The sequence below is a fragment of the Cydia strobilella genome, chromosome 10 (genome assembly GCF_947568885.1).
Source record: "Cydia strobilella chromosome 10, ilCydStro3.1, whole genome shotgun sequence".
NCBI classification, from domain to species: domain Eukaryota; kingdom Metazoa; phylum Arthropoda; class Insecta; order Lepidoptera; family Tortricidae; genus Cydia; species Cydia strobilella.
Genome location: NC_086050.1, coordinates 3679556 through 3823734, shown reverse-complemented (window position 1 = coordinate 3823734; position 144179 = coordinate 3679556). Strand labels below are relative to the sequence as shown.

At 36.5% G+C, this 144179-nt stretch overlaps 2 protein-coding genes and 1 non-coding gene across 3 annotated transcripts; 1 reads left to right on the top strand and 2 right to left on the bottom strand.

The window, feature by feature from the left end:
- Nucleotides 1–70334: 70334 nt before the first annotated feature.
- Trnam-cau (transfer RNA methionine (anticodon CAU)) lies at nucleotides 70335–70406 on the top strand. The gene has a single exon. It is a non-coding gene; the product is annotated as a tRNA-Met (tRNA).
- A 3441-nt stretch (nucleotides 70407–73847) lies between these two features.
- On the bottom strand, nucleotides 73848–74168 carry LOC134744910 (uncharacterized). Its single transcript, XM_063678858.1, has one exon. The coding sequence runs from the start codon at nucleotides 74166–74168 to the stop codon at nucleotides 73848–73850; it is 321 nt and encodes a 106-aa protein (XP_063534928.1).
- Nucleotides 74169–81146: 6978 nt separating this feature from the next.
- LOC134744909 (uncharacterized) lies at nucleotides 81147–136787 on the bottom strand (the record flags this gene model as incomplete). Its single annotated transcript, XM_063678857.1, has 8 exons — nucleotides 81147–81992; nucleotides 84557–84680; nucleotides 95426–95610; nucleotides 98814–99016; nucleotides 102242–102382; nucleotides 116252–116457; nucleotides 123903–124003; nucleotides 136581–136787. Coding segments are annotated over 8 exons (1272 nt in total), but the record flags the coding sequence as incomplete, so codon positions are not given.
- Between the last annotated feature and the right edge of the window lie 7392 nt (nucleotides 136788–144179).

The window sequence follows — 144179 nt, the reverse complement described above, 5'->3', positions numbered from 1 at the left end:
TGTAAGCGTGAAGAGGTAACACCCTATGTCCTTCCCCGGGACTCAAACTATCTCTATACCAAATTTCAACTAAATCGGTTCATCGGTGTAAGCGTGAAGAGGTAACACTTTCGCATTTATAATATTAAGTATCGATTGAAAATTACATGATATTTAATAATGTCACAATGTTTCTTCAGTGTGATAAGGGAAAAGTGTGGATTGGACGAAGATGTAGTGACAAAAATTGAAAAAGGTATGTTGAAATGGTTTGGACACGTGAAAAGAATGAGTGAAAGAAGGCTAATAAAAAGAGTGTATAAGCGGGAGTTGGAACGGGTAGATCTCGGCGGACTTTCTCTGATCAGATCAGGGAAATCCTGAAGAAAGGCCAGGTCAAGAGCACCCTAAACCGGCGAGCGTGTATGAGGAATGTTATGAAAGTGAAGGAAGCGAAAAAGGTATGTCAGGATCGTAGCAAGTGTAAATCCGTGGTCTCTGCCTACCCCTCCGGGAAATAGGGATGATTATATATATGTATGTATGTACAATATTTCTATATAACATGAACTCACAAAAAGATCGTTTGATCGGTGATGGATCCTTTAATCGTTGATGATGAGGTCATCTCACAGTCTTTAATGGACAAGACTAATAACAAATCGCATCGCACTCGTTGCATTCCTCAAGCTGAGCAAACCGGTTTCGAGCCCTGGTATATACAGATGTCTATCACAATGAAAACATGAACTGTGATCAAGTCTGGCCAACTGTGCGGAATTGGTAGCGCGTTGGACCGGTAACACAAAGATGTGGGTTCGAATCCCACGTTGGCCAGATTTCATTACAGTTCAATTTTAATTGTGATGTACATCTGTATATACAATTTAGTTGTCTATTTCCTTCTTTTTGAATGATTATTTATTTGTCAATAGTGGGTTTACAAAGAGGTCTGACCTGATCAACTGAGGAGGTTTTGATCACCTAATAGCACACCATTTACTAAATGCTTGCTAAACTTTAAATTGCGTAACCTGTAAAGTATTTTGGTCGAGTCGTCTTTTAGTTTAAGTTTGTCTTCGGGAACTAATTCGGCTTAAAACTTAGTTTAATTAATGGACTCGCTATTCAATTCGGTCCCGGTGTACGAAAGTTTCACGGAATTATATGTTACGTGCGAAGTTATTGTTGTCACTTCGATGTTGGTTAATAATAAAGTTCGATGTTCGATAAAATATATATTGAACGTTTGTGTAAAATATATCGTTTATCAACCTTTTCAACGCTTTATGTCATAAACATAAACATCACTCAAACGCCAAGCTCCCGGGTGGAAGAGAGCTTTGTAAACCTTACTTGAAAGTGTGAACGGTTACTTTGACAGCGTCCGTCATAACACCTATAGTAACGACGACTTTAGGTGTTCATGGCGTTCAAAAAGTTTAGTTCATTAGACTCGTATAACTTGGGTTAAATGTTTTATGCTGGGAGGATATAACCAAACGGAGTAGCCATTAACAGGCATTCCCCTCTGTCGAAAATAGTCGGCCAATGCTGCCGTGTCAGACGTATCTCTGCTATCTTTAGATAGCAGAGATACGCCTAACCAGTGCAAAATGAAACTAGACACTATGCTTTATATAATACTTAAACAAAATTTCAAAAAATGTCTTTAGTTACTGAGATATTTCATGTTTTAAGATAGACGTTTTCGAATTTTTGGACATTGAGTTATGCGTATCTCTTCTAACTCAAGTTAGAATAATTATGCGTAACTCTTCGCAGTTTTTTTACGGCAAACTGGATATCTACTATCTCGAGTTATCATAGTTTCGCGTAACCACACGCAGGTAGTACGGCGATAGGCGGCTCGCGGTGAGGCGGGGCTCGTCGCTCCTTGCCACGTGTATTTGTTTATTTGTGTCGTTTTCAAACAAAAGGTACCACATTGTCGCTTATCATAAGGACATTCTGACAGGTTTTTTGTATAAAGATACAAGCAATTTTCGTCCTTATGGTAAGCGACAATGTGGTACCTTTTGATTGAAAACGTCACATTTACATTTCATTACGTACGTAATATTGACCCGGTTAAGTTAGCGTTCCGGTGTTTTTTTATGTTGTTTGTTCAAAATATGATAAATTAGTCTTTGAAATGAGTTTTTTACGAAGTAAAGCCTTGTTACGAATGTGTAGTGATAGAAATGTGGTAGAAAACAAAGGTTGTGCGACTAATTATCTTAGCTAATCTCACTTTGTAATCATTGCTGAAAACCCTGTGAAAAACTAAACTATTTCGTTTTTTTTTTAAATCTTAAGATAACCTACATAGGTACTGAACTGTTTATCGTCGTCCGCTGTCTGTCATGAACTAGTCGTCAACTGGTCTTGTGATTGTCATGTCTAATTTTGAATTTAAATGTCGGTCGTTCCAAATGTTCCAATATTCCAAATATGTATGTCAGTCAGCCAGTCAGTCAGTCGGTCTATGTCAGGTCGCCACGGAGGTTAGAAGCCCCGACAGGTACCTACTTACAAAAATCTTAACGTAAATAAAAAATGACAAACACAAAATTAATTGAAATAACTGACAATATAATATACGTAATGCACGAGTATCTTGTTACATACTTCTGTAGTAGTTTCTTTCTTCTGTAGAAGATAACTAATAAATGCATAAAAAGTAAGTAAAGTTATGAACATAATTTATAAAACATATTTTTTTACTCTTCTTTTCATTTTTATTACTAAAAGCAAGAAAAAGTTTCAAACAGTGTCAGTAGAGGCAAAATATTAGTTTAAACATATATTTGGATCGCTGGAGTGTCTTATTTTGAAATACATAGAAACGATTCTGATTCAGAATAAAATTTTTGGAGTAACTGACCTTAATATTTTTACTATATATCTTCTAATACCCACAAAAAATTTACACCAAACCTGAACCAAAACCTGAGTTCCACTAGGTACAGCCGGGGTTCAGCATCAGCTCTATCTTGGGTACTGCTCTCCCAAGTGCTCATCAAGGCGTGTCGGATGACCAAAACAGCGTTTGTCTACGTTGCACCAAACCTGAGTTCCACTAGTTACAGCCAGGGTTCAGCATCAGCTTTATCTTGGGTACTGCTCCCCCAACTACTCATTAAGACGTGTTGGATGACCAAAACAGCGTGTGCCTATGTTGCACCAAACCTGAGTTCCACTAGGTACAGCCAGGGTTCAGCATCAGCTTAGATCTATGTATACTAAAACCTTCTCCAAAATGTAACAAACATTTTTCTGAATACCGCATCAAACTCGGTTCAGCCAAACGCGAGATAATCTCGGACAAACATACGGGTCAAACTGAGAACCTTTTTTTTAAGGCGGTTAAAAATTTTGAAGTAACTGACCTTCTGCCATTAATTCCGCCTTTTACACTTACTGGGATTAAATATTAAATAAAGTACATACAAACAAACACACACACATACATACATACAGACATACATACATACATACATACATACATGCAATACATACAAACGCTATTAAACATAAGGCTCTTTCCACCATACGATTGATCTACTTTATAACCAATGATGTAAGGACTGATGGAAATCGGGCTCCTTGTATGTAATGTGAGTTAGCACAATATAAAATGGATTATCTTGTGTAGTCTGGTTACGCGTTTTACTAGGAGCACTAATACAACGAACTCTTACAACTTAAGATAAAAGAACTACGCGTGACCACCTCAATATTCCCCATGCCCTGGTTACACGTTTTACTAGAAGTTGATACAATGTAGTCTTCTAACTTTAGATAAACGAAAACCGCAATAAGCCCGCGAGCCGTGGCCACGCGAAATAGTATGAGCGCTCATACAACGAACTCGTCTAACTTTAAGTTAACATAGTTACGCGCAACCACCAAATGTATGAAACAGTGGTTACGCCAAACTATGTTTATGCGTTTATTTCAAAAACTATGTACTTTTACAAAAAAAAAGTAAAGAAATATTATTCTTCACGTCTATTGAAACACAAAACACATATTAAAAATGACTTAACTCAATAAACTCACGAAATATATGAGTTTATTAGTTTTCACGCTCACCAAAAACTTTAAAGTCGATTTACTCAAAACTATGTTTTTTGAGATAGCAGAGATACGTCTGACACGGCAGCATGGTCATACACAATGTATGGACTGACGTTTAAGGATGACTCACGTTAGACCGGGCCGTGTCCGGGCCGGAGCTTCCAGCGCTTCGTTTTCTATGGAAAGCATCACGTGATCACCTGTCATGTCATAGAAAAGTAAGCGCCGGAAGCTCCGGCCCGGACACGGCCCGGTCTAACGTGAGTCATCCGACATGGCTATTTTGACGTTAAGTATACATTTGACGTTCCCCTCCCCCGCAAAAATTGGCAGACTTTTTTGTACAGCAAATTACAGACGTGGCGGTTCTGTTTAGTTATATCCTCCTAGGTTTTATGAGCTGTTTACGCTTTCGCGATATTCAATTTGATTATCGGGTAACCAAGTTTCAAAGTAAACAATATTGTTATTATGATCAAATCCCCTTTTATATCTAATATATCAGACCTTTTTTTGAAACCAACAGAAATGACATAACTTTCATTATTGGGTAATTAAAAAGCATATAAAAGGGAAGAGAGGATAAAATATATTATATTGAACATTTTATATTATGAAAATTATGAAGCGTAATCTAAGTAAAATTGATAGATATTTTTAAACATTTCATGTGGCATTTTAATATTATCTAGAGACCGGTTAAGCTTGAAACAAGATACGGCACGAAGATGAAATATGAAAGCCTTCAGGAACAATCTGATTTGACATTAAAATTCATCTTCCGGGTACGCTTTGGACCGTGAACCGCAACAAAACTTTGTAATTAAGAGCGGACGTAAAGCCAGAAAATTAGAAAGGAACAAAGGTATGTAGCACCGTGCGAAACTTTCGATGGAAGATTTGGCGATTGCGCGGGTTTTAACGTTAAATTCAGGTGGACAACATGCTCACCATGTGCATCTGATTCCAGTGGTAATGGAAGGGACCATATTCCCGTCCTGCCACTGTTTTCAGGAGACTGTCGGCTACCGGCGACACGACTTAGCACAGTCGCGACACGTTTTCGCATTGTCGTGTGAAAGGCATCCGTGCGCGTCTCCGCGAACATGCCTGACGCACTGAAATGTCTCGGGAGTCCAAACAGCATTCTGAAAGCGTTGGGCGAAGAGATGTTATACCTATTGCACGCACAGGGCGCTGTACGTTTTGTTATTATACTTAACTATATACGCGACCGTATGAAGCAACGGGCTTTCGCTCAAACCAACAGAGCTACGGAAGCTTGCTCATAGTGCATTTGTAACAACTAACAAACGGCTTTGCAACGTTAAACGTCAGTGGTGCTAAATTAGCTCATTAATTTTGGGATTTCGATTTCGAATGACTTTTAAATCATAACAACACTATGAATTTGGCACCTTTTATTCAAAAATAAGGAAAAATACTACCTTCTCATGAAAATATCTTCCCCGCCACAATACAGGTAAGGTAATTAAATATTGCTTATTCAGCATAAAAGTCGAAGCGTTTCTCTATATTTTGGTGTATAACTTACCTTTTACAGTTTTCTTTTACTTTCGATACTTTCGCGCTAGTAAACTTATTATTTTCGGGATCGTGCCGGCACCCCTTAAATGCCAACATATTAAATGGCTATAATTAAATACACAGAAGGCCAGGCCAAACTCAATTTATTCTAATTAAATAAAGTGTAGTTGTTAAATAAAAATATCAATGTAATCGTATAACATTTCAGTAATCGAACTATTTGAGTTACATTCGTCTCAAAACTTATGAACAGAAGGTAACTACATTCCGGTCACTGTTTTTAAAACCCTCCAAGCAATTTTAAATCACAATCCTAAGTTACAGGAGACCCGTACATGTAGGCATTTTTATCACTCCTGACACCGCCATTAATAACCGCAGCAAACAATGGCGACAGACACATTATTCATCCGCGATGTAACGAGTTTCATCTGTTATACTTTGAAAAAAGTCGCCGATTGCGGTTTACACTGATGATCACCACTCCGGTGAGTGAGACAGCGTTATGCACGTATATTGGGATGTCCCGCGCGCACACAAGCATGGCGTCTAATGTGAAGACTCGTTTAGAAGCGTTGATGGTGTGTGGTCTGAAATGTGCATAACTCCGCCCCGTCAGTCAGGAAATTTTAAGATTTGTGTAAAAGTTGGCTGGAGCCTCATAAATATATATTGTTTTTATTTAAAACGAAATATATGTGCGAAAAATAACAGCATGAATTAAACTTACAAGAAAGAGAAATATATAAAGCATATTCTCAATACAAATCCTCGAAATCCAGTTAGCTCATAAGATACTTATGTTTTGGGATAATTTCACGAAAAAGTAAAACTACAAATATTCTTCTTGAAATAACCCATAACGGAGTGAAGTATATTTGTTTCCATCATACGAAATAAATCCCCTAACCAGTAGTATTCAAAGTTTGAATACCACTGGTTGAAAGTGAATTTAAAACATGCAGGAACACAGTTTTGAAGGCAGGGTCATTACTCACCGACTAGCCCAAATAAGCTGTCAAACTTACAAACCTAATTAAAAAAAATTACTTATACTCGTATTTAAAATTTGCCTTTCTTATCTTACTGACAATGCGTAAAGATGAAAATTTGCCACTTTGTTCCAGTGCCATTTTTAACATCTTATATTGTAAGACTATTGGCAAAATAATTAGGTATCCTTAGGTACAGGTAGACCTAAGTCATAATAGTGTTTAAAAATCAAAAATAAAGGACACAGTGTGATAATTGGAGATTTCTATAGCTACTTAATAACGTAATATTAGTTGAAGGCGCCGGTTCTAATCCAGCCTCCGCCACTGAAGTGATTTGTCGTTTTTCATTACTACATGAGATATATTTCAGTTTATAATTTTGTAATTATTTTATAGTAGTATGATTACTGAAAAATACAAATCAAAATATTTAATAGAATAATTTGACTTGTTTCTAAAGTTGAACGTAGGAGTAATATTAACCCAAAGATCAGTCCATCGCTATCAAAAATATATTTAAAAAAAGCTTCTCTCATATCAGCGCGGCCACATCGAATGTGCCCCAATAGCGTCAGATAAATTGATTACATTTGGAGTGACTTCATATTAGTTTACCGCTAAAATGGACCCAGAGGCCAATTTTGTTTAAAGATTTAATACGGTTTTGATCTTTTTAGGGTTCCGTACCCAAAGGGTAAAAACGGGACCCTATTACTGAGACTCCACTGTCTGTCTGTCACCAGGCACCAATTTTCACAGATGATGTGTTTCTGTTGCCGCTATAAGTAACAGTAGTACTAAAAACAGAATAAAATAAATATTCCCGGGACTCCCATACAACAAACGTGATTTTTTTGCCGTTTTATGCTTAATGGTACGGAACCCTTCGTGCGCGTGTCCGACTCGTACTTGGCCGGTTTTTTGATACGACCTTGCAATGAAAATAAACTGAAAAATCTTTGTTATCAGGTAACTATTGGCCCTATACATACCCCAAAAACCAGCATAAACATAATATATCTCAAAACTAAAAAAACACAATTATGGCCACGATTAATATATTTCAGGACCTCGCAGTGTCAGGGAGTCGGCCGCGGAACCGCCAGAACTTGACACCCTTCGGCCAAACCTCCTTGGTGAAGGTAAGTTCGTTTGAGCTACAATATCATCTGACATCTGACGCGCACCGATAAGTGCAAGTGTAATAATGCCTTATGAGACGACTCCAGGGGCCCATTTCTCAAACGGTATTAGACTAATAATATTAGTCCACGAACTGTGAATTCGTATGGGTTACCATGGCAACACACTAATAATACTGGACTTACCGTTCGAGAAATGGGCCCCTGATTGCGTTTTGTGAGCATCAATTATTAGCAGCGCACGCTGACTCAAGGTCGTGTCAAAATAAAATAAAAACCATGTTATATTTTTTCCTACAGAATCGGCCTTTCGCTGAAATGGGTTTATTCAGCTGTATTTTTACCCTCGTTTAATTTTGAAGTAAATAACGGTTTAATCCCGGCTTTTGAAGGCAATTTCTCGTGAATTAAGCTATAGTTGTAAATAAATCAAACTAGAAATTTGTGACAAAAAGTGCTTTAAGTATTAAACGCCGTCCTCGAAACTTCGGAGGTAAATCTTAAAACATAAGTAGGCGATTAAGTCCTGTTTTACAATTTAATAATGTGTAGAAATCGTGAAAGTTTAAATCAGTATTCAAAATAAAATTTAATAAAACAATTTTCTCAAGTATGATTTCATTATTGTTTAAGTATTTATTATGATGAAACACAAGTATCAAATGGTGATTTACTTGGATTTCTACCATACTTTGTTTAAACAATTCTACTTTTAGAACACCTGTCTGGCCTAGTCGGTTGTGACTATGAATTGGCCTATGAACCCGATGGTCCTGGGTTCTAATCCCGGTAAGGGCATTTATTTGTGTGATGAGCACGGATATTTGTTTCTAAGTCATGGCTGTTTTTTATGAATTTATTTATTTTAAACTTTATTGCACACCAAAAAGGTACAAAAGGCGGACTTAATGCGTCATGACATTCTATACCAGTACCACGGGCAAAACAGAAAAATGTCAAGTAAGGTATAGTGAGAAGTGTTTTGAAATATAGAACTTACAATGAACTAGTAATACAAGCAAACAAGAATTACATATTTAAGTATGTATTTCTTTATATTTACTTAATACTTGTTTTAATTTATACAACAATTGGTGAAAATGTAATTTTTTTTAAACAAATAACACAATCATGATATGGCAACCTGCTCTACGGCACAAATAGTAATAGGGTCCCGTTTTTACCCTTTGGGTACGGAACCCTAAAAATGGAAATGTTGTTTACATCCCACGCAGAATAAATTTTACCCCTTCAATAAACAATAAAAATAGCTTGATTTAAAATACACGCTCAATTTTGCAACATCTGAAGTTAACAACAAACAAAAGCTAATAAATTATCTAAATTAAATGTAACAGAGACCAAAAGTTTCAAGTAACACGGTATAAAGTGCAGTTTCTACAAAGCATGCACTAATTAAAACAACAGCAGCTGTTAAAATGAAATTATCTGCAGATATAGTTTGCTAACTTTAATTGTTACAGTTAGGAACATGCATAATTGCTTTTATTATTTTTGGTTCACAAACTCGTTCAGTAAAAACAAGTTAATACTAAATTATTAACATCACTTTATTTCTTGTATTTTTGTGACAAAAAAAAAATTTAAAATTTAACCTTAATTGTTTATTGCCTAAATATGTATTATATAGGTAATTATTAGATTCCATGTATTATAACGAAATAAAATTTAGGCAAACAATAATAATTAATACACACAATACACTTACAGTAATACTTTCAATGAAAATAGGTAACAAGGCTTATGTTATATTATTTGTTCCATAGATTTTACCCCAGAAGTGCGTTTTTTATGAGCCGTTTTAACTCGCGGTGCATGCGCCGGATTTATTTTCGTAATAGGTATATCTCTAATGATCCTAATAATTAGTAGGTTCATTAGGGACACTTGAATCTCCCGTAAAATATATTAAATAGATTTTTATCTAAAAATTCTTGCATGATCCCTATTTGAGTTGCTTCTGTTTCAATAAAGTTAGAAACAGATTGCCGTGTACAGTGACGTAACTTAAATAGACTTGGAATAAAATTAAAGTAGCAGTGTAAAATTTAAGTGAACGTTACTAAGAGGTGGCCAAGTAAAAACAAAATGGAAGAGTTCTTGTAGAAATAACCATGTTTTATGCAAGTTTATGCGCCACGGAGTGTAATTGTAAAAGGATACAGGTAAAATTACACAACGCCCAGCGAGCATTTGTTTTTATGCTTTTGTTTTTATTTTATTTTATTTATTAAGTACAGCCACATCGTATGTATTACATATGTTGCATTACAATAGTGTCAAAGTACTTTACCTGATACAATACGACAATAATTAAGGAGTATTAGAGGGTGGGTTTTCTTGATCTAATGTCGTTACAAATTGATGACATGATGACATATTTTGAAGTTGTCATTACGTATCAAAATTGCAAATAACAGCAAGTCTCCGTCTTAGTTTTTTCTGTTCCGATTTACCTTAAATTATACGAAGTAGCTATTATTTATATATTTTCGGGACCGCATCGATAGGAACTTATTACGAGTATACAACAATTCAAAAATAAACTTTTATTCTAACCATTTCAATTAAGTATTCTAATGATATAATAAGTACTAACAAAAAAGGATATAAGAAAAAGAAATGCGATTGTGAATGTTTAATATTTTAATGTAGGTTGGTAAGTATAATGTGACTGTTTATAACATGTTTATTCGAAATGTATAAAATATTTTGTATTTAATTTATGTCAAAAAATAAAAAATTAAGTACTTAATATACAATTTCTAGAAACAAAATACTTTATTATTTTGCCAAACAACATTTTTTTTATCTGTTAAGAAGATAATTAAAAAATTGCAGACAACGTAATAACGCTTTTCACAGTCCAAAACTTCATCTAACCATAATAGTTCAGAGAAATGATTTTTCAACGTCAATTACTCTAAATGAGCTCCATTGTCGATCCGAGTCGCAATTCGCGGAAACTTTTACAGAGTAAGGTAAATCTTCGTTTTGTTAGATGATATTTTTTAACGTTTTAATATTCGAGTTCAAAGAGCTTAATAGTTTTTAAAAAGAGTTTTTGCTGTTTAATTTGAGATGTCTGGATTGAACTAAAATTATTAGTTCGCTTTTGTACTGCCTATTCTGTGCCATATTTGTGTTCTGTGTTTTGTACAATAAAGAATTTTTACATACATACATCTGGGGGCACGGTCGTGCCCCCGCCAAGACGAGACAAAGGGCAAAAGGCAGTGCATATCTTTTCTCGGCACGTTTCGCCGTATTTTCGAACCCTCGTAGTTTCGGCTTGGACAATGCTAGAGAGCTGAATTTTTTTGTATACCATGTACTCAGTAGACTTATCAAAAACACCAAGTTTTATTAAGCTACCTATTATACTTAAAATTTTATAGTACCTTAATTTTCACTGTCCGAAACACATGAAATTCGCGTCATAGAAAATACAGACTACTTCCTGAAGTCTTAGAAGGCTGAAATTTGGCATGTAGGGATGGGTCTGTATGCAGACACATATGGTGACCAGAAATCTGTAACTTTCGCCCTGCAACCCCTTAAAATGGGGGTACCTAAAAATACCTCTAATCCTGAAAACATTGGTTCCTGAAGTCCTAAAATCGTGAAATTTTGTGTGGTAGCAGTGATCGGAATGCTTATACAAAAACAACGGTATAAAAAACCAAAAAGTTTTCGAAGTATCGATTTGAACCAGGTTCACGTAAACCAGCCAAAATAGCGCCCTCTATATTGGCACTGTTTCTTGCACGAATTATTAACTAGTGAATATGAAATGACAGCTATTTAGCGGCATAAATTAATATCAACTTTCCATTCCAATAGGGTTTTACCGGTTGTCATTTTTAGAATGAATATCAACTGTAGGTAACATATACCACGGTCTAAAATATAATCTCAAAGTTATGAAACATAATCTGTTCTTTAATTATTTCAAAATAGCTCGCCTAACACTAATCTAATACAGCTACTCAACACTGGATGGCGCCGTAATGAACTTTAAAAAATATATTAAAATCGCTTACTTATCACACGCGAGTGAAGGGCTAAACAAACCGGTATAAGTAAGCTCTCCGATTACGCTTATTTTGTTACGGAGCTTACGGTCAGGTTACACTGGTGGATCCGAGATATCTACACGCCTACGAGTAGCCAGCTGTTGAGAACTCTTGTCTGACACACAGGTGACGGCAGTGACGTCCGAAAATAAAAGGTCATATGTGAATGTAAGCTTCCTATTATGATATGACTATTTACCGTTCGCAGTAGCATTTGAGAAGCATAAGTTATTTGACATTTAGGATATCGAATATTTTAGACAAATATAAAGAATAACGACCTGGTGGCCTAGCGGTAAGAGCGTGCGACTTTCAATCCGGAGGTCGCGGGTTCAAACCCCGGCTCATACCAATCAGTTTTTCGAAACTTATGTACGAAATTATATTTATCAGTCGCGTTTCCGTGAAAGAAAACATCGTGAGGAAACGGGACTAATCCTAATAATGGAAATCGCTTTCGTAAAAATTTGTGCCTACGCTTATTACCTATTCTTGGAATTAGTTGCCAAGCGGACCCCAGGCTCCCATTAGCCGTGTCGTGGCTAAAAATGCCGGGATAACGCGGTGACGCGAGATGGTGAACTTTAAACACAAGGGAGGTTCTGTGAGCTGTAGAACCTCGCGAACATAGCCTAAATAAGTGTAGCCTATTAGAAAAAAAACATAAAACTGTACTTTTTGTTTTCGGATGTCACAGTACCATCAAACAGTTCCCAACGATTGGCAACTCGCGCCGTGTAGAGATCTCGAAACACCAGAGTAACGCGGCCGTAAGATCCGTAACAATGTATGCATATTCGGAGAGCTCATTTATATACCTCTTGACTCGCGTGTGATAAGTGAGCGATTTTAATATTTTTTCAATAAATTCTGCTCACAAAATTTCGCGAAAATAAGTTGAGTAATACGTACGACTTATACAGAAGAACAGCCGGAGAGCCGGAACGGCGCGCACTTCGCACTCGCTAAATTCAAATTTTAATTTAAAAAATACATGTCAAACTCTAATCGTCGCACTACAAAGCCGCGGTTTTCCAACTGCACCACGATAGCACGTAAGTATGTAATGTACCTACACACCAAAGTATCTAGATCCCTAGGTGAAATTTGGCTACTTATTCTCCATTAAGAATTAAATATCTAAATAGATAAAATTTCTGCATTAGATGTTTGCATGTAGATAGAACACATGTCTCAAAAAGAAAAAAATGCCTAATGATATCGAAACCGCTACTTCTTTAGGCGCTGATCTACAAATGTATATTTTCCAAAAATGAAATATGTACTTAGTAGTAAACATGAACACAAAATTCACAAAAATCGATTGAGTGAGCTGAATCGGAGACCTTCACTAACGCTTACTTCATTAAAAACAATTCCGATTATGGTAAAAATGCTTTAAAATTTCTAGAAACTTACAATTTATAATACATAAAATTCCTGACTTTATATAGGCCCTACATAGATAGCGCTAGCAATACGTAAGTTTTATAAAAATCTAATGTTAAAATTATTATATTATCGTAGATTCTATAAACGAATAATTGTCATTTCTAGCTGGTATATCAACTCTTACAAAAATGAATGAAATCCCACCAAAAACATTTCATGTAAAGTGTTGCCAAGACTAGGCGCATAAAGCTTTTACACTAAAAAGCTATCAGATCCCGTAGTAGGTACCAAGACTTACTCTGTAAGTCCTAACTTTATAAGCTCTAACTGTATAAAGCCAACATCTTGGTCAAACGTACAGTACGGCTTGGCCGTTTCGTTGCAGTCACATAAAAACACTCCCTCGGTGGACTTGTTGTATAAAGTAGTAACACAAGTCTTTCAAATTCTGAGTGTCAGTAAGGGATTGTCCAATTTGTCCATTTGACAGCAACGAAACGGCCAAGCCCTACTGTACGTTTGACCAAGATGTTGGCTTTATACAGTTAGAGCTTATAAAGTTAGGACTTACAGAGTAAGTCTTGGTACCTACTACGGAATCTGATAGCTTTTTAGTGTAAAAGCTTTATGCGCCTAGTCTTGGCAACACTTTACATGAAATGTTTTTGGTGGGATTATATTTGTTATGTCTTGATTTAACGAAAATTGTATTTGAAGTGTAAAAAGTTTGATATGTTTATTTGTTATCAAGATTTGTTTCTGGAAAACGTTAGAAAGGTGTCGTCGACTTCACCTCGTTTTATAAATTCGGCCCTTGAATCTTAATAATAACCCTTATTATGTACCTGTTGCACAAAAATCTTTACAAAATATAATTAAAAAACTATGCGCCAGTCGTTAAGATTTTCCGGCAAGCTCGGCCGAATTTCACCGTTCCATACAAACGGAGTTCCGTTTTCATTTTAAAACTACTTTTGGATTGTTATAAAACTTTGCACATACAATGGCATGAGGTATATCTAGGTCTGAAGTTAGTTTATAGCTCCAGTTTATAAAACAAACGAAATAGAGCAAAAACACGTTTTATATGAAAAACGTAAATTCGCTGTATTTTTTTAACTATGTTATCTGAAGCTACATAAACTAATTTCAGACATAGATATACCTTATCTCGTTGTAAGTACAAAGTTTCAAAGCAAACTAGCTAGTCGTTTTAAAATGAGAGCGGAACTACGTTTGTATGGAGAACCGAGCTTGCCGGAGACCCTTAACTGTTTCGCATAAAATATAGAATGACATCAAAACATAATATATGTCTCTTTTAAATACCGAAATAGAGTTTATGCAGATGTAAAACTAAGTGACCGTACAATCAATAGGTAAAGTTCTAAGTGCGGTCCGAAAACTAGAAAACTCGTTAATTAATGTTAACGAGTTTTTGGATCTGAATACAGCTTTAGCATTGTAAAGGCTGTAATTTAATGTTTTGGAGTCGTCGGTTGAAATGCATATGCTCGTTATGAATGAAACGTAATTTTATAACGTTTGAGTATTTAAACTAGTTATTTCAGACATCCATACTAATAATAAAAGCTAAAGAAAGAATAAGTCTGGTGCCATCTTAAAGTTGAACAATCGCATTAATCCGAATTTAGTTATTATTCATTTAATAACTGTTTATAATCAAAAGCAGTTTAAGAGTCACACGTACCTACCTAGCTATGTCGTTGGCGTGCGTGTCGCCATTATTTTTAGATTAAGCCAGGTCCCCACAGAAAACCAGCGCCACGGTTTGCCGCGGCACTATGCTGAGTGGGGATCCTTTTTGGCGTCCAAATGTTTTTTTGTCTGCATGCTTTTCTTTTTTATGTACTATGTTGTGGCGTCAAATAAATGTATTTTCTTTCTTTCTTTCTTTCTATGAAATTTGAAATGAACATGCATTCCAGTAAGTTATATTATATTTATGTGTGATACTTTCCTTACTTAACATTGTTACACAAAGAAAATAGACCGAGTAGAAGAGGTGTGTGTAACTGCTACGCGAGCGTAAGTTTGTATAGGAGCGGTTTTTTTGGCAGCGGGTTCGTGTGATATAAAAAATTAAGTACCTACCTAATATCTAAATGAAAGAAGTAAATTCTCTATTCTGAGTATCCTCCATTTTTCCATCGTATTTAAGTTATGTTAGTCACAGTACCTATTAGGTAGGTACTGTGACTAACGTATGTAAGGTATGTACATGTACCCGTCGGTTGGTGAACAGAAATCTTTATATACAAATAAGTCCTTTCAAACTTTGTCCCCTTACAAGTTGAATTCTATCTGAACAACAAGTAGCTAATTAAAACGTCTAACAAACTTGTGAAACATGAACATGGTACTCTCATATAAGTACAATACAGCAGGTACCCTTTAACGATGGACGAATAAGGCAAAAAGACTGACAATGTCTATACAAAACCACGTTCCTCTAACATTCAGGTTGTTGTCAGATGGCGTCACTAACGCCGCAGGTCTCGGTTACATCTATTTTATTTGGCGGTTTGGGCCACCACATACTAGCGTCTTTTGAGCGTCGTCATCTGGTTACCGCTATGGAAAATGGCATCGCTGCGCAGTTGCGCCAACGTTGCGTCGATCAGTAGCCATAGTGTAGACCTGTAGACTACACGCCGACGCTCAATAGACGCTTAGTGTGGGGTAGACTTTAAATAGCTGCTTTTGGTTCGGGTTCAGTAGCTCCATCTATTGAATGGAAGTATACATAAAGTATTTGAAGCTCTCAGCTACATCCATTATATTCGGCGCTTAAGGTGCATCCACACCACACCGATATCTTTTGTGGAGCAACACTAGTAACTAGGTAAGTTACCTAATTACCGTATTGCACAGTGTTTCTCCACAAAAGTTAACTGCGGTGTGTATGCACCTTTAGACCTCTCATGAAAATAACTCAACTTCCGTTCAATAGATGGCGTGGAATATTATCCGTCTTCTTGTTTTATAAGTCCATGTCCATTTATCCTAACTCTACCCTACACGGGATTTAAACTTCGTACCGGTAAGCCGTTTCGGTTCAGGTCTTATTAAATTTGAGGGTCTCCTTGAAATGTTTGAGAAATGTTTGTTAACAAAAACGCGTTAACGCATCTTGCTAGACTAAGAGCTAGCATCGGAAAATAATAAACGATAATGAGAACAACGAAACTTGCTATATTCTTATTACTGGATCTAGGCGTCTGGCAGGTATTCATCGGTGAAGGTCAAGTTTTGTTGTTCTCATTATCAGGTACAATTTTCGGGGCTTGTTCTATGTATATAACTTAGCCGTAGATACATGACGAAAACTACACGCAAGCTTTTCTGCAAACAATTCTCTTACCTATTACCAAATGTTTTAACGAAATTGTTGTTCTTTTACAGGTTTTCTATGTCCATCTTCATCTGACCAAGTCGGAAAGTAAGTAGGTACTATAATCTCACAAATCTCTACTCAGTCGGATATTTGATGGTACCTAAATATTATTATCAAGATTGTACCAACTGTTTGAAAATTCTGACGTTATCCTAACTTTCAAGTGTGTCATATAAAAAAATATTTTCATTTCATTTTTTAAATTAAAATCACAGAAATACGTAAACAAACGTCATATAATTTCCTGTATTCATTTCCCCTTATAATAAAATGTTTATTGGTACCCCATCTGTTACCTGGGCCGTAAAACGGAATTTATTACAAAATTCGTTACGTCAGTGATAAACGGACCGCAGAACAATGTTAATCAAAATGGTTAAAAAATACTTTTTTTGGTTATTCAAGAATTAAATTAAAGGTTTTTCATTATTTGTGTCATTTTCAAGCAAAAGGTACCACATTCTCGCTTGCCATAAGGAGGCTCTAACAGATTTTTCGTATAAAAATACAAGCAATTTTCGTCCTTATGGTAAGTTACAATGTGGTACCTTCTGATTGAAAACGTCACATTTTTGTGCATGTATCTCTCACAACTAGGCGGTCGATTTTAATGTAAGAACTTGGTATGGATTCGATACGACCTTGACAGTTGTCTTGGTAATTGGCGCACATCTCACGTACGACTTTTACTTAATTTCACATGCACCGGTCGGTAGTATCTAAATAAGATCAAAACCGTAACATGTTGTTAAATCGGGTTCTAAATGTAAAAATGTTAGGGGGGCACCACCATGATCCAGCCAGTTGTTAGGTCATATTCATGCTGAAAACTGCAGCAGCTTACTTTGCACCTACTTAATAAAAGGTGCGTTGGGATAAGATTGAACGGGTTTTTCATTAGGAGTAAGAAAAAAATCGTGCGTATGCCGAAGCATTACGGGCGACTTTTCATCTTACCGCTCTTGAAAACCCCTTACCCCAACGCACCTTAACAAATTGAGGAGAGTGTTATTATTAACGTCATATTTATTCTCATAAAAAAATACATTAACGATGACATTGCCACGCGTGATCGCAAATGTCATGCAAAGTTAGCGTGGTCCAACTTTATACTATAGATTTTAAGCTACTAAAGAATTTTTGGACATTCCTAAAATAAACCCCGTCTCTCACGTCCCACTTGAATCACTCTACAAGTGTAGTCGGGTTGGAGTCACGTATTACGAGCGTTCTAAATTCCCGGCCTTGGCAGAAAAACGTCCCATAACCACACCGAGCATATATACTTTCTACCCTATTCTTCTAAACTTATGTGAGTGGACTTCAGGGAAAATAAAGTCACAAGCGTCTACATGGCCAATGGTGACATGGGTTGTTTTGTTAAAAGTAAATTGGGCCGCTTTGTATGACTACGAGATAAGAATTGCACTTTAGCTGACAACTGTGTAACTTGGTTAGGAATAAATGTTTTAGAGTGATATTTATAGCCACATTTGTGATTTATTTTATTAGAGAGGCGTTTTCAAGATCAGGTACCATGAAAACGGTTTATAAAAATGTGTAAAGTCATGAAATATAAGCTTGTTCTCTCGTTTATTTGATGTATCGATTGGATCTTATTAGATTTAGCTGGTTGGCTACGGCGTAACTAAAAGTAATAATATTTCTTTCATAACTTAATATTAAAGGTTATTAAATTTCTTAAATGCACTGTTGAAGTACGACAGTTATGAGTGTTTTAAGGGCTTTCTTCGCAGGAAGATTGGAATTTAAGAAAAATGCAAGTTATTTCTCATTTTATTTAAATTTTTATACCATATCGGTACCAAACAAGCATACGGCCCGCCTGATAGTAAGCAGTCACCATTGCCTATGGACGCCTGCAACACTAGAGATCTGATGTTACATGCGCGCTGCCGACCCTTTAAAAACCTGTACACCCCTTTTTTGAAGATCCCCATACTGTAGCCCCTCGGGAAAACCTCGGCAGGGAGCCACAGCCGGAGCGTCCGCGGGTTTGAGTTTACTAATTGAAAATAATAATATTTTTACTCTTAATTATTTTGAGTCTGAGGCAATCATGCAGCACACTATGATTCCGATGGTCTATGGGTTCGTTAAGAGTCCCATGAACCCGCTGACATACAATCAAAGTTACGATCTGATTTACCATTATTAAATTACATGAAACTTGGCATGAAGTTTTACGTAAGATAATTATATCTATGGATGTCTGGTACTAGTTTACGTTGCTAAATGAGTTGTTTTATAGATGTAACAAACACCATTAAAATAGTTTATATCTTTATTTCCACATCAATGGCAAACAAATGCAAAGATAAACTTATGGTAAACGGTACTATGGTAACGTTTACCATACCCCATGTACCCTTGCATCCACAGAGGTGGCAAATGCTCATCCCTTTAAGAATCGGTATAGATTTCCTTTAAAAAAATCCTTTTAATGATCCCTCGAGCAAACCTCGGCCTCATAAGGTTAAAATATAACATAAAAAACAGTAGGTATCCTCAAATAAGTAGGATGTGCTCCGAATCTTATGTATTATATTATTAATAGACTGAAAAGGAAGTTCATCAACCTCTTTTCCGGCCGAATGTTTTCTGAGAAATATTCTCGTATTTCTAATCTTGAATTATTTATATAGATGCTCTGAACTCGAAGGTATTATCTACTAATTACTATCATTAGTGGACGATATTATTGTGTCTATATCAATAAACTAAACTAGGCTGTACTCCTCAAAGTGACCAACATTTATTTTGTTGAGCGACTTTTAAAAATAATTTGTTTTGATTTTTAGTACAATTTAAAACTTTATTCTAAGACGCAATTTTTTGTGAATTTTGTTATGTTTAAAGCGTGACAAGCAACGACAATCACATTTAAAATAATATTTAATTTCACTAGACTTAAACTCTAATATTTAATTTGTATGAAAAAGAATTCATAATTATTTACATTTTTGAACAAATGATAGATACTCGTAGATAGATTTTTATTGGTATTAATCATATACTGTCAGTTACATAATGTTTTATCGTTTGAGGAATACAATCCATGTTTTGATTATTTGCTCGTGTTACACCAGGAGACACCTGGTGACCTCCTGGTATACCTGGTATGTAGGTTCGAATCCCATGTTAGCCGGAGTTGATCACAGTAAAATTTTTCATCGTAATAGATATAATGTATATACAATTTATAGGATTATTAATGAAGAGGTAATATTTCTAATAAAGGTTCCAAAAAGTTATCTTACATATAATCTACAAAAATGAAGTAAGCACTTAAAAAATATTTTCAACTAGGTCTAATCAGAGGGTACTTTTAGTCCTCTAATTCCTTTAAAGTGGTTACAGAAGACAGATTGTTTTCAGTATAAATGGACACAGAGAAAACTAAATTTAAAAAAATGTTTTAAACTTAAATGTGTTCATAATGCATCCTAGGTTTGCCACTTTTACGACAGAGTCGATTTTAACAATAATGATATGTGAATTGTTAAATCTGTTATAGTACATTACGATACACGTACGAAAAATAGGAAATTCGCACATGTTTCGTAGTATGTTTTACAGTACATACGACACGAGTTGCGAATTACCTATCGTATCGTACAACGTTTTACAGTACATACACACACACACACACGAACACGCACACACAATCACTCAAAATACACACGTACACATGTTATGCAAGCCATATCTAGTTTGTATAGAATGCTTTTTTACTCCCTTCTTTTTTTTTGTGTTTCCACTTAGTTATTGCATGTTAATTGTACTTTTGTGGACATCTGTTATTGGCTATGTTTTCTGTTCACTATGATTTGTATTAATTTTTGTATTGCTGTTGATGCCCCAAATAAAAAAAAATAAAAAAAATATGGCCCTTTAAATTTTCGATATAGTCACGCACTAGTGCGGTAAAGTAGCACCATATGTAGTGTAATAGCTATTTATGCAACAAGTGCGGAAATCATCTTTACGCACGTGTATCATACAATGTTTTACTATGCATTGTGCGAGTAAATAAAAAACATATCATGGCAAATAAGTTTAACTTTAAATCGACACAAGTTGCGTTGGAAACGCACTTATCGAGCACATGCATTGTAAAATATATTCATGGAAACTAATCACTCGCGTTTCTGCGTGACGTAATCTACATCGGTCAGTCTACTTGTGTGGCTCCTGTTTAAAGCCCTTCGTTGTGGAACGAAATATGTCGAGAAGTTATAGACTTAAAAATAGTGAGAGACCAGTTTTCATATATTTAAAATAATTAAGTATCTGACTCTCAAGGAAGACGTTCAAATCCGTCAAGCTATTAAATGTGTGGACACGTTGCCTTAGTGAACACATTCTGTGATTAGCATAGCCTGATTTTCCGGGGACAAAAACGTAATAGTTCTAGAAATAAATATCCCACCAAAACATTTGCGTGTAAAATGTTGCCAAGAAGAAACCATAAGGCTCGCACTGTCAAAAAGTTATCAGATCTCTTGTAGAGCCAAGCTTCTAACTCTACAAGCCCTAACTTCACAAACTACGTCTTAGTCAAAATATGTGACTTGGCCGTCTCGCTACCGTCACATGGGCGTAAGGTGAAAAATGTATTCACTATTTTTTTTTATACAATAATTCTTGTAGTAACGAAAGTACAAGAGCCATTATGCAATTGCATTGTATGCTTAATAAGTCCACTATTGACATCATATCCTTAGAATTTTGTTTATCTTGTATAATCCAACCCAAGTTATGAGGGTTCAAAAAAACTTCGCTTCGCTTTGCTCGTCTTGGCGGCAGATCGACTCAAGTGTTATCAATATCGAAAGCAAGCAATTTCTAAAGCATAATAACAAATGTGAGACTTTTACTATCTTTCTGTAAACCTGTTTGATTTTATCTACATACACCTACAACTTTAAATAAAATGGCCCAGCTTATTACAACTAAATGATGCTATACTTTCATTGTTCTTTACTCTTTTATGTTGTTACTTTACTTGCTCCACGAATAAAATGTTTCTTTTACGTACGGGTATTAAATTACTGCTAAACTATGTGCGGTGTGACACAGGCCGTTAATTCTGGCACGGAGCGCGAGAGACAAATTACTTCATTAATGTTTTCTTCCCTCTATTTTTCGCCGACGTTTGACTTTGTTCTAAATTACCTTTATACAGTTTTAAAATAGCCCGCTTTCAGCACTAATTCTTGATTCGATACAGTTGCTAACCACTTGGAAAGAGGTGAGGATTATTTTAACATACATTCGAAAAATATGATTTTGTAAGTAAAAAGTGAGCAGAATCTGTTAAAGCTGCCCAAGAGGCCGATACCAATTCAGAAATTTCTTAGTTTTGATCGTGTTATGATATGAGCTTGGCAAGGCTCGGTGAATCTCACGCACATCAATAAGCGCGAGTTTAAGAGGCTGAGCTTAGTTTTTTTATGATATAGGAGGCAAACGAGCAGACGGATCACCTGATGGTAAGCGATTACCGCCGCCCATGGACACCTGCAACACCAGAGGGCTTGTAATTGCGTTGCCGGCCTTTATGATGGGAGTACGCGCTATTCTTGAAGGTTTGAAGGTCGTATCTGTCCGGAAATACCGCAGGCGACAATTCATTCCACAGTTTAGCTGTGCGAGGCAGGAATCTAGTTACATTGCAAACTATCAAGGATTAATATAACCTAAATATGTACATACAGCGGAATCATTTTATTATGACTCCGCTTTTACTGATCAACCGCTTACTATGACGTAATTACTGTATGAAGTTTGGTTTTCACATAAAAAAAATTGTGACAAAGTCGAATAAGATGACTTTGCTTACAGTGACAAATCGCTTACTCATCATCATCATCATCATGTCAGCCGATAGACGTCCACTGCTGGACATAGGCCTCCCCCAAGGCTCGCCACTCCGACCGATCCTGTGCCGCTCGCATACACCGAATTCCCGCGACCTTCACCAGGTCGTCGCTCCACCTCGTTGGAGGCCTACCGGCAGTTCGTCTTCCGGTACGCGGACACCACTCCAGAACCTTCAAAAAAAAAAAAAAAAAAAGCCAACTTCACAGACATAGAACCTTCCGGCCCCACCGGCCATCAGTTCTGCGAGCAAGCGCTTACTATGACCTATAAATCTCCGTAATTTTTTTACATAACGATTAACTAACGATTAATTAGACAAACTAAATCATTGTCCTATCTTAAAACCCTCCCGATCTCCCAAAGTCCCAACTGACACAATGTTCTCACCGAGTTACGACCCTGTCTTATTCAGGGCAGTAAACGACAGCCATACGTTTGCAAAGTCTTATTTATTTCACCTTGAGGACACATTAGGTATTTAACCCTAAGCCCGTCTGTAATTAGAGCACACGTTCTCAAACACCCTTTCTAATTCAATTCACATTGATCTTTTTTCGTATAAAACCTGTGAAAGTTTTAAATAACAAATTATTACTCACTTCAAATCGAAATTGTAAACAATAACAAACTGTTTATTTAAGTACGTATAATTAAACTTTTGTAACAACCTCTATAATTTAACATTGTAATAGGTAACTTATGCACAAATAATTTATAACATTCTTTGTGTACTGTTTTATTTATAATGGAAACTGCAGACTTGTTATATTAGGTAGTTTATTTCAGGAAGCCCTCTTCAGAATGCTTACAAGATTCTCAATACAAATCTAATCATAGACACATATAAAACTATAAAACCATAGACAATACGGCCAGTATGAATCATGCCCCTTTTTAATAAAAATAAAACGCCTCATATTGACGTTGACGTAACAGGTGACATCTGACATGACTGGTCATACTGTAACATAAATTTTACAAGTTATTTTTAATCGAAACAACCCTTATAATTAATACATCTGTGAATAAATGTTAACACAAGTTATGTTAAATATGAGATCAGTGGAAAAGTACTAAGTGTAAATCATACCATTGTTATTGGACAGCAAATCAGTGTTATATGATGTACAAACTATTATTATTGTAATTCCTATTAAAGTTATAAATAGTATATCATTAAAGTTATAAATCTAACCGTTTTGGTTTTATTATTTGCCTTCCTGATCTAGTAGTATAATTACCAGTAGGCACTCTACGTAAAACAGTGTTAGTTACAGGAATATTAGGAGTTGAACTATCGGCACAATTTGGTGTTGAAGATAGAAACGACTGTTGATTATTTGAACTATTGGCTAGATTGGGTGTTGAACATAGTAAAGAGTGTTGATTTTCGTTAGGATCAAAAGCATAAGACTCATGGTTATCATTATTCTCAATCTCTTCATTATTAGTGTCACTTATACACTCACTGCCAGAGTCAAAAGGATAAGAATAATAGTTATGATTATTCTCAACATCTTTAGTATTAGTGTCACTTATACACTCACTGTTCTGGGGACAATAAATATGTTGCTGATTGCGTCTATATAAAACATTATCACTATCTTTTATGACATATGAACGAGGATAATTAGCCTTAGATACTATTCTTCCTTTATGCCAGTTCTTGTCAGTAGGTTTCTTTTTGAAATAGACAAAATCATTAGGATTCAAAGGGACAGACATCCTAGCATGTTGATTATAGTGAAATCTAGTTTTATCTAAATTTACCTTCTTATATTCCAAATGTTCCTTAAAGTTTACAACTTTGGGCTTTAAAATAATGGCTTTAACTGGTAATTTAGTTCTTAGTTGTCGTGACATAAGTAATTGAGCAGGAGAACTAAGATTTCCTCTCGGGGAATTCCTATATTGTAACAGACCAATATAAGGATCCGTTCCTGACTCCTCACATTTTCTGAATATATTTTTGACAATCCTAACACTAACCTCAGCGAGACCATTAGATCTTGACAAGTATGGACTTGAAGTAATATGTTCAAATTCCCAATTGATTGAAAAAGCTTTGAAAGCTTGAGAATTGAATGGTGGACCATTATCAGAAAGAAGTTGTAATGGAACACCATGACGAGCAAAAATAGACTTTAAGTTAGCAATAACAGCATTACTATCACTGCTTTTCTGTAAATGAGCAACTTCAATGTAATTGGAATAAAAATCCACAACAAGTAAGTATTTTTTGGACTTATAGTCAAACAAATCTGTAGCTACCTTTTCCCAAGGATATATAGGTTGTTCATGCGACATCATTGGATCTTTGGGCTTATTATTCATGAACATCAGGCAATATTCACATTGTTTTATTTTGGACTCTATATCACTATTGATGTTGGGCCAGTAGACTGTACCTCTAGCCTGACCTTTGGTTTTCTCAATACCTAAATGACCTTCATGTAAAATAGAGAGCATTTCAGATCTCAAAGGCATAGGAATGACAACACTTTGACCTTTAAAAACTAAGTTATTAATGACATGAATTTCATCTCTTATGTTCCAATATGGAGAAACAATAGGATCAATTTCCTTTTTAGAATTAGGCCATCCATTCTTGAAATAAAGTTTCAGTTTTTGTAAAGATTCATCTTTATTAGTGTGTTCAAGAATTCTATTTAACTTGTCTTTTGTAATAGCTAAATGCGAAGTTAATAAATTGACATGAATTTCTACATCTTTTTCTAAATCATTGAAATTGAATTCACAATTAGACTCATTTTGTATAGGAGCACGAGATAAGGTATCAGAAATATACATCTGTGATCCTTTAGTATAAGATACTACTAAATGATATGCTTGTAAGGCAATCATCATGCGTTGTAGTCTAGCAGGAACCTCGGCTAATGGTTTTTTGAATAAGGTCACCAGCGGTTGGTGATCAGTTTCGACATGAACAATGTTACCATATAAATATTGGTGGAATTTCTTAGCACCAAATAGGATAGCAAAAAGCTCTTTTTCTATTTGTGCATAGTTTTCTTGAGACTTGGTAAGGGATTTAGACGCATAAGCTATTGGATTTTTTCCATGAAAAATCACAGCACCGACGGCAGACTTTGAAGCGTCAACTGACATCCTTATCGGCTTCTTTAAATCAAAATGGGTAAGGACTGGTGCTTTACAAATTAATGACTTTAGCTTAACAAATTGTTTTTCATGAGATTCTGACCATTGCCAAAGATTTTCTTTCTTTATCAAATCTCTAAGAATGCTAGTTTCCTCAGCCAAATTCTGAATGTATTGACCTAAATAATTCACCATTCCTAGGAATCTTTGCAGTTCCTTGACATTTGTTGGACTAGGCATTTCAGTAATTGCTCTTATTTTTGACTTATCAGGAGAAATGCCATCTTTGTTAAACATATGACCTACATAATACACTTCAGACATATTAAATTGACATTTTGACCTATTAAACTTGATGTTAACTTCCTGTGCTCTTTTGAAAAGATTGGCTAATCGTTCGTCATGTTCAGCTTGCGTTTTGCCAAACACTAATAAATCATCTATAAATATCTGAACACCAGGTAAGTCACCAAATAATTGAACCATAGTTCTGTGAAAGATTTCTGAACTTGAATTAATTCCGAAAGGCAAACGAAGGAATTTATACCTGCCAAATGGGGTATTAAATGTACATAGATCGCTACTTTCCTCGTCTAAAGGTATTGTCCAGAATCCTGAGCTCGCATCTAATTTGCTGAAAACTGTTGCTCCAGCTATATTTGATCGAAGATCGTTAAATGTAGGAAACGTATAGTGAGGCCTTTTTATAGCTTCATTCAAGCTTCGTGGATCTAAACAGACTCGAAGGGTACCATTTGCTTTTTCGACTAGGACAATAGAGTTGACCCAATCAGTAGGCTTTTCAATTTTTTCAATGACATTTAATTTTTCCATTTTATTTAATTCTTCTTTTAGACGCGTTTGTAAAGCAAAAGGTATTCTTCTAGTGGCACTAATCTTAGGTTTAATACTGGGATCCACATCTAAATGAGCTTTTACGGGTAGACAACCTAGACCTTCAAATAAGTTGGCATATTTGTTAACGATATTGGGTACTGACCTTAATTTTGAAGATTTTAGACATGACTTTTTAGGATTTTGACTGACCTTATGTTCTTCAATGTTTAATACCCTTTTAACTATCCCAAATTCATCAATGGTTTGTTGTCCAATAATAGTTCGACTTACAATATCTGCTACCACAAAATAGACCGTTGCTGTTTCATTGTTGGAAAATGTGCATTTTAAGTAGCATCCTCCAACAATGGGTATTTTGTTACCTGTGTAAGAATAAAGTTTATGATTAGCACTGACAATAGGTACATTTTTATCCGTGTCTTCTAATACAAATCTGGATATAACATTAATTTCCGCACCTGTATCTATCTTACATGGCAAAGTTTTATTATTCACTTTTAATTTCATTGTCCATTTACTTTTATAGGAAGGATTATCAATGCTTGCTATGATATATATATCATTATCCCTGCGGATGCTTACCATGTCGACATTCTTGTTGAAGTAGCAGCACTTTTCGTAGTGGTTCTTTCGCTTGCAAATTCTGCACGTGACTCCTTTAGCTGGACACCTAAACCGATGTATTTGCCCACAACGTGTGCATGTGCCCGTACGCGTGTTGCTAGAATTCCTATCTTGACGATGGTAGTTGGTGCTGGGACTTTTGTCTTGACGGTGGTAGTTGTTGTTGCGTGACATTCCTTGAGATTGTGACCTGCTTCTCCCTGTTGTGCTTGATCGACGATGCTGACGGTACGAATTCGAAACTGCATCGACAGTTTGATTATCATTGTTGCTTTGTATTTTAGCAGACCTTTCATGAGATAATTTCATGCTTTTCGCAATTTTGAGGCATTTATCAATAGTTAAGTTGTCTTCTTGTAAAAGTCGTTGCTTAACTTTTTTATCGGATATTCCGATGACAAATTTATCTTTTATTAGACTTTCTTTTAATGTGCTAAATTCGCAGGAGTTGCTTAGGTTGGTTATCGCCGTAACATACTCTTCAAATTCCTCATCGGAATTTTGTTGTCGCGAAAAGAAATTATACCTTTCAACGGATAAGTTTTTTAATGGGTTAAATTTAGCATTAAATTTATCAATTACTTCTTTGAGAGTGGCAGTCTTTCTATCTACTGAGAAAGAATTAAATATTGTCAAACCTTGATCTCCTAGTAAATTAAGGAATATGGCCACCTTTCTCGTCTCTGGGAAGTCGTCTAACTTGTTGGCTTCAGTATAAATTTCAAATTTTTGCTTCCAGATCTTCCATCTTTCTGGAACTTGACTGTCAATTTTTAGCGGTTTTATGGACCCAATAATGGAAACTTCTTTTTCGTGGCGTTCTTCGTCTTCAGACTTATCACCATCTTCTGACACCATGTTTTATTTATAATGGAAACTGCAGACTTGTTATATTAGGTAGTTTATTTCAGGAAGCCATCTTCAGAATGCTTACAAGATTCTCAATACAAATCTAATCATAGACACATATAAAACTATAAAACCATAGACAATACGGCCAGTATGAATCATGTACCCCGTGTGGATGTATGTACGAGTAAGCAACCTGCCCGTGCATACATATACATGGATGAATGAATATAGATACACTTCAAGTTACTGATAAGTTTGTTAATTAATGATAACTTTGTTTTCCGCTTACTGCTCCTACACTAGCTACTTTAGATTAGAAATTATTTAATTAAGGTAGGGCACTCAAGGTCTATTAACATATCTATTCTCTATGCTCTATGGTCTATTGCTTATTATTACATCATTTTTGTATATGACTGTTTGTTGCCTAAATAAATTAAAAATATATATATATATTCTGAGTTGGATTTTTACTGTTATGATCGAGGCTCGTTTGATCACTTTTTGTAAAAATAAATTTGCAGGTTGTGAGAGAAAATAGAATTTGCGGTTTCATAACTGCGTTCACAAATAAAATGGAAGCGATTGAATTGGACTTAATGTTTGAAGCCTATAATATAGAATACTTCGGTATGAAAAATCATTGTTAGCAATTATAAATTCAATACTCATTATTTATAGGTACTGAGAGTAAGAATTAACCTTTCGTATGCTTAGTAGCAGATCTGTTCCATATATATTCAACTTAAACATGAAGTTGTCACGGTTGCTATTTATATGGCAATTTTTTGACATGCGCATACGAAAGGTTAATACTGACAGTAGACATAGAAGAAAGATCTAGCTACCTATAACCTTCATAAGGACGAAAAAGGAAAACAATGTGCAAACTTATTCGTTACACTTCTTTTCACCTTGACTCAGGAGAGTTTAGGTTTATGTAGAGAGCTAATTTCACTCGCGAGAAGTAGATATTTAATTTTAGTAATTCCCTTCATCACATTACGTAAGGAGGGGAAAATCATTTTTCACATCACCAATTAAAAAAAGGGGTTTTTCTTCCCTGCTAGGAGGGATCAAAGTGACACTTTTCTTCCCTGCTAGGAGGGATCAAAGTAACATATTTTTATTCTAGGACACAATTTGAAAAATTTACTGCACATTAATTTTTTAACCTAAATAATATTTTTAAACATCATAACTACCTCATAGGTGATGTCTATCTTGGGCGTAACACACTTGAATCCCTCACTAGTCTCACTACGCTCAGGATTCTACTTTAGAATCCTTCGTTACTCTCGGGATTCTATTATAGAATCCTTCGCTTCGTTTAGGATTCAATGTACGCCCTGTAATTTTGCTCCCTTGTAACACAATCTACTATTACCATCCTTGCACATCACATATCAGAGTAGTCTCAAATAGGTAGAATATTGTTTTCCAAATCTAAAGGAAAAACGAAAGTAACTTCCTCAAACAGATTTTCCTTTGCATTACGTTAACCCGCGCAACACGAGTAGGCATTCCAATAACATCACACCGAGAATATTCATTTAAAATGAAACAAAACATAAGGAATGACTAGAGAAACGGGAAAAAATCTCTTTGGTACAGACTTTCGAAGATTCTTCGAGCCTTCGAGCCGTTGTTTCTGGGAAAATGTAATCTCTTGAATAGTAAGGCGAAATGGAGGACACATGGTTGGGTAAACCAGCGAAAATGTTTTGATATCAAATTATTTTATATTAGGTTAGCTGATTTATAAAAATGGGTATAAACCTTCTAAAAATTATATAGAACGTACAAAATACCTACATAAGTACATATAAATAAATTCTAACCTAGGGTACCGCCGCCGGTAACGGAGACCGATCCAAGTTAGTGGAAGTTAGGGCACCTGCACAGAAAGAGAAACCGCCGCACTACGCACTATGCGTACCGTGTCCAGGGGGCACCTCCTTATTTTGTTACACTTATTATGCTGATAAAATACACCAAGTTTTGTAACTTTATCTCAACTACAATGGGGTGCTCAACCACTGTTTTTTTTGTGTTGTATGAAAACCCTAAAAAAGTTAGTATTTATTTTTTAGATTTATATTTTAGTATCTGTTTTCACACTATTTTAACATGTGATTTATAAGTTTTCAAGTAGAATTTTTTTTTCTCTTTTTTATAATTTTTCAAAATTAGATTTTTAAATTTCACTTAAAAAAAATCTTTAAAAATAGAAATAAAAATGTTCCTTTACTTAATAAATTATAAATCACATTTTAAAATAACGTGAAAACAGATACTTGAATAAAAATAAAAATAATTAAATTTTGAAAAATTTCAGTGGTTGAGCACCCCCTTGTAGTTTTATAAGGTTATAAAACTTGGCGTATTTTATGAACATAATCAGTGTAATAAAATAAGGCGGTGCCGCTTCTTCTAGCTAGAGTTTGAATTTTTCCCATACAAACGTGAACCACCCTAGTGCGTAGCCAACATGCCAATCAACGAAACGCAACTGTGACTGTCGCACTAATATGGAAGAGTGATAGAGACACAAAGCGTTTCGTTGTCGTAGCGCAAAGGATTGTCACCTGGCTAGGCATCCAGGAGTACGTATCAAAAACAACGTAGTCAACTAGAGACCCTTATAGTTTCGCCATGTCCGTCTGTCTGTCTATCCGCGGCTTTGCTCCGTTATCGTTAGTGCTTTAAAACTGAGGCATGCATATATAAATCAGTTACGCCGACAAAGTCGTAAAGTAAAAACTAGATGGGCCTTCAAAACTATTTTTTGATAAACATAATATTTTCGGAAATAATCTCTCTAAAAGAAAAAAAATTGTGCCCCCCCCTCCTCTTCCTACCTACTTAGTAGTTGAGCGAAAATATTGAAGAAATACAAAATTTGAACAAAAATTTTCTTTTAAATATCATTTTGAAAACTACGTCAACATATTTATATAATAATATCAAAATCTGTTTGCGCTAGTTAGTAACGCGTATCAAAATACAAACAACGTAATTAAACCTTTAAAAAACTTGGCAAGAATTGAGTGGAAACCTAACGCCCCACAAAGGCATAACTTTTTTATTATCTATAAATCGAAATAAATGTCATATACGAAGGAAAAAAAATTAACGAGGCCTCCGTGTCCAGAGCTGGAATCGAACCAGCGTCCTTTGTTTACCTGACAGATACCTGAACCGCTCGCTTTATTTCGGTTTATAGGTTAAGTGTCTACTTGAAATACGCCAATTTAAAATATTTTCATAGAAAGTAATTTAATTTGTTCTTAGTTTTTTATTATCTGCAGCCTGCAGCGAAACATGAAATTCTTACTTAAAACTTTCATAGTCCACTCATTTTAGTATTTCGCTTCTGCAGCGCCATTGTATAAAAGATAAATGGCGATTTAGCACTAGTTGTCAATTTCATCATGTCCAAATCCGCTAGGGGAAACTGTAAATTATCACGCTAAGCTTGGGCAATAAGCCAAGGCCCCTTATTCCTATTACCTACCAAGCGATGGTTAGTCAGAAATTTAAAAAAAACCAGTAAAACTGTGACTTTGAGTGATCAGAGATGAGAAACTGAAAATGTCATAAACTAAATAAAAAGTGACTAAGCCTTCCAGTGGCGGAGGCCGGATTCGACCCGGAGTCTTCAGCTATCGCGGCTAACGCCCTGGATGGACCACTAGCACAGAATAAGTAATAGTATTACCATACAAAACGGCCTCGCACCTTCCCGCCCCGATTCGAATTACCTCGCCCCTACCTCGCCCCGCGACAGCAGATTGACGAGCTTTTGGCGAACGCTCAGTTCGGTTTTTAAGCAATTCACTCACACAATGACGCATGACGCGTGTACAGACGTGCCGTTCACACATAGAAACGGAAATGATTTTTGATGTATGGCGTGTCCGCCCTGTGCCACTAGGCTATCCCGTAGCGGAGTGACGGTTCGAATCCGGCCTCCGCCACTGGAGGGCTTAATTGTCACTTTTTCTTTAATATTTGACATCTATTAAACTACTAAAAAAACACAAATCAAAATATTTTAAAATAATTTGATTTCTTCCCAAAGTTGATCAGAGACTGTGTTTGCAGCACATATTAAGTTCGACTCTCTGTACAAAGACGTGCGTACATTACGAATTATGTTATATTAAGAACTGATTGGTAAAAAAAAATTAAGGCATTGTGACAAAAACGCTGAGAATATATTAATTGTCAATATGAAATTAACTGTATAATCGTCCAACTGCTTTGGATTTGTCAGAGCGTATGACTCAATATGCAGTTAGAATCACAGTCATCCTAGAAGCGAGAATTCGGGAAATTACACCCTCCGCTGGAAATCGCCAGGCGTGATTCTGCATCCTGTCCGTAACCGTAAAGCGGGGTTCCTTTCACGCCACTAAAACAGGAAAAGATGTATACGGCTATGGATCTATTTGTCTGTGTCTGACTAGAATTCAAAGATACTGTTTTAATCAATTTTTTATAACTTTTTGGTGTCAAAGATTTAAATGAAATTAAAAATAAAAATATGGCCGACTTCTGATCGAAGATGTCATGTTTAAGAGGTTCCGGAGCAAGCTGCCGAATCCTACGCAAGTGGAGACGATTAAAAGGAGCCATTCGGGTGCTATAATAGTGTTTAGTTTTAATTTGATGTTTATATGTTATGCAGGTATGTTAGCCTATAAGTTATTTCTAATTGGGTCTTAATGTCTCATACAATAGCCTAGAAATATAAACCTAATAATAATACAGATAGATAAACACACAATACTCATTTGTAATTAGAACTTTTGAATTGGATAAACGCAAAACTTGTCTATACGTGAAAAACACGCAACAACTTTGGGTACGTGTTATTAGTAGGTTACGGGGGTGTAAGGCATACCAAATATTTGTATAATACTAACAATAATAACAATTGGCGAGTCACTACCGCATATCATCTCCGGTTGTTCTCATCTTGCTAACGGCGGTTACTTGCACAGACATAATCTAGTAAGCCAGGATTATTCACCAGCAACTTGCTCTTCTATATGGCCTTGTGTACCGCGAAGTACCGTACTACAAGTACTTACCTGTGCCAGTTTAACTAAATGAGAAAACTTGAAATCATAAAAATTTAAGTCAGTTAAAGTTATTCTTTTGTCAAAAGATTCTTCTTCATATTTTATAAAAAATATGACGTCCATCAGATTTATGCCGATTTCAAAAGTGTGCTCGTAGGGCATCATGACGTTATTACGTAGTTGCATTTTGGTAAAGTGATAGCAGGACTACAAAAATCCACTATGGATCGCCGGGTATTGACTAAATAATGGTTAACGCGATTGAAGACTTCCTTAGCTGCACACTTACACGTTAGTTTACAGAATAAATCAAGAATATTCTCGAGACGACTCGCCGGAAATTCTTTCAATAGGTTATGTTTCCGTAAAGTAAAACAATACCCTAAAATATACTCTTTAGAAGTCTTCTAAAGTACCCAAGCTGATTGTATTGATAGGTATTATATTGATTAAGCAAATAAACGCTTAAATCCCCATTCTCATTTAATTTTATTCCTTTCCGATCGCCTAATGACTTTGGATGTCCTGAATTTTCCATTGCCTTTTATTTGGTTTAATGTTTTTTACTCATTCCTTCTAAGTAGTGCTTTTATTAAATGGTGAAGTACCTACTTTAAGGTTCATTTGTCACTTATACTTACAGAATATGAGCCGGTTTTGATGATTATTGCATGTACAATTGAATACTTGCTTGAAATTAGTATATAATTACTGTATCAAGTTCGTACATAAACGAGCTACAATATATTTTTTTATAAAATTGTTATTCTTTTTATTTATTTTTCTTCTTAAAATTTCGAGAACTGGCGCAGGTAAGTACTTGTAGTACGGTACTTCGCGGTACACAAGACCGTATCAAAGAGCAAGTTGCTGGTGAATAACCCTGCCTACCAGATTATGTCTGTGCAAGTACTCGCCGTTAGCAAGACGAGAACAACCGGAGGTGATATGCCTAAGCGACTCACCAATTGTTATGATTGTTAGTATTATACAACTATTTGATATGCCTTACGCCCCCGTAACCTACTAATATAACACATGTACCCAAATAACTTAACTAATTCAACACTGGTTGTTTGTATACTTAGAAAATGTTATTATTGCATTCGAAAGATATTGCTTGTTGCAAAAAAAATTCAAGCCAAACCAAAGTGAATGATTGGAATCCGTGAAATTTCACTTTATTTACGTTCGACGATTTCAAAGACATTGTATCCCAAACAAATAAGTAAGTTACTTTAATATGCTTAATTAACTAGCAAGGTGGGCGCAAATAGTATAAAGTGTATTGTTATCATCTTATAAATATGTGTACTAGATAATGGCGTAGAACGAATTCTTTAATACTTAGTGATTTTTTGTGAAGGAATTTCCGTCTACGAGTGCCTTTCGCACTGGCGTTTTCACCTGTGTCCCAATAATCCCCGATAATATCTAACACCCTGAGTGCGCGAACATAATGCGTAAATACCTGCCGCCTTGAGAATTATTCAGAAACAAAACCAAATTATCAATCCAATAATAAATATCAATCCATTTACACTCACTCACACCTTTGAAGATATACTTGAATTTGAGTAACCTTAAAGCAAATATCATAGATTTGCGTGCGCTAGTGAGGGATAGAACATACGCAATGCGACGTAATTAATAACCCGTTTTAAGAGTCCCGGGCAAGCTCGGCCGAATTGCACCTTTTCATACAAACGTAGTTCCGCTCTCACTCTAAAACTCCGTGTTGCATTGTAATGAAACTTTGCACATACAGTACGATATTGACAAAACTTTTACGGTAAGCTGCCACACGGTAGGGACTCCAGAGCTCGGCCAAAAACATCTTAGCCAATCACACACCATCAAAATTTTAACCTTTAATATTCGAAGCCTGCAACGCAACATCTCTAGTTTTTTAGTTACTTTAAAACGCTTTAATACAATGTTTGATTTTATAGTACTGACCGAATGTTGGCTGAAGGAAGGCTCTGTGATTGAACAAATTGACGGCTACAACTCCTACCAAACTGAAAATTTAGGGAACCAGGCAAGTGGAGTCGTGGTGTACATAAGAAATATTTGGAATGCCCAAGTAAGTGAGCCAAAAATTCAAGATGCAAATTGTCTTTTTATTAAAGTTCCTAAATGTCTCTCTCTTGTTGGAATCTATCGCTCTCCGTCAGTAAATAATATTGATCCTTTCTTAAATTCACTAGAATCATTTGTAAATAGTACAGACAGTAGTTTGGATCTCATTATTACAGGGGACATTAATATAGATATTATGAAGGTAACACCCCAGTCCTCTGATTATTTATGTCACATGGCTAGTCTAGGTCTCAAATCTGCAGTGGATAAGCCCACAAGAAATGAAGCATGCCTGGATCATTATTTAGTGAGATCTAAGCAAACCTATGAAGCAGTAGTTTGTGAAACGGACATAACTGATCATGATATGGTAATACTCTGCTTGTCAACTAAAACTAAATCAGTCCCTATAGAAAGATCTGTTTACAAAGTTGATTATGATGCTATGTATAGTGAACTAGGACAAGCGGACTGGGCTGCTGTTGCCAATAGTTCCTCTCCCACTGAAGCTGCTGATATATTTACTAAAGTTTTGACGACAATCATCCAAAATAATTCAACAAAAAAGGCAGTCAGTCGCTCTAAGTTTATTTTAAAGCCCTGGATGACACCCGGGTTAATTAGGTGCTCTAAGCATAAGGACCGATTGCATCTGATAAGCCGCAAAAACCCGAATGACCTTAATGCTAAACAAATTTTTAAGCGTTATAGGAACTTTTATATAAAGCTTATTCGGAAACTTAAAGTCGAGTACGAGCATAAACAGGTAACTGAAAATCGAAACGATCCAAAACAACTGTGGAAAACTATAAAGCAAATAATACAAATTCCGAAAGATAATGGAACCCCTGGGTTTGTCACTATGAAACCGACTATACTTCAGTCATTGAATCACATAAATAACTATTTTTCGTCGCTAGGTCAGTCGCTTGCAAATGACATTCTTGCCAATTCGGGAGAAACTGAGGCGTCCCTTGCATCTAAAATTAAAATATCTGCATCACCATCAAAATCTTTCTTTATGACCCCAACTGACACCCAGGAAGTTGAAGGCGTAATCATGAGTTTAAAAGCGAGTGCTGCCTCTGGCATAGACGGAATAAGCAACCAGTTTTTAAAACGCGTAAAAGACTACGTAGCGAAACCCCTTTCAACCATATGTAATCTTAGTCTGGAACACGGTTCTTTTCCTGAGACCTGGAAGACAGCAGCTGTAGTACCAAATCATAAATCTGGTGCCAAGGATAATGCAAGCAACTATAGACCAATATCACTTTTGTCTAGCTGCTCAAAGGTGTTAGAAAACCTAGTTAACAAAAGACTTATTAACTTTCTAAATTCAGAAGGCTTATTGTCGGATAGGCAATTTGGATTCCGCCAGGGGAAATCTACAGAGGACGCGGTCTCTCTTTTTACCAAACTAGTGAGTGCATACTTGGATAAGGGTAATCCGTGTACTGGAGTATTCCTAGACCTGTCCAAGGCGTTCGACACAGTTTCGGTTCCTATACTACTGCAGAAACTAGAACACCTTGGAATCAGAGGAGTAGCCCTAACCTGGTTCAGTAGTTACTTAACTGGTAGACGTCAATGTACAAAGCTTGGAAATACGTTAAGCGAGGCAAAACCAGTCGCATTCGGGGTACCACAAGGGAGTATCCTCGGCCCAACTCTTTTTATAGCATATCTAAATGATTTAACACATATTCCCTTAAAAAACGCAGATATAATTTGCTACGCAGATGATACTGCTATATTATTTCACGGTAACTCATGGCCACAATGTCTGGAGTTCGCTCAGAGCGGTATTAAATCAGTTAACAGTTGGCTAAAAAGTAATCTACTAACTCTCAATGCCACGAAAACTAAATTTCTTTGTTTTCACAAAACCATTGCCTCTAAACCGACAGTCCAGCCTGAAATAAGGATCTATGAATTAACATGCAACCAAGGAACTTCTTGCAATTGTTGCTCAATTGAACGATCGTCATCCGTCATCTATAAAATACTTAGGCGTTACATTAGATGAGAAGCTTAATTTTACTAACCATATTGAATCAGTGTCCGCTAGAGTAAGAAAATTAATTTATGCGATGAAGAGATTAAGAGATGTAACTGACAGGAAACTACTTAAAATTATATACACTGCACTTTGTCAGCCAATTTTAACCTACTGCAACACCATATGGGGAGGGGCAACTAGCTCAGCCATGATTACCTTAGAAAGAGCACAGAGATTTCTACTTAAGGTAACCCTTAAAAAACCAAAGCTTTACCCTACAATAGAGGGATATGGACGTGCTCAGTGTCCGTAAGCTTGCTAGCATTAGGTTAATAATGTTAATGCACCGTAAATTAGTCCAGTCAGCAAATGGAATCTCTTATAGTAAACGTGTTTTTAAGTTGCCCGTCCCTAGGACCAAGTCTGCTTTCGCAAAAAGATTTCAAGATTTCCTTTTACCGCATATATATAACAAAGTTAACAAAGATTGTGATATTAAAAACTGCACTGCTAGTAAAGCTAAAATAATAGTTACCTCTTGGTTAAAAAATCTCACTTATAATGAAACAGAACAACTAATGAAATCTAATAAATGGTAAAATTACTGGACAACTCCTCGGTAGGCTTTCTCTTCCTAGTACCTACAAGAAAACTTTTCCTTCTATTTCGCTCAATTCAACACACACAAACAACATAGACACAACACACACACACACACGCACACACACCTGCTGTTTACAATTAAATAGTAATAATGTGCCTTGATGTAATTTCTTTACTAAACCTAAATTGTGATTTATCTTGTATAGATTAAGTTTTTATTTTTATATAATACTTTAAGCTATATGTATCACCTAGTATTAGCACAATGTCAAAACTTCAGCGTAGGAAAATGTTAATTAAAAATTGGAATTGTCTCAACTGACTCCACAAGACAGGCCTAGCCTAGTCTGGAGATCATAGGTTAATAAATCAATGTATAATTTTTTGGTAAATAAACTATTTTTATTTTTTTATTTTTATTATTTTACAGTGACATGGGGTATATCTAGGTCTGTAATTAATTTATATAGCTCCAGTTTATAAATAAACGATATAGAGATAAAAACTTAAATTCGCTATATTTTTTTAACTGTGGTATCTGAAGCTACATAAACTAATTACAGACATACATATACCTTATCCTATTGTAAGTACAAAGTTTCAGAGCAATCTAGCTAGTCGTTTTAAAATGAGAGCGGAACTACTTTTGTATGGAGAACCGAGCTTGGAACCCTTAACATTGCTTACAGCATACCAAAAACAAGACTTATTATATGTATTGGGTTCATTGTTGCCCGCCAACCTTTGGGGGGAATAACAAGACGTATTAACATGGCATTTCGGCTGTTTTAGTACAAGGCAAAAATGAAAAGTAGTGAGCAGAGGGTAGACTATAATAATTTTCTTTCTCATCCTCTCCTATAAAAAAATAGAAAGTTTCATAAAACCGTCTCGTTCGGATTAGGTATTATCATTACCTTGTCATCTCTATGGTATTTCTTCTTTTAGAAGCAAGTGCACACAATCGATACAGTTTTGAATTCACTTTATTATATTTTCGTGTAAGAATGAGGCCTTCGTCTAACGGGTAGTTATTACATGAAACGTGAAAAATAAGCCTGTTGGGTCGGAATTAAGTTTGAATTTAATTTGACGCTTCTTTTTCATTCTTTGCCAACATTTTATAAGTATGTACATACGTAGGAGTATTCTGATTGTAATAACAGGTTATAAGTTTGATATGGATTTGTTATGGATATGATGAAATCTAGATCAAACGCCTGACATAATTATTACAACCGGAATACGCCTCTAGGTTAGGCTGCGTATCATTTTCATCAAAGAGATTAACATTGATATTGCTCGTTACCGGTGCTGCTGCAACACTGTGGCAGTAATGCTGCTGCGGTCGCATTCCGAATGTCAGTTTGAATCACTTGAACTCCCTTTATAAATACCAAAGAGGGATATAATAAGATAGAGCGGTACTGTCATAGTAAATTTTGTAACCCCAGTAAATTCACTGCCATCTATCGACATACTTTAAAACTAAAAATAAAGATTTATAAAAATACGATAAAATGTATTTAAACATGGATAAATGACTTTTTATTTGTATTAATTATTTTTATATGATTTTGACCCATGTTCTTTCACTGATATGCGTTAAAATTATAAATACCAAACGAAACCGTCAACGCCCTCTATACGAGAGTAGGTCAAAACTAGTGGCGCCATCTGATCGAGAATCAAATTTTCGTGATTTTCGAGGCACGTTTTTTCCTTAGACTGTATCCATCTATTACGGAGTTATATCTATCTTTGAAAATACTTAACATTTCATCTGGGGATCACGATACAAATCCGAAAGCCAATTAATTTCACTTGGATCCTTTAAACCAGTGGAAAAAAACCGTAACGAAGGAGTTTTCATTCACGCTTTCTTTAAAAACGTGGAATTAATTAAGTCTTTCTTGTCTTTTCTTCTTCTACTTCAGAACCCCTAGTGTACAGTCGCTATCAGATATATCGGAGCGGCCAAGGCGCTCACAAATATCTGAACACGCCTCTATTGTCAAGGCGATAGAGTGCTTGTTCAGATATTGTGAACACCATGGCCGCTCCGATATATCTGATGGCGACTGTACATTTAATTCGACAGCGTAACGCGACATACGCATTTGCGTTGTCTCATTTTGTTTGGGATTTTGCAGCGCGCCAAGCGGGACGTTTTGGAAACTCAAAATCCCATACAAACTGAGGCTTCGCGTACGTCATGTCACACTATCCAGTCTACACTAGGGGTACAGGCTGTTCCAAAGCAATTACGTATTTTTTGCGGATAATATTTTAATTCGACTGCAAGACAGATAAAAAACCGGCCAAGTGCGAGTCGGACTCACGCACCAAGGGTTCAGTACCATTACGCAAAAAACGGCAAAAAATCACGTTTGTTTTATAGAGCCCCACTTAAATATTTTTTTTATTCTGTTTTTAGTATTCATTGTTATAGCGGCAACAGAAATACATTATCTGTAAAAGTTTCAACTGTCTAGCTATCACAGTTCATGAGATACAGCCTGGTGACATACAGACAGACGGACATACAGACAGAGGAACAAAATATATTTATATGGGTTCCTTGGACGAAAATGAAATGTGTTAGATGCAACTTTTACTTTTAGACAGAGACTTCATTTTATGGCTTTAGAACTAAAACACACAAATTTCTTTAACTACGCTCCTCAAACTACTTCGTCTAAAGCCAGCCGTTTCACACCTAATTGGCTGCGGCCAAGTTTCAATTCGGTTACATTAAGGTAGTTTAGCTACTGTCAAGCTGTCATTAGTGCTTATATTTGAAGAGGAATAGGCCCTCAGGGGTTATGTTTTGATATATATTATAAACTATTGTTTGGTCGTTTTCGTTTTACTCAGAGAATCGATTTGATTTGAATATAGCGTGTATTTTGCTACGACCTCTTATCCAAAGGTTAGTTAGACTAGTTAATAATTGTATATTTTTTTGTAATTACTAATTGATAAATTTTTTAATAAAATTCTTTTTTTATTTAATAATTAAATCATACAAAAAGGTAATCCGCCATATGCTTCGTCAAAACACAAACGTAATCCGCACAAGCCGCCAAGCTATTGATAAATTGCACACAGATATTTTGACAACTGACAGATCATAATATCCGTAACCACTATTACTATCAAAATGAGTATCAAACCACCGACTTCAAACATATCAGTTGCTAGCGCATTAAGTTAAAAGATCTCACAATTTAAAGTGTTAGTATACAAGAGAAAAAAACTGGCGAGTCAGACTCGTGCACGAAGGGTTCCGTACCATTACGCAAAAACTGGCAAAAGAATCACGTTTGTTGTATGAGAGCCCCACTTAAATATTTATTTTATTCTGCTTTTAGTATTTACTGTTATAGCGGCAACAGAAATACATTATCTGTAAAAAATTCAACTGTCTAGCTATCACGGTTCATGGGATACAGCCTGGCGACAGACAGACGGACAGACGTACGGACAGCGGAGTCTTAGTAATAGGGTCCCGTTTTTACCCCTTGGGTACGGAACCCTAAAAAATGTGCTAAGTCATGTACAGTGCCGGGCGCCTTCTCTACTAAGATAACATAAATATACTTCAAATCAAATAGATTATCACGACATGTTTACCCCAAAATGAATCGAGTAAAAAAAAAGTAAAAAAAAAGTAATACTCGACTACTGAATCAGTATGCGCTCTAATCAGTATGCATAAACAATAATTTAATTCATTCAAAATTATCATATATAATTAGAATTATCATATATTCCGTTCACCGTCTAATAAACAAAGAAATGCAATGCACCCAACATATAGGTATTTTAATAAAAGGTTTCTTCTTAAAAACCATTTTTTTCGTGAACTTACGAGCAAATACATATAAAAATAAAAATAAAAATCATTTATTTCGGACGATAATACAATCCACATAATATTTCCCACACATATTACGGATCAGCATACACGTGTAGTTTCGAGGCGTGATCACTCAACGCCTCAAAGCGGGTCAAGCAACCGCCGCCTAGAGGACTTGAGATATCTCAGCAAATGAATGGGCATGCTAGGCTTGCTTTTAAAGTTGAGGTACCTATTGCTAAACTGATTCACAACGGTCAAGAGTCTTTAACTATTTTATGGCGATGATTATGTTATGTATTTAAAGTTTAAATTACTAAAATTAGTTTTAAATAGGGAAAACACGTTTTTATCAAAGGTTAAGGATGACTCACGTTAGACCGGGCCGTGTCCGGGCCGGAGCTTCCGGCGCTTACTTTTCTATGACATGACAGGTGATCACGTGATGTCTTCCATAGAAAACGAAGCTCCGGCCCGGACACGGCCCGGTCTAACGTAAGTCATCCTTTACGGAAACCTGGTAAGGTTCTTAAGGTAGCATAATTATATATTATTTTTTTTTCAAATTTTGTAGAACTTCACATTATCATGGTTTTGGAATTCAATCCTCATGTGGATGGATAATAATTTAAATTTTCAATTTAACCACTTTTACGTAAACAAAGTCGAGGTTGGACGCGAGTTAAAATTAGAAGCAAACATTCATTTGTTTTTGCCGCCATCTTGATTCCAGAAAATGATCAGTCTGTTCAAGTCATCGACCTGAAGCAATCTGAACCGTATCAGATAACAATGACCATAATTCATATTTACACGTGATGTCCTCACGAGTGGAGAAAATCGTGGATTATAGTGTTGTGACTAAACTGTATGTTATACGCACTAGGTAATTATGTGTAAGTAGTATTTAGGTCCATGCATATCACTTTTATAAGTCCTCGAAATTGGTTAGGTACTTACACGTTATGAAAAAAAATATTGCTTGTTGAAAATGTTTTTATTTCCTAGAAATTTACATTTACATATGATACTTACTTACTTACTTACTTCATTGGCTCAGTGACCCAAAAAGGATCTCGGCCTCTGACATAAGAGAACGCCACTCTGCCCTATTCTGCGAGGGCAGACAGGTCTTTTAGGGCTTCGTCACTCTAGCGGTACCATATCGTAAAATGGAACACATTGATTAGCGACAGTAGGTAGGGTAGTTTTTCGAATATTTTTGAAGTTTATAAAAAGCCAGTTGAAGGTAGATCGACTTGATGGCCGCTCATTCTCGTATGCGCAAGCTCGTTCGTCGTGATAAACCCAAAATGTGATAAAACTGTCGATTTGTGTGCTCAAAACCCTCTCCGCAGCCACTACAGCATCAGCTCGCCGTTGGAGTGTCGGTACCGACCAGCTGTCCGACATGCAGACACGGGGTGAGTTGGCTTTTGATTGATTCGCTTTCACTGACAGTAGATCGTTTAATTTCTTTCGAAATACAATTGTCCTACTCGAGGGCGATTGTACAAGGATTAACTTATTTACTGGCTCCTAAACTTACTGAGGTATATGTACACCAATGCGGTTAGTTGTAAAGTATTGTCTGACATACGGTGGCTACCCCTTCATTGGCGTATAGTGTCAAGTACCTACTAAAAGTTAAAGTTTTCGATTTAAGCTGCGAGGTGGCACAGACCCTCAAATTCACGGTCCATGTAGACATAAATTAGTTTTAGCATTTACTAAGTTAAAAACCAAAAATATAATTTTTCGTTGCACTTACCTATATATTATCTTACATGTACAGGGGAGTAATTAGTCTAAAATTAGTGTCACAAGTTCATTTAGCGCTTTTCCGTCATTTTATTTAGTGTTAGAGCATCTTTTTTCGAAGAAACATGTGTTGGGGCTGCTAAGAAGACACACAGTCCCCTGGCGATGATTTTATTTGTAACTTATTTGTGATGATGGAAATTGTCTTTATACTTTTATAATAATTTAGATAGGTAGGATAGGTATTTATCAAAAACTCACGAAATTTAGAACATTACGATAGTTTATATATTTTTTTTTAATTAAGACAAAATAAACAATCCTCTGGCAACAGTCCCCTGGCTTGCAACGGGATAAAAGTTCAGCTTTCATAGTGTAAATTTGGCAAAAACCTCCGTTTTGAATTTAATTTAGCTATTGCATGATATCTTAATAATTATTATAAGCCCAAAAAATCTATCAATTATTTCATAAAACATTTATTTGACTGGTTCATTCTGTCAAAACGTACATGCATTGAATATTTAAAGATATTAGGTATTATTTATTGATTTTTTTTTGTATGAAGCAGAAACGTCTGTGTGTGTGTGTGTTTTTTCCACTTTTAATTTATTTCTAAGCTTATTATTTATTTATTGATGAGTATCGCGAAGCTTCTATTATTTTTTTATATTAATTGAGATCTATATTATATAGTTATCTCTTGAATTTTAATATACTTACTCACATTTGATTATACCAAGTATTTTGACTCCCCTCAAAAAATAGGATATCCCTGGCTTCACATGATTTATGTTCGGTCAGAAGATTGTGGGCCAAGAAATAAATCCGGAGATATTAATACCCTTCTGAAGGGACGTGGGGTCAAATCACAGGGATATGAAGGGATATTATGACGTGAAACTATGTGTCTATTTGCCGCCGTTTCGGATCTTTGGTTTTCGTTTGAAATAATTTTGCGGGTGCCATTGTTGGGTAATGGACAATTTGGTGACTATGAGATACTTTATATTGTTGTGATTGGGTAACTTGTAAACATGTTTTATACCGGTTGTCTCCTGTAAGACGAGCAAATAATTAAAACATATTGTACTCCGCAAACGCGTATGTGCAATCTTGTGGGAATGTAAAAAAGTGTTGCGAGAGAACGAATTAATTTACTTAAAAATATTTACTGTAATGTACCAAATACGTATTTACAGTTACTAAGTTTGTATTTAAATAAAACAAAAAACTATAAATAGTCATATAAGCAGTAAAAATAAAACCGGCATTTTCTAAATTACTAGTTACGCATTCTAACTCACTATATTATATTTTTCGTGTGCTTTTAAGCAAAAAGTAATAAAAAGCGAATTAAACCTTGCAATAATTAACAATGCCCATGAAAGATTTTTCAGCTACGTAGGAGGTATCAGCGCCATCAGAAGGCCCTACCCTCTCAAATACTTTGGGCTTTAAAACAAACAACGGCCCGTTTTTGAAAATATTTTGTCGGAAACAGCAATTTGTATGCTGCACTATGGCAACGCACTAATACGTGTCTCATAATGAAACGTAAATAAAACGCTCGACGCTACCAGTTTTTTTGCTACCGAGGCGTAATACCGTTAGAGAAATGAGACCCTGAAGTTATAATATAACACGTGTCCATAGCTTATTACTGTTTTTATTACATTATTTTGCTCGGTGGGTGTTACTAGCGGATATTAATGTTATTAGCGATAAGAAAACAACATAAACTGAGTACGTAAATAATGGCACTTGTTATTTACTTGAGTGTTATGGCTAGTGATGGCCGAAAGGTTGAAGCTAAGCCTATAAATTATAATAGTTTTTTTTCCTATTCTTTGATAATACCAATTCAATTAGTGCGACAACTAATTTGGTAGAATTAATATTACAAAACAACGCCAAATGTTTGTATCTGAGTATAAACTTAAATTTTCTACTCTTGAGCCGTCTTCATAAATTAATATAATCCACCTAAGCTAAAATTGCACCGATTTAAATAGAACGAAGTGACAGACTGAGGGGATTTCATTATAAACAGCATATTTTCATAAAAAAATAAATTAACATTAACAATGCTATTTGTCCTAAATTACCCCCCACCCTGATATTCAGCCGAACCAAATGTGCCAAAATACTGGCGGCGTTCCATCGCTGAATGGCCAGTGATAATGCTGGACCAGAGCGCGTAGTCAACATGCCACTCGTTAACGCCCGTAGCGAACGAAACACAAAGTATCTGTCACTGTCGCACTAATATGGAAGAGTGATAGAGAGTCGCAACCACTTTCTCTCAATCGTCACACTAGCGTCAGCAGTCCTTGATAAAGGCGTAGGCCTCGGCACACCAAGGCCCCGCCGTCTCGAAGGCAACCGGGACAAAACCGTGCACAAGGTCAGCGGCCGCTGCAGGCGACCATCAAGTCCGCCGACTTCTGGTTGAAGGGTGTAATGTTTTAGATTATCCGAGGCAAACTGCCGAATCCGACACAAAGCAGACGATTCAACGGAGCCACGTCGTTCTGTCGCCAAAATATTTGTACCTATTTAGTTTTAAGTTTATGAAATTTATATGTTAGTCTGTAAGGCCTTTGTTGCCTGAAAAAAAAATGTTTTTTAATAAAGCAAAACTAATGGCGTAATGAAGTGCACGGGTCGCGGCCATATTATTATGGGTAACTGATTAGTCCCCAGCTCCTTTATAATGTAGGTAAGACATAAACTGCATCGATAATAGCTGTCAGATATTAGCCTCATATTGTATTTCAAAACTATTAGTAGTAGTAGTAGTAGTAGTAAAACTCTTTATTGTACAAAAATAAACATAAAACACGAGAAAAACTTATCATTTGTACAAAGGCGAACTTATCCCTTAAGGGATCTCTTCCAGTTAACCTTTGAGCAATTGAGGGAGAGTTGGAGAACGGTAGACATCAAAGCTGTACTAAACGGCATAAAAGAAAATATTTAGTTTCCTAAAAGACAGGTAAACCTATAACCTATATAGCATTGGCATGGGATTTATGTACAATAAAACAAATATATTAACAGTCATGTATAGTTATAATATATAATACATATAATACGTTCTATACGATATAATACATATGATAAACTACCTAACCGCACAAATCTTTTAGTTCCGAAGTTCCAAAGTTCCGTATGTATGTATTCGTATGTGAAATAAAACTATGAAAACGGATTATATCGCGTATATTGAATTTATAATACATCCCGACGTTTCGAACCCTTTACAGCGTTCGTGGTCAACCTTAAAGCCTTAAAGATCTATGATGGTTCATTATTTTTAGTATGTGGGTATTTTTGCACTTTGTAGTTTTTCCTCAGTCACCCGTTGACCACGAGCGCTGTAAAGGGTTCGAAACGTCGGGATGTATTATAAATTCAATATACGCGATATATTCCGTTTTCATAGTTTTATTTCATGAGTAACTATCGCGGTAACCGAAGACAATATTATTCGTATGTGCCCAACACTACAGAAACTGTGGTGTGAGTAAAAACTACTCATAATTTTCTTGAGTAACGTAATGCACGTGCTTTATTATTTAGGTACCTACTACATACACGCGTTTCTTTTTTGTTTCTACATGCGTAATTTAAAGGCACCTGGCAGGCAAAGGTAGAATTTCTCTGTTAACGTCGTCAAACAGACTGAGTCCGCTCAAGTTCAATAATGTGTAAACATATAATATGTAAATCGCAAATAAGGTCATTGATCATACATTCGTGGAGGTAGGTAAATTAATTTCATTACCTACATATCCTATCCTTCTAAGTATACTGAAGCAAGTACTAAATCAGGATTTCGCATACTGTGGTGCAAGGTGCAAGTGACTTGCCTCAGTATACGATGTTCGAGTATATAAAATGTAGTTAGTTGCCTCCATATACGTCACTTTATTTCCAAAACGAATATGAATTTCAGCATGAAATTTCAGTGAAAGGTAAACATTTGTATTTTAATAATGAAAAGGTATGTAAAAAATCCCGAATCATAAAATTGTATCTTGCCTCAGTATACTTAGGTATCGATATGCACGCAAAATAGGCGCAATAATGACGTCGAGGTGAGAAAACTAAGCTTTTTTTCATAAGCAAAAGCGATTGGGCTACGGCCTCTACGGTAGCCTTTTGGAATACACCCTTGAATTTCGTCGCAGATAATATCCAAGACTTTGTCCATTTTCATTGTTTACAAGTAACGATACTATCTAGCGGAGTACTTTTAAACTAGTTTGAATTATGTTGCAATAAAAGGGGTGATATAAATTCTGCCTCACCGCGCATAATTACTGTAATTTGGCATTGGACCTATTTCAAGATGGAATTATTTGTGACTAGCGACCCGCCCCAGCTTCGCACGGGTTACACAAAACCTTCCCAGGCAGCAGTGACGTCAGCGACGTCATAATGACGTAATTATGACGTAATTATGGGGTCATAATGACGTCGCTGACGTCATAATGACGTATAAATGCTGTTAGGGTTAATAAATTATACACCTAAACCTTCCTTAAGAAACTATTGATAGGTGAAAACCGCATGAAAATCCGTCCAGTAGTTTGAGTTTACCGCGAACATACATACACACTAACAGACATACGCAGCGGGGGACTATGTTTTATAAGGATTAGTGATCGATAGAAAACGTAGGCAATTGAATAACCCCCCCCCCCCTATTCATAAAGCTTTACAGCCCTGATTTAGTTAAATTTTGTTTTATCCCTTTCTTACAGATACATAAGTCAAAATGACAGATAAAGACAAACATTTTCATTTCATTCATAGCTAATTCAGACCAGTAACGCGCTTATGAATAACGCCGTAATAAGTTTTTAGACGTCAGTTAGCTGCTAGCATTGTAACATTCGAGTGGCGATAGCAGCAGAGGGCCTACCGCGAACCACGTTCGACGTGTTGACTCTCTGTCGCACTTGTAAATTCGTACGTAAGTGTGACAGGGAGGCAACGCGTCGAACGTGGTTCGCGGTAAGCTATCAGGCATTGCTATTGCAGCCTTATGCTGCATCGTTGACGCCTTATACAGCGTCATTAGAGTGCTCACTCCATACAAAGATAAGAACCTACATATAAAAAGTTTTAACCGAGCTTTGCGAAAAGTTATATAAAATAAGATTTAAGTTTGATAAATATACGTTTTGAGCAAGTTTTAGACTTATTAGCAATACGTTTTACCATACTAATAAATGCAATAAAGATTATGAGTATGAGTATCAGTACCTCCCTTACAACTTAATATTATTAAGTAAGTAAACTCATGTATGGAGTGACCACTCTATGCTTACTTATATTTATATGACAGCGTGTATAGGCCCTAATGAATTAAGTTACATATATGTTTTATAATTAAATTACGTATATAAAAAAAAGCGTTTATTCAAAAATCTTACAACTAAATACATATTTTCCCTTAGAAATAAAACTGCACGCAATGTATTGTCACTACGTAGGTGCTTTGTTTTTATTTAAAACGTCGTACTTACTGACGCGACGTCATAAATGTCGCAAATGATGACTATGCATTACGTTGGCCCTCGAAAAAATTCAGTAATTAACAACGCTCTTTTAATTAAGGCTAAATTAACTTCTTCCTGTTGTATTAAAAATTCACGCTATATACATGAAAAGCTTGTATACATACGTGTAGGTTAAGGAGTTTGGCAGAGGACCGGACGAGTTGGAGATTGCTCCACCGACAAGAGCACAGCTCTTAAGTAAGAAGAGATATATGTAGCCGCAGGTTAGTAGAGTTGACGCGTGACCAGAGGGCTGGGTCATATCTAGCACAGCGGATCAGCATTGCCATACAACGTGGCAATGCTGCCAGCCTTCTGGGCATGTTGCCAATAGACGGCGATTTGTGGCAAATTTTCTGTTTATAGTTTATTTTTAAGTTTAGTTTTTAATTTTAGTTTTTAATTTTAGTTTTTAATTTAGTTTGTAATTTTTATTACAGATAACTTAAACTGACTGTGTCCATACTCCAGGAGCTCGGCATCACACAGCGTTTATCGACCGTAGTACAGTCGAGAATACTACAGTACTTTGGACATGTCTCCAGGCGAGATAACGACTTCATAGAGCGACTGGTCGTACAAGGAAGAGTGGAGGGAGCCAGATCGCGCGGCAAATCACCAAATGGCTGGACTGACCAAATAAAGTCCGCAGTGGGAAACCGCGTATCTGAGTGTGCTAGACAGTCTGTCAACAGGGAGAGATAGCGGGAGATCGTGCGAAGAGCTGTGTCCGCCTCTACTACCGATGCGGACGCCTCAACGTGACCACGACCGCTATGTCAAGAGCGATACGACAGAGAAAAAAAAACTAATTTTATATCGTAGAAGTTTATATATTTAATCGTAGTTGTTCACACTAACCTTACAAACAAATGTAAGCAATATTAACCAATAGTAACCCCAGAAACTTCCACCTCACCGTCGACATTTAAATTAGATACAGTTTAGAGAGTTGTCAGCCGACGGTAGTTCCGGAAATGGATTGGCGGCTGGCGGCCGGAAATGACTCAATATTTCTTGCCGGTGCTTACGGCGAATCTTGCGATTTGTTTACGTTCATTTTATCTGTGACTGTTGGGTGCGTTGAGAATAAATTGCGTAAAAAACGGGCGCAAGGGGAGCCCGGGAGACGTGCCTTGTTGGGAGACTTTTTATTAAATGGGACAGTCAAAGCATTTTATTTTATGAGTAAAAATAAGCACTTTATTGAACACAAAATTGCGACAGATTGACAGCGTAGGCTTCATCTTACAGTTTAATCCAACGTGCATTTACACATATTTCATCTTCAACAAGAATCGTCAAAATTAAAACAAATAAGTTGTTACAATACAAATAAGACAATAACGATAGAACTAAAAAAAATAAAAAATGATTTATTCAGTAACTTATTAACTTAACAGTATGCAGGTGTGTGTGTGTGTGTGTGTGTGTGTGTGTGTGTGTGTGTGTGTGTGTGTGTGTGTGTGTGTGTGTGTGTGTGTGTGTGTGTGTGTGTGTGTGTGTGTGTGTGTGTGTGTGTGTGTGTGTGTGTGTGTGTGTGTGTGTGTGTGTGTGTGTGTGTGTGTGTGTGTGTGTGTGTGTGTGTGTGTATGTATGTGTGCGCGCGCGTGTGTGCGTACGTGTGCGTGTGTGTGTGTGTATGTGTGTGTGTGTGTTTATGTGTGCGCGCGCACATGCGTAAAGAGTATGTATTAGCATAAAAACGGTATGGTTAAATTGGGTGGAAGCTGAGCATAGAAGAGGATTGGAAGGAATTGGAGAGAGGTTACGTGATTGTTACTAATAAATCTTTTTTAACCAGTTTAATGTTTTATTTTTACATTCTTTATACGTAGAACTAAGACTGAGGGAAGGAGGAAGAAGAAGAAGTTGTTACAATAAAAAAAGATTTTTCTGATTAATGTTTGGGATTTCGTGTGTGAACATTTTGCTTTTATTTAAAAATTAATTTACTTAATGCATACATTTTTACTAACATGTATTACATGTGTTAATATGTCTCACGATAGTTTAAATTCGATTACATGTATTTTATTTTAATTAACATTAAATTTGTACTTAATAATCAAAGTTTTAAGTTTATGACAATATTATAGACCGATCAGCTGTGTCGGTCATTTTATATTATGTTAACTTTGGCCAATTTATTTATTGCGTAGACTAAAATGACGTTTCATGTGTAAGACATGATGTTTCTTAGTACCACATGAAATGTCATTTTAGTCTACGGAATAAAAAATGCGTCTAAGAGCTACACCGTCATTCGACGCGAGAGGTATTGACTTGTTGACTTAATACTGTTTCAGAAATACGGTCCAAAATAATCACTTGTGATACGACATACATTTTAATGCCATATTAAGCCACATTGTTTTTTTTTTATTTTAATTAACATTAAATTTGTACTTAATAATCAAAGTTTTAAGTTTATGCCAATATTATAGACCGATCAGCTGTGTCGGTCATTTTATATTATGTTAACTTTGGCAAATTCATTTATTCCGTAGACTACGGAATAAAAAATGCGTCTAAGAGCTACACCGTCATTCGACGCGAGAGGTATTGACTTTTTGACTTAATACTGTTTCAGAAATACGGTCCAAAATAATCACTTGTGATACGACATACATTTTAATGCCATATTAAGCCACATTGTTTTTGTTAAGCCCACAAAATGTAGAAGAATAATGCACGGCCTATTAAGAAGATTTACGCCATATTCGGACTGCGGAGTAAAACGTAATAATGGCTTAAAATTACGATCCATAAAACAACTTGGTCTCTGATTAAAACCTGCTTGCGAAAACACCTTTAATAGTAAAGAGCGTTCCGTAAACACTCTTTTTCGAAAAATTACGTAACGTTTTTTTTGCACGTAACTAGCTAGATAGTGTTGCTGGGCATTTTCCGTAAATCAGCAACCATTGTGCCTAATTTGCGTGAAAACGAGGTAGCGCTACTCTCTTAGCCACCAGCTCGTCTACAAAACCTAGCAGTTTTCAGGTTGCTAACTCCCTCCTTTTGTGTGCACGGAGTTCCTAGGCATTGGTTCCTGTATACTTCTACCTGTTTACAGTCTAGGAGAATATGTTTTGTTGTTTCCTCTTCCACGCACGCTCTGTACATGGGGCTGTGTGTTTTACCCATATTATGTTGTATAGTGTGTTATGTCCTACTATATTGCGCAGTTGTTGGAGTCTGGGTGTGTTCTGTGTGCGCGTAACTTATTTATAACAATATTAAATAGAAATTACCATGTAGATAATTTTCATTTCAGTCTAACAAGCTACCCTTAATGTATTCAGAGGCCCCGAAATTCTAAGTCTTGTATTAAATATTATAATTAGAAACAAAACTCACCAACTACGTCCATGTTCTAAGTTGCCGTCGTTTCGCAAACATGGTTTGTGATGAAAAGTTCACTGTTTTTGATTTTATCTCTTTAACCCTGTTTAGCAAGTTGAAATTAGATACATTCCCGATGTATGGAACTTCTCGTATTGAGTTAATAAGTTTAATAACATTTCCGAACAAAACGTGTTTTCAAATACAACTTTGTTATAAATACACAAAATGTGTTTGATTAACGTTTACTTACTTTAAAAAAACCGACTACCACCGACACGACAGACACTAAATAACCGACTTCAAAAAAAGGAAGTGGAGGAGGTTATCAATGCGATCGTTTTTTTAAATTGCTTAGTGACAACTGTTTGCAGATATAGAATACTGCGTTACACTATCGACTTCAAAAAGGAAAAATAACTAGAAAATTGAAAAATGTAAGTCGATGCCAAGCCTGAAACTTTGCATGCCAAGTAAGACTTTCTCCTTTTTACTAACCTCTCGTGTGCTGGGATTATTTTTCCTCGTACGCGGATCCGCGTTCCGCTTAAATCCGGCTTAAATCTTACCTATAACAAAAACTTTTAACCATTTTTTATTTACTTTTTCAGCGCATGAGAATCTAATGTGGTTTACATCCATTCAGAGGTGTTAGAAAAGGTTGTCTGCTTCTGAACTTTAGAATGCTACAAAAACATGTACAGTTCATAAATATGTAGGTATACATTTTTTCACCTTATTGCAATGGATTAAGGTGAAGAAATGTATACATATTTATGAACTCGACTGTACACTGGAAAAAATAATAAGCCAGACTCATGGTGCGTTGGGGTAAAATTGTAACGGTTTTTCATGAGGGACAAGACAGAAAATCGTTCGTATGCCGAAGCATAACGGGCGACTTTTCATCTTACTCCGCATAAAAAACCTTTTCATTCTTACCCCAACGCACTAATTCAATTTAATTTTTATTTTTATTTTATTTTATTATAAACCTACTAACCTTAGTTATAAGTAAAACATAAAATATGTAGCTAACAATATGTGGATCTTGGTTATCTAAATAAATAACTTTTATTATTTAATATTGTTTACTAAAGAAATAAATTTTGATTAATATCTCAAAAACCGATTTTGTTATTACACAAGGGCGTACGTTGAATCCTTATCGAAGCGAAGGGTTCTATAATTGAATTCTGAGCGTAGCGATGGATTCTAAAATAGAATTTTGAGCGTAGTGAGGAATTCAATTGTTAACGCCCAAGGTGGATATAATTTTGCTACCGTGTGACACATACTGTTTTTCACATCACCTAAGAGGAAACTATTATGTTCCAAAATATTAATAACTTGAAAAAAATAGTATGCAAAAACGAAAGTTTACCGACCTCTGGCATAGATTCACTGGTAAGCTAATTTTGTGGCGCTCTCAAATCTAATCTAACATTCCCTGGAAATTTCCTATTTTGCTGCAACGTTGCCGATACGGATCAGTCACATGGCAATTTCCCAATATTCCAGGCCACCACATACCTATTAGTTAGATTCTCTAGCTAATCTAGCTAACTAAAGTTGAGCTAAAATAAACTGGCTCGATTTTTCTGCTTGAATATATTCAGAGCTGATTATGGTTAAAGGCTGTGTTTCCACCAGGATGCGTAGCGAGCAGCGGTCGGCAACCTTTTAGCAGCCAAGGGCCACATAGTAGTTAACGAAGTTGACGCGGGCCGCACTCTGTTAATATTTATGATTTTGTCGTTTGTCAATATTATATACAAAATAGCCAGGGAGGCTCGCGGCCCGCCTGTTGCCGACCGCTGGTAGCGAGGGATGTGTTTAAGCAGCGCTGAGCGAGGATAGCGTAACTGAAGTGAGTCTATTCTTACATTACATTACCTATAACTCTGGTGGAAACACAGCCTTAACAAAATAGTATCAAGCCCTTTAATATAAATGTATCGACTAAGGCTTGAAGCAAAATACTAATCGAACAAACTGTAATTTTAATGTTAGTTGTTTAGTAGTTTTATTAGTTTAAAACTTCAAGTACCGTAAAATGGGGTGAGTAGGGGCAAAACTGACATTCAAACCTCGATAACATTTTATTTTTACATATGCAAACTGAATGGTGTATATAATAAGTGTTCCGGACGTTTGTATTTTAGTTTTTATTTTATTTTGGGTAGTTCGTTTTCATAACTTTGACGATAAACAGGAAATCCCACCTCATCCCTCGTAATTGGGGTGAGATGGGATTTGATACATAGGTGATTTTGGAAGATTGTTGGATCGTTTTTTTTTATTATGAGTATTACTATAGCTCCATTTTAAATTGGAATACATTATTTTTGTAGCAGTAGCCTTAAAATCCCATCTCACCCCCCTTTCATCTCTTCTCTCCCCATTCATAACTCAACTCTCCCCGCGAACCCTACTCACCCCATTTTACGGTAGGTACGAGTATGGACAGTACTAAATGATTAAGTAGTTAAGTTTGCTTATGAGAAAACTGAGTCGCAAGAAGTACAATATGCCTCGGCTTATAATATCACTGCACCTTATAAAACAGTCTCCTGCCGCGACTGTCTGTCTGTTATATGTTCGCGATAAACTCAAAAACTAATGAACGGAAATTCATGCGGTTTTCACCTATCAATAGAGTGATTCTTGACTAGGTGTATAATTTGTTGGTTTTGTGTAACCCGTGCGAAAGCGGGGCGGAACGCTAGTTATGTATTAAACGGAGTAAATAGGTACCTCCTACAGATTCAATACCCAGTGAAAAAAGGCTATTGCGCCGGTTTCTATGTACGTTTTCCGGAAGAAAGAAACCTACATGCATAATAAACCCAACCTATATACATAATAAATACCCAAAAACTCAGGGCCTTGATATATTAACGGCAAGCCGAACGTTAAAACTTAGAACGTGACATACAAAGTTACATATTCCGGCAATAAAGATGTAATCCTCTTATGCCTTCATAAATAATTTCCCGAGACCTAAGTTTCTTAACGGCAAATACAACTTTGTAGCCCCATAAGTTTCTTATGCTTATGACATGGGTGTTCGAGGGTACAATATAATATGTCCATCAATATGTCACTTTATTAGAACTGCTCAAGTGGAAGATACATTTGAATATTTTCTGTCGAAAAGTTATTTTCAATGAAAGAGAAATTTGATTGAGAAAAAGCGTGAAAGGACGACGCGTCAGTCTAGGAATCACTTAGAACTTTTTGTTAGTTGTTGATTTCTTTATCTATTGTGTTTTTCTGAGGCAAGTGTAGATAAGTACCTATTCGACTTTTTCGTGACATTCATTTTATTACATTACCAAAGTAGTGATTTCTACTAAGTACTAGGCACTTATGGGTAAAATAAGTTTCAGATAAGGTCACTTCTGTCGACAAAACATTAAAATTTACGACTTAGGTACGTTTCATATCACATTTTTCTTATTTGAGTGTCTTGTACCTACTGAAATAATGCATCCCATCATCTGTAAGGGTACAGCGTTAAAATCGGCTTTGGATTCCTTTAACGTTACGATGTCTAGAGGAAAGAGGCGAACGATTTCATTCATAAGTAATTATTTTCCATCGTATTTTCACGGAAACGTACCAACGTGTCTTGCTATTTTAGTCAGCCTCGGTACAATAAGTACTGAGGTTGACTGAAGTAGCATGAAATTACGAACGTTTCCAAGAAAATACGATGGAACACAATTATGCACTACATCTGTAAGACATCTTATATAAAATAATAGATCAGTTTATAATAAAAAAAATATATATTTATCAGTACGGTTTTTACTCACTATTATTTTTAGTCGCTTTTGGCGACATATAATATATATTTTTGAAATATATCTCACGATAGTTTAAGTGCGAAAAAAATAAATATATATATATATATATATACCTATATATATATATTCAATATTTTTTTTTAAACTGGTAACCTTTGGAGAATTCTAACCAACTTTTCTAATCGGAGACGTAGGACTTTTCTTTCCAATAGTAACGGACAATAATTAAATCGTGTTGATTATATCCCTTAACGTCTAATAATATATCATGTTTAACGGAAACCGATATCAATTACTAGCAAATACTCGAAGCGATCTAGTGCTAAATGTATACACCACAGACAATAGTCGTGATTTGATGGCACATACTAGCGGTTATATCAATTAATACCGATTTAGTTGGCATACCGACATTCCACAGCATTCAATAACCAGAATGCATCTAATGAATAAATTATCTAGAATGGTACCTATTCTGGTTTCACAATTTTGATATTTTAATATTCTCTCCTAAAAACCAGCGAAGGGCTTGCAGTGGCTTAATCAGACATGCAGGCTGGGGAGAGGGTCCTGGTGTCTTTTTTGTATGTATGTTCATTTTGTTACATTAGATATATGTAAAATTGTAAATGTACCTATAATTTTATAACCCGACTTTGACATGTATGACATGTAGGTACTAAGAAGTGAGAGCGAGATTAAATATATAAACTTACAGTGCATTTCGCACTCACCTATCGACGCTAGCGATCGTATCATACGACAATATTAATTTTTTTACAGATTTTAAAATCAGAATACCGCCATTAGTGCCAGTTGCACCATCCGCACTTGACAGACTGATCAACGTCACCCGGCGCTTTTGAAAATTTCCATACAATAAAATTTAGCGAACTCTTTAACGATCACTGGTTTTTGCCCGCGTATCGCTCATTTATTTTTGTTCGAGGTGCGACTACTCGCTACAAATGGGTGTACTTGTATGTGAATGCAATATGAGGAGGACGCAATAGCTGTGTTTTGGGTTTAGGTGTAACCCAGGCTTATTTAGGCATTTCATTATATGTAAATGTTGTGGTTTAATTTGTTGCAAATGCGTAAACCCAGCAAACGTGGACATGTGGACAAACAGTTTAAGTAGGTCGGGTTAACCAGTCATCATATCAGTCTTTTATCGCCCACTGCTGAGCATAGTCCTCTCTTCTAGTACGCCACTTATCCCTGTCCTGTGTCAATCTCATCCAGAAGTGACCCGCAGTTTTCCGAGTGTCGTCCACCCAACGAGCCAACGGACGCCAGGCACTCCTTTCGTCTGAAAGCGGCCAGCAATGCCAGCATTCTGTTAACATTTTGGCCTACCTGCCATCACTCTGTCTGGCAACATGTCCCGCCCAATTAACAGTGCGACGCGATTAGTCGTTGAAAAAGTTCAAACCAATTTTCTTCCTTCATTTTCTTTCTTCATACTCATACTGCCTAATCTCCATACTATAATTCATCTAAATAGGGTCACCGATTTAAGGTGCACAAGGTTCAGAAAACGGAATTTTTAAAGTCGTTGCGTTGTTTTGGTTCACAATACGGCTGTCATAAATTTAATTAGCAATCTAGAGGTTTTTATCGGGGGACTGTATTGATTCGAATCCTGACCGAGTTTCCGGCTTTCGCTCGATATAATAAAATCACGAATAGGTCTAAAATGCATTTTAAAAATTTGTAACAAATTATGCACAAAAGCTAAAAATATGAAAATTGCTTCTATAAATCGGCAATATCATATCATGTTTGAGGGAACGTATCGATTACTTTTTACGTACAAAAAAATAAAATTAGAAACGCACTTCTATCTCGCTAACGCTCAGTGAGAGAAGAACACGAACTTACGACGCGCGACGCGTGACGATGTAACAGACAGAAAGTTACTTTCGCATTTATAAAATGTATTAGTAGGGATTTTAATGTACAGTTAAAATCAAAACAGACCCTGTTACCGAGCAATTACGGCGCACATGGTTACCTAGCTATCATCACAATATAGCGCCAGCAGCTGTGGACTCAGTACGTATTTAGTAATAATGGAGCTAAAGCGCTTTCTGGAATGCCAGTGGATGCGTTATTAGGGTAGCTAAGTTTAGCGTTCAGTTCAAACGGAGCTTTATTACAAGACTTTATTTAGTTCTTCCTCTACTGATGAAGTAAATAATGTCTTTTGATTCTTTGTAACGAAATCAGCCTTCACTGTCAGTCGAATTTGGACGTAGGCTTTTGTTTATATTTGGGAGCAATCTTTGAAAGGCAGTAGGTAGTGCAATATTTAAAGTTTGTTAAGGGACTGTCTCATTTCGGGCGTAGATGGAGAGAGTCATACTGTCTTTGTCTTGCACTGGTGCTGGCGCCCAAAAGAAGGGGATGAGTGTAGATTTTTTTGTTCTTATTTACTGACAATATTTGCTTGACCAACTATAAAAGATTTTGATTTGTTCAGTCAGGTTTTTCTCAAATATTTGCCACATTATTTGTTAGATATAAGGTATATTTAACTATACTTTATTAGAGTAGTACATTTAAATAAGTTTAAATAATTTATATTTTGTACTGGTTTTTTTTTGTGGCAATAAAGCATTTTTTAATTTCATTTCAATATTCGACTAAAAATACGTGAAATACCCGTTTTAATATATTTAATATGTCTGTGTCTTACGGAAGTATTGTTACCATATTTTACCCCAACTTTATATGTACATTTGGCCATAATGTTCACACGTACACTTTGTAAGCGTTGCTGCAAAGCCGCTGAATAGTTGAAACTACGCCCAGCCAATATTTCAGCTTGCTTTTATTCTACGTGAAAACCCCGGTGGTGTTAAATTTAAAGCCCTACTTAACTCAGCGGCTATATCATGGTCGCATTTTTGTCACTTATCATGTCAAACAAACAAACAAACAAACAAACAAATTATTTATTCGTCGATCATAGGTGTACACAACATGATATTGCATATGATGGTAAAAAAGAAAAATTGTTCCACTATGTCGTACCCAAGGGCATACGAAATTCTGTTTGTTAGCTAATAGCAATTAGCATGCACCATGCACTAAATTAATATTTACAATCAGTGTGTATGTCAAATAAGCAATTAATTTAAATGTCCAGTAATATTTCTTAACAATTATATAAAAATCGTAATGTCATGCGTCACTTTCGCACTTACATACTTGTTAGAACGTGACAGATGATAAAAAACTGACCATCTTAGCCCTACAGAGGGGCTAGTAAGATATTATTGGGGATCGTTTGCTTAGATTTGCCAACTACTAAATAGTTACCCTAACTACTAAATCCTAGTTAATAATTAGAATAAAACCAGTATAGTAGACAGTCAAACTTTCAATGATATCGTAGTAAAAAAAAAAACTGCTAACAGAATTATATAATTTATAAACCAGCGGGCGATATTACTGGTAAAGATATAGCCAAGAGATATAAGAGATGTATAGTCTCCTGCTTACTACTGCTGCAAAGCTGCAGCAATTTTACTGCTACCAGAATAAACTACAGCTCAGTTTATTTTGTCAATCAAGGTAAAACCTAAAATATATTCCGGATTTATCTAGTTGACACACTCGTGCCATGATTTATGACTATTTTCACTATATCCAGTTTTCGTGCAGAGCTAATGCAATATTAAGACTGACAGGCTTTGTTGGAAACGATAGACTGACTTTGTAATGAATATATACTGCTTTTACAATCCAATTCTACAGTAGCTAATTTGAATAAAATATTGTAGCTATTAGACCTCGTATTGTTCTCGTATCTAGTAATTATCACGTTGTTCGAACTGACCGGCCAGTATTTCAACATTTAATTGGACAGGCAAGGCGTCCAGTCACCATCCTCAGGATGTTGTTATTACTGTCTTGCATTCGTCTAAGCAAAGAGGCTACACTCTTGCGTCTGATGGCATGGAAGCCATCCGTGTGCGCCTCGGCAAACATGCCTGACGCACTGCAATTCAATTCAATTCAATTATTTATTTTCAAGATAACATGATCCCATTGTGTTTAGTATTACATATTATAAGGCTTAAAAACTATGTTAATACTTAAAAGTTATATTAGACTTAATTAATTTAATTAAGCTTATCATTATTGGACAACAAACTTGATCAGCAATCATCCTTAGAATGCTTGCAATGACAAGGCAGCTTTAACAACATCCTGAAGATATTATTGTACTGTATACGGAGCGCGTTATAAACGCGCTTCGTATGTTTCATAGAATGCACGAGTAGGATGTACAAAACGCTTTGAATAGTGTAAGTTTGACTTCCTACAAACAAGTTAGGTATCAAATATAATAACCCGAAAAACGTACGTGACTACAAAGTATAAGAGCCACTGCTACACAAGTTACTTCGTTGACAGCTTATACAAAAGTAGTTTTTGCACAAACGAAATAACCAGTTTAATTTCACCTTACGAGTACATCGCGTAAACTGCTGAAAACTGGCTTTAACTTTTAATGAAAGAACTTACTGAAAGCTGGTTGTTGCTTGGGTTCGCTTTCCGGCGTAGATTACCTTTACCTGCCATTATAGACTCCACATAATTAATAGGAGGCTAACGGTTGAAAATTACGTCAAAATAATGTCGAACGATATAATTATGTAGGTAATATAGATATGACTACAATCGATTTAAATAAAAAGGACATAATTGCAAAAAGTCATAGAATCTTATTTTATATTAGATATTTTCAGTCCATTCCTTTATATAGGGAATTACACAATTACATACCACCATCCACCATCACCATCCACTTGTATAGGGAAAATTACCACTACATCTCCAGATGTAAGAGGTGCTAGCCTATTCGTAAAGTAATCACCAATATTTGGAAATTTACGGCCGTATTCAAACAATGTTTATAAGATGTCACAGCGATACGATACCGATCTGTCTGTGTCAAAAGTGACGTTTTTGGTTGAAGAAATTTTCAGAGGAGTTTCGTTTTCTGCGAGATATGGTCAAAAATATGCTCAGAAAAATAATCGGCTTTAAAAATAAGTTCTAACACTTCTAACAAACGAAATAAAATAATAATTGTACTGGACAGCCTATGGCATGCTTCTTATTAGGATTATCCGTTTACTTCGAGTTAGCTTTAGTTTGATATAATTATTTATTTTGATATAGCTAAACCCACAGGTACCTAATATTCCCTACGAGTTTCCCGTTATCCATGTTTATTAACTAAATACGACCATAATTTTGTGCAAGGGTTGTAATTAGCACTAGCAGTCATCCGTTCTCCAGTGTGCCCTTAGAGTTACGCTGCTTAAGCCAACAGCTCGCGAACGAGAAGCGAAGCGGCGGGCACACGGCGTTCGCGTTCGCAACGAGATCGCCCACGTAAAACACTTCTATAGGTATCAAAGGATTGATTCAACCCGCGCCTCATCGCTTCGCTTCGCGTTCGCGTGTAATTAGCCTACGTATTACGCCGCGTTAGTCGATAAGTAATGTTACTTTATCTGGGTCTACAGTGTCCCGCAACCTTTCCATCGATGGTGTGGTCGATCTTCGCATGTATTAAAATGAAACAATTATAACTGGACAGTGCTAACTATTAGAACTAAATCTTCTTAATAAATATACCTATTCACTTGTATGTCTTCTTTCGTGAACAAAAATGTTTCATATTTGTATTTTTTTAATAAAAGTTTTAAGAAAACATTATTTTGATAATTCGTTACTGCGAAAGTAAAAACTTTAACCCTTAATAGGGCACCGGTCATATACTTACCACTTTGTTCTGCCAGGCACAGATTAAATACAATTTGACTTATGTGGTGGTTTGATAGGTTTATGAACGCATACATAACCTGTCATTCATAAAAAAATATGTTGGCAACACTGTGGAGTGTCAAACGTAGGTTCTGTACTGGCTAAGCAGAAAATTTGAAAGTCGAACAATTTTTATGGTGTTTAGCGAATATTTGTTATCAAAGTGTTCTAACAAGATTTCGGTAAGTGGTTTTTGTTATTTTTATGTAGTAATTTGTTATTTTATCTGGATAATTACGTGCTATCCACCCTAAAATACATATTCCCACGGTTTCGGAAGATAGCAAGTAGTTGGTGGTAAATATTTTACCAAAGCCCGTTACGGTCATAAAAGTACGGATCAGTTTTAAAATTATATTTTTTATTTTCTTGCTTTCAGTAAATATGTCTAGAAAAAAGAAGTTAACCGACAAAGATATTCAAGAAATACTTAAAAATGATCTTTCCGGCCTTGAAAGTGATTCAGATGATGACATGGAATACATTTCTAATTTCGTTAATGAGTATAATTACTACAACCAAGTTATGCGAGGGTTATCAAAAATTTTGAGTTCAGAGGTTGCCGAAGAGCATTGTGTTGACAGCAGAGATGATTATCTAGAGGTAGACGATATGGCAATAAGCGAAACAACCCCAAAAAAATGCTTTAGATACTGGTGACCATGAGAAGAAAACATGTGATGGGGCCCTTGATCGGTCTTCCGAAGATATTTTGGAATTAGTTGACTACGTAACGATGTGACGTATGCAAAGTGGCTTTATGCGCCACGCCGTGCTTTAAAAGCATTCATTGTGCATCCACAGACGGCATGTCCATGCTTCACCAGTCTGAGGACAGTATTGCCTCATGCAGCAAGAACGGGCAACGGTAAAATACTTACCACTTCCTAAAAACCATTAAGAGGTAACGGGCATATAGTTACCACCATGTTTTTCATGAAAACTGATTTCCTGAAAAAATTTTTTTTACTATCATCTTGATTGTGGCTACAATAAATATCTAAATCACTTACTCAAGTTGTTTTATTTCGAAATTCATATCTCTGCCCTATTAAGGGTTAAAAATGATATCTCGATGGACAAAATTTTAATTTTAATAAGTAGATGCATTAATATATTATAAAAAATAGTATGTAAGCGCCAATTTTTTGTGACTACAACTCACTTTATATGCTTTATCTAGTTATATAGTAAGTGATCTGTGACTCTCGTTTACACGAATTTCCTTTTAATTTTCTGCATACTGACTTTGATACGGAGATGTGCAAATAATGTCGTTAATGAGAAACTATATGAAGCTGAAACTTACAAATGTGGGTTTACATACAAATAAATGTTACAAATGTTATACTCGTATTAGGTATACAGAGTGACAAGCGACAGTTTCCCGATTTTAAATTCAAATAATTCGAATCGAAGTGCGAGGGAAACGCGGGGGTTGTTTAAGTATCATGAAACTTTTACGGATTGATAGTTTGACCAAGCTAACTCGGCAGCGATTTTGATTGCACAGACTGTGCAAGTGTTATTGAAAAACCGGCAAAGTGCGAGTCGGACTCGCGCACCGAGGGTTTCGTACTTTTTAGTATTTGTTGTTATAGCGGTAACAGAAATACATCATCTGTGAAAATTTCGACTGTCTAGCTATCACGGTTCATGAGATACAGCCTGGTGACAGACAGACGGACAGACAGACAGCGGAGTCTTAGTAATAGGGTTCCGTTTTTACCCTTTGGGTACGGAACCCTAAAAACGTTTAATATCTTTTTTAATCATAGATGTTTGACGTTTCAAATAACACTTGCACAGTCTGTGCTATCAAAATTGCTGCCAAGTTAGCATGGTCTAACTCTAAATGACAAATGGATCGCTGGCCAGCAGAGCATCAGCGTATGCTATTGAGGCGTATCGTACCAAAGGCTTTTAATTTAGTAGGTACTGTAAGGCGTATACTTACTTACTTACTGCTGTGGCGCGACGACCCGAAGTGGATCATGGCCTCCGACACCAAACACCGCCATGCTACTCTGTCCAAAGCCGTTTCTGTCCAGTCAACGGCGTAAGGCGTATGCTTCGCATTAATTTCGGAATTTGCGGATAGGTTGGAGGAGTGCGTCCACACTATCCACAGTGAAGGTTGACATTTAAGATAATATAATGATTTACAAAAAAGCCGAACAAGTGCGAGTTGGACTCGGCCACTGTACTTTTTAATATTTGTTGTTATAGCGGCAACAGAAATACATAATTTTATCAATCAAAAATCACGGTTCATGAGATACAGCATGGTGACAGACAGACGTACAGACAGACAGACAGACACACATACAGACAGACAGACGGACAGACGGACAGTGGAGTAGTAATAGGGTCCCTCAAAATTAAATCCGCATTCGTCTTTTTTTTGTAAAAATAAATAGTTTTACTTTATATTTTGTTTATATCCTGCTGTTGATTGAAGCGTCCTATTCAGTTAATGTTCGGTTTTAAGTAGCAACAATTCCATACTTTGTAATATTTTTTAACTGGGTACCTAAACGCCAATATATCAAAATGAATTTGCTGCTCCAAAAAATGATAAAATACCGTCCTCCTAACCTAACCTTGCCGATATTTAAAGCTTTAAATATTTCGAAATAAATAGTTTCCGCGGTCTAACTACAACAAATATTAGCTTATCTTCACGTTGAATTTATATTGAATGGGACTAACTTTGGCGTTATTCTTGAAGTTCCACCTTAATAGCAGTAACAAAAACTGTAAAATTCAACTTAAGTTATCGCACCGCGCTATTTCCACTTTCACATCCCGGATTCATACAAGGGAATGTCTTTCGCACGAATCGCAAGGAAAGAAACTGGGTAAATAAGTTTTATGCACAAACTTAACTGCTGGAACATTGAGGCAGTAGATCTGGTAAGAACAGTAAGAAAGACGTTACGTGAGCTGCGAAATTGCATGGAGAAATTATGAATTAATTCCATGATAAAGCGCTCATGCACTTTTGCGGCTGATGGTATGCACAAGAAACCGAACTTTGAAGATGTGTTGTTATTTCGCTATATATATATACCTATACATATATACGAAGTGGATTAAAATATGATGTAATATTGTCTTCGGTTACTGCGATTGTTACTCATGAAATAAAACTATAAAATTGGATCATATCGCTTATATTGAATTTATAAAACATCCCAACGTTTCGAACCCTTTTTAGCGTTCGTAGTCAACGAGTTTAATATACGCGATATAATCCGATTTCATAGTTTTATTTCATAATATTGAATTAACAATATCACCTTTCAAATTTAAGAGTGCATCAAAATATGGAGTTTGGAATAGCTGGACAACAAATTGGTTGTTGAAGGGCAATCTTACTTTATTTCTCTCTCTCGGATCGATTTCTCATGATTGAGGATGATAAAAATTATAGTGATAATTATCACTGGATAGTGTACATTTGGAGAATGTGTAGTTTACATGCACGGTAATCACTTAATTACCTATATTATTTTATGGTGGTAACCATCTTGTAAAATAACCACAAACAAACCAAATTAAGGAAGTTACCCGCATTATTTTTTTAATAAGTACCTACCTTATTTAAATAATATACCTACTGATCAGAAGTTTTTTTTAAATATTAAATACCTACACATATTTGTGTAAGAATACTAAGAATATGCTTAAATACCTACTATCTGTACTAAGATCTTAGATTCCTATACGAAGCATCCAGCGCATGCTTTAATTAATAACTATTTTCCTTGGAGAAACGATAACCGTATAATGAATATCTACACGCACTTTTATAGGCCGTACTTTGTCTCAATATTGTCTCACAGGCTTTACCTAAAGCCCACGCGTACTGATGTTAATATGTGTGTGTCTCTTTGAGCTATGGTCTCAATAAGCTAGTGCCAATTCCTATATAAAATGGCTGCCGGGTTGGCGCGATGCCAATATTTCACCAGCCAAATAATGTAACAGTCATGCATGGATCGACGCTTGGATATCTCACGTATTGCTGACTAGAGTTTGTATATCTGGAGATAGTGGAAGCCGTACGAGCCCAATTTAAAAGAAAAACCGCAACTAGTCGGGGTCCCTTTGTTTGACATAATTATGATTGTCATATTATCATTAGTCATAAATGTGAAACCGTTAATTTTTCAGGATTTTCCTCGGGTTATCCTATAGATAGGTTAGGTTAGGTTTGTTTTATGGCAATCCTGAAAAGTTAAGCGTTTCTGAGAAAAACCAAATTATGACTAATGATAATATGACTTTCAATAATTATGTTGACATAATTATTGAAAGTCATAATGATTGTCATGATGTTGATGTTGTTGTGTATTGTTTGAACAATAGAGACCCAGTTTAGCCATTTGGCACACGCATACTAGAGGTCAAAAATTTTACAAGCTAAGTATATAGCAGTAAGTAGTAGCAAGTGTAATTGGTATACTGTAACCGTTCTTGTGGTATGAATAAATAATAATAATAATAATAGCCTTAGAAATACAATTCTTCTAAGGCTATTTCAATACTTAGTTATTGATCGTGTCAACGTTTACCTAGAGGATATTGTATAATACCTACGCAAGATTCCAAAGCCACGGACACCATCAAATAAACTCCGCATTATGAAGCATTTGAGAGAACTCACACTCACCACACTCATTACCGAGTCCATATCTCAGTATCGCGTTAAAACTCAGTTATTGTAAAAGCCAAGTGATGAAAATAGCGCTTTGGCTTTATTTTTTATAGGATGGCTTTTATCTATAGTATGTTACAGTACCCGGCAATAAATACTGCACATCGGAATTTCGGCTTCGTAGAGCGTTGCCTCTATCTCTCTCGTTGTCTCCAATATTCTCTTTCTAAAGCCCGATGTGCAATATTTATCGCCGGGTACTGTATGACGGTTAGGCTAGGCTTTTAATTTTAACCTGTAGGTAACGTAGGCGAGAAAACCGCTAGGCTCAAATGGGACTGGGCCAGTCACGTCTACCGCATGCATCCCGAGAGGTGGGCTAGCTTAGCCACCAAGTGGATGCCGGTAGAGGGACGTGGACGGGGCAGGCCCAAACGGAGATGGCGGGATGACCTGGACAGCTTCCTGAACAACTGGCCGGAGGAAACATCAAATCGGGAGTCGTGGAAATCAAGGGGAGAGGCCATTGCCCAGCAGTGGGACACTCAGATAGGATAGAAAAAAAGGTAACTATTTTCTAAGATATTTGTAACTTACCTATCTGAGAGGTGATAAAAATATATAAAATTAAATGAGCTGTAAATATTAAATAGCAGTAGTAGTAGTGGTAGCAATAGTAGTAGTAGTTATTTAATACTTATTTGGTGACCTTGAGGAGTTTCATGTGTTCTATCTAATAATAAAATGATCTATGTCAACCCGATGCCAGGCCTCCTTCACTCGCTCAAGGCCTCGCGCTATATGCCTACCGCTCGGAGTATCGTCGACGATACAACCGACAGAGGGCCGCCGAACGCCCGCCTGGCGCTCGCAACGCACGTTTCACGCGCCTACGCTTCGAAATGCCGAAACCACGTAATTATTGTGCAGTAGATGGGTATAAAAGTTAAAAAACAAAGGAAAATTTGTCGTTTTTTTCATTTCCGAGAGACGAAGAAAGGTGAGTAGTGTTTTAAATCTATCTTTATGAATTTTGTCACCATTTATTTCTTTGAACATAAGTAGGTAAATCGTAAATTAAGGAGTTTTTTGAGTCAGGTTGTTTTTATATTTGATTGACTAATAAAAAATATGGTTGATTCGCAACATTCGTTTTATTACAATAATAACATAATTAACAGTACAACTCTAGCGCATTCTTACGATGACGCGTTGGCACGTGACTCGCACGGCGAGCAAGGTAGTGTCGACTCTTTGTGCGCGTACTTATGGTACATTTCTTCTCGTCCTGAGCAGCAGGTATTATTATTAAGATTTTGTAGGCTATTATAGCGTAGGTATTTTCGCTTTAGTATGGGAATGATGTATCTGTTACGTAGTAATTATTTATTAATCTGTGCCGATGCCGACTAAATTTAATAATACATAAGATGAGTAAATTCAATATTAACTTACCAGCCGACCTTCACCTCGGATTTAAACCCCCTTTACTCGATACATACTTAAATAAAAGACGCCAGTGTTCTGATAGTAATAACAGGTTACGTTATTATTGGTTATTATAATTATACTAATATTGTCTTCGGTTACCGCGATAGTTACTCATGAAATAAAACTATGAAAACGGATTATATCGCGTATATTGAATTTATAATACATCCCGACGTTTCGAACTCTTTACAGCGTTCGTGGTCAACGGGTGACCCCGGTGTCACCCGTTGACCACGAACGCTGTAAAGAGTTCGAAACGTCGGGATGTATTATAAATTCAATATACGCGATATAATCCGTTTTCATAGTTTTATTTCATAATTATACTACTTAGTATTAATAGGGTATTACACTGTATTTAAAATAAATTATTTCACACCATGCATGAAATAAAGCACCAGATAATTATTAAAAAAACATAGCAGTTATTTTTAAACACAATTTATATTTAATCAATCTTATTGAAGTATAAAAAAACCGGCCAAGTGCGAGTCGGACTCGCGCACAGTGGGTTCCGTACTTTTTAGTATTTGTTGTTATAGCGGCAACAGAAATACATCATCTGTGAAAATTTCAACTGTCTAGCTATCACGGTTCATGAGATACAGCAGCCTGGTGACAGACAGACAGACGGACAGCGGAGTCTTAGTAATAGGGTCCCGTTTTTACCCTTTGGGTACGGAACCCTAAAAATTAATAATACATTATACAATAGGGTATTCTCCTACTAGTCAAATCAGTTTCTTTTTAGAACTGTCAAAACTATTTGCTAATATATCGCTGTCGCCATATAAAAAACTTCCTTCATTGCCCTACTAACCTAGTACACTTAAAAAGTCCAATAAACGTATAATCTGTTTCTTTCTCAACCGCAACCCATTTGAACAAAAGTATTTCACAAAGTGCTATCATAGAAGTTAGCACGTGCACATCATAAATAGCCCGCCAGATTTAGTAGGCTTTCCTACTGGAATGCTCAGGATCCAATAATAAATATTAGTGGTGGTGAGTGGAGTTTAAATACAAGAAGTGGTATGATTTTCTGATGGAAAAAGGAGGGTTTTATACAATAACGTGTGTCTAATCAGTTTAAAGCAGGGATCTCCGGTTTTGCAAAAAACGAAATAACCATATGGACCGCGAGCCAGGCGCAAATTTAGTCAGTCATCGCCTCTCCGGCGAAAACTCGTGTAGCGGTTAACGGCTATGTATGTATGTATGTATGCATCCTCGTGAACGTCAGCTGCCGCTCCGTTGGAGGGTTGAGGAATGGCAGCCACCGAAACACGTAACACTGTCTTTCCACCGCGATACAATCGGCTGACGATTTGTTTTATTAACAATAGCATCGAAACTATCTTCTGACAAAGTATCAAACGGGAGGCGATGACGCCGATGACAAAGAATTTTCTTTTTCATCATTCATCATTCATGTGACCAGCTGACGGTCTTTCCACAGCGATACAATCGGGTGACGAATTTGTTTATTCACAATAGCATCTAAACCTAAACTAAACTATCATCTGACAAATTATCAAGCGGGAGGCGATGACTAAATTTTTTTTATACACTTTATTTGCTGCCATTCCTCACCCACCAACGGAGCAGCAGCTGACGTTCACGAGGGTTTATCATTCATAGCCGTTAACCACTATACGAGTTTTCGCCCGGGAGGCGATTGGTCATGGAAATCTGTTCCTGGCCCGCGGTCTAATATAACGCATCACTACATAGTATAAAACAAAGTCGCTTTCCGCTGTCAGTCTCTTCCTATGTATGCTTAGATCTTTAAAACTACGCAACGGATTTTGATGCGGTTTTCACCTATCAATAGAGTAATTCTTGAGGAAGGTTTTTAGTGTATAATGAAATGATTAGCAACAGTCGATTTGTGTATGAATGTCCCATAATGTTTCTTTAAATATTCTTCTTCAACCTAGCGTTTTCCCGGCCTGGCGCCAGGGTCCGCTTTCCTACGCAATCTTCTGCAGTTTTTGCCCGGTGTTCGGAATTCTCAGTCCTCAATGTTTCTTTAAATATTTAAATTATTGTGCTTTTGGAAACAAAATATTAAGGTATAAACTGAAATAGATAACACACACTAAAGAAAAACTGATCCAGTCCATCGGTGGCCGAAACGGGAATCGAACCCGCGTCTTCAGCATACGCGGCTGGCTGGCGTAGCCGGGTGGTCTAGTGGTCAGGACGTTAGCCGCATAAGCTGAAGACGCGGGTTCGATTCCCGCCTCGGCCACCGGTGGCCTTGGTCACTTTTTCTTTAGTGTATGTTATCTATTTCAGTTTATAATTTATATATAGTAATGTGACTACTCAAAAAACATAAATCAAAAAATATTTCATAAAATAATTTGATTTGTTCCCTAGTTGGAAAACCTTATGTAAAATAAAAATAACACGATTGTAAAATATAGTAACTTTTTGAGAACTGCTCTCAGTATTACAACGCTATGTCATGTCCCGTACGTATTGTACCCGTATTTAACTAGTTTAAAATATTTTGATGTTGCTCAAACTTCAAATCGAACACTGGTTGATGTTGATACCAAGCAATTCCAATTCGAACTAATTAATAACATTGACGTACTCAGCTTCGTATATGTATTATTAAACAATTAGCGTTGCAACTACTGATTTAATTTAAATTTTACCTCCAACAGACTAATGTAAAAGCGGGCGGAGCGGCGGAAAGCGCCGAAATTTTAAAACGTAATCAATATAAGAGCCTCGGTAGAGAGTATCATTTCGTTCCATTTGGAGTTGAAACTCTAGGTCCATGGGGTCCCAGCGCGCATAAGTTGTTTGCAGAAATCGCGAAGCGTCTGGTTGACGTAACTGGTGACCGAAGAGCTGGCGGCTTTCTCGCACAAAGCATTGCGATACAGCGGGGAAATGCCGCCAGCATCCTTGGTACAATGCCTCAAGGGCCTATTTTAGATTTAAGCTAGTTATTAATTTCGTTTACGTAGTACCACTGTATATATCTTGTATGTAAATAAATGCTTCAATTAAATTATAATTTAATTAGTAATTAAATTTAATATTGCCAATTATCAAAAGCAATAACATAATATCAACTAGGTAACAACAAGGTAACTTGCAAAACTCGTCATGTCTTGTGCCCATCTTCAGGAAACAAAAAAATAAAGGAAACACTTCAGACTTTATAAATCACAGTACAAAAGCTTGATGACCTTAATCACAATCTACAGAATAACGGAAATTAAACTTCCGTGAATACAAAATTTCATTTCCAATGTCATAAAAATGTCAAAGGTATTTTTAAGTACAGCTTTTATGCCGTACCTAAAATTTTCTGATGGTAAGATAAAACGTTACAAAATAGATACAATAACGGACATAATAAAAGGAACTCGATACTCTTGAAACATTCTTATTACCTATAACTAGATAATCTACAAGTAAAAACACTGTAAACCTCGTAATAGCAATATATTTAGCATTTAATGTATCCAAATACTTAAAAAATATCAAAGATATGTTTTATGTACTTATATAGAATAGAATAGAATGAGATTTTATTCGTAAGCACAAACAAACAAGACATAACATAATACAAAAGAAAACATAAAATAAGATTAAAGTGCCACGAAATGGCCTCATCTCAGCATGTTGCTGGTGACTTCCAGCGCTGATCTTCCGATGAGACCATCAGGTGAGAAGAATCACGGAAGGTAACAGACAAGAAGAAAAGATAAGGTACAGCTCTTATGCCTTTTAAAAGAAAAGATAAGATATAGCTCTTATGCCTTTTAGAAGAAAAGATAAGATATAGCTCTTATGCCTTTACCTACCTAAAGTTTTCTGATGGTAATATAAAACGTTATAAAATAGACACAACTCCGGAAATAATGAAACGTAGGTAGGTACTTGATTCTTTTTATAATAGCAATATATATATTTATTACTTAACGCATCAAAATACTAAAATATTTGTTAGTATATTTCACTTGAAACATTACTTGTTTTGTATTTGTAGTACAAAGATTCGAAACCGCATCAGGCTCTATTATATGAAGTCACTATACAACTAAAACCCGTAACAAGTCAAAAGTCAGCTTTTAAGTGCTGCATTCGATAACCTTCGTTTCGTGAGTTGTGGGGGCAAATAGGTATAAAAATGTAACGATAAAATTCAACCAAATAAAAATAAAAACTCCGTGTCGCAAAATAATATAAGAATGTATGAAGACAGAAGATAGGAAACAAAATAATTTGACAATATTATATTGATTAATTTTCTCAATAGAAGGAGGTTGCTTCCTAAATGTCTAAAACATTCATGTGGAATATGTGAAGTTAAACAGCATAAGCACCGCACTGGCATTGCTGGTTTTACATAAAGATAGATAGTAGGATAGCATAGTTTTCTATTCAGGTTTCTACGTTAGTAACGCTTTATTGTAAACCGACAAAATATCTTTTTCTACAAAATGAGACATATTTTACAAGCTGCCCACGCTTCAAAAGTATTAGGTTCCTTCTAATAATAAAATCGATTTGAAAATCGACTGAGTACTTTAATTGTCTTAAGCGCTTTTTTTTAAAAAAAAAATACTTTAGTCCTTTCCAGATTTCTTTAACTCCCGAACTCCTCCTCACAAGCAGCCTCTATATTCCTCTCACGCATGCTTCCATCGTAATTGGAATTCTCATGTAGATTGTGATCTTATAACAGGCAGATTGACGCTGAAGCGTTAAAATCTCGTAAAATAAAATAGGTACTGATGCGCTACTGACGTTCCCTTTGTGATTCTCAAATCTCAATGAATGGGAGTGATTACGACGAAATTCCATTGATATCATGATTGATTCTTGACGAGAGGTTGAGTCGTATGAACGTCTTTTGTTTGGGGCTTTGCAATTGTGAGAAATTGAAGAAAAATGTGTAAGGGAATCAGTTTCGAACTGTTTGAAATAATCTCAGTTTAAAACTACGACCCCGCTTGCCCTTTACAGCTTTCTCACCCGTTGACCACGAACGCTGTAAAGAGTTCGAAACGTCGAAATGTAGTATAAATTCAATATACGCGATATAATCCGTTTTCATAGTTTTATTTCATGAGTAACTATCGCGGTAAACGAAGACGAATCTCAGTTTGGTGAAATCGCGATTTCAAGATATTTTAATATTATTAGGTAAAGTTCACTTCCAACAATAGTTTGCGCAAGACGTGCTATTAGAGCTGGGTTTAACATTTATTTTGTTTTAGAATTGGAATCATTGGAATTCCATGAAAGATCATAATAGATCGTGGAATATGTGTCCGTGTGCGCCTCGGCAAACATGCCTTTGTTTGCCGAGGCGCACACGGATGGCTTCCATGCCATCAGACGCAAGAGGGGAGCCTCTTTGCTGAGACGAGTAAAAAGCAGCAATAACAGCATCCTGAGGATGGTAGCCGGTCGCCTCGGCTGTCCCATATTAAGGCATTGGGTCAGTGTTGTAACGGGAAGTACAAAATAATAAGGTAGAAAACCGTTTTAAGCTTTATTTAATTTTTCTTACCGTATTTCATACATTTCTTAATTCTACACAGAGCCCATATTAAGGTGCAGTGAGTTTAAGTCCTCCGAACGCAGCTCGCTGAGCGCTGAGCGGAAGGCCGTGCCTGGATCACGGATATCATTCTTCTTCTTTCCGTGCCTCTTCCCATTATTTGGGGTCGGCCCTCCTCGTTCTTAAGCGCCAGGTCGGTCGATCCTGGGTTGTCTGTTTGTTCAACTGGCTCTGTTCCAAATCCATTGATATGGTGGACCACCACGTAGCAGGCGGGCGGCCTCTGCCTCTCTTATTATTTGGTAGTGCAAGGGCTTTCCTCACGACATGGTCTTTGTCGCGTCTCATGATATGTCCGTACCATCTCAATCGGGATTCTTGAATCTTGTCGGTGATGGGGGCGACCTTGTAGCTTCCTCTGATGTATTCGTTACGTACTTTATCGAGTCTCGTCACACCGGCCGCCCACCTCAACATCTTCACGGATCACGGATATCATTGTTAATTGTTATTTTTAGTATAATAATCGATGAGGTTCGATAAAAACTATCATTCCGGATTTTAGAAGCAATTTTCATATTAGCTTTTGTGTAAAAATGGTTACAAAATTTAATAGTGCGTTTTAGACCTGTTCGATTTTTTTTTTCAATCGAGAGAAAGTTGTTCAATCAGGTTTCGAATCGATAAGGTTAGGTACTAGAAAAAGGTGTCCAGGCCTCGAATGGATGAAATTACGACAAACAGCCCTCAAGGTTGCTATTCATATTTTTGGCAACTGTATGAACTATATGATAAAAAAGCGCTACGATTGTTCAAAAACTCTTAGCTGAAAACACTGCACCAAACAACCCCTGAGCACGCATCCTCAAAGACTAAACGGCCCAATTCGAACAATGCTTATAAGATATCAGTTCAGTTCAGTTTTTAAAATTAAATGGCTACACCAATGGGAAAATTTAGCCAGTGTCACGGTACAGGGAGCTATAATATAGACGAATATTTTACGGTTATTAGCTCTTGTAAAGCGATAGCAGGACTATACAAGGGCCATGTAGAGCTACTTGGCGTTGACGCCAGCACGGTGGATAAACTCGCATCTAGATTGATTCTTCATTATCAGCACACATCCACATTAGTTTACTGCATAATTATCTATCAGTATTACACTTTAAATAACGTTAATAAGCAAAAAAAAAAAATCCCGACTTGATTATGACCAAGATGGCGTTCGACAACTCCTTATAAGATGTCACTTATGACACCAATCTGTGTATCAAAAGTGACGTTTTTGGTTGAAGAAATGTCACCTTTGATACTGACAGATCTGTATCGTATCGCTGTAATATCTTATAAGCATTGTTTGAATTGGGCCGATACTGCTTCAGTGCTCCGAGCTTCGTTATAACCCGTCCTGTCCACGTGGAACCAGACCTGCAAAGGGATATAGGGGCTCGTTATCACGGGCATTGCTCGTTCGATCGTTCAGCATCCGTATTGTAAAGCTTCAACTCAGCTTGCTGTTTTGAAACCTAAATCAAATGCGATAGAGTTCAAAGTCAATTTTTACTTATTAGCAGCGAAACTATAAGAGTTCCTGGCTACGGAACCCTAAAAATAATTACCTATGTGTATCAAATTAAAATTTATGCGCCGCATTTAATTGTAACTATAAATTATTGATATTAGGCATAACATTATTACTTAACTAGCTTTTGCCCGCGACTTCGTCTTCGTGGACTTAGTAACAGCAGCTAAAGTAAGTATAGCGCCTGGAAAAATTCTCATAGCAATCATTCAATTTGAGCATATTATGCACACAAATTAGCAGGCACTTTATTAATTATCTCAATTGCACCCCGCTTTTTACTTTCTTAAGGGATGATTTTCGGGATAAAAACTATCCTATTTCCTTCTCAGGGACTCAACCTATCTCTATGCCAAATTTAATTTAAATCCATTCAGCCGTTTTAGCGTGAAGAGGGAACACACAGACAGAAAGACAGACAGACAGATTTTCGCATTTATAATATTAGTATGGATTAAAATCTGTTGTTCTACATTCTAAATTAACATTATGTATACAGAAACCTACCCGGATTACTGCGTATTAGCAGATAATTTACGAGTAGTTCAATGAACACATTAATTACATACGAGTCTGTTATATCGAATCAAAGACTAGTTTATATACAAGACGAACAACCTATACTCCGCGTTCCTGGCGTGCTCTTTACTATTTTTTCATTTTAGATTTATAAACGTATAAAATCTGTCACCTACTTACTTCTTTTATGAATTCTAAACGGGGAGAATAGGAAAGTCGAATTTAACTTTCCTGGCCGCTGTCAAGTTAAATAAAACTTTATTTAATGGCGCCATCTAATTTTAAGATCTGTGGGGGCTCTAAATGCATTATTTATTCTTTAAATCTACATTTATGACTACAAATGCGGTCAGTCAACTACATTTTTACTTTTTTAAATTATAACTAAATATGAATAGGGTAATTAAATAAATAAATAGTAGGGTGGCAGTTTTTATAAGCAGATAACTAAGATGTAAAAGGGTGAATCAACTTTAAAAACACTAGCTGATTTCGTGTTTTAGTCCCTAGCAAAGAAAAATAGATTTTTCAAAAACCATGTTGATGTTTTAACTTTTTTGTTTACACGGGCATTACTAGATACATTAATATTTAATTAACACATTAAAATTAACAACTTGATCAGATAAAAGTTACATTTTGTACGGTAACGCAGCAGAAAAATACAAAAATGGTATGTCCCTGATTTTTGTATGGGAGAAAACATTTTTCTGCTGCGTTACCGTACAAAATGTATCTTAAATTAATTTTTAACAAGCAGAAACGTCTGCGATCGATATTAAGCTTAGAATAAATTTAAAAGTGGAAAAAATACTGCCTTGGGTGAGACTTGAACTCACGGCCTCTGGATAAAAAAAAATGAAAAAAAAAATGTATCTTTTATCTGATCAAGTTGTTAATTTTAATGTGTTAAATTAATACTTATGGATCTTATAATCCCGTGTAAATAAAAATGTTAAAAAATTAACATCTACTGGTCCATGAAGGAGCTAATGAAGGGGGACCTTCCAATGTCACTAAAGCGTAAACTCGTTGACATGTGTATTCTGCCTGTCCTAACCTACGGTGCCCAAACATGGTCGCTCACCGAGAGTCAGAAGTCCAAATTGAAGGTTTGCCAGAGAGCAATGGAGCGCAGCATTCTAGGTGTCGCAAGGATGGATCGCATCCGAAACACTACACTGCGCTCCAGAACAGGCATTGCTGACGTAGGGGAGAAGACCGCTAGGCTGAAGTGGGACTGGGCAGGTCACGTCTGCCGCATGCATCCGGATAGGTGGGCTAGTATAGCCACCAAGTGGATGCCGCAAAAGAAGCGCGGACGTGGCAGGCCCAGGCGGAGATGGCGGGACGACTTAGACACCTTCACTAATAACTGGCCGGAAACAGTTCAGCAACGGGAGTCATGGAAATCTAAGGGAGAGGCCTTTGCCCAGCAGTGGGATACTACAGGTTATTAAAAAATATATATATATTAACATGGTTTTTGAAAAATCGATTTTTCTTTGCTAGGGAGAGGAGTCTAGGGACACGAATTTAAGTGTTCTAAAAATTGATTCACCCAAGAACATATCATCTACAACATTGACGATTCTCGCGGCGTTATGTGAGGGCTGTCAGTCTTCTTTATTTACTAGACTCTGTTTAGAACCCAATAATACTCTAAATTAGTTATTATTGATTAAGAAATAGTTGCGTAATAGAAGGTACGAGTAGTCGAGTAGGTAACGTATTAACAGGCCAATTCGAACGTAAACTGACATCAGAATTACATTTGAATCATGTTATTTAGTTAGAGCAGGCGTGACTCACTCCGAGATTTCGTCGCGTCGCTACAAGTACATTCGGCCCACACCAATTTTGATGTCTAGACATAGTAGTTGCCGCGCACCGCTATGCAACGGACGCCTGCTTACGCTTGTGCCACCTAGTGGTCATATCTGTCGTAATATACGCGTTTTGTTAGAGAGTGAACCTTCTATACCAACTACCAATACCAAGTACTATTATTTATTCTGTGGTTAGAGAAAGAGATTTTTTTGTTATTATTGTGGTATCGCTGGCATACATTTCTGCTTCATACAAAATTAATTAAGTAAGTCAATACGGGTAAGTACTTATCCCTATAAGTGTGGCTGGCCTTCACATTGGGGCCTATTTACACATTGAAATTATTTTTATTTTATTTGCCACTAAACGCAAGAAGCAAGTGTATGAATTCACAACAAATATTAATCAATGTGTAAACACTAAACAGTCCCAATGTGAAGGCCAGTCAGACTTACCTGTATTGACCTTATTCCATTTTATTATGATTAGAGAATAGATAGTGGTGAAGATAATATGATTATTATGTTAATTAACATAGGTACTAATTAACTGTGATAAAACACCATTTCAATAATGTGAACATACCATGCAAATAAACCCGAACATTACAATTATCGAATTTAAACCAAATCAGCAGCTGTTAATGTTAGTTAATGCTTGAAAATTGCCTCAGCCTCAGTTTTCAAAGTGACAAAAAATACTTGAGTATAACCGCAAAATTAGTTAAAATATTCATATTTTTTTCATTTGTTTAAACAGACAGACTCACCTAAAATACCTCATGGTAAACAGAACCTTTTAATAACTCAGCAAAAATCAGTTTTTATTCTTTCAGCGCAAAAACTTCTGAAGATCTAAAAGTTCCGTTCAATTTACAGTTGGCTTACCGCTTGATTTTATTTTGTTCCTGAAAAATTCCCGACGGATTAAATAGCAGTTTCCGATTTCTGAAGAAGTCATACACTCGCCGTTGGCGTTGGTTTTCAACGAAAAACAAGTAAAAAACCGAACAAGTGCGAGTCGGACTCGCTCACCGAGGGTTCCGTATTTTTTAGTATTTGTTGTTATAGCGGCAGAAATACATTTGTGAAAAATTTAACAGTCTAGCTATCGCGGTTCATGAAATACAGCCTGGTGAGAGACATACGGACAGACGGACAGTGGAGTCTTAGTAATAGGCGTCCCGTTTTTACCCTTTGGGTACGGAACCCTAAAAAGCGAAATAAATGAAAGAGTGTTTAAAAGAAAATACCATTACTTTTTATAACTCCTTATATTAATATACCTATAGTAGAAAACAATATTTCAGGAGAAAATAATACATTTTACATTGAGATCATGCTTTAAAGAAATCACAGATTCAAAGAAATATCATAATTATTTCTAAACATTATTCCTAATGACTAGTTTGCCTGACAGACGTAAAGACAAATAAAATATTTTTATTATACATTACTTAAAATACAACCGACTAAACTAGTATTTTCATTATATTTACATTTAGGCCAACCTATCATTGTAAGAAATGCTATTTATATCTATTATAATAGTATTTCAGTTAACTATATATGGCAAATACTTTGAAAATATAAACATACAATCACATTGGGTACAATTGTGAAGAATATATAGATACATAGTTATATAAGTGTATGCTTCTCATAAAATTTGGAAACAATATCTAAACAAGACTTTCTGTTTTTAATTAATGTCAAAATCTAACGTCAAACTCTGGCACACTCACGTTGCCATTTGGATCGCTGAAAAAGTAAGTAGGTAGCTGTTGGAATTCAATAAGGGTTGCCGGAGAGATGCTCTACAGCAACTCCACCTACATTTGGCTTGTACTCCCAAACTATAGAAGTACAATTTTTTCAAGTAAGTACAAATTAAGTACCAATGTACTAAATCTTCATGTGATGTGTGTGGGGCTGTCAGCACCGCTCTGGGCATCCACTGTTTAGGGGAACCTCGACACGAGAGAAGAAGAGATGTGATAAAAAATACCGTAACGCAGTGAGGTTGCCAGATAGCATGACGTAAAATCTATTATAATATAGGTATACATGCTAAACATCAAAATATTATTCAGGCCCTTATCAAACACCACTATAACATAAATACCTAAGTTCAGTTTTAGTGGCAATAACACCAGACAGGGAGGGACAGGATTAACACCAGAATCGACTCGGACCGGAGATCATCACCTAATGGTGTGTGAGTTTACCTATACATATATATAGTATGCGATGATGACGATGATGATTTTGGAAATGAAAATAGTAGTTTTAACTTTGGATGACGAACGCCACTTAGTTTCTTCCATTATTTATTTATCTTGGCGCAAGTAAGTCTTAATAGGCGCTTAAAATCAGTAGTAAGACTATCCGAACCGGGTTGCTCTAGAGATCCGTACCCAAACCCCTACAAAATCAAGTGTAGATTAACAGGGATCGGGTTCGAGATGTCTAACAATACCGGTAATAGCCTCCCTGAGGGTTCCGGTACCTGCCTCGTTAGTTCCCAAGGCTTTTATGGGTTTTTATGCACATGCTGGTTGGTCATTATTTGGAAGTTTAAAAAAATGGTAAAAACATTACATCTTTATCCTAATAACCTGAAATGCCATCAATATCTAAAGCGGTATAATAAAAGTGTTTTGCTGTACTTCATAAATATGCAATTAAATGATAAAAAATTATCTGAGCCGTTCATGCATTTCGAATAAAAATATATTTATGAATGTGGTATACCATACCTATATATATATTTATACCTATAGGTATGCTGCTATGTTTTATTTAAAAAAATGTACTTACTTAAGTAATTTGGTAGCATTTACAAAGTAAGAAATTATTAAGGCTGTTACAATTATTAAGTTAATTTCCATTTAATGTGTTTCAAAGTAAGTACCTACGTTTGATGTTACTTAGATTTGATACAAAATCTGTTGAAAACAATTAGTGCTGGTTTTCCATGGTGTACATGAAGCATTAGGACCCTTATCTGATGGAAAGCAAACAACAATGAAAATTATAAGCTGAATAACTTTGGGAACACATCAAATTATTTTATTAAATATTTTAAGCTTTTTTAAATGTATTAAGCTGCTTCACCTGTCCAAGTCACAAAACTAAACTTTATAATTCAACTTTCAAAATCCATAACACGAAACATCAAGTTCTTCTGCGTCATCGAATGTTGGCCTCTATTTCAAACATGGTTGGTTTTCTACCCCTCTAAAGGTCAGTTTATATCTGACATACATTGAGACATACATTAAGCGTGCCAGACACGTGTCGTGGCAGACAAAATACTATTCTTCTGTACAGTGTCTTTTAAAGTATTCATATCTATCGTATTGTATCGTTATCGTTCTTTTATCGCGTTTCACCTGCGATCTTTGTGGCAGAAAGTGTCGTGCTGCGATTGGACTTTACAGCCACAGGAAAAGATGTGCCGCACCTCCGATCTCCGACGGCGCACAGACCTCTTCTTCATAATAAACTGTCGCTGCAACAATCATCTGTCAAGATGCTGTGGCCAATGATGATGATGATGATAGTATACACACATAATAATTACTGTATAGAATACAGACAACTGCATAGAAAAAATTGCACGGCACGTGTCCGGCACGCTCAATGTCTGTAGATATAAAACGACCATAAGAGGGAAGTATACATAGTACTCATCCATACAAAAAGGGAAAACGTTTTTCCACTTCTAAACATATTCCATTCTCCACGATTTTTTAGTATGTTATTGACACTAGGTTATATAGGTTTTCCTTTTTTCCAAATTTGCAATACAAAAACAAACTTTTCTTTTACAAACCTAGAATATATTATGCTGAAGCGATCGAGATCAAAATCAAAGAGATTTGTTTAGATTTAGTTCGTAGAAAACGTTTTCTCCCGAAATGGAAATTGTATGAAAAAAGTGCCTATTGTCGGTAGTTACAGTTCCCTCGTAATACGTTGAGAGAGCATATTGATGGCATAATTTACGGATGAGCAAGTTGTAGAAAGTTTCCAAAAAATTCTCGGAAATTTAAGGAAAATTCTAAAGATATAAAGTAAGTTTCCATTTTGTAATAAATAAAGAGTTTCGATCCTTATACAAACGTATGAGAAGTTGCTGTAATTATTCCATGGGGAAATCTTGCATTTTTGGAAAAGGGAAAGTTCCCAGGGCACATAATTCCCTGGTGTTGCATAGTTCCATAACGTAGCGAGTAAAGTCAAAGGCCAAGTCTTGTATTAATGCATGTTGACGTAGGGCGTAGATGTCCCGGTTACTTGGCTGGAGCACTGCTTCTGCGCCTGACCCGCTTTAGGCACCAATACTAGTTGTTCGAGGTCACCCTGCGTTAAGAAAAAATATGGATATTATAGAAACAATATATTGTATCCAAACACTGTCTGATTGTGACGCACTTTATGTATCATAAACATCATTTCTATCACTCACTTTAAAAAAATAAATGATTGCACTAGACTTATATTAACCGGGATATGGACCGTGATTACCTTTTGTATTGTCTACACAACTTTGACACCCACCCGCTATCTTCAGTTATCAGTGAACAAGATGAATGTAACTGTGTCGAAATATCGGAAGCTCAAAAACAATACAAAAGGTAATCACGGTCCATATCCCGGTTAATATAAGCCTAGTGAAACTAACCGTGAATCATTCAAAACTCTTAATTATTTTTGTATTTGTTTAAAATTAGAAACATCCATTTCGCCCTAGTGAGCCTAATTTATATTGTTAAAGTAAAACAAGTTATTATGCACTGTTCATTTTTAAGTCACAAGGAAACGTTCGTAAGCGAAATTAGTGGAATTCTCCATATTTTCTAAATTAAACGCCAAGCTCTTAACCAAACTGCAATTTAAAATCCGCAAATGATAGAACACAGAACGGGGAAATGAAACTCGAAAAACAAACGAGTCTCGCGCGTGCCGAAAAATTTACGAGCGGCCAAATATTTGCCGAGTGACTTTTGCGAGCATGATAAAGTACATTTTTTTCCACAATATTAGCTACAAATGGAGGGAAAGTAGACTGGACATTTGAATTGAGGGATTGTAAATTAGGCCATTTAATTGCTTTATTCCGTTTCGCAGTAAATAATGGTCAGATAGTTTTTTTATGTTAATAGTGATAAAAATTAAAAACTTTCACTACTAAATAGCAAGACTTTAGTTGGAACACTTGGAACGTTTTTAATAAGCTAAAAATATGAATAATTCTGACGTTAACATCATTTGGCAGATGTTTCTTAATAAATAGGTTTAGATAATAATGATGCTGTAGCCAGCATTATTCACTGTTGTTACTCATAATATGACGTTTGATTAGATTATATAAGAAGCTTATATAAGCTTAATAAGCTTATATAATCTAAGCAAGCAATCGTTAATATAACTTAAGCAATGAAAGAAAGAAAAGAAAGAAATAAAGAAAAAATAATTTATTAGCACAATAACAATACCCGGGGGTGGATTTTAATTTAACACTGTTATGGTTTTGTACTGATACGACCTTGACGATCGTCTTGTTGTTTGGCACGTATCTTAAGGGTCCCCGGCAAGCTCGGTTCTCCATACAAACGTAGTTCCGCTTTCATTTTAAAACGACTATCTAGTTTGCTCTGAAACATTGTACTTACTATAGGGTAAGGTATATCTATGCCTGTAATTAGTTTATCTAGCTTCAGATACCATCGTTAAAAAAAATACAGCGTATGTAAGTTTTTCCTACAAAACTTGTTTTTGCTCTATTTCAGTTGTTTTATAAGCCGGAGCTATATAAACTAATTTACAGACCTAGATATACCTCATGTCTTTGTATTTGCAGTTTCATTACAATCCAACTTGTAGTTTTAAAATGAGAATGAAACTCCGTTTGTATGGGAAGGTGAATTTCGTCCAAGCTTGCCGGGGAATCTTATGCATGACTTTTACGTCACTTCGCAAGCACCAATCACTGCAAGCGATCTTCAAGGTATCAAAACCATAACAAGTTGTTCAGTATGAATTGGGGGCCCGAACTTGACCATCAAGAAAAGAAAATGTAAGCAAGGCTCGGTAAAAAAGGCCAATGAAAAGCTGCTGATATTGCATTGCATCTATTGAAATACCGATGAATGAAGCAAATATTTCACAAACAGATTTATCAATCAATCAATCAATAATAATTTATTTCGAACAAATAAGTCCATAATGTGTTAGTAACATACATACTAATACTTAAATCTAGGGTTAGTACAAACATAATATTAAAATAGAATTTCACATAATGGGGCATGTAGCTACACCCAGTGCTTCAGCCACGGTGAGTCCCACCGGTCGGCCAACGTGCAGAGGATGGTATTCGAGCTGGCGCGCCATCGCCTCAACAGCGAGCTACACCGCTTCCTGATGATCGCGTGGAAACCATCGATCCGTCCCTCCGTGAACATACCCGATGCGCTACAGTGTCGCGGCAGCCCGAATACCACCCTGTACGCGTTGTTGTACTGTACCCGCAGAGCGCTGTATGCCCGCTGCGTATAACTGGTCCACAGGCTGCACGTGTACCTATAGAAGGACTGGCAATATGGCTTATGGAATGTCACAGCAGCGTTGCCCTGTTACGGTAAAACATCGTATCTTATTACATTATTTCCAATGTATAGATAGTATATTGGAAATAATGTAATAAGATACGCTGTTAGATAGCGCGGCAAAAGCGCGTATCTATCAGATAGGGCCTTTTAAATGGGACCTCACGGCTTCACGGCTTCGGCGGCTTTACCGTGAGGCCCATTTAAAAGGCCCTAATTCACTAGCTTTCCTCGGTGTCATGCTTCAAAACTTGTATCAGCGAATTAGGCGTGTCACCAAATAATGCAAGTTTACCCTAAGCAAGGTTTACTCACAGAAAACAGGTAGCCAATAATAAGATCCGCGTCCCTCGGAGTGTCCAGCGCGTCTTTCTCAAGAACGTCTGTACGGAGCCAGCGGCAGTCCACGTAGGCACGCACCGTGTTGTCATCATGAACACTGGAAACAATTACTCGTTAGAATCAGATAGACTAGGTTTCTTCAGAAAACTCGAGTCTCTACAATGTAATGTATAGCATGTTATCCCTCTACTATTAATTGAGTCGATTCTTAAGACTACAAAAAATTTAAGCCACAAAATCTTATAGAATCCCGGAGCGAGCTTGTTAGATAACATGTTAAAAATAAATTTATTCATCCATAATTTAAACATACTGTCCAAAAAATACAATAATTAAATACCTTAAAAAAATACTACATACTTTAATAATCCATCACTTAACATAAAATGAATACACAACAAAATCATACATCAAATACAAAAGACAAAAACACAAGTCATCATAAAAAAGGCACAAAAAACCAAACCAATAACAACTACGTAATCAAAATAACCCACCAAGAGTCATGTTAATAGTACATTACGATACAAGTGCAAAAAATAGGAAATTCGCAACGAGTGGCGAATTACCTATACGCACACGTATCGTACAACGTTTTACAGTACATATTATGGCCCTTTAAGTTCGACAAAGTGACGTAAGTAATGTGCTAATTATATCACTAGTGCGGTAAAGTATTAGCACTGTATATGTACTGTAAAAATTGTTATGTACCTACCTACTCCTTCTTACTAACCAAAAAAGCCCTCGTAGTGTATACCTATTTCAGCATTGACAAATTGTAGGGATCAAACAAATTGTATCGATTTTAGATACCGAGGAATATCCAACGGTTGTCAGCATAAATCTTGTACCTTTGTCAAAAGGACGTATCTTTCGACCTCTGCCCTTTGATCGAAAATCTTACACAAATTTAGGTGCTATATTTTGCTTTACTGTTCCTAATAGTACATAACTACATTCTACATACATTCATAGCTGGTTAGAGATGTGGAAACACTTAAAACACAATTCTGTAAAGTACGCGTGATCAATATGCAAAAAACCGGCCAGTTGCAAATCGGACTCGCGCACGAAGGGTTCCGTACCATTATGCAAAAAACGGAAAAAAAAAACACTTTTGTTGTATGGGAGTATATAAATATTTAAGTGGGATATTTATTTTATTCTGTTTTTAGTATTTGTCGTTATAGCGGCAAAAGAAATACATCATATGTGAAAATTTCAACTGTAACTATCACGGTTTATGTTCCGAGACGGACAGACGTACAGACGGACAGACGACCAGACGGAATGGACAGACGGACAGACAGACGGACAGCGGAGTCTTAGTAATAGGGTCGCGTTTTTACCCTTTGGGTACGGAACCCTAAAATTATGACTAACGCTCAGATTGTTTTTTTTTTTATTTGCCAAGTATGGCGTGACAGACTACTCATTTCGCGCTGACTTTTAGGAATAATACATTTATGATACAGCTTTTGTCGATAGACTGACCTATTAACCCAAAAAATATTGTGTATTCGTTGAATTTGGATTTGATAAAATACACTGTAGGTTCTAAAGTAAAATAATTGACATTCTTAATTCCAAATTGAAAGCTAATTTAAAATTATTTACGACATAAGTTTTAACCAAAAAAACCTATTGTACGGTAATTAAAAACGTTAATGAATATACGTTAATAAAACGCTTGAAACAGTTAATTTCGATGTTAATTTCCCGCGAGGTGAAATTTAATTTAGACTCATATTAACGTACTTGGATAAAATCCTAATTAAGAAAGACGTTTAATCTGTTTTGCCATTCATTAAAGTTATATAATTAAGATGGCAGCGGGAAAAAAGCGTTGCGGAGATGAATAGCGGCCATTTTGATGTTAAATAGTGGGCGCCGTTATTGTGGTCGTTAGTTTTTAATGGCGGATTTTGTGCAGGAAGTGGCCATTAAGGGGTAATGTTATAGTGTTAAATGTCTGGTTAAGAATTATACAACTTACCTACATATGTTGCCTGCGACTTCGCTTATCTTTTAAGTAGTTTATGGCAATGACACACAAAAATATTTTAAATCAATTACAAACTAGAGTGTTTCATCGTATAAGAAAAACATACCTACGAGGGAGGGACCGAAAACAGACTATTACCTATATATAATCTGTGCCGAAAAGAGGGATGAGTATAGTACTTTATTCTGCAGTTACTAAAATACTTGTTTGCCAGACTATATGAATGTATGTCTCAGTCAAATTGTAATCACGTTTGTAAAATGACGACGCCGTTTGTAAAATTGCCGAAGACAAATTGTGAGTCCGCATTTTGTAAAATACCTTATGACATTTTCAGCGCCGTTTGCAATTTTCCGCGGCATTTTGGTCGAAGTAGTTCTTTAATTTACTACGCGGGGCGCTGCTCATTCAGGCTTTTGGATCTAGGTGGCTCCGGCGCTGCGGAAGAGCAGCAGCCCTTCTGCCCTCGCCTGTCGAAGTACCGTCACTATACACTCGGCTCCGCAGCTTCGGCTTGCTGGTCGCCTTAGGCGACCAGTTTCAGCCGCACGCCTCGCTCGTTACCGCGCTCCGTCACAGCGAGTAAGGGCTGCTCTCCCTCCGCGCCGCGCTCTCTCTAGGGGTAGGACAGACAAGACCACAAGGATAGTGGGATGCTCGGAAAAAACAGCAAACCATTTCCAGGAAATTTGCATAACGTTTCATGTTTGTAAAATGACGACGCCGTTTGTAAAATGCCGAATCTTACAATTTGACTGCGACATGTATACCACATCGTCCAAATCCAAATCCGTTCAGATGCTTTGCAAGGAAGAACATCAAACATCCATTTTATCCATCCAATTTATAATATTTACACACCTTATCCACGCATCGTGCATAAAACATATTACGTGCTTTCGGCACTACTGAAGTATATTTACGTCCCTCATAATTTAGTTTATTATCTCAATAACAGGTCGGGCTTTGTTCGAGAATATAATTATTTATCCTATACTAACAAGGTTATGTAGGTTGTTTGTAATAGTGCTATTACGAGTAAATAATGTCACAAAAGCAATTATCGACGTAATATTGGTAAATTTAAACATGGCGCAAATTGAATGTTGACGTGATATGTTACTGTGCCGTTATTAGTCTTAATAATGTGTTTAATTTGAAATAATTAATGTTCGATTTAAAGTGAAAGTTAGTATTAAATTTCAATCAAACCGCACCAAAAACAGGTATTGGTTTAGCTTTCAATATACAATTTAATTTGCGTGTAAGATCGGGGACATGAAAAATTCGCTTATAAACCAAGAATTGAACATTAAATAACCTAAGATAGGTAGGCTAACTTAAACACCTCGGCAAATATCGCGCTGCTCCTCGCGGCATATTAAACTGGAAAAGCGGCTAGCCGTGCGGTAAGCCGCCCCCGCGGTTAACCGCTAGTGCGTTGTGGCTTGGATTTTAGGTCAAAAACTTAAAAGGTTAAAGTTGGCCTCATTTATGTAGATATCAATATAAAATTGAGTCCCAAATAAATCTTCAAGAGCGGATATCTCAAAAACTATACAAGATAATCGAAAAACTTGACTGAATAAAACTTGTAACAAATTAAATTACTTTTCATTTTGTATAAGTGGCCATGTCGATCAAACTTATTTATATAATATTTATTTATTAATAAAACTATTCATCAAGTTTTATTATTCACATACACATCATACGTGCCCTTAAATCTTCATCACCTAAAAATAAGTATATCGCAATACTAGTTCAATCAGACCAAAACACACACGAAACAATCAACTCGGTCAATCACAACTTTCATCCTACGCATAAAGCACATAATAAAAAATAGTACCTACTACCGTACAGAAAGGAAACTTCCTACAAAACCGAAGTTTGACAGCGGTTCAGGGACAAATCATGCTGTCCTTTTCTAATATATGGCACTTTCCCTTTCGGCTATTTAGGGTTGTCAAAATTCAAGTCATTATCTTATTTGTGGTCGTGTACATAAAGGGACGTCAAGTTGTGTCAACCCTAATAATTGCTCGGAGCAATGCTGAGCCGAATATACCCGCAAGGAGGAGGAGAAACCCCTGGCATAAGCCCTCAATCTCAAGTCTATACAATTTGTTCCCAGTTCGAGAAAACGCTACCGCAGCTATCCTGGAAAATTAAGGAGGTACTCTACCGTAGCCACAGATACTGTCAACTAGAGGGAGAATATAATGGCGCGGCCACACTGTCGACAAGTGGTATGGGAAGTAGTGAGAGAAGTATGAAGGGCAGTATGGCGGCCGATGACGAGTAACGTGGCCACACTAACGTCTCTGCCTACTTCCCTCGCTACTTCCCATACCACTCGTCGAGTGAGTGGCTGCGCAGTAACGTAAACGCCTGCAATACGGCCACATGGGCATCATCATCATCATCATATCAGCCAGAGGACGTCCACTGCTGGACATATAGGCCTCCACCAAAGAGTGCCACAATGACCGGTCTTGCGCCACCCGCATCCAGCGGACTCCCGCGACCTTTACCAGGTCATCAGCGAGAGGTGCTATATGAGCACAAGGATACATTCGTTTATTTTATTTTATTTAGGTCTAATTTATTTATTTAAACTTTATTGGACAGTAAAAATCTACAGTTACAAAAGTTAAGTTATCGTGAGTCTCGTCCGCGCTAATACATGTACGGACAAGTATGAGCGAAGTGCACGATAACTGAATGACATCATTCTGTGTAAGTTAGAATTGGCCGGTAAAAACATATGAAATAACCATGTCGATTTACTTGCGTTTCGTAATTGTAGTTGGCAAATATTACACACGTATTACATTATTAACTAGGAATTCCATAAAAATATCAAGAGAAACGAATGGTAAGGGATAAAAACTATGTGAGATAGCTGGCTCGCAGCAAGGTACATTGTAACTTTTTGGAGCACCTGTGAGTGTAGCGATCGCGTATGTATTTTGTATAAAATAAAATAAAATTAATTAAAAATAATTAGTGTAGGTAACTAACATAGCTTTTAAGTTAATGTAACTAACCATATATGGACTTGTGGGTCTGAAATAAAGATATATTTAATTTAATTTAATTTTAATTTGGCTAATGCGGAATCTGGTACAGGTAATCTATGACCGCAGTACTGGCTCAACACTTTCATACCCTTAACATTTATCATTCCTCTCGCGTACATTAGTCAGACGTAACCCTTTTTTTTTCAATTGCCGAGTGGTAATTTTTCTACCTTGTTAATGCTTAATTGGTCTGTATTTTATGTACTCAGCAATGTTGTTGTTTATAGAATTTTTCACAAAATAGCCATTTTAAATAGCATATTACTTTGAAATACCGGACCATCACATAAATGACATCTAGTAGGTACCTATTTATTTTTATCCTGATACTATTATGATGGTAATACGCATTAGCGAAAAAGCGATGCTTCTTTTTATTCAGATTTTTACAGATAAATACATTAAGACAATTCGACGACAACAACGTACAAGGTGCAAAGTGCTAAAAGGTTCGAACTACGTTAGCTGTAGCATAATGATCTAGAAGTCGAAAAATGTCACTTAGTATAGATTTTTAAATGACGCATACAGTGCCATCTGAGTGGAAAATCTGTATACTAACACGAACACCATTCCAAGTGCCATATCGAATCGTACGCGATGAATGCCATCTCACTCACTCGCGCGTACGGAGCGCTATTTACCACATCGCACTCAGTTCGCGGCGGACCGGCTAGTCAACGGTTGTGAATGCTTCGATCGTTTTCTAGAGAATATTAACATGTTATTACGTTAATTTTGTCCTAATTTTGAGTTTTTGTAAGAATTTTGTTGAATTCATTCGATTGATCAATTTACTACAAATATAAAGTTTGTTAATCATGACGAAGAAACGTGCGAGATGGTTGAAATCATTAAAATCAGGATCAAAAAGATCGGGTACGGATTATATCAAAACAGAACTAAATAAATCGACCACAATAAAATGGAGGTATGTAATATTTATTTACATTTTCTTTATATTTTTGTGTTTATACGTTCAAAAATGTGTAAAGTGTTCGATGTGACATATAGAACTACATACGCGAAAAGTATTATTTAAGAGAACTACGCACGCAGGACTATCTGCCACTTAGAACTGTTTACGCCATTTAATCGGTCACTTAGAACTATTTACCTTTTTTATTTGTTTTTGAACACACTCAAAATAGTCATATTTTTCATTGTAAGTGCTAATTTAAATATTAAAAAGCGTAAGCGTAATATTATGTTATAATGCTATGCTATGTGTAATAAAATAACTATCCTAGATGAAGGTTTTATACAGGCAGTTTTGTTGTACCTATAGCTAATCCTTATTTTGATCACTGTTTACATTGCACCACTAATATAGCTTTACGTATAAATATATGCACATAATGTTAAAGCTTAATCTATGTTGCTTTTAATATGCATGGTAGGTATTTGACTTTCAGAGTCACCACTAAGGATGGACGAAGCATCATGCGAGGAATTATATTTTAAAAAAAACATTGTCACCCCAGTTAGCAAATACAGTTCCAGACAGGCAAGACAACCAAAACTTTGATTGTATGAATAATTTTGAAAATATTAGAGATCCTTCTTTGAATGTCACGAATTATGTATTGTGGCTTGGCCGTTTCGCTACCGTCACATGGACGGAAGGTGAACAATTTATTCATTATTCTTTATTATACAATACTTCTTGTAGTAACGAAACGGCCAAGCGACATAATTTGACTAAGAAGTAGAGTTTATGAAGTTAGGGCAAGCCCTAACTACAAGTAGTATAGGTCTACCCGCAAGTAGTTAGAAGCTTGGCTCTACAAGAGATCTGATATTAAGTTTTTGTCAGTGCGAGCCTTATGGTTTCTTTCATCTTGGCAACATTTTACATGAAAATGTTTTTGGTGGGATTTCACTTCTATTTGTAAGTTGCGTATGACAATTTTCCATCCCCTAATTTAAAGGGTTGGGAGTAATTTACTATTAAAAATCCTGAAATACGTATCTGAAGGCATCTTTTACACAATCTGCTGTTTACTGATTCCCCATACAAACTTCAGCCCCCTTTTTCCCCCTAACGCTCTTTTCTACCTCCTTACGGGGTGATTTGAGGGTTGAAAACTATTTTATATACTTCCCCATAACAAAAACTATCTACATACCCAATTTCAACAAAATCGGTTCAGCGGTTATTAATTCCCCATACAAAATGCCACCCCCCCTTTTCACCCCCTTAGGGGCTAAAAATTTCATGTTTTTGAATTTTTCTGTTGTTTATGTACTAAGACTTACATACCAAATTTCAGCTTCCTAGGATTTCCGGAAGGACCCTAAATGTTTTGATGATCATCGGTGAGTGAGTGAGTGAGTGACGAAATCGGGTTTTTTTTAGATGTAAATAAAATCTATAGTATAAGAGCTATGTAATTGAAAGTGTTTATGCTTAATAAGTCTACTAATGACATCATTTTCCGAGAATTTTGTTTATCTTCCTTATCCTTTGAAATCAGAGCACGAAGTTCTAAGAGACTCTCGGGAGTTTCTTGCCCCGTCAACAGATCATCAACGTAACAGTCTTCACTAATGACCTTGCGCACCAGTTCATTGTCACATTCGTCCGCAATTTGCTTAAGGCAACGTACAGACAAGAACGGGGCCGAGGCTGTGCCATATGTGACTGTGTTTAGGGTATACGTCTGGAGGGGCTTTGAAGGGTCGTCACGCCATATTATTTGCTGCAGGTGACGTTGATTTTCATTAACGAGCACCTGTCTGTACATGTTTTCGATGTCACCTGCCATCACATAGCGGTGTTGCCGAAATCGTAAAAGTATAGTAAGCAAGTCGCTCTGTATTGTGGGCCCAACCATTTGGATATCGTTCAGGGATAAGCCAGAGCTGGTGGGCGCACTTGCATTGAATACGGCCCTCAACTTTGTCGTGGTGCTCTGCTCACGCAACACGCCATGATGTGGCGTAAAATACGAATTTTCATGAGGATTATCTATGTCACTTAACGTCATGTGACCTAATGATAGATATTCATTCATGAAATCAACATACATGAGCCTCAACGAAGGCTGGTTCATCAGCCGGCGTTCTAGCGCCAAAAAACACGACTTGGCACGTTCGAACGAACGGCCAAGTTCGGATTCATCGGTTTTCAGAGGAATACCTACTGAGAATCTACCGTCTTCTTTACGTGACATGTTTTGCTTAAAGTGTTGTTCACACAGCTCCTCCTCAGTAGTGTACACCGGTTCCTTAATGGCTGGAACTTCCTCTTTCAAAAAAACGACGAAGCGCTTCGAGAAAAGGTAGGTAGTGCGCTTCGCTTTGCTCGTCTTGGCGGGGGCACCGTACCCCCAGATCTTTTATCCCAAAGAAAAACCAATGAGATATATTTCATCAATATAAAAATATACGGAAACCATCTGAGAAGGAAATATCTAACTATGAAAATCATTTAAAAGCTAAAAGGGTTGCTCGTGAGCTCAAAGCCTTAGAAAAAACATAATCAGGAGAAGAATATTATGTTTGTTTTTATTTTTATGATGAGACATTATTCATTTTAATGTTATGCATGCGAAAAGACTTGTTTGAATACGTAATATAGTCAGAAAGACTGATAACTCACGTGATATTAAAGAAGATTGATCAATGTGATAGTAAAACCTAAGGTAAATAAGTAAGAACAATGTTTAAAGGTGCTTCTTTTTTCCTGACTAATTCCGTGATTAAAACTGATATGTAACAGGTTTACATTTTTATTACATTTTATTGAATAAATAACACATCTCATAAACTTTTACTTTTATTTAGTACTTTCTACATAATTATTAAGTTATAAAACTAATGTCGAATATGATTCTATCTGCAAAATGTGTCAAAATTATAATTATTCAGATTTATACAGAATAATTATGCAACCAAAAAAAAATAAAAAAAATGGTGCGTTAAAACTATGTTATATAATTTAAAAAAATAATCAAAATAAATGACTTAAATTTGATGACTTACTTCACACATAGAATCTTTTACAGTGAGTCGGACACTTTTTTTACCAAGTATAATATTCTAAGTCCCAGATAGACCTGCTTACGTAGTTCTTAAAGAAAATTGAAACCAAGTATAATATTCTAAGTGGTATATAGAACAGTATACACAACGGTGAGCAAATCGTTATAACTTAATCTAGTGGGCTATCTGCATTTTCTCGAAAAATACCATTAAATTGAGTTATATGAAAATTAAATAAGCAATAAAATAAAATTATAATTCATGTGTGCCAAATTACAGTTTATTATCTTTAACACAAAAAAAAGTATAAGGATTCTACTTCTGTTTTGCTCTCCTGTAAAATTGTCATTTTTCAATTAGAATCATATACGTTGTTGTCGTCGATTATTGCTGATTACCTGATTAGGTACAATTATAATCTAGCGGTGTATATCGTGTAGGTACCTACTGCTCATAGCTAAAAGTTTTTTAATAATTTACCCCTTGGCTTTAATAGAAGTGAAGTCACGGCAGAAGTGGCACGGCCAACGGCCAGGAGCGGTATTCGACATGCGTTAAGTGACGTTTCGTGTTGAACTTCAGTTGAATGGAAGAAATCGTGTATTGTCGAATAGGTAAATTTGACATTAGCAATCCACAGTTAGGCGACAACGAAACCAAACCGAACCACGCAGAGTTCAGAGCCATTTTAAACCGTATAGTAGTAAGAAAACAAAGTTGATTTTTGTTGCATAATTTTTTCAATGAATGAGTTTTGGTTGTACCAAATGATACTTTCCACAGTTGATGAACAAATGATTCATTCCACTGTTGAACTGATGTTGAAGCCGAAACTGACAGTTGTGCATCTCGAATAGGGCCCCAGGTATATGGCACGAGCATTTTCTGTCTCTGTTCTGTTCAGTTCTCTCTCTCTCCCTCTCTCGCGTGATTGCAATAGGAAAGTCATATGGCGAGGAATGAACGTGATCATCTGATAATATCAAATAGGTATTAACAGTACAATTTTTTACTAACAAAAACAGCTGGTGGCCTAGCGGTGAGAGCGTGCGACCGCCGGATTGAAATGAGTTGACAATGAGTTTTTCGGAACTTATGTACGAAATATCATTTGATATTTACCACTCGAATTCATAAAAAATATTGTGGAAGGGAAAGTAGAAGGAAGGCGGAAGAGAGAGAGACCAAGAAGAACATACATGGGCCAACTAAAGGAGAAGATAAACGTCGTATCGTATCAGGCGGTCAAACGAAAGGCTCAGGAAAGAGATACATGGAAATTGCTCCACCGACAAGAGCTAGGTTCTTAAATTAATGATGATGATTTACCAGTCGCTTTTCGGTGAAGAAAAACATCGTGAGGGAACCGGACTAATCCTAACAAGGCCTAGTTCCCCCTCTGGGTTGGAAGGTCAGATGGCAGTCGCTTTCGTAAAAACTAGTGCCTACGTCAATTCTTAGGATTAGTTGTCAAGCGGACCCCAGGCCGTGCATGCATGCAGGAAGGCATGAGCCGTGGCAAAATGCCGGGATAACGCGAGGAAGATGATGACTTACAAAAAACCTATTCATGATAAAAACATACATTATTACATCGCTTCCAACTTTATAAACGCGAGAACTCAAAATGTTACTAAAGCGACTTGACACGTTCTTTCCGTGTTCCCTTCATATTCTGTCTCTGTCCTCTGTATTACCTGTCTCTGTTCTGTGTGGTACTCCCCCGAGAGGAATGAACTTGAGCAGCTATCTCTGTCTCACCTGATAGCAATATGGTGCCAGCGGAAATCATACAGCGGCACCGCCAGGTAAATAGCTCTAGAGGCGCCAGCGCCCGCATGGACCAGTCGCGCCGCGCCCCGCCCGGCTAACTCCAAGGAAAGGAATGAGCCCGTGCGGCGACGCGAGCGGAGGGAAAATAACGTGCCTTGCCCGTAACCGCCGCTCTGTGGAATAATAAATATTGTTAGTATGAAACGGTCACCGATTTAGATTATATTATTTACAAAGGTTCAAAAAATGAGGATACAAATGTTAATAATTTTCATACATCAGTCAGGGGTGGTTTTGGCCGATAGTGACAATCGGATTGTAGATTCAAATAAAGTTAATTTAACTTTCGGAAACAAAAAGTAGGTTTTTACAATTATTAACAAATAGCTTTTGCCCGCGACTTCGTCTGCGTGTAATCAGTAACAGCATCTAGAGTAAGTTTAGCGCATGGATAAAGTTTAATAGCAATCATTAACTTTGAGAATAAACTTAATTGCTTGACATAAATTATCAGTCAATTCATCAAATCTCTCAATTTCACCCCCCTCTTCACTCTCTATAGGGACGATTTCCGACATAATAACTATCCTATGTCCTTCCCCGGGACTCAAACTATCTCTATGCCAAATTTATCCCAGAAATCATCCTTTATGGGGGTGAAAAGGGTGGTGGAAATTTGTGTGGGGAATCAATAACCGCTGAACCGATTTAAATGATATTTGGTATGGAGCTAGTGTGAAATGTGGGTAGAGATATAAAATAGTTTTTATCCCCGAAATCATCCCTGAAGGGTTTAAAAAGGGTGGTGAAAATTTGTATGGGGAATCAATAATTTCTTAATTGGTTTTTAGGGAATAAAACTCAATATCCTAATTATTATTTACACGCAGACGAAGTCACGAGCGAAAGCTAGTGCTCTATAATATAACGAAAACATAGATAGTTCCTATTCGTTTGTGGGTTCGCTGAGTGAGCACCCGCTGAGCCGCGCATCACACCTTTGATGCCACTATACAGTTCATTACGCTGTCTGTCTACTAGTTTAGCTAATTTTCAACTAGAGACGTAACGTGTAGGTATACCTAATAGCTACGTATTTAAATTGCAGAACTGTGTTCAGCGTGAAATATACATATTATGTATTTATAATTTTGACGACCGGTCTGGCCTAGTGGGTAGTGACCCTGCCTGTGAAGCCGATGGACCCGCGTAAGGGCATTTATTTGTGTGATGAGCACAGATATTTGTCATAGTCATAGGTGTTTTCTATGTATTTAAGTATTTATATATTATATATATCGTTGTCTGAGTACCCCTAACACAAGCCTCCTTGTGCTTACATTGGGATTAAGACAATCTGTGTATGAATGTCCTATAATAATTATTTATTATTTATTTTAGTAACCAATTCGATTTCAGGGTCAGCTCGTCTTGCAAACAAACGCTACCAAGACAGCGCAAAATTACACAAAATATGAAAAACACATATGCACTGACATGTGTAATTACGATTAGGGTGAAATATAAACTGAAATAAAAACACAAGTTAAAATATTTTCATTTAAATAATTTAATTTGTTATTATTCACAACGACGGGACTTAATCGTGTAAAATTTTACGCGTTTAAATCCCGTCGTTGTGAATAATAATGAATAAAAATCGTGAAAGTTTAAATCAGAATTTAATTTGTATCTCATATTTACTAATATTATAAATGCGAAAGTAACTCTGTCTGTCCGTTTATCTGTTACCTCTTCACGCTTAAACTGCTGAACCTATGTGGATGAAATTTGTTATGGGGATAGTTTGAGGCCCGGGGAAGGACATAGGATAGTTTCTATCAATCATCATCACCATTAAACGAGGACGAAGTATAATAACTTTCGCAAGTAACAACACAGAATAAGTTTTAACACTAAGTACAAAAAGTTCACATGCCCTAGACAAGTCTTTAATTAGTAGGGAAAAAAGTAAAAAACAGGTATAAGGCAAGTATCAAATAATAATACAAAATTATCTGAGAACTGAAATGTAAGACCTAGTTGTTGGCATAATTCTAATCACCAATATTTGTTTAAAGTAAAATTTCTTCGAGATTTCCGAAGAAATATAATAGGTACATTTTCAAAGAAAACAAAGTGGAAAAGTAGATCAAGTAATAGCCAATATCATTTTACATTCCGGCAACCAAGAGGGTTTAAACAACAAGAAGATCTAAGATAATTTTACTTCGGGCAGCAACAAGCAAGAAAAACAACTAGCTAATATAAATTGTTGCGTAGTTTTTGCTTTAGACTCAGTTATAATAAAATTGTAAACAACTTAGTGTTTACTTGACATAAATTTTGTACCAAGTACCTTTTCATACTTTAGTACTTACTTTTAGACAATGAATTAAATTAGATTTCAAGACTGAAATTCATACCAATATTATAAATTATAAATGCGATAGTCTGTCTGTCTGTGTGTTACCTCCTAACGCTTAAACCGCTGAACCGATTTAGTTGAAATTTGACATAGATATAGTTTAAGTCCCGGAGAAGGACAAAGAATAGTTTTTATCCCGAAAATCATCCCTTAAGAGTGTCAGAAGCGGGGTGGAATTGAGATGATTAATGAAATGCCTGATAATTTGTGTAAACAATTATGCATATGCTCAAATTGAATGATTGCTGTTAGACTTTATCCAGGCGCTATTCTTACTCTAGCTGCGGTTACTAAGTCCACGCAGACGAAATCGCGGGCAAAAGCTAGTTTATAATAAAATTTACTATAGCTAATATTTTTTTCTAGCAAAAATAGTGTAAGCAAATCAAGTTTTAACCCCTTCGCCTTAAGTCAATTACATTCTAAGCAGCTTAAAAGAATTGCTTAAATTTTATGTAAGTGGTCAATAGAAGTAACCTAGATATTTTAACTACCGACTAATTTGTACTTATTGATATTTATGGTGACACGAGTAGCGTAAATTCCTTTGAAAACTGCTGGGAAAGATCTCCAAGGAAGCCATTCAGGTTAATCAGGTTGTACTATTTGGGCCGAAGACTGAAAACTTCTTTCTATTACTATAGGTAGTTACTAGTATAAACATTACCGATTTCCTTACCTCTGGACGAAGCCTCAGAGACACAAACAGCCTAAACGTGTTCTGAAGAAGCTACCCAGGTGTATGATTTGAAATGATTTTACTACTTACCTTACCTCTGAGCGCAGCCTCAGTACCACATAAAGCTTGAACTCCCTTGGAAAACCATCAGGGAAGAGTTCTGACGAAGCTATCCACAGATAAAAGATCGGTCCTTAGATTAAAGATACCCACTGTACATAACTATAATGTTATTACTTACTCCTGTGTTGACACCTTTCTTTTCTTACCTCAGGACGCAGTCTCAATGACACGAACAGCGTAAACTCCCTAGGGAACATCTTCCCATTAGGGAAGAGTTCTGACGAAGCTATCCAGATGTAGGAATTTGGCCGAAGGCTGAAGGCGTGAGGGCGATCCGCGACGGAGCCCCACCGGGCCTGGGCTGGGTGAAAGTTACGGCGGGCGCCTGGCGCTAGTGGATTTATTGTACCTGGTGGCAATTTTGTTAGTTTTGTTAAAAGTATGCAATGCAATAAGTAAAGGTGCGTTTAAATCTAGCAAATGCGCCACGAGCATGCAACCATGTTTGCTTCAGATTGCGCGCTTAATGATTTTGTAGGATTCCATGTTTGATTTTGTATATTCTTCTTCTATGACAAAAAAGTAAATGGTACACTTTTAAGTGAAAATGCCCAGGTACAGTGAGGTTCGAAATTGCATGGAGAAATTATGAATAAATTCCATTCATAATTTCGAACCTCACTGTACATTAAACTGAACGAGTTTTGAATGATGTTTCCATTTCACCGAAATAATAACCGTCGAATAGAATATGATTAATTAATTAGCATTCGGAAACACGCAATAGGCAATTTAGGTAATTATAATGATAATTATTTTATAGTAAACTTTTCCCATTTGGCAGTTTGGTAACTTAGATAAAAATATTTTATCAACGAAACAGCTCGTTTGTAGTATTTTAATATGTTATCTATTTCACTTCTATAGTTAGTTTTGGTTCGTTAATATTTAAATAATTGAGAATGGTATTAATTACGTTAGTATGTATTATCCAAAGTTAATAATAGGTACCCTAAATGCCCATAGTGCTGCTATATGCATATGCCTGCCGTAACATTTGTCAGTTGGAATTTAATCACCAAAACTCAAATAAAAAAACTGCTTTGATACCCTCCAGTGTCTAACTGTCAACATAAAATTTAGATCTAATAAGAAAAACTTGTCTCACTATATCAATTTGAATCTATGACTGGATAGAGATTGATTGCCCGTATTTTTTAATACGAAATAAAATTGAATCTTGAAATGCCCGACTATTTCCACCATTTCACACAAGACAAATGAAGATTTAAGACCGGTCTGGACAATGCTCAGTGAACTTTAAGATACAAAGTTTTCAGTGGTTTGCAAAATAAAGTTGTTAGAGACAATAGTAAAATAGTTGTTAGAGATAAAGTAAATATTATCGTCGGGTCCATATTGGCTTACATAACATTACTTGTCATATTATTTTTCATAATAACGCTTTTTGATCATAATAATCATTTGTCATAATTTTTTTGCGTAGAAATTTGTTGTATATTTTGTATTACCAAAATCATTGCTCATAATTATCTGTAGGCAGATTTTTTTAACAACATAATGTCATTTCATTCGTCACGACTCATAATGGTTTTTATAATAAACTTATTAATTATAAACTTAAATTGTATAAGAATTTGAAAGCATAACATATAAAGTATGGGTGTATTGGAACGTACACAGCGATTTTTAGAAAATTAAAAGTAATAAATAAAGCCAATTACATGTAGTTATTATTTCATACCCCATTTAATTTAATTATTATTATTAATTTTTATTAGTCATGTCCCCGCAACTTTTTTATTTTTCATGTACCTAGCCTATTAAGCTATTTCGGCCCGCCAAGGAGTCGACGAAGCCCCGCTTCGCGAGGCTCCTTTTTCCGCTCTGAGGAACACAAGAAACCTAACACTCCTCCTCGCTTCGCTCGTCGTCGTACCTATCCCGACTCTGGGACTGTATTTCTTTTTTGATAGCAAGTTGAATGTGGTGTGGATGCAAGATACCTGACAGTTTATAAATAAAACCAAGTAAAGTTTAAAATAAATATTATATAAAATTTTATTACTTAAAATCGTTATGTTAAAAAATAAATATGATATAAAATTTTATTATTTAAAATCGTTATATTAAAAGAATATATGAAAATTAACATTAGTATTACAGATATTTATTATGATTGACATTATTAACATGAATGATTTGGTGTTACGATAGTTATGCGCAAAGACAAGTTATAAGTAATGATCATTATGATATAAAATTATATAACAAACATTTTCGGACTTCCAATAATCGAAGTCGCAATTTTATGTGAACTTTGGCGCACCCATTATCGTCTGATAATATTTCCTTATTTTTTAGGAAGCCTAGTTTAGTGTCCCACTGCTGGGCAAAGCCCTCCCCTCATTTCTTTCACTCAACCCTGTCGCTTGTACTTTCCCGCCAATCCGGATAAAATGCGTCGAAAACGTCCCGCCATCTCCTTTTCGGTCTGCCTGAACCCCGGCCTGCACCATAGATGGTGATCTGTGGGTCACACTTGGTAACCATTTTGGCCCACCTTTCATTTATTTAAAGCATTAAAAAATGCAAAGTAAATACGAGTACGACTATAATTGTCCGTACATGTATTGGCGCGAGCGAGACGTAAGGACGACTGACATCATTTAGATATAACTTTGAGGTCAAAATGTAAGTTTGAATCGGCGTCATGGCTCCTGTAGTACACCATGGCAAAGCGTAGGCCAATCTAAGGGACGCAGCTATGCGGTGGAATAAGATAGCAATATCACTTGCTCCCTCTAACGCATAAATGCGTCCCTTTTAGCACGTTGGGCGATCGTGTGGAGGAGCCATCAAAGCAGTTGCAGATAGAAGGATAACATTTACGACTACTTAGAGCACTGTCAACTGAACGCGCAACGTAAATACATTGAACTATTATTTACTGACGTATAGAACAGGCACACAGAACCAGTATTTTGCGCCATGAGTTGCTGCCGTTTTGGCATCAAACCATAGAAGCGGAGCGTGAATCTCGCGATCTGAATGCGTAAGCGCCATTTTATTATTGTTTTTTAGGGTTTCGTACCCAAAGGGTAAAAACGGGACCCTATTACTAAGACTCCGCTATTCGTCTGTCCGTCCGTCTGTCCGTCTGTCCGTCTGTCCGTCTGTCTGTCACCAGGCTGTATCTCATGAACCGTGATAGCTAGACAGTTGAAATTTTCACAGATGATGTATTTCTGTTGCCGCTATAACAACAAATACTAAAAACAGAACAATATAAATATTTTAATGGGGCTCCCATACAACAAACGTGATTTTTTTGCTGTTTTTTTCCGTAATGGTACGGAACCCTTCGTGCGCGAGTTCGACTAGCACTTGGCCGGTTTTTTTTATATTTTAATATTGCTTATATTTTATGAAATGAACATGAAATGACTCGCACTTGGCCGGTTTTTTATATTCTTTATTTAAACGTTATATAGCTATTACAAAGACATAATAATCTGAAAATTCTACCCTAAAGTTTATAACTTCTTCTATAATATGAAGACGAGGTTCATTATAAAATGTGACATGTGACAACAACTCGATGTCTACTCACCCTCACAATCGAAAGTGTTGCAGGTCCGGCCCTGCTCCCCGAACCCTTCGCAGGTAGCCCGAGAACAGTACCTCCTCCGCACCTGCATGCCGCCGCCGCAGGTTTTGCTGCAGGCCCCCCACTCCCCCCAACCCGCCCAGCCTGAAACCAACATTATTCATTTTAATCTTGTACACTACTACCTATATATCATAGATAAGTTTTTGGTACAAGCTTTTATCGCTGACTGTACTTTTCACAGGCAACTAATTCGTCGAGACAATCTAACAACCCCAAACACAATTAGGTTGCGTTGTTTTATCACAGAATTTCCATGGTCACCTCCTGTCTCCATCATCAGATAATCTCCATGTCATCATAATATTGCATTGTCATCCGATTTACATATGTATGCAAACTTTCAGCTACATCAAGAATCGGATAGTTGGTCAAATTTAGCTTCCAAGATTCCCACACTCGCTAACATAGATACTAACAGGGCAAGTTAAATAAAAGCTTGTAATAAATAAGTAAACTTACTTATTAAACATATTAATAACGGGTCACTCACGTATTTTAAATCGAAAACGCTCGACATGTTTCACTCCGTACCGACGCTCTCCTCCTCTCCTCCTCCTCCTCCTCCTCCTGATGACGCTCCTCGGTACAGAGTGAAACATGTCGAGCGTTTTCGACTTAAAATACGTGAGTGACCCGTTATTAATATGTTTAATATGTCTGTGTTTCACTGAAGTTATGTTATTAAAGTAATCTTACTTATTTCTATATGACTATACTATAATAAGACGCAATCAAATTGTAAATAAAATTGTATTCAGACCCAGTGAAATCTTGCTCTCAGAAATAAATATAGGTGCAAGCAATATGCATCAATTCAGAACGTAAAGTTTAGACAAAGATAGATATAACTCCGTAATAGATAGATACAGTCTAAGGAAAAAACATGCCTCGAAAATCAAGAAAATTTGATTCTCGTTCAGAGGGCGCTACTAGTTTTGGCCTACAGTCGTATAGATGGCGTTGACGGTTTCGTTTGTTATTTAACAATTTTAACGCATATCAGTGAAAGAACATGGGTCAAAATCATAAAAATAATTAATGCAAATAAAAAAAATCATTTATCTATAGGTATATTTAAATACATTCTATCGTATTTTTATAAATCTTCATTTTTAGTTTTAAAGTGTGTCGACAGATGGCAGTGAATTTACTGGGGTTACAAAGTTTACTATGACAGTACCGCTCTAGTATAAGTTACTCTATGGTTTAGATAATCGTCTCTTTAAATATATTTAAGGATATGAATAATATGTCTAAATTTAAATAATACATACTCCGTATTCGGCAATAATACTTCTATCGATTTACCTATTCCAAATCAGTTCGAAATAATATAATTAGTTTGAAGGTTAAAATCTCCTTAACTTTATAATTTCACTAGCAATTATAAAGTTAAGGAGGATGAACTGGCTCGATAGCATCAAACAATGGACAAACATCAAGGACGCGGCCACGCTAACAAGACTGGCCAAGAGTAGAAAAGACTTTACAAAGGTGGCCACCGACGCCCGCTAGGGCATGGTAGCAGAAAAATAGTAGATTGTGTCACAAGGGAGCAAAATGACATATTTACGGCTAAAGCGTACAATTGAATCCTAAACGAAGCGAATGATTCTATAATAAAATCCCGAGAGTAGCAGGGTTACGCCCAAGATGGAAATAATTTTGCTACCATGTGACAAATATTGCTTTTCACATCACCTATGAGGTAATTATAATGTTTAAAAAAATTATTTAAGCTAAAAAAATAATGCGCAATTTTTTTTAAATAGTGTCCTAGAAGAGAAAAGTGTTACTTTGATCCCTCCTAGCAGGGAAGAAAAGTGCCACTGATCCCTCCTAGCAGGGAAGAAAAAGCCCTTTTTCGATTTGGTGATGTGAAAAAAGAATTATAAAGTTAGAATGTTATTTGATTAAGCTTAGAATAAATTTAAAAGTGGAAAAATTACTGCCTTGGGTGAGACTTGAACTCATGGCCTCTGGATAATAGCATCGATCGCAGACGTTTCTGCTTGTTAAAAATTAGTTATTTGATTAGTTACCTAGAGGTATGATTATAATGTAGCATAGGTTATTATTAGTGTTTTCTGACTAAATTGAGTATAATTAATATTTATGATACATATTTTTTTGACGACCGGTCTGACCTAGTGGGTAGTGACCCTGCCTGTGAAGCCGATGGTCCTGGGTTCGAATCCCGGTAAGGGCATTTATTTGTGTGATGAGCACAGATATTTGCTCCTGAGTCATGGGTGTTTTCTATGTATTTAAGTATTTATATATTATATATATCGTTGTCTGAGTACCCATAACACAAGCCTCTTTGGGCTTACCGTGGGACTTAGTCAATCTGTGTAAGAATGTCCTATAATATTTATTTATTATTATTTATTATTTATATTTGGTGGTATTATTTATGTTTATTTAACAAGAAACCTCGATTTCCTCGAACCTCAAGCTTTAAACAAACGAACGCCAAAACATACAAAAATAAAATAATCATAGCGTAAGGTTAGAGGTCGCAACACTTTGCCGCACCACCCACATAGCCTATTTGATATCAGAATAATTGTACTGGTAACAATTATTATGTTAATAAACTTTTTTTTTGTAATTATCCCTAACTAGCGACCCGCCCCGGCATCTTACGGGTGCAATGCTGATGTTATACATATAAACCTTCCTCTTGAATCACTATCTATTTAAAAAAACCGCATCAAAATCCGTTGCGTAGTTCTAAAGATCTAAGCATACATAGGGACAGACAGCAGGAAGCGACTTTGTTTTATACTATGTAGTGATACCCGTAAAAGTTAATAACAGACCTTTAGTGTCAACTGTTCACAGATATGGAACTGCTTTTATAAAAGAAATAGTTGAAACAAAAGCAAATCTGAATAGAATTCCAATATTCAGTGTTATCGGAAGCTAATCCCCTATTGTAAAGGTTTGCTAAAACCCTATTCACAAAACCAACCATCGGTCTTATAAACATAACCAGTATAAATAACCTAACAAGCGTTACTCGTAATTGGTATGCCTATAGAGGTCTTTGCTACGCTTGCCAGGAGGTGAAAACAGGTCCATGACGTTTTGTGAATTCTGCGCTGGAATAATCCAGCATGCTCCCATGGGTCTCGTAAGTCGCGACTCAATGGAGTTAAGCACATCTGCTCCAGTAGAACTCTTGGCAGTTTCGAAAGCAGGAATTTGGATAGATCTAAATTTACCTACCGGAACATTAAGATAAGATAAAATTTATTTCATTGAAAAATATCCAAAAATACAAACAATCGTAATATGCTTAAATAGGTACTTATATACTATAATGTACAATCATGGTTTAGAAAAGTAAACATAAAATTTAAGATCTTGTAAGCAAAAATTATAACTGGCTCTAACATATTTTACATCAATACCTAAACTAAGTAACTTAATACTTGTATTTTAGATATTTCATGTTAGTAGGTCAATGTCGTGTAAGTTAGGTGCTTATTGAGCAAAAACAATAAAGATTATATTAGTACAAGAACGTAGGTAAATAACAGTGAATTGAAACGTTTCAACTTTGACAATACATAATAAATAACAAAATAGGTCGTTTATTTTAGAGATAGGTCGTCTAGTCTATGTTATTTAGATGTCTTATTTGGGCACTTTTTTTTTACACTTAATAGCAAAAAAAGCGAAATATATTTTATAAGAACTGTACCCGTTTTATTTTCTTTTGGCTAAAAGTAAACATTAATTTGTTTTCACAAAAAAAGTACTTATGATTGATGACTGTTTCACTTACCTAACATGTTTGTTACTACATATTTTGGGGGTAAATGTGAGATGTTTCATACAGTATAATGTTTCTTATACCCCAAACAATAAATACGCTCCCTGCCGAGGTTTTCCCGAGGGGCTACAGTATGGGGTTATTCAATAAAGGAGTGTACAGGTTTTTAAAGGGGCGGCAACGCGCGTGTAATATCTGGTGCTGCAGGCGTCCATAGGCTACGGTAACTGCTTGCCATCAGGCGGGCCGTATGCTTGATTTCCACCGACGTGGTATAAAAAAAACGTAGGATAAGGTTGTTTGTGTGTGTTGTTGCATCAAAATCAAATCTCCCCCAGTATGTCACAAGCAACCAGACGTTTGTAATTCAGTATATCGACAATTTGTAACCAAAATAGTCAAAGCACAACTAAACGTAATGAAATTACATCTGTGTGCAGGTTAAATGCCAATGCAGAATTGAAGTGAACGCTATTCAATGTTTGGCTTAGCTCAGATTCGGCTTGTGTTGGTGACATACCGATGTGAACAGAGTACTGTTGTACAATACACCGAATTGCGTGCTGAGGCAAATTGGATCGTCTTTAGAAATTGAAACGGGGAGCTTAGCTGGTGTATTGCGAATTCGATAGGTAAGCAAACGGTAACACAAATTCGAAATTGTAATAATCTATGTACTTTATAGTCGGACCAAGCTTCGCATGGCATTTGCAACGACAAAGTGTGGAAATGTCACCATTAATGTCAAATTTCTATGAAAATATGTTGTTTATACCCCACACTATATTCACACCATAAACAAGATACCTACATCAAACAGACAAGTTAAACAAACGGAATAAATGCGTCAAGGGTAGTAAGGTAATAGGTATGTATCATAGTCACAAACGCAGCGACAAAAATGAAATAATCGCAAATCACGTGAACTTAAGTAGTATTTTAAGTTTAATGAAATCAGGACATATTCTGATTTAACAATTTGTTATGTTTTGAACTGGTTTTGATACAACCTTGCAGATCGCTTACGTTACTCTGATTGGTCTATGAGAAATTAAGTGAAAGTCGTCCGTGAGATGCACGCCAATCACCAAGACTATCAAACCAAATTGTTAAATCTGAATTCAGGCTCCTGCTATCAGTCAAAAATTCCCACTATTAACTTAACGTTGCTTACAGCCAGATAGTAAAAGGAATTAAAAAATGAGTAGGATTCACGTAGTGCTGATTTGAATATAAAATAAGACTAAGTATCTATGTACAAAATATCGAATTTTTAATAAATGCGATAACCTCGATGAGCTTATTATTCATATTTGACATAAAAATCGATAAATAATTGAAGTTCCATAAGTAAAAAAAAACACTGGCAATGCCATTCCCATAAAATATAATGAGCTCTATTGACGAGCATCATTTCAGATTTATTTTTTAGGTACTATTTTCTTAACATAACCTTTAAGGGATTGTAATTAAAATTTAACGTATTCCCTGAAGAAAACGTGGGGCGAGATGAAATTGCATTAAGTCTCATACCATATTTAATGTCGGTGTGATAGGATTACCCCGCGGACGCCAAAGAGCTACATTTTTGGTAATTTAACGAAATTTCGTTCCAAAAGAGTAATTAATTAAGCTGCTTATACGTAGAATTAATATCCACATTTATATTTATAAATGAGAGTTCTGTCTTGAAAATAATTTAACTTCTATAGTCTTCTTCTTCTTCTTTTAAAATTATGGCTTCAGCCCAGTGGGACTATTTCGCCAGTATCAAGGTATTGAGAGGTTTACAAACGACAAAAATTGTACGGTTGTAGTACAAGACAGTGTACGGTGATTTGTTAGCTCTTGTAAATCGATAGCTAGTCTTTACAAGAAGCACGTGGACTACCGGCCGCTGACTCCAAGATGGTGGTTAAACGCGCTTCAAAATTAATTCTCCATTCACTGCACACTACCACATTAGTTTACTGTATAATAAGCTATCGATATTACACTTTAAACAATATTAATAAGCAAAAAACAAAGTAATTAATCACGATGCTAACTATCAAGATGGCGCTCGAACCGGAAGTCAAATTTCTATAGTCTGTTTTTTTTTATTCCGTAGACTACAGTGACAACCACAAATGTCAAACGTGGAAATAATGTGACCAGCTTAAAACAAACAGTGCTGATCTTTCATTTTGTTTGTGAATAACCGATAAATATTAATTAATTTCAGATTTAAAATAAACAGTAAATAAAATCTACTCGCTACATGTCAGGAAATAAGCAATAAATAAAATCTACTCACTACTAATCTACTCAAACATAAAAAATTACATTGACGTACCGCCGACCTGACTCAACGCCATTTTGGTATTTTTGGTTTACGTTTTCGTCATTCGTTACATTACTCGTATAGTGATCGGATGTATTCAGTGCGTTTTCTCTCGTCTTCATCAACAAATATAAGTACCTCCCAATAGTTTATTTTTCGGTTAGTACCGGTTGTAGCACATCACTATTTATACATACATACATACATACATACATACATACATATAATCACGCCTATTTCCCGGAGGGGTAGGCAGAGACCACGGATTTCCACTTGCTACGATCCTGACATACCTCTTTCGCTTCTACTATTTATAAGACTTAAAAAACTAGCAACACATAAAATTTTAATGTCATTTTAGTCTACGGAATAAAAAACAGACTTTAAACCGCTGTAATTACCTACGGACATATAACTCAGAAATGAGGTAGATAAGGAGCTGTGGCCACGGCTAGTATGTGGCTAATAGTAATAATATTTGTTGAACAAAAATATTTTGACTGACGGATTGAAATAGTACATTTCGATGCTAGTGCGGAAAGTATGTCATTACTCCAACTCAAATGAAGAATGACATTTCCGCACGTGTATCGAACGACGTTTTTTTAATACAGTTGCGAAAAAATAAGAAAAGCGACAAGTAAGGAACGGAATTCGAAACTTATATTATTAATTCTGTGACATCATTGACATTATGAAGAAGTGTTTTTCTAGCTTTTATTCGACTAGAATAGATTTTGTTATTATTATTGAACCCACTTCAATGAAAGTTTTTTTTTTCAAATGCATGTTCTATAAGACAAAAACAATTGTAAATATTAAAACATTGTACGATTATTACCTAAACATCATTATTTATGATTATTTGTGTATCGTATATTTATAAAAACAATATCGAATGTTGCCTTTGGAAACTTAAAACATACGCCTCCAGGAAAATACGCCTCTTCTTTGACAGGCGTTTCGTTCCATTCAGACAACTTATTAAGAACGGTTTATCAACATTAAAAAATAAACGTGTTATAATACTTATAATGATGAAGAGGTAAGTAATAAAATATGAAATATGCATATTTTTCGTATTCTTATATTAACAGTAGGTTTTTATGTTGATTACGACGTTTAAAGGAAACTAATATATATTAACACTCATCAATAAGTAGTCATGAATTGAAACAAGTAAAAATTAAAAAAAAAAATGGAAAAGTAAAAAGCACTAGTTCGCGAAAACCAACTTTCCGCACGCTAAACAGCCACGAAAAGTAGCACTTTTTGAGCAACTGTATTAAAAACCAATTTAAGGTACGATATTCGTTCTCTTGGCAAGCGAGGAGTATAACAAGGAAACAGGTATCCCATTTTTTTGCGCTTTAATATTTATGAATCAATCAGTAGAAATATAATTTCCTATCGGCCATCTTCCTCGTTTATATTCTTTACCCGTATCTATTCCGTTATATAGATGTTTTGCTATTCTACATTCTACTAGTTTTATATTAATAGTCGGTTAAACATAAACTTTTACTAGCCAGACCCGAGAAATGGAGGTTTAAATTTTTTATTTAAATAATTCAAGTACGTGAACTCTTTCCTCCCTCGTAAAGTTCACCGGCATTGCAAGCTATAGGTATAAATTATTCCCAGTCCTTGCATCTGAGCAGAATATATGTGGTCTTAAAATCCGTAGCCATTAAGTAGGTATGCGTTATATCTCTTCGGCTGTACCGGGCTTGATCAACTGCCGGCGAATCGCATCGGCTGCGCTAGAACCAGACGGTAGACGACCGCGTGTTAAGGGGCCCACTGACTATCAGTCCGCCGGACGATATCGGCCTGTCAGTTAGAACAAAAATTTGACAGTTCCCTACAACTGACAGGCCGATATCGTCCGGCGGACTGATAGTCAGTGGGCCCCTTTACCGACCGGGTCGGTCCGCACCGCAGAATGATGCTTAATATACCTACTTAGCTCAGGCTCGAAAGTCGCAGTCAATGACGTCCGTCCAACTGCTACAATATAGAGCCATTTTATACGCGTGGGCAAGTGACTGTCGCCAAATGTAGCCTAGGCGTGACGACATTTGATGGCAGTTGGCATCCGTCATTGGCCAAAAGGAGCCGGTGACACGAGACGTCACCCGAAACACACATCGGATGCCAAACTTTTTGGTATACCTATCCGACAAAGCGCACCGGGGCCCGTTCGATTTGAGGCATTAGCTAGCCATACATGCACGGATTTGCCCGTCGGATCTGCCTGAAAGATGTGTCTGGCGGACACATCCGTCAATGTGTGGTGAGAAACAGACACAGATTTGTCCGCCGGATGCCCGTCCGCTGCCCATCTGTGTCTATTTCTCGCCACACATTGACGGATGTGTCCGCCAGACACATCTTTCAGGCAGATCCGACGGGCAAATCCTTGCGTGTATGCCTAGCTAGACATAATATTATTGAGGCGACATAACCAGATGACAATTTTACTGGTTTCTCTGGTCGCTGATTTCACATGCTTCTATAAGCGATTGTATTATTATGACAGTAATGTAAAATGAAAGACTGATTGAACGTCATAATCGCGGCTGTAATGCGGTAGCGAACGTCACTTAACACTTGCCATAAGATGCTATGGCTATGGCCATATTAATTTTAATGGGGTTTTAAGCTGTTTGACAAAATATTGGTACTTGTCAAGTATTGCAATTCGAATACCGTAAAATGGGGTTACTTTGAGTCGCGAGGTAACATTTATCATCGATTTTTGAGAAATAGGGAGTTCATTTTAGAACGCAGACTGAAACATTTTATGGTGTGGTTGGCATGCTTAACCCAAATATAGGATAAAAGCGTTCAGAAACGAATTCCTTATATGTAATTTAAAAATAGATGATTAATGTTACCCCATGAATTAAAGTAGGCAGTTTACGCGGTTTACGGTACGTACACTTATTTGGGATTGGTCATAATAGTCATACGGCGTTTTTTAGGGTTCCGTTTTTTCCTTTTGAGGACAGACAGACAGACCCACGAACTCGTTCGTCTGTCTGTCTGTCTGTCTGTCTGTCCGTCTGTCCGTCTGTCCGTCTGTCACAGCCTATTTTCTCCGAAACTACTGGATCAATTAAGTTGAAATTTGGTACAAATATGTAAGTTTGTGACCCAAAGATGGACATGTAACGTAAACAAATTAATTTTAAACACGGGGGCCACTTTTGGGGGGTAAATGATAAAATTAAAAAATAAAGTTTGTCAAACTATGTCGTGTTACATATCAAATGAAAGAGCTCCTTGTGAAAATTTCAAATATATATTTTTTATAATTTTAGGATAAACATTTTAGAAGTTAATATTGTCTTCGGTTACCGCGATAGTTACTCATGAAATAAAACTATGAAAACGGATTATATCGCGTATATTGAATTTATAATACATCCCGACGTTTCGAACTCTTTACAGCGTTCGTGGTCAACGGGTGACTGAGGAAAAATTACAAAATGCAAAAATACCCACATACTAAAATAATGAACAATCATAGACTACAAACTTTAAGGCTGGTTGTACATGCAAAATCGGTTCATAAGGCTAGTTATACACTATAATTATTTTTCAAGTAAAGATATATATATATACGCGATAAAAATAAACTATGCCGGCTCCAACCCTACACCACGGACCCGAGAAGATTTAATTCCCTCCTAAATTGTAGGAGGGTATCCCAATATGGGACCGGCAACAAACTCGGCGGGACACATCTTTTCAAAACATCAGAATGTCCAGCATCATCCAACACTACGGTCTCACAGTCTATGTCTCGCTTGCTCCTTTATCAGGTGGACTACTGGATCCCAAGCTGGTGGTAGAGAAAAGCCATCTTCCCTATTAAAGTTTGGATATTTCTTAATCTCAATGGCCTCGCGCAGCATTCTGGGTATGTAACGCTTCTCCTTGGCAAGAACCAGAGGCTTATCAAACTTGATTGAGTGATTGGCTTTATCCATGACATGCTCACAGACAGCAGACCTAGGTCGACGGTGCTTGACATCAGCTATGTGTTCCTTCACCCGAGTGGAAATGCTCCGTTTCGTCTGCCCGACATATGATAGGCCACACTCACAGTCCAGCCTGTACACTCCTGCAGTCTGTAGAGGGGTATTGCATTTTACAGGCCTCAGGAATTGTGACATCTTCTTCATTGGCTTGAAATATGTTTTTATAGAAGCACGCTTCAAGATGTGGCTGATCCTGTCCGTGACCCCCCTGACAAAAGGCAGAATGGCAGGCCTGCGCTCGACTGTGGGGATCTTAATGTGGGACCTCTGGTTGACCCGCGGTATCCTGAGCTCGTTTGCCTGGAGCGCGCGCCTGGCATGCTGGAGCTCCGCGGCCAGATGCTGGTCATCACATATCCTCTGGGCTCTCTGAAACAAAGATTTGCCTACTGTAACAAGTTGACTGGGATGGTGATGCGATTTGCCATTTAAGTACCTATCAGTATGAGTAGGTTTCCTATACACAGTGCGACCTAGGGTGTTATCAGGATTTCTTTTTACCAATACATCTAAGAAGGGGAGAGAACAGTCTTTTTCCAACTCCATAGTAAATTTTATTTTGCTATGGATGGAATTTAGGTGATCCAAGAAAGTTGAAACACTACTTTTTGGAAGTATAGTAAAAGTGTCATCTACGTATCTTTTAAATATCTTCAGTCGCACAGGAGCCAATGAGAGTGCCCTCTCCTCGAAGTCCTCCATAAAGATGTCAGCGACTACTGGAGACACCGGAGACCCCATGGCCACGCCGTCGACTTGAAGATAGAATTCACCATTCCATAGCAAGTAGCCAGATGTAAGGCAATGTTCCAACAGCTTAGCATATTCCTCTGACATGTTCTGCTCACATAACCTCTTCTTGACAATTTCAATGCAGTCTTGTACCGGTAGGCTTGTAAATAGCGACTGGACGTCAAAACTGACCATGATCTCATCATCAGTCAATGTTAGGTCTTTAATCTCACCGATGAAATGGTAAGAATCCTTTGTATGCGTGCTAGTGTTACCACGTAATGCTGAGAGGGCTCCCGCGAGGTACTGAGCCAATTTATATGTGGGAGCATCTATCTGGCTCACTATGGGACGTAGTGGGGCACTAGGTTTGTGTATTTTTGGCAACCCATACAACTTTGGAGGCACGGGGCAGTCAGGAACCGCGACCGAACGCTGTGCGACCGAAGATATTTAAAAGATACGTAGATGACACTTTTACTATACTTCCAAAAAGTAGTGTTTCAACTTTCTTGGATCACCTAAATTCCATCCATAGCAAAATAAAATTTACTATGGAGTTGGAAAAAGACTGTTCTCTCCCCTTCTTAGATGTATTGGTAAAAAGAAATCCTGATAACACCCTAGGTCGCACTGTGTATAGGAAACCTACTCATACTGATAGGTACTTAAATGGCAAATCGCATCACCATCCCAGTCAACTTGTTACAGTAGGCAAATCTTTGTTTCAGAGAGCCCAGAGGATATGTGATGACCAGCATCTGGCCGCGGAGCTCCAGCATGCCAGGCGCGCGCTCCAGGCAAACGAGCTCAGGATACCGCGGGTCAACCAGAGGTCCCACATTAAGATCCCCACAGTCGAGCGCAGGCCTGCCATTCTGCCTTTTGTCAGGGGGGTCACGGACAGGATCAGCCACATCTTGAAGCGTGCTTCTATAAAAACATATTTCAAGCCAATGAAGAAGATGTCACAATTCCTGAGGCCTGTAAAATGCAATACCCCTCTACAGACTGCAGGAGTGTACAGGCTGGACTGTGAGTGTGGCCTATCATATGTCGGGCAGACGAAACGGAGCATTTCCACTCGGGTGAAGGAACACATAGCTGATGTCAAGCACCGTCGACCTAGGTCTGCTGTCTGTGAGCATGTCATGGATAAAGCCAATCACTCAATCAAGTTTGATAAGCCTCTGGTTCTTGCCAAGGAGAAGCGTTACATACCCAGAATGCTGCGCGAGGCCATTGAGATTAAGAAATATCCAAACTTTAATAGGGAAGATGGCTTTTCTCTACCACCAGCTTGGGATCCAGTAGTCCACCTGATAAAGGAGCAAGCGAGACATAGACTGTGAGACCGTAGTGTTGGATGATGCTGGACATTCTGATGTTTTGAAAAGATGTGTCCCGCCGAGTTTGTTGCCGGTCCCATATTGGGATACCCTCCTACAATTTAGGAGGGAATTAAATCTTCTCGGGTCCGTGGTGTAGGGTTGGAGCCGGCATAGTTTATTTTTATCGCGTATATATATATATCTTTACTTGAAAAATAATTATAGTGTATAACTAGCCTTATGAACCGATTTTGCATGTACAACCAGCCTTAAAGTTTGTAGTCTATGATTGTTCATTATTTTAGTATGTGGGTATTTTTGCATTTTGTAATTTTTCCTCAGTCACCCGTTGACCACGAACGCTGTAAAGAGTTCGAAACGTCGGGATGTATTATAAATTCAATATACGCGATATAATCCGTTTTCATAGTTTTTATTTTAGAAGTTATTCAAGAAAATAGGCAAAAAATTACCATTCCCCCCCTTTATCTCCGAAACTGCTGGGTCAAAATTTTTGAAAAAAATACACAAAATAGATCTTTACCTATAGATCACCGGAAAACCTATTAGAAATGTGCAGTCAAGCGTGAGTCGGACTTAATTACTTAGTTTTTGATCCGACCCCTACGGGTTTTTTAAAGACATTTCACATAAAAAATACATTGTTTAAATTGTACTTGGCCGGTTTTTTCTACTATAAGTTTCCACGAGTGTCCCAAATTGCATCTAACCAATTTATATGATAGGTATTGACTATATCAACCTAATTAAGAAGTAATTGTAGCTAATCCATTTAAGCTTCATGTGTGTACTTAGATACGGCAGTTTTATTTAAATCAATGCTTGATCAAAATGCCAATCCACTAAATAGTTAAGTGTCCACGGTCTAAACGTGGATATTGCCGGCGATCATTGCAATTTTTTACATCGTTTAGCAATTGACCTAAAAACTCGCTTGAACGAAGTAGTTACCTAGTTACCGGCTTATCTAGGAACGGTCAAAAGAATCTAATAACGGCAATAAACATAGGTAAATACTATTATCAACGTTTGAGCAAAATGTAGAAGCACTTTAAGATAATGACAAAATAATTACAAAAAAGGATATCATATTACAATACGAAATCAGAAATATAACACCTACCTATACGCTTGACGTCATTCATAAATCGAGAAATAATTGTGATCAAGATGGGTTTCGGAACTGATTCCGTTAAATCATAGAGTAACTTATACTAGACCGGTACTGTCATAGTAAATTTTGTAACCCCAGTAAATTCACTGCCATCTGTCGACACACTTTAAAACTAAAAATGAAGATTTATAAAAATATGATAAAATGTATTTAAATATGGATAAATGATTTTTTTTATGTGCATTAATTATTTTTATGATTTTGACCCATGTTCTTTCACTGATATGCGTTAAAATTGTTAAATAACAAACGAAACCGTCAACGCCATCTATACGACAGTTGGCCAAAGCTAGTAGCGCCCTCTGAACGAGAATCAAATTTTCTTGATTTTCGAGGCACGTTTTTTCCTTAGACTGTATCTAGCTATTACGGAGTTATATCTATCTTTGGTTAAATGCATTATTTTTAACATAATAATATATGCTTAGCCTGTTGGAGCAAAAACATTGTCACCTTTTTACCCGTTTAGTATGGCAGGTAAAGGTACTGTAGAAACTTGTTTATATATGTATAAGTAGAACAAATATTTGACTTACCAACGGCGTTCCATATGGCAATGTCAACGCCCAAGCTCCAAGGGACAGCCGAAGCTGTCGCTTCAAGCCAGGGCCCGTCAGGTGGCGTGGTTTCTAAGTCCACCGCGGGGTCGCTGATTCGAGCGAACACCACCAGCTCGCTTTGGGACGCCATGCTCCAATTGAAACAGTGGTCTAGCGGCTGGGCTATTTTGAGGTTCACCTGTCTGTGGAAGGTAAAAAAATAGCTTCAATTATAAACTGAAATAGGTATCATACACTAAAGAAAAAGAAAAACATATTTCATAAAATAATTTGATTTGTTCCCTAGTTGAATAGCTTCAATGTTTGCTATTAATCTGATGATAGAAAGCAAATAAGAAGCATTGTTTTTTTTTTCAGACTCGGTTTTAAGGAGATCTTTCTATTAACGCATATGTCAAAGCGTCTTCACTTCACCTTTTCATCATACATTATTTATACACAGTTGAGACCTAGGCTCTCAGAAACATGTCGCGCGAGTGACTAAAATAGGTGAGTTAAAACCCTATAAATATCTCAGTGTAAGTGTGACTCACGACAGTTTAAATTCGATTACATAAGTCAATATAAGTAAGACAAATTAAGACAAACAATTAACAGCAAATTGAGGCTTGGAGCGCGTTTCTAAATAACGCCATAAATTATTAACTTTACTTTTTCGTCATTAGCTGATACTTCTTCTTCATTAAGAAAGGCAACGAAAACGATTTTTTCGGAACTTATGTACGAAATATCATTTGATATTTACCAGCCGCTTTTCGCTGAAGGAAAGCATCGTGATGAAACCGGACTAATCCCAACAAGGCTTAGTTTCCCCTCTGGGTTGGAAGGACAGATGGCAATCGCTTTCGTAAGAACTAGTGCTTACGCCAATTCTCGGGATTAGTTGTCAAGCGGTAATAAGCCGGAATAACGCGAGGAAGATGATGATGAGTAAGACGAATCAGAGGGCCTACCGCAAACCACGTTCGACGTGTTACCTCCCAGTCAGACTTACGTACGAATTTACAAGTGCGACAGAGAGGCAACTGCTCTGTCTCTGTCTGTCATCCAGGCTTAAATCTAACGGATAGCGCAAGCTAATAAGTAATAACTAAGGTCAAAATAAAGAAGCTCATAATTCTGACAGTGAAAGATAACAGCCTGTTTCTATGCAAATATGTTAGTCCAGATGGGAACATTGAACTTTGAAATGGTGAAAACATTTTTCATTTTTGTATTCCAGCACTTTTGTTTAAAGAATTTCTGAACGGCGTTTAACCTTAGGTACTAAAGTTGCACGTTGGATCAGTTTTAAGTTTTAACATGCAGTTTGTAGTTTGCAGAGTTTATACACTACTAGCTTTTGCCCGCGACTTCGTCTGCATGGAGTTAATAATTTGGGTAGCTTATTTTTTATCCCATCGGTTTTTTATCGATTCCCCATTCACACTTCCACCCGTCCTTTTCACCCCGTTAAAGGATGACTTCTGGGATAAAAACTACCCTACATTTATGTCCTTCCCCGGGACTCTATCTCTATATCAAATTTCAACTAAATCGGTGAAGAGGTAACAGACAATCAGACATACTTATGGATTTTATATATTCACTGGATGAAGGCAACGCACGACTGGTTATTGTGAAGCCCTTTCGTTCCCATCAATATTTGAATGGAATAATGGAGTGTAACCAAAGCCATTTCTGAGGATGTTTCCAAACCACCACCACCACATACACCTCAACCACTAGAATAAGTACATAAGACAATCGAAGTCACCACACATAATCGCTCCTGTACAAATTTAGTATGGGGGCGAAACCGCTTATTTCACTTGCGCCCACATTTATAACCGTGTATATTAATAGTATTTTATACAATCGTGATATAATGGAGAGGTTTTTAGTCGAGTACCCTGTTAAGGCCACGAAGCATACTGAGTGGCCTTATTGGGTACGAGATTGAAAAGCTTGATGTATTCGGGCTGTTGTAGTATAAAATAGTGTAAAATACAACTTATTTGTGCTGCCTCGTAGCATTTGACATGTAAAATTGCCCTTATGTGTGACCTCTTGCTCTTTGTAGGTGCCTAAATGCTTCATAATGCGGTGTTGTGTAGTCTGTGTTCCAAACATATTGCATGTTCTGTACACTTTTATGTTGCCTTAAGACCACAACCATCCAATTATTAGTAAAACTTGCACAGGCTAGGGATACCTATTGGTATAAGCGCTTTGACGCTCATGGATATTCATGCAATCACAGTAGCTCAAAAGCGTAGTCGATGTTGAGGTTATACTCGCATAGTGTTTCTATACAAGTTGGTTGTATAACTTTGCCTTATTTCTAGACCAAAATGCTAACCCTATTGTTACCAACAACTTTTATACAATAGTGTAAGATAAAATGTTGATAATTCATTAACATTCTTCCCTAAATACTGAAATGCTGACTTCTGCAGCAGTAGTTCATTCGACTAGGTATGTATTATAATGGAATTTAATGTAAATAATTTCCTTAAATTTCAACAATTCGGAAAAAATACCTGCCTTAGGGTCGGTTGCACCAAACTGTCTGTCACCGTTTTACCGTTTGCTAAATTTTATTGTATGGAAAGTTTCAGTTTTCTGCTGCTTGACGTTAATTAGTCTGTTAATTGTGGTTGGTGCAACTGGCCCTTAAAGGATCAAATTTTTATCAGAATGTATAATGTACAATTATAATTTTTGGCAAGAAAAATAAGAATAAAATCAAAAATCTATGCATGTTCAACTGCTGGATCCAAACGTCTTCTCGCAAGTAGGCTTGTCAAAAGCGATAGTCAAAAGATAATATTAGTCAGTCGTCCTCCTTTTTGGTTTTGTCTAAGTTTTTCTTCGTATATCAAAATATTTAGCCTCAGAACACATTCAAATAATAGTCCCACAAATGAAAATATTAAAGTTATTTGGAACCCTAGTTGGGTGGTATTACGGTGCTTATTACTTATTGCTTATTACTTAATTTCGTATTCACAAAACACCCATTGAAAACAGTTCAGTTAAGCCAACACATCAATCTGTGCCGTTCTCGAGGCCTTTCTCCCTTTTGTATGGGAAGTGTTCCCGCTCGAGAATATTTCCCAGAGTAAATAGAGAATGTTCGCGTTCTCGAGAACGGCACAACTATAACATCAATAGAACAATTCAACGCATCTAAACCGAACAAAGACTATTCCCCTAACTTCCGACACTTGAGTCCCCTGCCGTTTTGTAAACTTCATTCTATTCTATGAAAACAACGTTAATACAAAAGTTCCGGAAACTTGCGTTCTAGTTATCACAAAGCGTGGAGAGAAGAACTACATTCCAATCACGCAGTACTTTTGCTCGGAAAATGTAATTATACGGATCGGGATCTCTGGAGAAGTTTGGGGTCCATTTAATTGAGTTCCGTGCTAATCTTTAACTTGATGCTGGGGGTGTATGAGGGGAGAGTGTGCGTGTTATTAAATTAGCCATATATATTGTGTACCTTTACCTGCGTTTAATGATAATATAACTATAAAAAGGTTATATTCATACATAAGGAGCACAAAAAATACTTCCATGTTTATTTCATTACCTACGAATAAGTATATTTTTGTTGATTAATTTTTGCATACTTACTTATACTATAACTCATCTGAAATTAAAATATCATGTGTGGTAGAAAAAAACGGTATAGTTTGAAGAAATATTATTTGCACCGATGAATGTTATCGCTCGAAATAGGGTAATAAAAGCATTAGATACAGTACCGCTTTTGCTTAAAACCTACGAGGGCTAAACAATCTTGATCCCACTTACTTTTCTGCGTTCTAATCTCGAAATTTTCCAAGTTTTTCAACTTTTCAATTCATAGTCAGTGACACTAAGGATTCGTAATAATTATAATAAATTCGTAATGATAAAGTTTTATGACTAATTGGTGCGTCATATTTCGTCAACTATACCTATTCAGAATTCTAATTGTACCGTTTTGCTGACTCGCTGCAGCTTCTGCTATGCACCAAACAAATTAGTGTGCGTGTGAGCAACACTACCCTTGGCCAAACTTGGGCACTTTCCTAGCAGTTTTCACTTCGCCTTGCTAATCGCTATACAGTCGTGCTAAGCCGAAATGTCTCATCTCCATACCGGCTTACGTACTGACATACGCCTTATTTATTTCTGAAGAACATTCACGAACTTTATACTATATTGAATTGACCTAGTTCAACTAAGCGTACTTGATTATTTTGGCAAACAATCACACCGCCCGTCCGATGGTAAGCGGTTACCGATGGAGGCCTGGGACGTCACAGTGATGTCGACAATTGTCGCACCTGCCACCGTGGTGAAATAGGGGCCTGTTAGTTTAGCCTAGATGCCCTAGATATTCGAGCTTTTATGAAACGGGGTAAATTAACTATGTTTAATGTTTACCTAACCTTCTAATTTCAAGGCAATATTCAACATTCAACCTTATTCATGTTGGAATTAAATTCAATTTAGAATGTGTTGACGTTATATTGAGATCATTAGTGGCTTTACTTCATAGAAGTCATTAAGATTATCGCGGCTGTTTTTTTGGAACGGAACGGAATTACTCTAGATTTGATTAAGGGAGCATTTACCTTAGCGCGTGTATTAAGAGTTACACAAACCCGCTTTGCCAAAAAGCCGCTCCCATACAATCGAATATATGTATGCTCTTAATTTAAAATGACATGCCTAAATTACATGAAACGGCATGATCATTTATGTAAAGTATTATATTTATAATACAATAAAATACTCTTTGTTCCACACCTCATACAGTTTACAATACATGTATGTATTATTAGGGTTCCTTACCCAAAGGGTAAAAACGGGACCCTATTACTGAGACTCCACTGTCCGTCTGTCCGTCTGTCTGTCACCTTCAGGCTGTATCTCATAAACCGTGATAGCTAGACAGTTGAAATTTTCACAAATGATGTATTTCTGTTGTCGGCTTGCCGCTATAACAACAAATACGTACGTAAAAAAGTACGGAACGATGTATGGATACGGTGGGCGAGTCCGACTCGCACTTGTCTGGTTTTTATTTATTATTTTCTAATTCTAAATTGTCATACGAAGAAAAAAGAGCTAGTAGAAATTTTGTATGTAAAACGTCGGATCGCTCTAATTTATTTACATATATTTCAATTTATAGCAACGAAAACTAGTGCCAGACATAGTGTTCGGGCATTGTAATCTTTTTAATATGAGGGTATGCCGTTTCGGAGCAAATTCGGAGGTAGATTTAACACCTCTGACTGAAATTTGAGTGCTAGTTTCATTGCCATGCTTCTAAAGGATTAAGAGAAGAATGTGTTAATTAAGTCGCGAAAAGGGACCTCTCGGAATTTCATGTCTAAAAATATATGAGTAGCTTTGTTATGCTTTAATTATTTATCTGGCGTAGTTCACTTTATAACAAATGGAGAGAATTGAAAATGATTGAAATTTTATCCCCGGTAACGAAATAACACTGAAAGAACGCAAAATCGTAACACCAATTCATATTTTGGACTCGATATTTTTAGAGCTAACAAGCCAATTCGAGTTTTAGTTATTCGATCTGTTTCCGATGTGTGATCTGCCAGTATCAAAAGTAACGTCTTTGGTTGAAGAAATGTCGAATTTATAATCCATTTTTCTACCTACAATTTATTTATATTTATTATTTACCTACAGGCGTATTCTGATTGTAATAAGTAATAACAGGTTATGAATTTGGCCTGAAGGCGAATTCGAACTTATAATATATTTTTACATCAGAATGGATGTGTGTTCGTTATGTATTTTTTTTATCATTTGCTCGTGTCACTAGGTACATGCTGGACAGCTGAAATGCTCGCGCGAATAATAACTAAATAATATCATTTAGATACCCATCAATTTGATGGAATATGTGCGTTTAAATTGATCTCAAGGGCTCCAGATTGGCCCGAAATAATATATCACAATTAATCAGTCAAGCATAAATTTGCCTAGTAATTAAACCTCACAATATGTTCGTACCTTTTCTAATATTACTTTATGAATTTGAAATGATAGCGTATTATTTCAGAATGAAGCTTTACGGAAATATAATCCCTTAAATGGCCGTTCGTTAAGGCTAAATTCCTATTGCGACTGCAGCAGAGTATCGCCGCTCGTTGTCGAGCGGCACGACCGGTAGTTCGTACGGCACGATCAATGCGCCGCGCCGCGCGCCGCATGCGTCCTATCCGTGGCCAGAATGATGTCAGTGTTAGGTATCATACGGACATCATTCAGATATCATTTGTATGTCAATTTTACATTTAAAACTCTCGCGTTTTGAACACATATTTAATCACAGTATGTCAATTGTCCGTTCGAATTGGCCTGGTCTCGTCACCGCTCCGACCCAATCGGAGAACGGTGAGAATAGACGAATAAGAGCGAGACGAGGAGGGAGCAGTATGTACACACTCGTTTTCGGCCTGTTTTGGGGTGTCTCGACGAGTGTGTACAGCCGGCATTTGATAAATTCAGTGACGGATTGAACCTTCTAATCGGCATAGCAATGCGGCAAAGACTACACAAATTATCGACAGGTAAGTACATCTCACAGTTTTCGCGGACGCAATGCTGCCTCAGAAAGGCTGTAGTCACTATCCAAATGTCACCTTAAATTAATCTCCGTGATTAAATGTGTGACGGAGTTGTCGTTCTAAACGTGACAGAAATTAAATTTAGCAATGACACATCGCTTGTTTCCCGCTCCTGCGACGCGCGTAGTAGGTATCACTGTTGCAGTAACAAACTAAATGTAACTTTATTACGGCATTATGGTAATGCGAATATGTGGCAAAAGCAAAAGCTAACCCATTATCGGCTTATGGCTATTCTCGGCGTACCATTCTATTATCTACGTATAGCAGTTGTTATTGACCGGAAAATCACTAGATTACCTATAATGACTTTGAATTGAAATGTGGGTGTACCGCTTCGGTATTAGATGGTCATCGTTTGGCAAAGTCTGTAATTTACCTAAACACGTAGGGGAAATTATAGTGACAAATGCTTTGAAAGAGTTTATAAGAGTTTAAAAAAAAGTTTGAATGTCATTATTATTAAATCTAAAATCGACGCTATGGTTCCTATTAAGAACAGATTTCGTTATCTCTCATAGTTTGACTTCTCCCTATTGACCCATTTGGATTGATCACCCTGTATACGACGTTCGCACCCACAAAGCTGGGCTAAACTAGCCACACACAGGCCAATTCAAACGTTGTATTGGCGCGGGCGAGACGCATGATAACTCAATAATATAAATCAAATATCATTCTGATGTCAGATTACGTTCAAATTGGTCTGACAGTGGGTGCCACAACGTAAACACAGTGTGCGGCCTAGGAGAGGATTTAGAAGCCTGGAGGGAGGCCTTTGCCCAGCAGTGGGACACTTTATAGGCTTTACAAAAACATTGTAATCCGTCAATGGCTTTAGGCCTTGCCAAATTATAAGCTACGGCAGTCGGCTAAATACTAAAACAACTGTTTATAAATACAACATTTATCTTTTGTTGAAAACATTTAAAAAATGACTCATATTATGCGTTTAGGCAAATTTTAAATGTGAAGTCACTTACCTATCTGTGGTATTATAAGGCGAGCCTGCATATCTACTGACTGAGGCAAGCTCCACACCTCCTCTGTATATTGACACTAGCGCCAAATCTAGTGTTTTACTCTGAAACAAAGAAAAATCTGATTTAAACTAACGATTTCTACACATTATTAATCGTGTCTAATTAAGTTTTAAAATTACCTCCGACGTTCCGAAGACGGCATTGCCAAGATCACGAGGACAATCAAATGCTGTCCTCGAAACGTCGAGGTCGAGAGTTGAAATTGAATTATACGCGATTCTTTGAATTTTTTTGGTACGAGCTGTTTCATCCGCTACTATTCATGTTGACTGTACAGCGAGCTGCGAAATTGCATGATCACACTATAAATGAATTCATTCACAAAGTGGCTATGCGATTTGGCGGCTGAGTGTACTCTTTGTGTTTTTTACTCAATCACGAAAAATGGAACAGAATTAGGTGTAAAAACGGCCTCAAATTTTGCTTCATATCATATTACTTTGTCACTACTGATTACTAAGAACCAGAGAGAATAGACGAGGCAAAATGATAAGTCACTTGATAAGACAAGACACTTTCTTTAACACTATATTAGAAAGCAAGATCGAAGCGAGAAGAGGAAGAAGAAAACCACGAGAAAGGTACACACAACAACTGAAAGCAAAAGCAAATGTCGTGTCTTACAGGGACCTAAAGAACCTGGCCGGGGACCGCGAAAACTGGCGCATACTCCACCGAAAAGAGCCATCAAGCTCTTAAATTATGATGATGATGATACTTTGCCACTATTGTGGATAAAATGCAACTTTCTCATCAGCTTTTCAAATGTGAAGAGAGCCTTTTCGAACTGCTGTGGTGAGAAAATAATGTTTATTTTTATTTATACTTTATTGCACATAAAATAAGTACAAATGGTGGACTTAATGCCTTAAGGCATTCTCTACCAGTCAACCACTGGGCCAAAAAGAGACGTTTGTTGGTGCAGGCTTTGTACTGTATTTGAAAATAATTAAACGATATCACTACCTACTATTTACAAATTAAATACTAATTATAGTGTACCTATTATATTTAAATCATAAACTTAAACATATACTTTATTAATGATAAACGTATTAATAATGTCACATTAGGCTACCCTTACAGCATGCAGCACAGAAAATAACATAGTTTCGTATGTACTTGCGTAGGCCCTCTGTAAGTTCTAAGCGTTAATACACTCTGCGGTGAACCCCCACTTACACGGATACACCGAGAAATGAGCTCATTATCGTTTTTTGAACAAGATCCGCACTTTACGGCATCGTCCGTAATCGGCCTAGTCATATTCTCATCACTATAAAACCACATCCCATTTAGATCATCCACTACAAGTAAGATCTCCATTTCAGTTCACACAATTCATTATAGGAGATCAAAGTATACTGGTTTTATCAGGCACCGGTGAGAGGAATGATAGCTCTGCCTTTGCCAAGCCTGTGTTTCGTCTAATTTGCGAGACATAAAGTACTTAAGCTAAAACCTCAACAAAACAAGAAGGTAACAATTGAATGAGCTCGCAGGCACTGGTAATGCATTTTGAATTTGGAAGCTTTTTAATGGCCGTTGGACAGAGATACCGTACCTTGTAGCAACATTAACGTATGTTCTTTGTCTGTGATGCCAAAATGGGTGACTTGATAGGTTTAAATAATAAAAGTACTATTTATATACCTAATTAACAGACGAGTCTATAAAAAGTGTAGGTAAAGTATAACAAAAACCGACCAAGTGCGAGTCAGACTCGCGCACGAAAGGTTCCGTATCATTACGCAAAAAAAGGGCAACAAAAATCACGTTTGTTGTATGGGAGCACTTAAATATTTATTTTATTCTGTTTTTAGTATTTGTTGTTATAGCGGCAACTGAAGTGAAAATTTGAACTGTCAGCTATTACGGTTCATGAGATACAGCCTGGTGACAGATAGACGGACAGACAGACCGACAGACGGACAGACTGACAGTGGAGTCTTATTAATAGGGTAATCGGGTCCCGTTTTTACCCTTTGGGTACGGAACTCTAAAAATCATGGCCATGAGTTTAGAAACAACAAAAAACTAAAGCCTGACTCGATTTTATTTGACCTTCGCCATGTTGCGGATTTTCAGTAATACTAATTTATTTTACTGTGACAACGAGTCTTTGACTACTTATTTTCTATGCATCTCGCTCGTGCTCGCATATTAATGCAAGCGAGATGTATCTTAGAAAGTAATTTAAGCAGCAGGGGTGAGAAACTTTACTCCTTTCGGGTATTCTCGGTTCCGTTCGGCTCAGCATTGCTCCAAGCAATTATTAGGGTTGACACAACTTGACGTCCCTTTGCTTGCAAAACCACAGATAAGATAATGACTTGAATTTTGACAACCCTAAATAACCGAAAGGGATAGTGTCATGTAATAGAAAAAGACAGCATCATTTGTCCCCGAATCGCTGTCAAACTTCGGTTTTGTAGGAAGTTTCATTTCTGTAGTAAATACTATTATTTTTTCTGTGGTCGTACAGATATTGAAAATCCGACGAATGTCACCAATGTTAATAAGATGAAAGGATATTTTTTTTATTATTATTATAAACTGATCGGCGATTGGCCCTAGTCACACCTGATGGAAAGTGAAGACAGGGCCTAAGATGGATGATTTCACAATCATCAATAATTTTATTACAAAAGTTTCAAAAAAAATCCTGATGGCACAGTTCAAATGGCACAATATGACGCGTGAGTGACGTCATACGTTTTGTGGTAATACGTTTATATTTATTTTGGCTGTCCAATTCGAGGCACAAATTGTTATTATAAAAGTATAAGAAAGCAAAGAAATGTAAAGAAACTTGTACCAAAAATAACTCTGCTATTATTAAAGGAAGAACGAAGATACTGGTAGGTAGGTACACATACGAAAATAGCTATAATAAACGCCTTTTTTATTTTTGTTATACGGGTAAATATAATTCCTAAAAATAGGACGGAATTTATTTAATCTTATCTCTTACATTTTTCACTCGCGTCACGTAAATATTAGGCAGACAGAAACCACATACAATACTCGTATGTATTGTATGCATGCAATATAATAAATGAAAGGAGCTTATACGTCCTCCTATTTGGAAACAAGCATAAGCGACTACATTTTTGAACAAGAACATGCCGTTCTGCTTATGACAAGCAGCAGAGCTTGTGCTAAAAATATTTTTATTAACAGAGTACCTAAGCTGATTCATGGTGAACTTATTTACTTATTCGTGTTATGTTAAATTTATTAGCGTATTTGTAGCGTAACAGGGACAGTAAATCCATACTTATACTTATAATATTATAAATGCGAAAGTCTGTCTGTCTGTCTGTCTGTCTGTCTGTCTGTGTGTTACCTCTTCACGCTTAAACCGCTGAACCGATTTAGTTGAAATTTGGCGTAGAGATAGTTTGAGTCCCTGAGAAGGACATAGGATAGTTTTTATCCCGAAAATCATCCCTTAAGAAAGTAAAAAGCGGGGTGGAATTGAGATAATTAATGAAGTGCCTGTTAATTTGTGTGACTAATATGCTCAAATTGAATTGCTATGAGAATTTTCCAGGCGCTATACTTACTTTAGCTGCTGTTACTAAGTCCACGCAGACGAAGTCGCGGGCAAAAGCTAGTAATATTATAAATGTGAGTCTGTCTGTATGTGTGTTACCTCTTCACGCTTAAACCGCTGAACCGATTTAGTTGAAATTTGGCGTAGAGATAGTTTGAGTCCCAGGGAAAGACATAGGATAGCTTTTATCCCGAAAATTGTCCCTTAACAGGGCGAAAAGCGGGATGGAATCATGGTGGAATTGAGATAATTAATGAGTTGCCTAATATTTGTGTGCATATTATGCTCAAATTGAATGATTGCTATAAGACTTTCTTCAGCCGCTATTCTTACTTTAGCTGGGGTTACTAAGTCCACGCAGACGAAGTCGCGGGCAAAAGCTAGTATAGGAATAAATAACCAAATAAACCTCTGTGTGTAATTGGCGAACCTACGTGTTTTAACAAACTCATTGTTTTAAGTGTCTATGAAAGTCAGCGCCACGGATTGCCGCGGAATTATGTTAAGTGGAGATCCTATTTTAGCTTCTTTTGGTTTTTTAGTTTTTTCTTTTCTTTTTCTTTATGTATTATGGTGTAGCGTTAAATAAATGTATTTCCTTTCTTCTTTCTTGTTGTGTTCTTACCAACAATCGCATGTTTGAATCAAACTGCGATTAGATTTATACAGAAATTAACTTTTATTGAAAGCTAAACATTTATGCTACTACATTCGGTTATGGCACAGAATGAAGAGAGCGCTGACAGCGCGCCATAGACAAACTTATCCTAAAATGTTGCAAGCAACAAATATTAGCACTAAAAGTGAACATACAATATTTATAAGCTATGTTCAGACTTGTCCTGAACATAATTGGGCCGGGCGAGTTGTGTTTAACTCAGCTTGACAGATCATACAAGACTTCATTTAGCGAGATAGACAATATTTAGTCAAGAGGTAAAGGACATAGCTTCGTAATAGGTCTGACATACAATTTGTCCCCCTGTTATATATGTTTCCTTTTTTCTTTCCTGTTCTGACTAATACAAGTATTACAATTATTAATTTATTGTAATTGGTTTAAATTCGTAACTATGCTTATGTTAGATTATGTGAGATTGACAAGCAGAAAAACACATCAGGTAAACGAACCATTGCAAAGTTACAAATTCTATATGAGAAATCTATATATAATCTAATAGATTTTAACAAAAAAAAATATTGTAACAAGTTCATCGTACCTTTTCAAAGCGTCAAATAGTGGAAATAAATAAAACTATTTTAACAAGCTGAGCACCAAATACGATCAAAACAGAAGCTGACTCCTCGAAAAACAAACAATTTGATAGAGTATTTCCCTTTGTATTCGCAAGTGCTTCAAGCATCTTGACTTGAAGCGTACTCACTGTACTCAGTACTTCGCAATGATATAAATATCTAAATATTAAATAACAGGATTACATGATCTTAATTAAATTAAATTCAATTAAATTAAATTAAAATTAATTTATTTCGAGTATCTGTGACTCATAAGTGCATAATACAAACATTAAACAAAACACAAACATTAAGACGATAACATTAAACAAAAAAATTACAAAAATTACATTAAGGTAGGTAACCGTGGTAAACACATTGACACCTTTCATCTATTTCTCAATGTGTTTACCACAGTGCTGCCGGGCGTATGAAGTCCGCAGCAAAATGTGATATAAGGACAAAACTTGTCCGCAATCATTTCTAGGACGCTGTCAACCTGTCCGCGACATGAAAGGATGTTAATGCAATTGTCAATTAGTCCATTTTTAGTATTGAAGCGTGGAATCACAAAACCTTGTGTTTCCATACCTAAACTATATAATATTACGCGAAACTCTGCGTAGGGGGCGCCACTACCACAATCTGAGGGTCTATCGCGAAACAAGAAAATGGAAATTTCGTAATCTAACATCTCTGTCACTCTTGCATATTCGAGCGATAAAAAGGCAGATAGCGAAATTTAGGATTCGCTTTTCCCAGTAGGTCCTTGTAAACAAACCGTCTTCATGCATCAATGTCATTATTTATTATCTATGAAAATTTGTCAAGAACCTGTTAAACTACTGTGTGTGTTACTCTATTGGTTAACTAAAGGGGCTAGTGCTGCACTCTGGTGGCAGAACATTGCAGTAGTACCCCCTATTACCTACATGAAAATCATACATTTTTTAAAATAGAAATCGAGATTTTACCCACTATTTTTAGTTTTTCAGCAAGTGTAGGTTAACTACTCGTTGTATAATTTCAATCGAACAACCCGTACACGTGCTACCATTTCCAGTCGGTTAAGTACGATGGAATATGAAATTATGCTAACGAGCAACGCATGCAACATTAATCAGATGCCAGGAACGGTGTTTCACCTTTTATAACCTGATTTTGATTTGGTCTTCTTTCTCGTTTCCTCATGACTACACATCATGACTTTGTCGCGACCACATGAGGTCATTGTTTTGTGCACCAAGGCCCTCCATTCTGCACGATTTTCCGCCGTCTGCGGAAGGCCTTCTTTGCTATATCTACCCAGCGAGTCCACTACCCCGTCCTCCATACACCATGGCTACTATGCGCTTTTTCACGTAATATGTCCCGTCTGCACGTCTGGCCGTGTCAAAAGTAATTAAGGTTTAGACTTAATATTAATTTGACTTAACTCGCTGTGTGTCTTGCACGCACCCAACATAATGATGATTTACCATATAGGGAAGTGAAAGGATATTACAAACTTTACTCCAACGAGGCGCATTGATAAAAATGCTTTTGGAATTATCAGAAAGATTTTTTTTGTTGTCTCAGAATGTTTCAACATACGATTTTAAATGGTGTTCTGGTAACAAACAAAGTTTAGTAGAATTACCTACTTTTATTTCATTTTCGCAATAAAATATCTTCCGATTTCGGTAAGATTTTACAGTAGGGTTAAGAGGATAGGGGACGATCGATTTTCCATACAAAATTAGTCCTCATTTTCCTCCCTGGATATTGATATCATGGAAAATATTGTTACCTAATTTGATGTATTTTCATCATAGCTATGCCCGACCGTTTGTTTTTTTATTTATTTTTTTATTATAAGAATTAGGAGCTTTTAAAAGTTTGTATGAAACCTGTTCTTCGCTCGTAACTCTTGTCATAATTTAAACAACGAAAAAATCAAACGATCGGGCATAATAAAATTATGATTAGAATACATCAAAAAAAGATTTTCAATCATGTTAATATCCAGAGGAAAATGGGGAGTACGTTTGTATCGAAAACCGGTTTCAAGGCGGTTGTCCCCTTTCGTCTTAAATACCGATATTTTTGAATCTATTACTGTCGTTTCTTTGCTCCTCTTATCTCTAAAATCTGCCTCGTTTTTTCGGACTATGCACTCTTATTTAAGTGTTTGTTGCATTGCATTTAATATCAATGCAAAATCAGATTTAGATTTGGAATTCCGCTTCAATGCTGATTTAACCCGAGAGGATCATTGTTGATGTACGGAGATTTGTACAATCCCGTTCAAGCAACGTAAATGGGCAATGTGTGCAATACTAGTACCCCTACCACGAGTAACTTACTTTCTATGCATCTCGCTCGTACTGACATATTAGTGCGAGCGAGATGTATAGAAAGTAAGTTACGTAGACGTTAGCGTTTATGTCAGTGTTGACACTGCCAGTGACTCGTGGTAAGGGTACAGGAATACGGAACACCTATTTAGACTCTATTTCATTGTTATCATGGAGGTTTGAGTATTATAATAAAAAAATGGAACCACCACCGGCATAATACAAACCTAATAATCAAATAAATATTTTGCTAAGTATTCATGAAAAACAATAAAAATGGATACCTACATATTAGACGCAAACAAAATAAATTTTGATGCCAATAAAATAGAAAAAAAAATCACAACTAAACCTAAGTAAAAAATGAGAAAGGACTAAATACTAATCGAATTTAAACTATCGTGAGACATATTAACTTAACTAACTTAGCAGTTTCACACACGTGTTTTTAGTCACTCGCGCGACATGTTACGGAGAGCCTAAATACTACCCTTTAACCATTGATATTTCGGCAAGTTTGCCATCGCAAAGGCAGCATAAATTGCAGCAATAGTTTGTTAAACAGTACGATTGCATAATGAAAATGGGTCAAAACTATTTTAGTCGTCTTCTATTTGTCGCCAAAAAATGTGACGGAGCTTTTTGTATGTTTTTTTTATCATTTAGTTTTTAATTTTTCTCATGTAAAATATAATCTACAGCTAGAAAGACATGCGATAGCATTCGACTTTTTTTATTTATTTTATAGAAGACGGAAATACAAGCGTGACGGTGCTCAGAAACAAGAAAACGAAAAGAATTTTGACCCAATTATGCAAACGATCACGTATGAAACATTAATCAGACTGAGAGGGAGGAGAGAGAGAGACTGAGAAGCTAATTGTTAAACTTGATGCACGGCGGAGATTCCTACAATTCCGTGAAAGCGTATACCTACTTATTGACAGAAGCGTTAGCTAATGTCTCCGTTTTGATTTGGGGAAGATGCTTTCGTACCTATAAATCTTGAAAAAAGCAGGAAAAATTACGTTTGTATTCGCACAGGTTGTACATCAGACTTCTGACCAAAAGGCTTAAGGAGACTGTTATAATGTACAAAAAAATACCTTTTCTTATTCTTTATAAAAATAAAGCCCTTTATGGCAAAAGGGCTTAAGCGCCAGTAGGGTCTATGGTACTTAAGACCATTGTGAATTCGCTGTGATAATAACTCAAGGAAGTATTTTTAATTTTTACATTTTTAAGCTTATCGCGAGCTCTTTAGCTCACAGAGAGAGCCACTACCTATATAGGTTTATTTTCATCAGTATTGTTGCAATGCTGCAGCCCACTTTGCTTGCAGCACATCAAATTTAATATGTGTAATTTTTTTTTGCACATGTCGCAAATGAGAATAAAACTTGCCATCTGGTTATTGCCACTGGAACATAGGCGGAGAAAAACACACTGTCCATGCATTATGATAGCATGTATTACCCCAAAAAAAAAACATTAATTTAAAATAGACCCGGAACCCGGATATCGAGAGCGTAGCGATGAATAATCCGCAGCAAAATTGGCTTCCTTTTTATTAGAGGTTGTAAGATAAGGGATCAAATATCCAAAAATATCTCGCAAAATATATTTATGTATTAACCAATTTCGAGCCTCCATAAATCAATATTCTTGTCTTACATGCTGCAGATCTACTCTTTAACTGAGGCGGTCGGGAAGTAATTATTATGGTTTGCTACGGATTGGTTGCTTGAAGCTGATTATTATGTATTATATTAAGTAAATAAAAATTTATATAAACTAATTTTATTTCCAAAACTATTTTACCAATCCGCTTGTGATAAGTGGTAAATCTATAATTTGCAGATATGTATGATTGAATACGAAATTATGGCTTGAAATGCTACGCATGCAACGTAATTTAATTTCCAGTGCTGATTTATCGCGGCTACGGTGAGGGGATCATCGTGAAATATGTGCGTAGTGAAGATCTATACAATCCCGGAAAATCACCTGGGTATAATGGGGAAAAACATGGAATTAAGCTGTCATTAGTGTTCGAGAAACTCTTTCTCATTTCGCCTTTCTTATGGAATCATTTGATCTTTCATAAGGTAAGGCCTTCATTAATAATAAAACACTTCGTCCGACGCGACTTTACGTCTTGAGCATTCAAGGAGACGTACCCATTACCCTTCCTTATGCTTTAGGACTTAATAAGATTAGTAGTACCTAGTTTAATCGCCTTTTTGCATTAGTTATGCTTTTTATCGTGAAAATATGGGATACCGCCGTTTAGCCAAAATATTTTTCGCCAAATTTCTCTTCCCAACAAACTTATGGCATCAGTTTCATTTCCCAAATGAAATTTTAGCAAGTTTTTTACTTCGCAACCATTTCATTTCCCAACCCCATACTAGCGAAATGAAAATGACGTACTAGGTTGGGTTAGGTTAGGTTGGATTATGAAAATTTGCGAAATGAAATTTTGCCAAATGATAATTTGCGTTAAATAGTTTGGGAAGTACTTAATACTTTGAGAAACGATTTTTGGCAATACATTAGTAAACCTGAAAATATATATATTTAGGATTATTATAGGATAACACTTATCACCGACTTCATTCTAGTACCTAGTAAAGTTTGTGTTTTAGGATGTTTAAAATGGATTAAAAATTAGACACACAAATTGTTATAAATAGGTATCCCTTTATATCCGTTATTAATCGCCTAACCCTTTAATTGTCAACAGGATGTACGCCCAGCGCATATTACTAGGCTTTTTCCGATTTTTTGCTCCTTCCTAAACACGATTGAGCATCGGGTAGGATTGAAATTACGGCCTTGCACAGTTTTAGACATAAATTAAGCTCAGATGACAGAGCACTGGGTAAGCGATCCAGTGGTCGTGAGTTCAAGTCTCAAACAAGACAATTTTTCCACTTTTAATTTATTTCTGAGCGTAATAGCATCGTCTGTTAGTAGGTATTTGCTAAGAATAAGAATAGTTTTTTTTCTTAATAGTGTTACAAACATAGTTACCAGGGGCCCCCGCACTAGGTTACACCCTGTATCGCGGGGACCAGTTACACTTCTATAACAGAATTTCGTTTCATATGCAAGTCATACTATCACATAACATTAAAACTTACATTTAATACTTTTAAATTAAAATAAGCTAAGGTAAAACTACAGTTAAATGACATTTTGTAAAATAGCTTCTGTCTCTGTGTAGTTCAGTGATTGAAGTAATTTAAAAGTAATATTTTTGGCCTCATTTAGTATGTTTCATACAAAATTAACTAAGACATATTTTATTAGGTTCCCTATTGTGTTGCAGAAAGTTTTTTGACATATTTTTGTATTGCATAATGTTACTTGGTACACATTTGGCAGAAATAATTTAGGCATACTGCTTTTCGCATAATATTACTTTGCAGAATTTCTTTTCGCATAATATTATTTGTCAGTAAACCCTAACCTAACCCACTTAGAAAATTCTGCCACATGAGTATTATGCGAAATGACTATTATTGCAAGTATATATTTATTATGCGAAAGTATAATTCGACTAAAAGTTTTCTGCGATACTTGTTATGCGAAGTGTATTTCTGACAAACATTATTATGCCCATTTTATTACTTTGATTTCATATTCATCACTCGTTGAATGATAACCTCATTATTCTACCAACTCATCCCGTTAAAAATCTCTCGGGACCAGCGGCTATTTTAGGCACTGATCATAAATTCCGTTTAATATTTTATAGCTTTTGTTTACTTTGTTGGTTTTCTTTTATGCCGAGCGAAGTGGAGTTTGAAGTATCCGGACGTTAAAAGTTGCGGTTTCAGTTTTTGAATAATGCGTTTTTATTTTTTACTAGCTTTCAGAATTTTTGTGGACTAAACATAGTCGCGTTTATGTCACTGTAAATCTTCTTGATAAAACTAAGTTTTTGGCTAAAATTTAATTTTTGTTACAAGCTTTTTCCTCTGACTGTACTTTTCTTTCCACAGGCAACTAATATTCATCGACACACTAATTATAAAAATCCCAAACATAATTAGGTTTCGTTTATTTTATCACAGAGTTCCTATAGGCAATTCCTGTCTCCATCATCAGATCGGCTCGATGGTACCATAATATTGCATTGTCACCCGACTTACATTATGTTTGCAGATTTTCTGCTTCATTAAAGTCGGGAAGTGGGTCAAATTTAACTTGCAAGATTTGACCCGTACAAACATAGTTATTACATACTAGCGACCCGCCCCGGCTTCGCACGGGTGCAATGCTGATGTATTATACATATAAACCTTCCTCTTGAATCACTCTACCTATTAAAAAAACCGGCCAAGTGCGAGTCGGACTCGCGCACCGAGGTTTCCGTACTTTTAGTATTTGTTGTTATAGCGGCAACAGAAATACATCATCAGTGAAGATTTCAACTGTCTAGCTATCACGGTTCATGAGATACAGCAGCCTGGTGACAGACATACGAACAGACGGACAGACGGACAGCGAAGTCTTAGTAATAGGGTCCCGTTTTTACCCTTTGGGTACGGAACCCTAAAAACCGCATCAAAATCCGTTGCATAGTTTTAAAGATCTAAAGCATACATAGGGACAGACAGACAGCAGGAAGAGACTGTATCATACTATGTATAGTGACACTCGTACATAGACACATTGTAAGTTAATAAAAGCTTGTAATAATGAGTGACCACCGGTCTAGGTGTGCCTGTCAAAAATCAAAACCGCGACCAAAATCGGTATGATGTCAAGATTCATTGTTGGAAACATTGATTTAAGAATCAATACCGCCAACCGGGGTGAATAGGGATGGCTGGGGTGAATAGGGACAAAACATAAAATGTGATTTAGGTACCTGACAATTTCGTCAAAAATACCCACACAAATAGTATCATACAAAATTGACTATTATTTTCAATCGAATTGAAGCTTCAACCCCGGTTGAAGGTACTAACTTAGAAATTATTCGCTTTTGTATCAGTTTATTCCAAGATGTAACCATCCAATATTTCGTATTTCCAGTCCGCTAACGTTAGCCATACAAGTTGTATATTTAACCACTTTCATATAGAATAGTCTGTAACATGAATCCAAAATCATACAATACAAGTACTTACTAAATGAAGTACCTACCTACTACACGAGTGGCGAAAGTCAGTAGGTAGGCCTTTACCCGACAGTGGGACACAATATTGGCACTTAAAAAGAAACTACCGTAAAACAGGGGGGCTTTCAAATACAGGGGCGACTTTGAATTTTTAGTTTTTAAGCCATAAATATATTTTTATACAAGATTTTTTACAGTAGGTGAACCTCAATATACAGTAATCTAACTAGTTACACGAACAGTTTCAGTAAATAATGAATAATGGTAATTTTATGGCCGTTTTAAAACTATCAAAGTAGCCCCAAATTTTCCTAAAGCCACCGCGTTTTACGGTACTCAATAATAAAACTCACCTGATGATGTGTTTGTACTACCACAGCCCTAAAAACTATGGAAGCGTCCTGCACCCGCGTCTCCAAAGGGCGCTCAGCGTACTTCGGACACTGTCCATCACAAACTATTGTCCTACACAAAAACAACACTGTCACCAACAAGTCCCCGATAGACAAACGGCCGAGCACCGGTCGAAGCATTTTGAACCCAATGAATATCGCTTTAGGTTACATTTTTCATTGATTATCTGACGACGTTAATGAGTTTCGCTCTTCGTCTTCGGTGACGCTTTCTGCTTTGCATGATTTATCTGGAACAAGATACATTGAGTTAGTTTTTAAACTTTGATATAAAGTTTCGAAAGTGTAATCTATATAATTATTATTATTATTATTTACAACGACGCTTCAACTTTAGCCAGTCTTCTCCGAGACCACGGGGACAACGCCGTCCTCGAAACGTCGGAGGTAAATTTAATACTTATTTTACGCGATTAAGTCCCGTCGTTGTAAATAATAATGAGTAAAAATCGTGAAAGTTTAAATCAGTGTTAAGCAAAGCTTGTACTATGGGTGCTAGGCGACGATATACATAGGAAACACCCATGACTGAGGAACAAATATTTGTGTTCATCATACAAATAAATGCCCTTACCGGGATTCGAACCCAGGACCATCGGCTTCACAGGCAGGGTCACTACCCACTAGGCCAGACCGGTCGTCCTCCAACTTCATTCTATTAATTTATTTTATGAGTATACCTACAAGGGGTCTAAGATCCTGTATCATTTGGCATATGTAGTGATGCCTTATACACGTTTAGCTCAAGACCGTGATATATGGTGTAGGTACTCAAAGAAAGGCCTATATTCAGCAAAGTGCGATAAAAGGTAGAAAGATAAATGATCACGGTATACTTTAGTGATATTAAAATGAGATATTGCGTGAGCTTGGCAAGAGTAGAATTGTAGTAGATTATTTATTTTGATGTCACACTATAATATGTGTTTATATTATGTAGTAATAAAACACCATATTAGTACCGCGAACAAGATGCCCTGTAATAAGACTAAAAATAAATAAAGGAATAATAATAATATTGTTTATTTCAAGTTTTAAACTCATACAGTAAAATAAAATAAGGTAACATAAAACTTAAATAGTTATTTGTGCAACAAGAGAGGAAAGTTGGTTTTTCTTGCGAGTGTTTATTTTGAGTCCCGAGAAAGCGAAATATTCTATAATTGAATCACGAGCGAAGCGAGTGTTTCTAGGGTAGAATCTTGAGCGTAGCGAGGGACTCAAAAACACGAGATGTAAAATAACTTTGTTCTCGTGTTGCACACATAATTTTTCACCTCAGTAGTGAGAACATATTAAAGGTTAAAATGTATTTCGAATTACACAGAATAAACAGAAAAAAAAAGTATTATAATATGTACGATACGATACGAGACGAAACCGGACCGGACCGGACCGACCCGGACCGGACCGGACCGGACCGTACCGTACCGTACCATAAAAATGTAATAAAAGTATGAAGTTCATGGCCTTCACTAAATTAAAAAGCTACATTGTTTCACTCCCTGGAGTGAGGAAAGTCGCACTTTCCTCACTCCAGGGAGTGACGAAAGTAGGCTTGTTCGAGCTGCTGAGGTGAAAAATACAATTCAATACAATGATGCGGAAGCTATAAATAGATCCTTTGTTAAATTATACCTTAAATAAGTACATAATTATTATTTAAATAAACTGGCGGAACTACCTCCGGACCCTTGCCGTATCTGAAAACGAGCAGTTCTGTTTTTAAAATATTATATTTTAGATAATGCTGTTTTGAGAATGTTTCGCAGATAGTAAGATGACTGTGACAGGTCCACCGTAAAACAAGGTTTACGACGAAAATAGTGAAGGTATATTTTTTATAGTAATGGTGTAAATTTATAGAAATTTTGTGGTTTTTTTTATATTAAAATTCATTCAAGCTGAGGTGGTAGTGCTAGGTAGTAGCGCATGACATCAAAAACGTTACAGACGCGCTTTTGTTGCTAAAGTATATTTTCTATAGCGTAGCATATTTTAACGATCGGAATTATTACTACAATATTGATTAGGTAGGTATAGTCAAAGATAGATATAACTCCGTAATACATGGATACACTCTTTAAGGAAATAACGTGCCTCGAAAATCAAGAAAATTTTATTCTGATTTTTATTTTCAGTTTTAATCGTGTGTCGAAAGATGGCAGTGAATTTACTGTGGCTACAAAATTTACTATGACAGTACCGCTCTATCCTATTATATCCTCTTTGGTATAGTTTAGTATTATGTGTATTATGTAATACTTGTTTGCCTATTTTTATAAACGTTCCTCCCTGCACCCACCTTGACATTTCTCCATTTGGCCCTATGGTTGACTGGTAGAGAATGCCATGAGGCACTAAGTTCATAATTTGTACCTTTTTTGATGTGCAATAAAGCTAATAACAAATAAAATAATATATTATCCAGTTTAAATAGTAATCTTGAGTTAAAATAGTCAGAAAGTGCAAAACACTGATTTCCTGAGGGACCGATCTATTCGAGTTGTCCTAGATGGATGCTCGTCTGATCTTTTGGCTATTAATGCCGGGGTACCTCAGGGTTCAGTCCTCTCCGCGACCCTCTTTCTGCTGCACATCAACGATCTGCTCAAGCCCGGTATCTTTGGGTACGCGGATGACAGCACGGTTACGGAGAGATACCTTGGTGACGCGAGGGTCAGTGTAGCTGACACCAAGATCCTCAGGGAGACCATGGTGGAGCGATTGAATCTGTCCTTGGATGCCGTGTCCGAATGGGGCGAGGCCAACTTGGTTGGATTCAACGCCACTAAAACACAGGCGTGTCTTTTCACTGCAAAACGGAGCCAGTTTACCTTGGCTCCCACTTTCCGAAATGTGTCCCTTCCCGTGACCAACACTTTAGAGCTTCTCGGTCTAAGTTTAAAATCAAACTTAAACTTCGGGTCGACTATTGAGTCTAGGGCTAAAACTGCTGCCAAAACACTTGGTGTCCTATTTAAGGTGAAGCGGTATTTCACGCCGAATCAGCTTCTCTCCCTATACCAAGCACAGGTACGCTCGTGCATGGAATACTGCTCCCCCCTATGGGACGGTTCTGCCAAATATCAGCTGGCGGCCCTGGACTCGGTAGAGCGCCGGGCTCATAGACTCTTTGGTGATGATCCATCGGTCAAGTCAAGGATACAGAGCCTTGAGCATCGCCGTCGAGTCGCTTGCCTATCGGTGTTCTATCGGATACATTTCGGGGAGTGCGCACAGGAACTGCACGACCTGATCCCACCTTCCCCTTTCCATCATCGGACATCCAGGCGCGGGGAGCGTATGCACCCGTTCGTGGTCCACATTCCATTCGTTCGGACGAAACGTTTTGCCTCCTCCTTTTTGGTACGGACGGCTAAGGAATGGAATGCGCTCCCGCCATCTGTATTCCCTGATCAATATGACCTCGGTCTCTTTAAAACAAGAGTGAATAGGCTGTTACTGAACCGGTGAGCTCCATCTTAGGCCCTGTCTTCACTTTTGAGGACGAAATTTTGAGTTGTTTCCTTGTGTTGGCTGGTAAAATTAACTTTAAAATGGGGCATTTTCTATGAAAAGGGATCTTATTGTCGATGACACTTACGCTGCACAGCGTCGCGCTACGTTGTATTTATATCGGAGCATCATTTATAATGGCGTAAGCGCCATCGAAAATAAGGTCCCTTTTTATAGGAAATGCCACAAATTATGAATTTGAATGATAAATATTTATTAACGTTCATTTGGATTTGATTTGGTTTGATTTTGTTTGATATTTTACCCTCCTCGCATCGGTGTGGTAAAACAAATTTGTTGTGTTTGGTGGCACAACGTGTTTAACCACTTCCACTTTTCGTCGGTGGTTCAATTTTGGAATCTTTCGCTTGCTCGGGTCTGTAACATTAATTCCTAATTAAGGTAACCATCCACTAACATTTGAGTTGTAGGTAGACGGCCCTAATAAGTTGATAATTCGATATCGAGGGTGGATGGGAGAATGAACGGGCATCGGACTTGAAACGAGTTCAGTCGTATGACGGTTTGGAATCCTAACGGTCGATTGTAAAAGATACTTGATTGTCAATATAATTGTGAACTGTTGAACATGGTTTTAATTGTTTCATTCCGCTAAAATACCTATCAACGGAAGTGCGACGTCGTTTCAGGTATCAATACGACCGGTTAAACAACAACTTTGCCCCCTTGTAAAACAAATAACTATTATCCTTTCCTTATTTTCTTCTTTAGAAATATTATTCGGTTTATTTATAGTATACTTCTAACTTTAAACTTAGCTCATTAGCAATAAGATGACATTCGGATGGAAACAGTGGAGGACCCGTGCGAAATCGCCTTTTCATACAAACGTTGTCCTCATTTTCCTCTCTAGATATTAATATTATTGCAAATATTTTGACACACTTTGTTGTATATGAACTAAAGCTATGCCCCTACGTTTGATTTTTTTCGAATTATTAATCATTATAAGAGTTAAGAGCACTTAAAGATTTGTATGAAATCTGTTTCGCTTTTAATCTACAAAATCGAAAAAAGTCAAATATAGGGGCATAGCTATGGTTAATAACTCAATATACATCAAATTATAGAAAAATATTTTCTACAAAAATATGGATTCGCATAATACTGTGGCGTTTGATTTTTGCGGAACGACTCAGCACATTATCTGCCACATTACCCACCGCTTGTATCCGGACAAATGATCTGACACACGCAATATGGGAACAGAAATTAAATTCCCATTCATCATCGTTTGGACACTTAAGCACTCCTGTTTGGTTAATGACTAGTTTGTCCGAATGAGTATATTTATTGTGAAATAAACTAAACAATTCGCGTTAGTTGGAGTACGGGTATTGAGTAAATTGCAAAAAAGTGTACTACCCACAGTCAGTTTTGTGTTACACACCTGTGTTACGCTATTTCACGTGTTTGCAGGAAGAATATGAACGCATGCGTTTATTTACCTATTACTGTCTTAAAAACTTTAAACCTACGCCGGCGCAAACTTCACTTTTTTTAAAACACTATTACGGTTATTTACCATTATTATAATATTAATATATACCTAATTTTCGACTTAACACCGTCAAAATTTTTGACTTATGGCGGCTTTGGTGTAAAATATGGCAAGCGGAATTTTAAAAAGTGAAGTCGAAAATTAGATATATATTAATATTATAATAATGGTAAATATACTTTAGTACATTGTACCAAATAAAACACTTTTCAACATTGCTTCACCGTTGGTGTAAGCTCCGTTCATAATGGGAAACTCGTTAGGAAGACACAAGACCTTGATACTCACAATCTATACATTTTGGAGTAATTGGAGTTAGCGACTTTTATAAATTAAAAGTACATTGGCCTTCTTAACACCAATAATGATACATACATGGTAAATTATACAAAATGATGTATAAGAACAGTTCCAGCAAATGTTGTAGATTGTTTAAGTATAAAATTACGTTAAAATTCGATTTTCGAAAAGTCGATTTTCAGAGAAATTTTCACTTGTTTTAAAGTAATTTCTGGAGAAAATTGATTTCGTGTAACTTTCATTTACACTACTTCAAAGTCATAATAATAAAATATAGTCTGTAAAAGGTGGAGTACAGGATATGTGGCGCTTAAGGTATAATTTACAAAATCAATACATAAACTTTTTATTAAATAACGATAACGATAACGATAACGTGGCTTGATTTTAAATTATTAACGCTATACGTTAAAGATCACCCCTGGTGAAAAGAAATATTATTTTCAATGTATACCTACAAAATCATTTTATTTATAAAGCTTCAAAAGGTTTCACTTTCAAAGGTAGCTATTATATTATCTTTTTTTAAGGAAAAGCGGTTCCAGGAAAAACATATCAACTGGAATAATTTAACGTGGGAGCATATTTTGCGGAAATTTAAAAAATACTGCCAATTAAAATGTAGCCGTGTAAAACAAGTAATAGATTTATTAATCAAACTTAATTGCTTTTGACTTTTTGACCACGAGAAAGTCGTTAGAACACCTGCCAAAGAATTGAACCTGGCCATTATATTAAAGGCGTCTCCTAGATGGCGCAGTTGCGTGGACGCGTGCGACGGATTTTACCTACAATAGCGTGCACTTGCGCCAATTAGCAGACACCCACGGATTAGTAAGAATATACGTACAATCGGGGATATTCCCGGTGAACCACCTTAAGGGCAAAAATCATTTAAACGTCTTGCAGACGGTCAGGCGATATCATAAAAGTGATGACCAATAGCATGGCACCTAAAAATGTAGGTATTGAAAGAAAAAGGTTATCTCAGGTAAAGTTTTTAGATTAAGCCAGGTCCCCACAGAAAACCAGCGCCACGGTTTGCCGCGGCACTATGCTGAGTGGGGATCCTTTTTGGCGTCCAAATGTTTTTTTGTCTGCATGCTTTTCTTTTTTTTATGTACTATGTTGTGGCGTCAAATAAATGTATTTTCTTTCTTTCTTTCTTTCTAAAGTTTATTGCCGTTGTCTTTGTGACGACCGGCATTTGCAAACTAAATTAACGAATCCAAAATGCATCCTAATTGGTTATCTTTATGGGGAGGCGAAGCTTAGCCTAAACAACAACAACTTATAAACTGTCCTACTTTTTTTTATTATAAACTGATCGGCGATTGGCCCTAGTCACACCTGATGGAAAGTGAAGACAGGGCCTAAGATGGAGCTCACCGGTTCAAGAACAGCCTATTCACTCTTGTTTTAAAGAGACCGAGGTCATACCTATTGTTTGTCACATTACCTGTTTTTACCCTTTTCATTATTAACATGAAGAATCCTAAAGGCATCGTAATTGATTGTCTCTATGGGAGGCAAAGTTTAGCTCGCTCGTAAGGATCGAGGTAAAAATTTTTTAAAGTGAGTCACCGGGAATGTCCCCGACTGTACCTCTATAAAGTGTTTCAAGCGCTTTAAAAACACAGAACAGTCACTCCGGTGTTGAGTGCTCCGTACCACGCATCGTTAGGCGGTCTTTCCATCAGATGGCTATCCGCACGTCGATCCGGTGCGCGAAATTTTAATCGATATATATACGAGTATAACGCATAATATACTCACATCTCATCAATCACCTGTATATAGCCTTCACAAGTACGTAGATACATCTTTGTGATTTTAACACACCAAATTAATCCTCTACTTTATGATTAGGTAATGACATATATATATACGAAACTTAAAAATATTACTTTTATAGCCCAATAATCGCATTTTACCTTTCCAATTAAAGAATGTCTGTTTATATCATAAATATCACTGTTATTTACTTTTCTAGTTTAACAAAATATACTTATACACGTTTCATTATTATTTTTCGAAGGTGTAAACGCAACAGCTAACTTTTTATCTTAATTTATAACTTCGACAAAACGAAATCAATATCTAAAATCTCGAAAAAAATACATGAAACAGTTTCTATTGTTCTATAGTTAACATTCCCACTAATTCTATCATTATCATATCCCAACCCACCGATCTCT

Bases quoted from the DNA above. Each gene is read 5' to 3' on its own strand.
- LOC134744910 (XM_063678858.1), bottom strand. From the start codon at position 74,168: ATGTTGAGGTGGGCGGCCGGTGTGACGAGACTCGATAAAGTACGTAAC.